The sequence below is a fragment of the Gopherus flavomarginatus genome, chromosome 18 (assembly GCF_025201925.1).
Source record: "Gopherus flavomarginatus isolate rGopFla2 chromosome 18, rGopFla2.mat.asm, whole genome shotgun sequence".
NCBI lineage: Eukaryota > Metazoa > Chordata > Testudines > Testudinidae > Gopherus > Gopherus flavomarginatus.
The window spans coordinates 20735628-20876202 of NC_066634.1; the positions used below are offsets into that span (position 1 = coordinate 20735628).

The 140575-nt window shown below is 52.9% G+C and overlaps 5 protein-coding genes across 32 annotated transcripts in view; 1 reads left to right on the forward strand and 4 right to left on the reverse strand.

The window, feature by feature from the left end:
• Positions 1 to 3339: 3339 nt before the first annotated feature.
• PRKD2 (protein kinase D2) lies at positions 3340 to 35664 on the reverse strand. The gene is made up of 18 exons (XM_050928419.1): positions 35316 to 35664; positions 23927 to 24065; positions 22505 to 22636; positions 21359 to 21513; positions 20604 to 20805; positions 19578 to 19658; positions 19171 to 19324; positions 18306 to 18423; positions 12635 to 12712; positions 11443 to 11713; positions 10750 to 10802; positions 9500 to 9572; positions 8968 to 9074; positions 8468 to 8629; positions 7557 to 7655; positions 6378 to 6645; positions 5585 to 5670; positions 3340 to 4679 (listed from the first exon to the last, which is right to left on the reverse strand). The coding sequence occupies exons 1-18, from the start codon at positions 35547 to 35549 to the stop codon at positions 4266 to 4268; spliced, it is 2826 nt and encodes a 941-aa protein (XP_050784376.1). The 5' UTR covers positions 35550 to 35664; the 3' UTR covers positions 3340 to 4265.
• A 7061-nt stretch (positions 35665 to 42725) lies between these two features.
• STRN4 (striatin 4) lies at positions 42726 to 71755 on the reverse strand. 2 transcript variants are annotated; one of them, XM_050928449.1, is made up of 18 exons: positions 71449 to 71755; positions 62866 to 62969; positions 62025 to 62098; positions 61645 to 61723; positions 58810 to 59010; positions 57770 to 57926; positions 56162 to 56312; positions 53958 to 54071; positions 53550 to 53665; positions 50656 to 50831; positions 50090 to 50137; positions 49273 to 49394; positions 48619 to 48786; positions 47658 to 47798; positions 47131 to 47229; positions 46221 to 46307; positions 45387 to 45575; positions 42726 to 45278 (listed from the first exon to the last, which is right to left on the reverse strand). In XM_050928449.1, exons 1-17 carry the CDS (start codon positions 71665 to 71667, stop codon positions 45406 to 45408), a joined length of 2226 nt encoding a protein of 741 aa, XP_050784406.1. In that variant the 5' UTR covers positions 71668 to 71755; the 3' UTR covers positions 42726 to 45278; positions 45387 to 45405. The 2 variants fall into 2 exon arrangements, with proteins under 2 accessions (XP_050784406.1, XP_050784405.1); XM_050928448.1 differs by having other exon boundaries at positions 53550 to 53668; positions 71449 to 71754.
• Positions 71368 to 100078, forward strand: FKRP (fukutin related protein). 25 transcript variants are annotated; one of them, XR_007770271.1, is made up of 7 exons: positions 71904 to 71964; positions 72075 to 74075; positions 74765 to 74801; positions 79224 to 81561; positions 84621 to 84731; positions 86059 to 86134; positions 99998 to 100078. XR_007770271.1 is itself a non-coding variant. In XM_050928533.1 (6 exons), the coding sequence occupies exon 6, from the start codon at positions 79362 to 79364 to the stop codon at positions 80868 to 80870; it is 1509 nt and encodes a 502-aa protein (XP_050784490.1). In that variant the 5' UTR covers positions 71946 to 72019; positions 72075 to 72129; positions 73390 to 73416; positions 73940 to 74075; positions 74765 to 74801; positions 79224 to 79361; the 3' UTR covers positions 80871 to 84616. The 25 variants fall into 25 exon arrangements, 21 of the variants coding, with proteins under 21 accessions (XP_050784498.1, XP_050784494.1, XP_050784484.1 ...); XR_007770270.1 differs by lacking the exon at positions 99998 to 100078 and having other exon boundaries at positions 86059 to 86153; XR_007770273.1 differs by lacking the exon at positions 99998 to 100078 and having other exon boundaries at positions 86062 to 86134.
• On the reverse strand, positions 89818 to 119187 carry SLC1A5 (solute carrier family 1 member 5). Its single transcript, XM_050928503.1, has 8 exons — positions 118556 to 119187; positions 102538 to 102580; positions 101263 to 101349; positions 100022 to 100188; positions 97213 to 97446; positions 96143 to 96337; positions 94627 to 94761; positions 89818 to 93610 (listed from the first exon to the last, which is right to left on the reverse strand). Exons 1-8 carry the CDS (start codon positions 119110 to 119112, stop codon positions 93373 to 93375), a joined length of 1656 nt encoding a protein of 551 aa, XP_050784460.1. The 5' UTR covers positions 119113 to 119187; the 3' UTR covers positions 89818 to 93372.
• Positions 119188 to 132106: 12919 nt separating this feature from the next.
• LOC127037123 (phospholipase A2 inhibitor and Ly6/PLAUR domain-containing protein-like) overlaps positions 132107 to 140575 on the reverse strand; it is a 10041-nt gene continuing 1572 nt past the window's right edge. For 2 of the 3 annotated variants that reach the window (XM_050928621.1, XM_050928620.1), the window contains exons 2-6: positions 138589 to 138746; positions 137916 to 138032; positions 133857 to 134009; positions 133305 to 133445; positions 132107 to 132515 (exon numbers count right to left, since the gene is read on the reverse strand). In XM_050928621.1, coding sequence (XP_050784578.1) covers positions 132136 to 132515; positions 133305 to 133445; positions 133857 to 134009; positions 137916 to 138032; positions 138589 to 138637 — 840 coding nt within the window. In that variant the 5' untranslated portion in view covers positions 138638 to 138746 and the 3' untranslated portion in view covers positions 132107 to 132135. The other variant, XM_050928622.1, reaches the window with a different exon arrangement.

Below are 140575 nucleotides of genomic sequence, written 5' to 3' on the forward strand. Positions count from 1 at the left end.
TAGTCTGCAGCAGAGAAGAGTGAGGGGGGGGTTGATAGCTGCTTTCAACTATCTGTTCTCAGTGGTGGCAGAAGACAGAACAAGGAGCAATGGTCTCAAGTTGCAGTGGGGGAGGTCTAGGTTGGATATTAGGAAACACTATTTCACTAGGAGGGTGGTGAAGCACTGGAATGGGTTCCCTAGGGAGGTGGTGGAATCTCCATCCTTAGAGGTTTTTAAGGTCAGGCTTGACAAACCCCTGGCTGGGATGATTTAGTTGGGATTGGTCCTGCTTTGAGCAGGGGATTGGACTAGATACCTCCTGAGGTCCCTTCCAACTGTGATATTTTCTGATTCTATGATTCATAAGTCAGCCGGAAGTGAGTCACGCCAGGCGTGCAGACAGGAACCAACCAAATCTGTGTCCCCCCAGTGACCATCTGCCACCCACTGGTCACGACTGCAGGCCTGGGAATGCTGTGCTCCCCTGCCCTGATCTCTGGCGGGGTCCCTGGGGCTAGGCAGGCCTGGTGTCGGGGCGCACTGGCTCCCAGGTGTCCTAAGGTCCCCACCCAGAGAGTTTCTCTCGGTGGTTTCCTGTTTACATCCGGCAGTCGCTGGGGATTCACAGCAGCAGAAAACCGAGAAATGGCTCCAGGTGCAGGGGACGGCCCCCGACTCCCAGCCCTGTCTCCCTGCACCGTGCAGACGGGCCCGGGCATTCCACTGTGGCTCCTGGCATGACGCAGAGTCATTTGGTCCCCTGGAGTTCCTCAGAAACCGACTGACAGCTCAGAGCCGAGAGTGATGGTTATTTTGCTTCAGGTCACACAATGAGTCGGCGGAGGAGCTGGGGGATTGAAGCCTCCCTACCTCCCCTTCGCTTAACCACATGAACCTATTCCCCTCCCTGTGCTCAGAATAAAACCCAGGAGGCCTGGCTTCCCCTTGTTCTAACCCACTCGATTCCCCACTCCCCTCCCAGATGTGGGGGGTGGGGGCAAGTGGGAGTCAAGACGCCTTCTGTCATTGTGGAAGGTCAAATATTTCACCCTGTCTCCCTAAACCCGAAGCCTAGTGGTTGGGGGATGAGATGGCCCTTTAAGGGAGATAGGCTTAGCGCTACCTTCAACTAGTTGCCTCCTGGTCTTTAGAAACAAGGTCAACCAACACCTCAACTGGGAAAGCCAGCAGCTTGGGAGTGGGTCCAGCACATCTCTGTCCTCAGGGCGACCCCCGGCACCTTGCACATCCCGGCTCCAACCCATGGGGGCATTAGAGCTGCGCAAAGAAGGGCGGGGCAGAAGTTTCCAGCCAGGGCAAGTGACACATCAGTCTGCCGCGCCTTGGTCTCATGGATGCTCAGACGTCTTGGGTGCAATTCCCCCCCCCCCCGCGCCAAAAAACCCACTGAGCCTGCAGCAGACACCCAGCAAGAGATGTTCCAGGCCAAACCACCTAATGCCTGGAAAGGCCAAGGGGCTGCAAACGGGGGGCTTGTAATGGGAAGAGGTGGGCACCCTTCACGCCAGGCCATGCTTCCAGCTCCACCTGTAAGGAAGACCCTCCATGGGCACAGCGGGGTCTAACCATGGCTCCTGACTAGCCAGGCCCTGCTACCTAGCCACCCGGCTACTCGGGGAAAACCTGGAACACAGTGAGAGCCTCTAGAGGGCTCCCCAACTATTTAAAGGGTTACCACTATTTCAGGACACTGCATGGTACCTTGAGTGATGGAAGCTTGCATTCGGGTTGGGGAAACCAGAGCTCTGGAGCCAGCAAAGTTAGGCTCTGTTTAGGGACAGCAGAGTTGCCTGGGGATAAAGCCACAGATTGATTGTTTTGGAAACAGGCACAACTCTCGGCTGACAGCCTGGGGATTGAACTGGGGCCCTCCTGAGCTAAAAGCAGGACCCGGTACAGCTTAAGCTAAAGAGCCAACCTGCCTCTGGGAGGGCTGTAACCGACTCAGATCCTCTGCAGATCCTAGCGGGGCTCACGCAGCCTTTGCTTTGCCTTCCTGTCACTGTGCTGCCTTGTTTAGCTTCAGGCCAGGGTCAATGCAGGACCCTTCGGCGAAGCAGCTCTGCGTGGCACTTTCACGCTGCCTTGCCTCTGACCAGTGTGGCCGAGCAGAGCACTGGGCAGCACTGGGGTCTGTTCCCAGCCTGCCACAGGCAAGACCCGTCCCCTCACTTCGCCTCAGTTTCCACAGCCATAAAATGGGAATAAGACCACCCTCCTTTGAAAAGTGCTAGGGATTGCTATTATTTGAGAGCCCAGGGAGCCTGCCCACCATGGTCACAAATTCTACCTCTTCTCTGGCTGGAACAGGGAGAGATCCAAACAGAGAAGAAATCGACACCATGCTTACCGGCCCCAGCTTCACAGGCACAACCGTGGGCTCCAAGCACTTCCAAACAGACCTCCATTCGCCTCAGCTACCAGGGCTGCCAAGCACTGACGACTCCTGCAGGGGCAAGTTTAATGCCCCAGAGCCCTAGTTGCCCTGAAGGCAGGACTGGATACCCACTGAGTCTGGCTCAACACACAGATTTTCTCCTGGCCCAAGTGCCTGGGTCAGGGGTGTGAACAGGAGACCCTTGGCGGACACAAGGCTGCGCCCACTCCTGCACACGGACGCCTTAATAGTGCTTTAAATCTGGTACTGTATCTATCAGCTGAACTGGTGCCGGTCAATTCACAGGTGCAAGCCAACTTAAAAGTGATATAACGAGCATCCACGCTAGAGAGCCGCTCAGGTCTGGTTTTAGGCCACAAGCAAACTCTACCCAAGTCTGCCCGGAGCGGGGCATGGAGCTGTCACCACGCCAGCCCCCTAGGCGGGAGCAGAGCTGACCCAACCCGCGAGGATCCAGTTGTTTTCCCGCCTGACCCGCGCAGTCGGGCTCCAATGCCCACCCCAAACAGGCACTGTTTTTAAAAGAAACCCATGCGAGATAAACCACCACCCCTAACTCGGATCGAGGCCTTTCCCTCTGGAGCGCTCAGAGCACTTTATCAAGCAGGGTCCGTGTCTTTATTCCCATTGTACAGCTGGGGAAACAGGCACAGATCAGGGAAGGGCCTTGCCCGCAGCCAGCGGTAGAGGCAGGATTAGAACCCATGGCTCCTGAGCGTAACTTTGGAGTGTGGCTAAATCTGAAACTTTCGGAGGCGACCACCAGCCCTGCACCTTGTGCCCTACAGGGGGGCAGGGTCACCCCAAGCACTACCTGGGGCTTGTAGCTGGAGTGCAGGGTGATCACACCCACCCCGTCCATTCCAGCTTGGGGGGTGCATGACTCAGCATCCCCCTGCACAGGGGGTCATGTATATTTCATTTCAAAGGCAGGCTGGTCAGGTTCTGTTCACTATTTATTTATACACACACGTCCCTGTATGAGCATCCACCGGAGGGTGGTGTAGATCAGTCAGAGCTCCATGGGCCTCGTCAGTTACTCGCCCATCCCCTGGCTCCGCCGTGAACACGTGTGTGCACGGGCCAGGATGCACATGGCCACGCAGGCCACATGCGGAGCAGGGCATCAAGATCCAGAAGGCTCGGCCTAGGGCGGCTTCAGTCTGGCCGAGATGGCTTGGAGCCAGCAGGGGTTTGGGGTGGGGGAGGATGGATGCTTCTCCCCTCTATCCCGCTGAAGACAAGAGGGGAAAGGCTCAGCTCCTTCTGTGCTCCCCCAAATGGAGACCCCCCTTTTTGCTCCCAGAGTGATGCACCAGGGAAAGTGGGTGCAGGGAGGGTTCCCTATGTCCTCAAAAGTCTTCACCCATAATCCAGGCCCCTAACACCAACCCCATGCCCTTGGGACACCCTCCTGTCCTAACCATGGGAGCCTAGTACATGGTGCATCCTCCCCCCACTCCTCAACTACCTCACTGGGACCCCTGAGCCAACCCCAGGTCCCTGACATGCACCTGGGACTCCACCCCCCTCATGCCCTCAGCCCCCGATCACAGCGCCAGGCCCCCACCCACTTCCCCTCCTTGAGGCCCTGGGGCCTCTCACCCCATCCTCTTCTATTCCATTCTCGCACCGGCCGGGGTGCCACGGGAGCCGAGGGCCGTCCAGATGGGCGCCAAGCAACATCAGCAGCTGTGCCAGGCGTCACGCCCTGCCTAGGCCCCTCGCCATGTCCTGGGGCCCCCAGCCCATCCCCGGGCTCCCACCTGCCTCTCCTCAGCCCTAGGGGCACCTGCTCGGGGGCTCCTGAGGGTGGCCCCCGTGGGCGGGGGGGGCGTGCAGGTAGGCAGGCGGGGGCTGTTCTTCACAATGCACCAGTTGGGAAAAGGGAGCCGTCCTGTCTGCTCTGGTGCCAGCAGGGGGAGCCACGTCCCCGCCACACAAAGCAGGGGCAGGGGTGTCCTTCACCCCATCCCCGGGGGTCCGTCTTGTCCCTCCCCCTCAACTGGAGCAGGGGGGGGGTCTTCTCTCTGCCACGGGGTGCGGGGGCCAGGCTCACAGAATGCTGACCCTCTCTGTCAGCCCCTGCAGCTCCCCCTCCCCCTCCTCCTCCTCCTCCTCGGGGGGCGGCCCCCGGGGGGCCCGCAGGTGGGCAGGGGTAGGGCAGGGTGTGGTCGGCGGCGAACTGCTCCCAGCGGGCGTCGTCGCTCTCGTGGGTGATGTAGCGCTCGGCCATCTTGGTCTCCAGCTCCCGTAGGTCCAGCCACGTCTGGTAATCCTGCAGGGGCAGCAATGGGTTAACAGGGAGCAGGTGAATCACTGCTGCCCCCTGCTGGACAACACCAGAACCGCCCTGCACTGGGCTGGCTGGGGTGTGTCACTGCTGCCCCCTGCTGGACAACACCACAACCGCCCTGCACTGGGCCGGCTGGGGTGTGTCACTGCTGCCCCCTGCTGGACAATATCAGAACCGCCCTGCACTGGGCTGGCTGGGGTGTGTCAGTGCTGCCCCCCAGTGGACAACACCAGAACCGCCCTGCACTGGGCCGGCTGGGGTGTGTCACTGCTGCCCCCTGCTGGACAAGACCAGAACTGCCCTGCACTGGGCCAGCTGGGGTATGTCACTGCTGCCCCCCAGTGGACAAGTCCAGAACTGCCCTGCACTGGGCCAGCTGCGGTATGTCACTGCTGCCCCCTGCTGGACAAGACCAGAACTGCCCTGCACTGGGCCAGCTGGGGTATGTCACTGCTGCCCCCTGCTGGACAAGACCAGAACTGCCCTGCACTGGGCCAGTTGGTGTGTGTCACTGCTGCCCCCTGCTGGAGAGCACCAGAACCACCACCTCTAGCTGGCTCCGTAATTCCTTTTGCTGCTGCAACCAAGGGCAGCGGCTGCAGGACCATACTGGGCACAGAGGCAACAGCAGCAGGCCTGTGTAAGAGGGCAGTGGCATCTAGTGGTTAGAGCAGAGGGCTGGGAGCTGGGATTCCTGGGTTCCATTCCCAGGTTTGGGGCAAGTCCCAGCCCCTCTCCATGCCTCAGTTTCCCCACCTCTCGATAGCAATAGCAACGCTCCTGCTGAGCATTCCCTTAGGTGACGGCTCTGGACCTAGGCAGGGCTGGGGGACGCTGCTGGGTCTGGGGGGAGGCTGTCAGGCCCCGGCTGGGCCACCCCTACATACCTGGAGCCAAGGGTGACTCAGGGACTTGTCCACGCTGTAGCGCTTCCTCATCTTTACCTGGAGCAGGTTGTTGATCAGGTCGATGGCTGGAGGGGAAGAAAGCGCGGGGGAGTCATGGAGCAGCCTGTGGGGGCAGGAAGGGCCCAAGTCTGCTCGGGGGAAAGCCACGGGGTGCGGGGATAGTGGGTATGGTGCCCCAGCAACACAGGCCTTCCTGCTGGGGGTGCTGTGCTGCAGGGATGGGGGTATCAGTTGGGGGTGTTGCCCCCTCGCAGGCAGTCTGAGCGCCTCCCCCTTCCCCCGCCATTTGAGCTTGAGATGCAAACCCCATAGCTGGGAGTCCGCAGGCAGCTGTTGTAGCGGCTGGGTCCTGCCACTAGGAGGCAACAAGACACACACCCCCCCCCAAAACCAGAACACACACTGAGGCAGGTCCCCCCAGCGAGATCCCCCCTCAACTCCCCAGGGCAGGTCCCTCCGGCCAAGATCCCCATCCCCCTCCTCCTCCCCCTCCGAGGTGGCAGGTCCCTCTGGCCGAGATCCCCTCTCCCGCCAGGGGCAGGTCCCTCTGGCCGAGATCCCCTCTCCCGCCAGGGGCAGGTCCCTCTGGCCAAGATCCCCTCCCCCTCTCCCACCAGGACAGGTCCTTCTGGCCGAGATCCACCCCCCCAGGGTGGGTCCCTCCGGCCGAGATCCCCCCTCCCCCCAGGGCAGGTCCCTCTGGTTGAGACTGCCCCCCACTCCCAGGGCAGGTCCCTCTGACTGAGACCCCCCGCAACCCCAAGGCAGGTACCTCCGGCCGAGATCTGGCGCCAGGGGTGGGGCGGGTACATGAAAGCAGCATTCTGGATCTGGTCGTTGATGTCCTCGTCCTCGTTGAAGGGGAAGGTGCCGCTCAAGCTGACGTACATGATGACACCCACGGACCACATGTCCAGCGAGCGGTTGTAGCCCTGGTTCAGCAGCACCTCGGGGGCCAGGTAGGCCGGGGTGCCCACCACCGAGCGCCGAAATGACTTCTCGCCGATGATGCGGGCAAACCCGAAATCACACAGCTTCACCTGGGGGAGCAGGGGAGGGGTCTCAGCAGGGGGCGCTCTCCCCCTGGCCCCGATGCCCCAGTGAGGTGCTAGGGGGCGCTGTGCTGCAGGGAGCGGGGTGGGGGGCTCTCTCCCCAATGCCCCAGGAGTTGTGGGGGATGAGGGATCTCCACGGTGGGAGATGGGGGTGTCACAAACAGCAGAGAGGAAGACGGAGTGGGAAGGGGTCCCTGCAGAGAGCAGTGGGGGGAGTCTCACATGGGGGAAGGGGGTCCCTGTGGGGAGACTGGGGGGTTCAGCTGGGGGAAGGGGTCCCTGCGCAGAGTGGTGGGATAGTCGTACCTGGGGAGAGGGATCCCTGTGGAGGGGGGTAGGGCAGTCCAACCTGGGGGAGGGGAAAGAGGGTCTCACGTGTGGGAAGGGGATCCCTGTGGAGGGGACTGGAGGGGTTCATCTGGGGGAAGGGGTCCCTGTGCAGAGTGGTGGGACAGTCGTACCTGGGAAGAGGGGTCCCTGTGGAGGGGGGTAGGGCAGTCCAACCTGGGGGAGGGGAAGGAGGGTCTCACATGGGGGAAGGGGATCCCTGTGGAGGGGACTGGGGGGGTTCATCTGGGGGAAGGGGTCCCTGTGCACTGTGGTGGGACAGTCGTACCTGGGGAGAGGGGTCCGTAGAGGGGAGTAGGGCAGTCCAACCTGGGGGAGGGGAAGGAGGGTCTCACATGGGGGAAGGGGATCCCTGTGGAGGGGACTGGGGGGGTTCATCTGGGGGAAGGGGTCCCTGTGCACTGTGGTGGGACAGTCGTACCTGGGGAGAGGGGTCCGTAGAGGGGAGTAGGGCAGTCCAACCTGGGGGAGGGGAAGGAGGGTCTCACATGGGGGAAGGGGCCCTGTAGAGGGGGGTTGGGCAGTCCAACCTGCGGGGGGGGTCTCACCTGGGGGAAAGGCTCGGCAGAGGCCAGTAGCACGTTCTCCGGTTTCAGGTCGCAGTGGACGATGTTCTTGAAGTGCAGGTGCCGCAGGGCCACCAGGATCTGCCAGGACGGGGCAGGTCAGATGTTGCGCGCGGGGCCAGGGCTGCCCCAAGAGCTTACAGGGCCCTTCCCCTCATCCGCCCAGCAGGGAGGCCCCCCAGGGGCTGGAGGGGGCACAGGGGGAAGAGAGTAGCCTGGTGGGCAGAGGCCTGACCCCGCCAGCTGGAGGGAGGGGAGTGGGCACTGCCTGTTCCTCCTGTACCCCCCCCTCGTACCCCTCAGGGAGGAGCTGAGGGACCAGGCTGGGCTGGGGCACCCCAGAGGGCAGCAGAGACATGCCCCAAGCAGAGCTCAGCCCCTCCAGACAGACAGACAGACAGCGCAGGGCCGGTCCCCTCCAGACAGACGGACACAGAGGGCAGGGCCAGTCCCCTCCAGACAGACAGACAGACAGACAGCGCAGGGCCGGTCCCCTCCAGACAGACGGACACAGAGCACAGGGCCAGTCCCCTCCAGACAGACAGACAGATGGACACACAGCGCAGAGCCAGTCCCCTCCAGACAGACAGACAGACAGACGGATACAGAAGGCAGGGCAGGTCTCCTCCAGACAGACGGACACACACACCTCAAGGCCAGTCCCCTCCAGATGGACAGACGGACACACAGACCAGGGCCGGTCCCCTCCAGATGGACAGAAACACAGGGCAGGGCTGGTCCCCTCCAGACAGACAGACACACAGCGCAGGGCCGGTCCCCTCCAGAGGGACAGACAGCCGCATGCCCCTGGCCCATCCTGGTGAACTCCCCCACCCAGTGGCCCCAGGGACAAGCTGTGGTGCTGGGGCAGCTCAGGAGGGGGGGGGTCTCACCTGGGTGATGAGGAATTTGGTGAGCCTCTCGGGCAGCCGGCCCTTCTCCGAGGACAGGATCATCTCCAGCATGTCCCCGTGGAGCTTCTCCATCACCACAAACACCTTCTCGGGCGTCTCGAACATGCACTCCAGGTTCACTATGCCTGCGTGGCGGAGGCTCTGGGGGCCGGGGACAGGAGGGATAAAAGTGGGGGCTGGAGGCAGAGAATCCACCCGTCTGCCAGCCCCACCCCTCCCTTGGAGCTGGTGACCCTCATGAGCCACCCAGCTCCAGGCAAACCCCAGCCCCATGTGCTGCCTCCTACAGAGCAGCCGGCTCAACCCGTGTCTCCCTGCCCTGCTGGGACCTGGGCTGAGACCTGTGCAACTCGCTGCAGCGAGCAGCAACCTCAGGGCCAGCTTTCAGAAATGCATCTAAGCCAGTCAAGCCCTAGGACCACCAAGGAGGGCGCCATGGGGGGGGTGCTCTCTCCAGGGCGGGGGAGTCCCCCTCTCACCTGCAGGATGGCCACCTCGTTACGCAGCTGGCTCTCCTGCTTCGTGGGGAAACGCAGCTTGTCGATCACCTTCACTGCCACGTCCCGGCCTGACTTACGGTGCTTCCCTGTTGGGGGCCAGAACAGAGGTATTAGAGTCCTCGTCCCAGGGGATCCGGCACCCCCTGCAGGGGAGAGGCCCCGTGTCCCATTGCCCACCCCCTGACCCTGCCATTCCCCCACCCTAGGGGTAGACTGGACCCAGTGCCCCCTTGAGTTGAAAGGCCCCATGTCCCATTCCCAACACCCCAAACCAGCTAATCTCCCCTATCCAAAATAGGGTTGGACATGACAGTCTTCTTCCATTTCCCTTCCGAATTGGTCTGCAGCATCCCCGTGCAGCTATTAAACAGCCCCCACCCATGCTCCAACCCAGAGCCAGCTGCATCTCAGTGCACTGCTGGGTGAGCGATCCCTGTACAAACACCCACCGTACCCCATCCCAGAGGTTCTCAGTGGCAGGCCCTGCATCCCGCCCTCCCCCTGAACCCACCTCCATAGACAATTCCAAACTGCCCTGAGCCCAGGACCTCGTCCGGGAAGATCTGGTAAACTGTGGCTATGTCCTGCAACGGCACAAGAAAAAGAGTCATGTCGGCCCATCCGGGGTGGGTGGGAGGGTGTCCATCACATGTAGGGGCGGGGCATAGAGACAGGCGGGGTCCCAGACTGAGGTGTCGATAGATTTGGTTTCAGAACAAACTTATACATTAAACAGTAATAAGTCACCAGGACCAAGAGTTTTGAAGGGACTCAAATGTGAAATTGCAGATCAACTAACTATGGTAGGTAACCTATCGCTTAAATCAGCCTCTGAACCAGAAGAGTAGCAGAGAGCTAATGTGACACCGAGTTTTTAAGAAGGCTACAGAGGCAATTACAGACTGGTTAAGACTAACTTCAGGACGAGGTAAATTGCTTGAAACTATAGTAAAGAACAGAATTATCAGACACACAGATGAACACGATATGTTGGGGAAAAGTCAACACGGCTTTTGCAAAGGGAAATCACGCCTCACCAATCTATTAGAATTTTTTGAAGGGGTCAACAAGCATGTGGACAAGACTGATTGGGTGGATATAGTGTACTTGGCCTTTCACAAAGCCTTTGACGTGCTCCAGGAGTTCTGAAAGAACTGTCACCAGTTCTGAGATTTTGCTTCAGCTAGCAACTAAAGTACCCTCAGGTGAATTTCATCTGACGACTGGAATATATCTGTCTTACTTAACCTGTTTTTCCCCCTATTTTGGCTTGCACTTCTTCCCTTTCGTTGTTACCATTAATTGTGTTACGTATCTGGTCACAAATTAACCTTTTCAGAGGCCACTGAAGCAGAAGAGGCATAAACCCCTCCGCCTTCCCGAGGTCGCCTGTTACTAGTTCTCCTTCCCAGCTAAGGAGAGGGCCTCCACTTTCCTTCATCTTTCTCTTGCTCCTGAGGTAATCACACAACCTCCTCTTATTGTCTTTTGTGTTGCTTGCTAAATGTAGCTCATTTTGTGCCTTAGCCTTTCTGGTTTTGTCCCTACATGCTTATGCTATTCCTTTGTGCTCCTCCTTAGCCGATGGTTCATGTTCCCACTCTTTATATATAGACAAAGAGCCATGGGGTGGGGGGAACCCCTACTCACCACATTCTCCTGGGTCTGGACATACACAGAGAAGGGCGTGGCCGAAAGAGAGGGGGCGTGACCAAAGAGAGGGGGCGTGGCCAAAAGAGAGGGGGCGTGGCCTCTACTCACCATATTCTCCTGGATCTGGCTGTTGGACACGGAGATCCTGAGCGATGCCTGCCCTGGGAAAGGAAAACAGGCCTTTGATTAGGAGCCGGCACCAGACAGGCCAGGCCTGAGCCAATCAGGATTCCTCCCCCCGCCCCCCGTATACTGTGTCCAGGGCATGAAATCCTACATGGGGAACGGCGTGTCAAGTCCCCGACCCTTTCCCAGTCCCTAAGCCTGATTCCCGGGGAGCTGCAGCATCTGAGGACTGAGCTCAGGACCGGCTCGGTGATCCCCAAGTGAGAACGGTGTCATCCCCTGCACAGCAATCACCTCCCACACTTGGGACGCTGCCAGGCTAGGCCCAGAAGGGTCTGACAGGATGCTGGTGCTTCGGGCTGGGCTCCCAACAGGGACCAGCCTGCACTCGGATGGGAGACACCCAGAGCGCTGCAGGGAGCAGTGATGGTGATCCGAGAGGTGATGCTCATCCGAGAGATGATGCTCTTTAGGACCCCGATGTCCCAGTGTGGCACTAGACAGCGCTGTGCTGCAGGGACCAGGGTGGGGGCTCGGTAGGGGGGGCTCTCCCCTCGCAGTCAGCACTGGCCCCAACAACCCAACACGGTGCTAGGGGGTGCTGCAGGAAGCAGGGAAGGGGGTGCTCTCCCCACTGCCCCAGAGCCCAACCCAGGCCTCGGGGCTCTCACTCACTGTGGGGAGCCTGTCCCTGAGGATTGGGAGCATCCTGCAGAATGACGGGCATGAGGGCCTGGCGGATGGCGCTCTCCCAGGCCATGGCCACTTCCAGCCCAACCCCGCTGTGCTGCTGGCTGGCAGTGGACGGGGCCGGGGCGCAGTTCTCCCCGACATAGTAGGTGGCGTTGGCCGTGACGATCTCGAAGCAGTGCGGGTTGCCACTCGGCGGCACCAGGGCGAAGGTCTGGGCCGGCTCCACCGCCAGGATCTCAGACAGCGGGATTTCCTGCAACGGGAACCCACCCGCAAGCTCAGGGGCAGAATGCAGAGTAGCTCGGCCCAGCTTGGCTTCTGGGCCCTTTGATTTCCCTCTGAATTTTCAGGGTTCCCCCCGCCCATTTATTTCCCTCATTTTCTCTTCCCCAAACACACATCATTTTTTTTTGTTTTAAAGAAAGGAAGAGAGTTCTTTCTTTTATTTCCCCACAGTGGAAAATAAAGGTAATATTTTTGTAAAATGTTTTTAAAAAATGAGAGAAATTCAGACTTTTGAAAATATTTCCCCCCAGAACTTTTCGCGTGGAAAGTAGGAAAAGAGTGGAATCTTCTCCCCTTCTTCCCCCCACAACACACACTTTCATGTCCCACCCACTTTTTCCAAGGGGAAGGAAACGAAGGGGCAGGGGAACTCAAGAGACAGTGGGAATTTGACATCACTTCAACATACAAAAAAAAAGCAGGTGCCTTTTTGCTGAGAATTTCCATTAAAAAAAATAAATCTTCAACAATATAACTTTTTTCCGTTTTTGTTGCCAAAAATGTCTTTTGATGGAAAAAGGACTTTTTTGTCCAAAGATTTTTGAGCAGCCTGACTCATCAGTGTGGGGTCGCTGACATAAAGGGTGTGGTGACAACACACACACACACACACACACACACGCCGGGATTTACAGTGTGAAAATCAGTAGAGGAGACGCAGAACCTGGTCAGCCAAGCTGGGGAAACATCTCCCCAAGAGAAGGGTTGGGGACACTGAAACCTACAAACCCTGGGATACAGTCACCTGGGATACCTCACCTCCCTAGGAGGAACAGACAGTTGGGGATGACTCTGCCTTGGGTGGGGAAGGGCTCGGTGGGCGCTGAGGGGGCATCTCCATCTCTGCTGGTGGAACAGACTATCAGGGACAATTGCTCAGGGCGCTTACCTTGTAGTAGCGGCTGGAGGTGTTGTTCTGGAAGAGCGTGATACACTTGCAATCCAGCCGCCAGTAATGACGCTTCCTCTGGGGAGGGGAAAGAAACAAACTTAGTTCCCATGGGGGTGTCTACCATTGCATGGGGCTGGCGGCTCGGCCCTAGGCAGATGGTCACAGCCCAGCTCGGGGAGGGGGAAGTGGGGTCCCTCTCAGTCCACATCTACCCCAGGCCGGCATCATGGTCCTGAACCGGCCAAGATTTGCTTAACTAAAGTACGTTACACACAGCTAGTGGCTCAACAATCTAATATGGTTTAACATCCCATTCCATCTCCCTTCCGACCACGTGCACTATTTACACCGTCACGCTGCCTGTGCCGTTCACAACAGCTCAGTTTGTCACATCTCTCTGAAACCTGCTGGTTTTCTAGTTACACAACCAGAACGCGGAAGGACTCGGCCATCTGGCTGGCCAGCAGTTGCAACGACAGACCGTGGTCGATTTGGAAACCTTGCGGAGTCTTGTCCTGCAGCCGCCATCTGCACAGTTTGCTCTTGCTGAGGAACAAACTATCAGTGTTGACGGTTTCTGCTGATGTCTCCACTGTTGGTCTTGATCACGTATGACTTGAGCGCTGAATTCTTTTTCTTTATGGCAGCTGGAGATGTCCATCCTTCTTCTCTACCCAACTGGACATGAACACAGTCAACAGGTTCTCTGAGTGACGTCTGTTATAAAAGTTTCAGAGTGGTAGCCGTGTTAGTCTGTATCAGCAAAAACAACGAGGAGTCCTTGTGGCACCTTAGAGATTAAACAAATTTATTTGGGCATATGCTTTCCTGGGCTAGAACCCACTCCGTCAGATACATGGAGTGGAAAATACAGGAGCAGGTATAAACACATTAAAAGATAGGAGTTGCCTTATGAAGTGTGAGGTCAGTTTAAGGAGACAATTCACTTAACAGCAGGATATCAAGGGAGAAAAATAACTTTTGAAGTGGTAATGTAGTGAAAGTAGAATAGGGGCATGAGGGGACGAGAGCTGAGGAAGCGTTGTTCTAAGTCAACCATAAAAATGTTGGCAATGTAGTTCCTGAGGAAACTACAATCCTTTGGCGATCTTCCAAAACACACCATCCTACTCACTATGGACGCAGAAGCTCTCTACACGAACCTTCCATGCAAAGATGGACTACAAGCCATCAGGAATAGCATCCCCGATACCATCACGGCACACCTAGTGGCTAAACTTTGTGCCTTTGTCCTCACCTACAACTATTTCAGATTTGGGGACAATTTATACCTTCACGTCAGCGGCACTGCTATGTGTACCCGCATGGCCCCACAGTATGCCAACATTTTTATGGCTGACTTAGAACAATGCTTCCTCAGCTCTCGTCCCCTCACGCCCCTACTCTGCTTGCACTACATTGATGACATCTTCATCATCTGGACCCGGGAAGGAGGCCCTTGAAGAATTCCACCAAGATTTCAACAATTTCCACCCCACCACCAACCTCGGCCTGGACCAGTCCACACAAGAGGTCCACTTCCTGGATGCTAGCATGTTAATAAGCGATGGCCACATAACCACCATCCTATACCGGAAACCTACTGACCACTATACTTACCTACATGCCTCCAGCTTCCATCCAGACCACATCACACGATCTATTGTCTACAGCCAAGCCCTAAGATACAACTGCATTTGCTCTGATCCCTCAGATAGAGGCAAACACCTACAGGATCTCTATCAAGTGTTCTTAAAACTACAATATCCACCTGGTGAAGTGAAGAAACAGATTGAGAGAGTCAGAAGGGTACCAAGAAGTCACCTACTACAAGACAGGCCCAAAAAAGAAAGTGACAGGACGCCACTAGCCGTCACCTACAGCCCATAGGTGCCAACTTTCCCTGGCGCTGGTGAGTGCTCTCGCTCCCCACCCCACCCATGGCCCTGCCCCGACTCCATCATTTCCCCACACCTGCCTTGCTCCCATCTCAACCCCTTCCCCAAAGTCCCCGCCCCAACTCCACCCCCTCCCTGCCCCTATTGGACCCCTTCCCCAAATCCCTGCCCCAGCCCCATCTCTTCCCCTGGCACGCTGCGTTCCCCCTCCTCCCCCCTCCCTCCCAGCCACGCGAAACAGCTGTTTCGCAGTGCAAGTGCTGGGAGCTAGGGGGAAAAAGTGGGCACATGGCGTGCTCAGGGAAGGAGGTGGAGGCAGACTGGAGGCGTAAGTGAGCTGGGCGGGGAGCTGCCAGTGGGTGCTGAGCACCCCCTAATTTTTCCCTGTGGGTGCTCCAGCCCCGGCACACCCACAGAGTGAGCGCTTATGCTACAGTCCCCAACTAAAACCTCTCCAGTGCATCATCGAGGATCCACAATCTATCCTGAGGGACGATCCCTCATTCTCACAGACCCTGGGAGACAGGCCAGTCCTCGCTTACAGACAGCCCCCCAACCTGAAGCAAATACTCACCAGCAACTACACACCGCACAACAAAAACACCAACCTAGGAACCAAACCCTGCGACAAACCCCGGTGCCAGCTCTGTCCACATATCTATTCAAGGGACAACATCATGGGACCTAACCAAAACAGCCACACTGTCAGGGGCTCGTCCACCTGCACATCTACCAATGTGATCTATGCCATCACATGCCAGCAATGGCCCTCTGCCATGTACATTGGCCAAACCGGACAGTCTGTACACAAAAAAGAGTAAATGGACATAAATCTGACAACAGGAATCATAACATTCAAACACCAGTAGGAGAACACTTCAGTCTCTCTGTTCACTCAATAACAGACCTCAAAGTGGCCATTCTTCAACAAAAATACTTCAAAAACAGACTCCAACGTGAAGCTGCAGAACTGGAATTAATTTGCAAACTAGATACCATCAGATTAGGCCTGAATAAAGACTGGGAGTGGTCATTACATTTCCCCAATATTAATTTCCCCCTACTGTTACTCACACCTTCTTGTCAACTGTCTGAAATGGGCCACTCTCATTACCACTTCAAAAGTTATTTCTTCTCCCTTGGTATCCTGCTGTTAAGTGAATTGTCTCATTAAACTGACTTCACACTAAATTTGTTAGTCTCTAAGGTGCCACAAGGACTCCTTGTTGTTTTTGTTATAAAAGCGTTCGTTAGCTCTTTTAGCCTTTTTACGCGATTTGGCTATTCTCTTCGCGACGGGGCAATCTGGAGATAGGCTATTTTCCAAAGTCGAAAGAGTAGTTCTGAGTTGTCTTTCCATCAGGACTGGATCCAGTTGCTGCTGTTGGTGTTGATCTGTAACTCAGAAGAGCAAGGAATGGATCGTCCAGCAGTAGGATTTCCTTGGCTGTCTGCCCAGCTCTCTCAGCCTCTCCATTGCTTGAGGGGTTATGTGGGTTGCTGGGAATACGATCAAAATCATATTTCGTGCAGAATAACTTAAATTCTGCTGTGGCACTTTGTGGTTCGTTGTCCATCACTGGTTGTTTTGAATGCCAAAGGGAGCGAACAGGCATGTCAGTTTCTCTATAACACTGCGACATGTTACGTCTTTCAAGGATGTTATCTCTATATATCTGGAAAAACAGCCCACAACAACAAAAAAATGCTATCCTCTGAATTTACATAAATCTGCAGCTAATCTCTTCCATGGTCTGTCTGGTAGAGGTGTTCATATACTGTATGGTTCAGCATTGTCTCTTGCATTGATTTGTCCTGGATCTCCTTTCAAAAGCCTAATATCATCAAATCCTCCGTCAAGTTCTTCCACCCTCCTCGCTAGGCCCATCATAGCTATGGTGACCAGATAGCAAGTGTGAAATATCGGGACCGGGAGCCGGGGGTGGAGGTAATAGGCACTTTTATAAGAAAAATCCCCAAATATCAGGACTGTCCCTATAAAATCCGGACATCATGGCTGCCACGTTGCGGCTGGGTGTTTGATCCTTTGATCTGACTCTGAACCCAAAGTTTTTGTCTCTAAGTTGTTTCTGTGGTGAACTGGTCCCTGCAGTTCAGAGCTACATCAGGTGACTTCAGCTCTGGGAGATGTCAAAGGTGATTGTAAATCCCTTCTGAGATGACTGTGACGTCAGCTCCTGAGTCAATTTAAAGGCAATATTCTTGCCATGAGTATTTAATTTCATTCTCCAGGCAGGCTCTACTTCGTCACGAGTGATAGATCCCAGAAGCCATGTTTCTTGATTGTCTGTAATACAAGTCAACTCCCTGACTGCTTTGGTGAAGCAAACAGCTGCAAAATGTCCATATTTGGTGCAATTATTACACCATGCGCCTCTAGCTGGACGTGCATCATCATAGTGTAGACCGAGCCTAAGCTACTTTAAGCTTTTTCAAGTTGCTCCTGCCTTTTGTTCCGATGTGTGACTAATTCTGACTGTTTTGCTTTCTGGATAGCTGTGGCTAGGGTTAAATCTCTCCTCAATCGTAGCTGCTGTGAAAGATTTTTATCTGTTAACCCAACAACACGCCTGTCTTTGATATTTTCATGTTTTGCATTCCCAGAAACACAGTTTTCAGCCAATGCATGCAGAGCTCTTAAAAAATGTTCAGCATTTTCCCCTGGTTCTTGAATTCTCCGGTGGAAACATGCTCTTTCATACATCGCTTTTCTCTGAGGTATAAAGTATGCATCAAACACAGCCAGAACCTTTTCACCATCATCTCTGTGACTGGTTTCACTACAGTCAAAGGATTTAAAGACACGCTCTGCCTGCTTCCCCATAGCACACATTAAAGACGATACCTGGCTATCTCCAGTTTCTTTTTGGAGCTTAGCAGCAATGCAAGATCTGGTAGAATCATAGAATATTAGGGTTGGAAGAGACCTCAGGAGGTCACCTAATCCAATCCCCTAGTCAAAGCAGGACCAACACCAACTAAATCATCCCAGCCAGGGCTTTGTCAAGCTGGGCCTTAAAAACCTCTAAGGATGGAGATTTCACCACCTCCCTAGGAAACCCATTCCAGTGCTTCACCACCCTCCTAGTGAAATAGTGTTTCCTAATATCCAACCTAGACCTCCCCCACTGCAACTTGAGACCATTGCTCCTTGTTCTGTCATCTGCCACCACTGAGAACAGCCTAGATCCATCCTCTTTGGAACCCGCCTTCAGGTAGTTAAAGGCTGCTATCAAATCCCCTCTCACTCTTCTCTTCTGCAGACTAAATAACCCCAGTTCACTTAGCCTCTCCTCGTAAGTCATGTGCCCCAGCCCCCTAATCATTTTCGTTGCCCTCCGCTGGACTTGCTCTAATTTGTCCACATCCTTCTGTAGTGGAGGGGAGGGGGGACCAGTTGTCTCCAGTCGGTCCAGTATGAAGGTTTGTCAAAGATAAAGTTCTGTGGGGCTTTGAAGAGGGGCATGCTGATGAGATCCTGCAAGTTTTTGTTTTTTCTGTCTGCAACCTTGGCTGCTGTTGTTTCTGTTTCTGTTCTTAGTCCCATTTCTGGCACCTCCTCATTCTCCTGCACCAGACCTGGCCTGGCTGCAGAGTTCACCTACCCACCCGGGGCTGCATCCACCAGGAACAGCTGAGGTTAGCTTACTCACAGCACCAGCTAGGGGCGGTGCAGTATAATACAGTTTAGTAGCCCATTACAGCCGCTCTTGAGCCTGGCTTCCCTGGAGGAACTGGCCCTCACTCACCAGGGTGTCTTTGCTGCTATAGTGAACCACCCAGCCTTCCTTCAGCGCTGTGCTCGACCTCCGGGTTGTGTGCCGCACCGACTGCACCACCCGCATCAGCGGAATGTAGCCCATGGAGCTGGGGGGAGAACAACCGGACACGTTAGCTGCGGGTAGGGGTGAGGGGAGTGGAGGCAGGGAACCTCAGGGCTGGGCTAACGGGGATGGGGTAGGCTGCAGATCAGCACTGAGGAGCATCAGCAGATCTGTGGGTGAGGGAACCCGGAACTGAGATAGCAGGAAGGGGGCTGCAGGTAAAGACTGAAGAGCATCGGTAGAGCTGTGGGAACTGGGGGGAGGCCAGGGCTGGGGTAGCTGGGGGCTGGGGGTCAGGACTGAGGGGTAAGGGCAGAGCTGTGACAGGGGGAGCCCAGGGCTGGGGTAGCTGGGGGGTTGTGGGTCAGGACTGAGGGGTAAGGGTGGAGCTGTGGCGGGGGGAGCCCAGGGATGGGGTAGCTGGGGGGCTGTGGGTCAGGACCGAGGGGTAAGGGCAGAGCTGTGGCGGGGAGAACCCAGGGATGGGGTAGCTGGGGGGTTGTGGGTCAGGACTGAGGGGTAAGGGCAGAGCTGTGGCGGGGAGAGCCCAGGGCTAGGGTAGCTGTGGATCAGAACTGAGGGTCATCAGCGCTGGAGGGGGGTGGGCAGGAAATCCCAGGGAAGGTACCCCAGACCCAGAGGTGAAGTGGTCAGGGGATATTTGCTCTCCATACCAGGAAACGCAGCAGCCAGCTGGTGGTAGCCTGATGCCAGGGGGACTCTGGCCCTGCACTCAGGATGCTGGGGAGGGAGGGGCAGGGCAGGGGCAATTCGGGGGGCAGGGCTGTACCCCTGGGATTTGCTGGTGTCGTCATCGGGGTCGTCCCCTCCGTGGAGCTCGTTCTCCGAGTGGGAGCCGGGGATAATGCCCGAGTCGTCCGATTCATCCATCAGTGAGTTCTTGTCGGCGTCGCTCAGGTCGCTGGCGTCTTCCATGGGCACATCTAGGGGGAAGCACCAGAGTCCGTGGGGCCCTGCCAGTGCCAGGCTGCAACCCCAGAACTGCCCCACAGGACCCTGCCACGCTGGGATCCCAGCCCATGGGCAGGCAGGGGGATGAAGGAGACTCACATGCTGTATGAGCCAGGGCTAGGGCTGGATCCCCACTCCCAGTCCCGTCCCCCTCCCCAGCCCCCGGGCAGTAGCACCAAGACACTGTCCCACCATCCCCTCCGCCCGCGCACGGCTGCCACTCACCCCCGCCATTGAAGAGTGTCTCGCCCAGGCAGTCATTGGGCACCCGGGTGGCACAGCGCTTGTGGCAGTTAAACTTGCAGTCTGAAAGAGGAGAGAGCATCAGGAGGGCGCCAGCATGGGGGTCTCCAGCCCCATCTTTCCACCATCCTGCCCCTCTTCCCAAAATGGCCTGCAGTACCCCACAGTCTCACCAGGGGGCGCTGTGCAGCGGCAGGGACGGTGCCCCCACCCTCCTGGGGAGATGGCAGAACAAGACACGAACCCCCTCCCCAACACCTTGCACCAGCCAGGCTGCAAGCCCCAAGATCTCAGCCAAACCCCACCAGCCGTGTCCATTCCTGCCCCTCCCGAAATCTCCCCGTCCTGTGGGTGAGGGCTTCTCCTCCACTTCCCATCCCCTCATTGCTGTATGATGTTGCTGTTCTCTGTCAGACAGCTGCCACGTCCCACCCCAGAAGTAGCTGCCTGTACAGTGCCTGGCACAAGGGGGTCCTGGTCTATGACAGGAGCCCCTTGGAACTACCGTAACACACCTAATAAATAAGAATAATTTCAGAGCGGGGTGGAGCCATTTCTGTTCTATAGCCAGTATCCTGGCCGCCCTGCCAACAGAGATCAGACCCATGGGCCCATCTAGCCCAGTATCCCGCCCCCTCCCTGTCACCCTAGATCAGACCCATGGGCCCCTCTAGCCTGGTGTCCCACCTCTCAACAGCAGCCAATTAAGAAAGCTTCAAAGGAAAGCACATTCACTCCTCCATTTTAGGGGTGGGTGAGGAGGGGTGGGGAGAATCTCCTTCCTGTCCCCTCTGACACTCATCCCAGGCCCTGAAGCATGAGAATGGAAGCCCTTTCCCATAAAAATGCCCAGCCCTTTCTTACATCCAGCTGCACCGCTGGATCCTCCAGTGGCAGGGAGTTCCACTGGCCATCTGCACCCAGCGCTCCCCTCTCCTTTCCCTACCTTGGCCCTTCTTGGAGAATGGCTGATTCCCACCTGACCCCTGCTCTCCCTTCCCCACTCACCTTTGCACTGCAGGCCCTGGCGGAAGAGCCCCTTGAGCAGCTTCTTACAGAACTGGCAGACGGTGGGGCGGGTGTACGAGTGGATGAGGAAGGTGTGAGGCACTTTGACCTTGGAGAGGAACAGCTTGTCCAGCTCGATGGGGCGCCCGATGTAGGAGGTGCTGGTGAGCCGGCGGGGCAAGGTCTCCATGGAGCTCCGGCTCTGCGGGGGGGAGGGGGCATTATAACCCACGGAGGCAAGAGCTCCGTGCCCCAGAGCACAGGCCCCGTGCCCTGCCCCCTACCAGCCACATGGGTGGGGGAGTCAGGTTCCATGGCCAACCCAGCGCTGTAGCAGCCACAGAGGGGGCCAGTTAGCACTGCCATGGGATGGGGGGGGCAGTTAACACTCTTGGGGATGGGGGGTGGGACTTCCAGCTGGGGACCCAGTACATTGAGAGCTGGGTCGAGACCTGAACTTGTGACAAGGGCTGCTCATCCACCCCCACCCCCAGTCTTCCTGGGGCATGACCCTTGGTCATGGCCAGCCATGACTCTAAACTACGCAGCGATAGTGACAATGAACCCCAGACCACTCTCATCCCCAGCACCAATACCCTGCCCCTCCAGCCTGAGAAGAATCGCCCTGAGCTGGGCAGCATAGGGGGCTTGACACACAGCTCAGGTGGCCACGATGCACGGCCAGCGCCATATCTGGGGTTGGCCCGCGATGCAAGGCCGGGCGGTCCCCATCCCCACCCAGCAGGGGCTCTTACCAGCTCATCGGGGGCGCAGGGCAGTGACTCGGAGGTGGCGAGACGCAGGGACTGCGAGGTAGCCAGCGAGGTGGCCGAGAGGCGGCGCTTGCGGGCTCCGCTGCAGTTGTTAGGGATGTTGAAGGCGCAGCGCTTGTGGTAGTTCAGGCCACAACCTGCAATATGGAGGAGCTGCCTGCATCACATTTCCAACCAGACGGGCGGCGGGAGGGCCCCGGAGGTGGGGGAGGCCCAGAATGGGATCAGGGCCCCATGGCGGGATCAGAGCCCCATAGCGCTGTCCGAAGACGGAGGCAGTCCTCCCCCACAGAGCCTACGATCTAAGTGTAAGAGAGACAGACGGACGGGGAGGCGGAGGGCACGGCTCTGGGCAGCGGTCCCAGCCCAAGGAGTGGGGCAGGCCCCAGCGTGGATCTGGCTGGGACGCTGGTTTAACGGGATGGCTGGGAGCCCAGGTTAAGCGTTAAGTTGGTTAATTACCTACACGCTAAGTGACTCCATCTCTGCCTGCGTCCCGGGGCTGGGACAGGGCACGTGGCGAAGGGACCACAGCCACGCGCTGGAGCCCCCAAGGTCAAAAGCAGAGCTCCCCAGTGCCAGGCACCCAGCCCCCCACCCCTGCAGGCCAAGTAGAGGTGACCTGGGTAGTGAAAAGCGATGCCAGCCCCCACCCTAGACAGATCGCCCCCCAGGGTGATAGGGGTGCCCCCACCCTAGACAGATCGACCTCCCCCACCTCCCGCAGGCAGAGGTCTGCTCAGTCTGTGGGGCTTTGTGGACAGTTTGGGGTGTTTCTCACCTGCTGGCTTGTGCAGTGGGACCCGCTTCAAACTGGGCTGAGACCCCCCCTTCAACTCATTACACACAAGGGTCAACAAACAGCCACTCCTCCCCTGCCCCTTCCAGCCAGTCCCCTGTCCTGGGGCCAGATCAGAGCCAGCATCGCCTACAGGGGAAAAGCCCCGTGTCCCATTCCCCACCCTAGTGGGTCAGCCACTCCCCAGCCCTGAGGCTGGATTGGAGCCAGCGCCTCCTAGAGGGGAAAGACCCCATGTCTCATTCCCTGCCCCCACCCCCCGGGGAGTCAGCCAGTCCCCTGGGCTCAGATGAGGAGACACCCCCACACACTCCCCCTGGGCGCCGTACCGTCACACTTGAGGCCCTGGCGCACCAGGCCGAAGAGCATTTCCCCGCAGTGGTCGCAGAAGGCCGGGGCGCGGTACGAATGCACGTTCAGGGCGTGCGGACGTATCCGGAAATCCTCAAAGGTGGCCGAGGCTGGTGGACGAGAGGGAGGGAGGTCATGCCATGGCACGGCCCGGTCCAGACCGCCGGCTGCCCCCGGGAGCCCGTGGGCCCGGCTGGATCCACTTCCCTGCACCCACCTCCCCGTAACGATCCATAGCCAACACCCCGCTTTGGGCGGTGGCCGGACCCCCCTGTTGGTGCCAGGGGCACCCTCTGCTGGCGACAGCCCCTGACACCGGGGATTCTCGAACACAGGGCGGCCGCTGGCACAGATTGGGCAGGCGTGGGGCAGAATTTCCTGGGGGTGGTGGTGGTGAGGGAAACATCATCACCGCGGGCCTCGGAGCTGCCGCGCCCCTGCCCTTCCCCCCAAACCAGGTCTTGTGCCAGGGAGCCGGCCCCCAAACCACTTCCTGCCGGGGCGCGCGCGGGCGGCCCTGACTCAGAACAGCACCTGGGCACCGACAGGAGCGAAAGCAGCCGTGGGCGGGGAGCAGCGGAGGAGAGCGATGGCGCCAGGGAGCCAGGGGCCCGTGCACGGCCCACAGCCATGCGTGGGGAAGCTCCCCACCCACAGCCTCGGAGTGACTATGCCGTGATGGGTACCGGACGCTATATCCCAGGCTTCTCCCAGGGACCCCGGCACCGAGACACGTCCTGTTCCCCTGCCATCTCCCAGCACCCCGTGGCACTGTGTCCCGTCCTCTCCAGCCATGAAGCATCCCGAACCAGGCCCTGCCTGTCGTATGGCAAAGTGCCAAGGGGCAGCATCGTGCCGGTGTGGCACCCGCTTCACCAGCCCTGGGGGCAGCCCCATTCTGCCCCACCCAGCCCTCAGCGCCCCATCGGTCCGCCTAGCCTTCTGCCAACACAGTGTAAGCAACACAGCCACCGCCACCGAGTCGGGATCGGCTGCCGCGGGCTGGGGAACAAGCTGGCAATGTGCTCACAGCGCCACCCGGACAGGATCAGCAGCTGGACAGCCTATGGTGCTGGCAGGTGTGAGCCAGTGTGGAGCGGGCTGCGTGGGAAGAGCTCGGATGGGCTAGTGAGCATCTAGGAAAGGAGGGCAAGTGTGTTGTGGTGTCACACACACAGAGCAGGGCTCATGCCCTCCAGCAGGGGGCAGCAGGGACACACACACACACACACACACACACACACACACACACACACCAAGGCTCATCCTTTCCAGCAGGGACACACACACACACACACACAGAGCAGGGCCCATCCCCTCCAACAGGGAGCAGAAGGTGTGTAGATACCCACACAGCCCTTTTTCTCTCTTTCCCTCATCCACACACCCGCGCATGTTACCTGAGAGCACCACCTCCACCAAGTCCCCCTCCTGGATGTCTCCAGCCACCCGCACCAGCTGCAGGATGTTGGCAGATGACAGGTCATGTTTGAAGAGCAGGATCTTGTCATAGAGCCCGTAGAAGCCGCACTCTGGGAACTGTGAGGACAGACAGACAGACAGATTGGCATGGGATGGGGAGATCATGACTCAGTGCTGAGGGACGCAGCAGAGCCATGCAGTAAATACCCCGCAGAGGCCATACTTAATTTAGCCCTACGTGGTGCACAGGATCCGGTCCAAGAGGCAAATACAGCTGAACCACTCGGTGATAGAGACCATGTGGCGATTAAATTTAACATCAGTGTAGGGAGGAAAACCCCTAAGAAACCCACCACAGCAGCATTTAACTACAAAAAGGGAGAACTACACCAAAATGATGAGGCTAATTAGATATTAAAAAGGAACAGTCACAAGGGTGAAATGCCTGCAAGCTGCATGGAAACTTTTTGAAAACACCATAACAGAGGCTCAAACTAAATTTATGCACACCAAAAAAAACACACAAAACAACAAAAAACAGTAAAAGGACCCAAAAAATGCCATCATGGCTAAACAGCAGAGTGAAATAGGCAGCTAGAGACAAAAAGACGTCTTTTAAAAACTGGAAGTCAAATCCAAGCGAGGAAAATGGAAAGGAGCATAAACTCTGGCAAGTCAGGTGTAAAAGTATAATTAGGCCGGCCAAGACAAGATTTGAAGAGCAACTAGCAGAAGACACAAAATCTAGCAGCAAAACAGTTTGTACGTACATCAGAAGCAGGAAGTGGGCCGAACAATCAGTGGGGCCACTGGATAATCAAGGTGCTAAAGGAGCGCTCAAGGAAGACAAAGGCATTGCAGAGAAGAAGCCAGGTGAATTCTTTGCATCTGTCTTCACTACAGAAGAGGTGAGGGAGATTCCCACACCTGAGCCATTCTTTCTCAGTGACAAATCTGAGGAGCGGTCCCAGATTGAGATGTCAATAGAGGAGGTTTCAGAGCACATTGATAAATTAAACAGCAACAAGCCACCATGAACAAGAATTTTGAAGGGACTCAAATACGAAATTGCAGAACTACTAACTTTGGTAGGTAGGTAACCTATCGCTTAAATCAGGCTCTGAACCAGAAGACTAGCAGAGAGCTAATGTGACACCAAGGCAATTACAGGCCGGTTAAGCCTAACTTCAGGACCAGGTAAATTGATTGACACTAGAGTAAAGAACAGAATTATCAGACACACAGATGAACACGATATGTTGGGAATAGTCAACACAGCTTCTGTAACAGGAAATCACGCCTCACCAATCTATTAGAATTTTTTGAGGGTGTTGACAAACACATAGACAAGAATGATCCAGTGGATACAGTGGACTTGGACTTTCACAAAGCCTCTAACTAGGTCCCTCACCAAAGGCTCTTAGACAGTCACAGGATAAGAGGGAAGAACCTCTCATGAATCAGTAACTGTGTAAAAGACAGGAAATAAAGGGTAGGAATAAACAGTCAGTTTTCACAGTAGAGAGAGGTAAATAGCAGGATCCTCCTAGGATCTGTCCTGGGCTGGGCTGTTCAATATATTCCTAAATAATCTGATAAAAGGGCTGATCAGTGAGGTGGCAAAGTTTGCAGACAATACAAAATTACTCAAGATAGCTAAGTCCATAGCAGACTGTGAAGCGGTACAGAGGGACTCACCAAACAGGGTGACTGGGCAAGAAAATGGCAGATGAAATTCAATGTTGATAAATGCAAAGCAATGCATATAATGCAAATAATCCCAACTTTACATACAAAATGATGGGGTCTAAATTAGCTTTTATTACTCAAGAAAGAGATCTTGGAGTCATTGCGGAGAGTTCTCTGAAAAGACCAGCTTAACATGCAGGACAGTCCAAAAATGCGAACAGAATATTAAGAACCATTAGGAAAGGGACAGATAATAAGGCAGAGAACATTATAAGACCCCTATAGAAATCCATGGTACACCCATCCCTTGAATACTGCCTGCAGTTCTGGTCATCCCATCTCAAAGAAGAGAGATGATTGGAAACAGTACAGAGATGGGCAACAAAAATGACTAAGTGTATGGAACAACTTCCATATGAGGAGATTGGGACTGGTCACCTTGGGAAAGAGACGACTATGGGGGATATGACAGAGTTCTATAAAATCATGACTGGTGTGAAGAAAATGACTAGGGAAGTGTTATTTACCACTTCAGGTAACAAGACCCAGGGAGTCACCCTATGAAATCAATAGGCAGCAGGTTTAAAACAAATGAAAGGAAGTGCTTCGTCACACAACGCATAGTCAACCTGTGGAACTCATTGCCCGGGGATGTTGTGAAGGCCAAATGTGTAACTGGGTTAAAACAGAATGAGATCAGTTCCTGAAGGACAGGTCCCTCCATGGCTATTAGCCAAGAGGGTCAGGGATGCAACTCCATGCTCTTGGTGTCCCTAAATCTACTAGAAGCTGAAACTGGACCAGGGCCACCCGGGGGGGGGGGTAAGTGGGGCAATTTGCCCCAGGCCCCGGGCCCGGCAGGGGTCCCCATGACAGTTTTTCGGGGGCCCTGGAGCAGGGTCCTTCACTCACCCTGGGGGCCCCGGAAAACTCTCGCGGGGCCCAGGTCCCCGGAACTTTTGCCGCTCTGGGTCTTTGGCGGCAATTCGCTGGCAGGGGGTCCTTCCGCTCCAGGACCCACCGCTGAAGTGCCCTGAAGACCTGTGGTGGGGGGTCCTTCTGCTCCGGGACCCGCCATTGAAGTGCCAGGTCTTCAGTAGCAATTTGGCGGCGGGGCCCCCCATCGCCGAAGACCCCAGGCCCCCTGAATTCTCTGGGCAGCCCTGAACTGGACGACATGGGATGGATCACTTGATGATGACCTGTTCTGTTCATTCCCTCTGAAACACCTGGCATTGATCACGGTCAGAAGACAGGACACTGGGCTACATGGATCACTGGTCTGACCCAGGATGGCCATTCCTATGTTCTTCAGAGCCCTTCCTGCAGCTCACCAGACCCAACATCCAGCAGAAGGCAGCTCCATACCCTGTTGGCTGGCAGGGAACACCCCGAGCCAGTGCGCCTCTGCATGGGGGCATATACAGCCCAACACACCCCCACCCATTACTGAGTCAGAGAGGGGCAGGGCCAGGGACCTGCCAGCTGGCTAAGCAGCCAGGCCTCCATTCAGCAACCAAAGCACAGAGGTGGCAAGTGACTCACCCAAGCTCAATCAGCGAATCAATGACAGAGCTCAGAATACAACCCAGGAGTCCCGACTCTCAGCTCTGCCCTCCATCCAACCATTGGACCCCACCCCTCTCCCAGAGCTGGGGACAGAACCCAGGAGTCCTGGCTCCCAGCCCCCCCTGCTGTAAGCCCTAGCTCACAGGATCTGCAGCAGCTGGCTGGTGGTGAGCAGTGGTTGCATTGTTGTGAACTTCTAGCTGCCCCCCAGTACCTTCCATGACTGCTGAGCCCTGCCTGGACTTTGGGGGTCCCACCCATGGTCAGGAGTTGGAGAGGAAAGACGGGGCCCAGCGACCCATTAGCACATCCCCTCCTCTGCTCCGAGAGCTCCCCACTCAGATCCATCCCCAAGGCAATGCTGGTGCCAGGAGATGGGGCTGGCACATGATATGTTTAAGGGTTTGGAGGAGACAGAAAGGATCCCAGGCCAAAGGCCCCACAGCTGCCCCAATGGCTTCCTCCGGCCAGGAGGGGATGAGGGTCTGATGCACAGGTGCCCTGCTCTGCTGCAGACAGATTCCCTGGGCAACTCATGTCATCTCCCCCGTGCCTCAGTTCCCCCAGCGGTACAGTGGGACTGGGTGCTCTGGCTCCCCCAGTGTCACCTGGCAGAGTGCCCCCCATCTGATGGCAGAGCCCACAAAGGGCAGCCTGGGCACAGGGGCTAACGTGTTTTCCCTCCAGCTGCTTATGCAAATCTGCAGGGTTATTTTTGGCTCTGAGATGGCCCCGGCGAGGAGCGATCTGGTTCCAGTTGATCTCCGGCCTCTTCCTTCCTTCCTCCTGCCCAAGCAGGGCCCAGCCCGTTCCACTCCGCCGGCGCCAGGAGAAGTCATCGTCTCACACACCCACAGATGCACCCTGATCAGCCAACTTGCAAGCTCAGCTCAGGGGAGCAAGACCCCCCGCCCCATGGGGCCAGCTCTCTGAACCCAACTCCCCACTCCAGGGCAGGTTCAGAGGTGCTGGGACCTGGATCAAACCACCCCACTTCAGCTTTTGCAGAGAACCCAAAATGCCACCATGACGATTCTGCAGAGACACTCCCCTTCCCCTCACAACCGCCCAGCTCGTTCTCATGACAAGCCAAGCGACAATAAAACCCCTCACTCGCAGGGAGAGCTGTCCGGAGAGCTCAGCGCACACCCCCAAGGCTGGCACATACAGAACTAAGCCTGCTGCAGGAACAGGCAACTCGGAAAAGCAGGTTCCTCTCTTTGAGACCAGGAGGCTGAGAGACAGACCGATCTGCGCTGAGATAGCCAGCCCCAGTGTGGGTGGACGGGCAGAGAGGGAGGTTGAAAGGTGGAGAGGAGTATAAAATGGAGAGACAGACAGAGGATGGGTGGAAGGATGGATAGAAGAACAGATGGACAGACAGACAAACACAATGGATTGAAGGAGGAATACAGATAGGATATTGCAGATGGATGGATGGGCGGATGGGTAGACAGGAGCTGGAAGGATGGATAGAAGAACAGATGGACAAATAAGACAGTGAATGGATCAAAGGACATATGGACAGACAGGCAGTGGACAGAAGAATGGAGAAGAGGACAGATGGGCAGTGGACAGAAGGAGGGACAGATGGACAGATAGGCAGTGGACGGAAGGAGGGACAGGAGGACAGATGGACAGTGGACAGGAGGGACAGACAGGCAGTGGACGGAAGGAGGGATAGGAGGACAGATGGACAGGAGGACAGATGGACAGACAGGCAGTGGACAGGAGGAGGGACAGGAGTACTGCGGATGGAAGGAGGGGACGGAAGACAGACAACCCCTCCCTCAACATCTTACCCTCCGGGTGAGGGCAAGTGGGGGCAGGGTATTACTGAGCAGGACACGGGGAATCTTGGGATGTGAAGTAGGAGCCACAGGGCTGGGATGGAGGAAAGGAGTATAACCGTGATGTGCCCTGGGCTTAGGGGGTGACATGACTAAAGACATGAAGGGCCAGGTGGGGAAGGGGCTGAGAGACGACTCAAGAGACCCAGGTTCAGTTCCCAGCTCTGCAACAGGCTCCTCTGTGCAACCTTAAACAAGTCACTTAGCTCCTCCGTGCCTCAGTTTCCCCATTTATAACATGGGGTCAGGGGGAACAGCACCACCCTACCTCAGAGGGAGGGCTTATGAGGATAAATACACCACAGAGTGTGTGGTGCCCAGATACCACCAGGCTGGAGGCCACCGAAGACAAGAAGGGAAGGCTGCCCCAGAGAGCTGGAGCCAAGCAGGAGAGGGGCTGGGGTCAGGGCTGAGGAAGGTGCATCTCAAGCTGGGTTGAACAGGGCCACGGCCCAGTTGGTTCTGGGCAGAGGGGAGGCAGCAGGGAGACAAGGAGCCCAAGAGGGACCTCGGGGAAAGGACTCATGCCCCAGCTCTGCGGCTGCAGCCGGCTGCCTGTTGTCAGGACGTGGTTAGAAGCAGGGCTCTTGGCCCGGGGCCCAGAGAGTTCAGCGAAGGGCTGGGCACAGGTGCCGACACTTCACTCCCCCCCACTCCACCCCCTTTCCTCCTCTGAGGAGCCAGGCTCCTCCACGCAGCAACAACAGCTCTGGTCTGGGTGGCAGGAGGCTGCGTGGAGCCATTACACAGGGGGGAAACTGAGGAACAGCAGAGGCCAAGCGCCTTGTCCAAGGATGCTGAGTTAGTTAGAAGCAGGGCTGGGAAAAGAACCCAGGAATCCCAGCCACCCTGCTCTAACCACTGAACCCCGCTACTCAGGGTAACTCCCATCTAACAGGATGCCAAGTTCAAAGTGTGCTCCTGGAGCCTAGCTTTCCTTTCCAGGCCTGTGGTGCAAGGAGACTCCGGCTCCAGCACTGCCATGCATCGTTGGATCCCATCACCACAGCTGCCCATCTCGATTCTCACACAGGACATTAACCCTGTGGATGGGTGTTTCGGAGCAGGCAGGCCACGGGGAGCAGCTGCTTCCCAGGTGCAGGGAGACAGGGCGGCATCAGCTGCAGGGGGGCTAATTACAGCATCCTCCCCCACCCACTCCCACAGGGTCAACCACAGGGTAAACGGTACAAGCTGTAGCATTGCACCCTGCAGCCATGGGCTGCCCATAGATCCCAGGCTGCAGGGAGCGGTGCTGGTGGGTCAATAGGAGGCGCACTTCCTCCCCAGTGAATCAGGGGGAGTTGAACAGCTGAACCCCCTGTAGATCAACTGTCCCACCCACTTGTGACTGTCAATGAGACTGTGAGCTGGGCTGCTAGACCCGTGTCGGCATCAGACCTAAACTGCCGTGGGGCCGGGACAACTGTCCAGCCTGAATCCTCCCTGTAGAGGTAAGGGGAGGAAGAGTTCTTCGCTTCCCCACCCCACACGACTGGGCAGCGTCTCCACGGCACTCAGAGCTGCGTTCCTTCCACCCCAGAAGCAGAGGCATTTACATAAATAAATGCATTAAATATTGAGAGCAGAGCAGTACTGTGGTAACGAGGGCCGGATTAGGACAGATGGATGGATACAAAATAGGGGTGGGGGGTGTTTTCATGTAGGTAGATAGATAGATCGATCGATCATAGGGATAAAGTGTCCCATATACATACTGTATAAAAAAGGGGCCCCAAGAATCAGGAGTCTTAAAAAATCATGAGATTTTTTTAAACTAATAGATTTGGGGTTATTTATTTGCCTTCTGATATCATAGAATCTCAGGGCACATATTTTCAAGCTTCTGTCCACAACCACAAGAACTTACATTTTAAAAACAAAAAATTTAAACTGAGATTAGCAGGTAATAACCTGACTCCTGCAGCTGGGGATTTATGGGGGAGGGGGAAGAAACCCAAAGTCTCACAAGATTTGCAAGGCAATGGTGAGAATTGTAAATTTATTTGGAATCATTTCTGGGTGAAATGTGAGCAAAAGAGAAGATCATGAGCAGCTCTGCTAATTATTTAGCTACATTAATATTATAGTAACCACTTAGAAGCTATATTAATTAGGTCTCACCCTGCTGGTAGCTCTCTGGGGCAGAGACTTGCTGTTTTTGCCATGTTTTGTACAGCACCTGACACAATGGGGCACAAACTAGACATTTCTATGTGCTACTACATTCTGTCCAATAATAATTATTTACTATTCCTGGGGACACTTGGCTTCTTTTGAGCCCTAAAATCTAAGGTTTGATATTTATACAAACAGGATTTAAAAACAAATAAAAAGCGAGAAATGGTTTTGGGTGTTTTAAAAAGACACTTCACCTAGATTTGGATTTTTAGATCATATTTTCCAGTCCAAAAGGGTTAAAATCCAGCAGCCTGAAAAACCCTCTAGTCCTCACCTGTCATGATGCTTCACTCCCATTCCTGTTGTCTCATGTAACATACAAAACCCGTAGCCTCCCAAGACTTTGGCCTCCCGACCTCACGACAGCAGCAAGGACAGAACCCAGGCCCCCTCCCCAGAAAGCCCAGCACCACCGGAGAATCTCCACCAGCATTGAGGCTATGACACACGAGTGAGCGGTTCTGATGCTGCCCAGCAGAGGGCAGCCATGCACAGGCACACTGGGCCAGAGCATATTCCATGGGCAGGGCCCAGTCCCTGATAACATCCCAGGAATTCAAAGTCCACCCCAGTTAGCTACAGATTCAAAGATGGAAGATGAGGCCAGCAGGGCCTTGCTCCTCACAGTGCGTCTGGTCTCTTGGAGGCCCCTCAAGAGCTCTTCTTTCTATCTTGGTTCAGTGCCCCCCACCCCCATGGGACCTAGCCTGTGGTAGATCAGCCAATGCCCAGGTGATCCTAATTATTAGGTGTATTATGTTGGCAACCAGTCACACACCAGGACCCCATTGTGCTAGAGGCTGTATTACTCTGTATTGTATTGTATAACTATTAGATGTATTATGGTAATATCTAGGTGCCGCACTCCTGGACCAGGACCTCATTGTGTTAGGCGCTGTACATTTTTATTGCTATTAGCTGTATTGCAGTAGTGCCTAGGAGCCCAGCCACAGCCCCGGCCCTGTGTCTGTGCAGCGCTTGGCACAGAACAGAAGGACAGTCCCTGCTCCAAAATGCGGACAACTGATCGAGGGAAGGGGGGGACGGACAGTATGTGCGCACAATTCACGCATTGTCCCTGGTAAGCTATGGGGAAACTCCTCCAAGCACCGAAATGCAGCCCCCTCTGGGGTGGAGCATGGCAGCCTCCTAAGAGACAAAAGCAGCTGCAGCCTGGAGAATCCCCTCTCTACCTCCCCTAAGGGCCTTCCCAGGGCTGCAGGGGGTGGATCCCAGCCCCTCTGTGATACCACACCCCAGTGCAGGCCTGGGGGAGCAGCCTGTCTCCCTCCCTCGCTCCTCTGTCTCTGGAGGCAGGGAATGGATTCCCAGCTAGGGAGGCAGGTCTGGGGGGCAGGAGGTGTCTTGCAAGGGGGGGGGTTACTCTGATGCCCCATTCTGCTCCCCTTGTAGACCCACCAGAAGAGAAGACTTGAGGGAGGGCATTGAGGCAGCCTGAGCCCACCACAGGGGAAGTGGGAACAATCACACACATCCCCATTATGAGGCCAGCTGGCTCCCTCAAGGGCATCCCCAAAGAGCCGGGATGGTCAAACCCAGCCTGTTTCTCCTCCTCTGGGGCTGGCCAGCCAAGGGTTAACCCCTGAGTCACGCTTTCCCTTCTCCCAGCTGCTGCCAAAACTGTTACTGATCTGCAGGAAGCAGGCACATAACAGCAGGCAATAAACCCGAAGGGAGGGAGCTCTTCTCCCGGCCAGCTCACGCATCAGGGACTGGCCCTCTATTCAAGGCTAGATCAAGATCAGGGCAAGGCCTAGTAACCAGCACGCTCATATTTCTACGGGCCCTGGAGGAGCAAGTAAAATGTAAACACTGGGCACTGAAATGCAGCCACCTTTGGGGTGGAGCATGGTGGATATCTATACAGGGCTCCATCACCCAGCACTGAAATGCAGCCACCTCTGGGGTGGGGTACAGCAGCTGGCTATACAGGGATCCCTCACCCAGGACTGAAATGTAGCCACCTCTGGGGTGAGGCGCAGCAGCTCCTTAACAGCCACACAAACTCTCTATGGTTCCGAACGGAGGAAGTGAAGCATGAGCCGAACTGAAACTACAGGCAGGAATTTACAGAAGTGTGAAGACAATTACCCAGACTAGAATTTAGCCAGGAGACCTGAGCTAAGAGCCCTTCCCTTGTCAAAAGCAGCCGTGGGAGCTTTAATAACCACAAGCAATCATGGCCTTCCTTTGGCATTTCCTATAGCAGCCAGAGCCTCCAGCAGCACCCCAACCCCTAGCACGGGTTGGGGCTGATCCCTGCCTGGGGACTCCAGGCGATGCCCCTATACTGCATCCAAGGGAGAGTGCCCCCTACAGATAGTAACACAACTCTTCAACAGCACTGCGCATCCGTGGATCCCAAAGCCCAGCAGAGAACAAGGAGAGCAGAGTGAGAGAGGATGTGACCGTTTACTCTTTGGCTGGCTCCCCCCATGCTCCCTATAGTTAGCGCCCTCCCCTCCTTGCATGCTTCACATCCACAGTGCCCTTCCTGTCCCCCTCCCCCCAATGAGTGCACTGCACCCCCAGGGGGACATCTCCTTAAACCCCACAAAAGGGCTCTCTGTCACTGGGGCATCTGTTCCTCCTCCTACCCGTCGCCAGAAACTACTGTGTCCAAGGCCTCGAGGATTAACCAATTCTGGACCAAGCTCAAGGGCTAGTGATCCGGACTGGTTCTGACCAATGGCATCTGAGCCAGCTGCTAAGTAGCTTCTTTCCCAGGCTCTGGGACAGGGTATAACTTCGGTCCGGCTAGGAGATCCAGCAGAGGGAGATGGGGCCCTTTCCCCAGACAGCACGGGGGGAAACTCATCCTTAGCCGCTGGGGTCTCCCCTGCTTCCTAGCCCTGGTGGCTCCCATGCAGGGACTGCAGCTTCAGCTGGAAAGATAGCCCCCACAGCACGGAGTTTGGGCAGACGAGGCCTGAAACAGGTTCGGGATGCATCCCTCTGCTCCCCTTCCCTTTAGGCCTCCACAGCCTGTGCCCCAAGATCCCAGGGAAAGGGGAGAATGACACCAGCGATGGATGGGTCCCCTCAGGTCTGCCTCGTCCCACGGGCCTCAGTGAACCCAGCTGGGCCTCTGGGAGCTGGAAAACCTCATCCTTTTCCTGTCAGGCAAGGAGCCACGGGCAGAGTTTCCACTCGTTGGCTGAAGCCCTGATGTTTTGCGGAGCGGGGGCCGGAGGACTCCCTTACCTGGGGGAGGACGAGGAGCCCCAAACTCAGAGCTTAAACCTCAAAAGTTGCCAAATGAAACCTCCACCCCCCGTCGGACAGAGATGGGACCCAGCCCCAACCCAGAGCCAGGCTTCATTACCCTATCTATCCCCACACAGCTTCCCATCTCCCCTCTGCACCCCACTTCCTTCCCCATCGACCCCTGTCCCAGGCCTGCCTATCCCTCCACCATGCACAGTACAGCATCAAAACACCACAACTGCAGTTAACCCTTCCCAGCCCACACAGCTGATACAGGCAGGCTTCCAGACACACACCCATGTGGACACATGCAAATCCAGGCACACACATTAAGTCTTGATACAGAGACACAGTCATGCAAACACTCTTGCCACATGCACCACAATCATACACACAACACGCAAAAGCACAGACTCATGCACACACACCACAATTATACACACAATGTGCAATCGCAGAGTCATACACACACACACACCACAATCATACACACAACACACAATCAGTCACACACTCACAATACAGATATGCAATCATACAACACACAATCGCAGTCACACACAGACCCAACAATCATACACACAACATGCAATCGCAGTCACACACCACAATCATACACACACACCACACATTCGCATGCACACAACATGCAATCACACACCCACTCCAATTTAGATACACAAACACACACACACAGGACGATCTAGACACAATTACACACAGAGAGAGCGACGGAGCCTCTCCCGCCTCTTGGGCCCCGAGTTATCTGGTCCCTCTGGCAGCGCCTGCCCCCCAGACCGCCCCACACCTGCCCCATCGCGCTCCCTTCCCTCCCCCCCCGCCCCTTTACCTTCTGATCCACTATGGAGCACGCCAGCTGCTTGACATGAGCCAGGTCCGAGGCCGCAGGGAGCAGGACGAACTCCCGGGTCAGCCCGATCTGGAGATGGAACGAGACCCCTTGGCAAGCGGCGCAGGACCCAGGCGCCAGCGGCGCGGGCTCCGGGGCTGCCAGGCAGCCTCCCGAGGTCCCGGGGGAAGAGGGGAGAGCCGGGGGGGCGGCGCAGGCCGGTGGGGAGGCCATGGAGCCCCCCCAGAGAGACGCTCAGACTCCCCCGCCCCAGCACCCCGAGCCCAGGCGGCCGGGTCTGGCTGTCACATCCGAAGGGGGCAGCGCATCCCGGAGGGGCGCGGCGCACGAGAGCTGGCCGGGGGGGCGCACGGCCGGGGCGCACGAGAGCTGGCCGGGGGGGCGCACGGCCGGGGCGCACGGGTGGTGGCACGGCTGGGGGCGCACGGCCGGGGCGCACGGGCGCTGGCACGGCTAGGGGCGCACGGCCGGGGCGCACGGGTGGTGGCACGGCCGGGGGCGCACGGGGACCCGGCCGGCGCCTCTCGCTCTCCTCCGCCGCTTCTTTCTTTTTCTTCCCCTCAAACTTTACGGGCGGCCGGGACTGAGGAGGAAGTGCGGTGAGTGACGGGCCGCGGGGCCAATGGCGAGCTCCGGGGATGAAGTCAGACGACTCTTCCCCCCCCCCCCGCCACCTCTCTCCACACCCCGCCCCGGGAGAGCGCGGCTGAGCGCCCCAGCCACCCCCTCGACTTCTCCTGCTGTCCCCCACTGGAGGCAGCTGGGGGGCAACCCGCCCCATCTGTCTCCATGGGTGGCTGGAGTCCCCCACTAAACAAGGCGGGGGGGGGGGCAGCGGACAATTCCCTTTTTTGTGTTCGCCCTTCTGCGGGGATCCCCCCCATCCCACCCCGTCTGTGCCCCGCTGCCCTAGAGAGATCGTCCCCTGCTGGGACCCCTCTCTCCCCTCCGCTGTCAGTGCCCCCTCCCCACGCTGGGGAGAGCGCCCCCTGCTGGCATCAGGGAGCCTGATCCCTCTGCCTATGGTTTGGGGTCCTGCCTGCACCCTTCTGCCTCTCCCCGGGCATCCCTAGAAGGAGGGGGGAGAAGGGCTGCAGCCAAGCGAGTCCAGGGAGGGGTAGGGGCTGCAGCGGAGAAGGCTCTCAGGCCCTGACCTCAGTGGGGAGAGCACCGGGAACAAGGCTGAGGCCAGTGCTAGGTGTGAGGAGGAGAGAGACAAGAGGCCAGATTCTCTGATCTGCTCCAGCCCATATGTGTGATACCAGCGTGTTTGCAGAGTTGCCGGTTGGGTGCATGGTTGCAGAGGTGTTTACTCATGTCTGTGTGCAGTGTGTGTTTGTACACGAGTTGGCACACACATGCACAGGGGCACGCTTGCACAAACATGTAGAGGCATAGGATTGCACATCTGTAACCTGGCACTTGTCAACACATCCAGGAGCGTGGAAGAAGTTCTGATGTGACCATCCTGGGAGCAAGCTTCCCCATCAGGGATCCCTGTCTCTGGATCCCCATGCCCCCTCCCCCTTTCCCCAGGAAGGTGGCAAGGGGTGGAAGGGAGGTGGACACAGAATCCCTACTCCCCCTCCAGGGCTCAGAAGAGCCACTCACTGCTGCTCTTGTCTCTTACAAACATCCTGCCACCCAGTGCTGGAGGGGCTGGGAGCTCCCCCACCCACAGAGACCTGGGGGCGGGAGCCGTGACTGCCTAGGCCTGGGAGGGGACAGAGTTGAGGAGCCTGGGGCCTGGTCCACACTACACTGTTAAACCGATTTTAACGCTGCACCCGTCCACACTACACTGCTCTTTATATCGATTTAAAGGGCTCTTTAAATCGATTTCTGTACTCCTACAAAACGAGAGGAGTAACGCTAAAATCGATATTACTATATCGATTTAGGGTTAGTGTGGACGCAAATCGACGTTATTGGCCTCATTATTTTACAGTAGCTACCCACAGTGCACCGCTCCAGAAATTGACGCTAGCCTTGGACCACGGACACACACCACCGAATTAATGTGCCTAGTGTGGACGCGCACAATCGACTTTATAATATCTGTTTTATAAAATCGGTTTAAGCTAATTCGAATTTATCCTGTAGTGTAGACGTACGCTGGGGGATGTTCCCACCTGAGCCCTGCTGAGCGAGAAGCCAGGAGCTGTTTGCATAAAGGGAAGGAAGTAGGGATTAGCCCAAAGGCCCATCTTCCCTGCTATCCCATCTCCTTTAGTGCCCTGGTACCAGCTGTTGCAGAGGAAGGTGCCCCCTGGTGGGCAATAGAGGAATAACCTGCCCAGCAGGGAATTTAACTCTTGACCCCATCATGGAGACTTTGGTTCAGGCCCTGCAACAGGAGGATTTTCCTAGATCCCAAGGCCAGGGAACGTCCCCACAATAATTCCTAGAGCAGATCTGTCTGAAAACCACCTGGATTCAAACATTGTCAGAGGTGGAGCATGCCGGCCGCTGGACATGAGCCAGGTTTGAGGCCCCAGGGAGCAGGACGAACTCCCGGGTCAGTCCGATCTGGATGTGGACTGACACCTCTTTCAGTCTTATAGACTCATAGACTTTAAGGTCAGAAGGGACCATTATGATCATCTAGTATGACCTCCTGCACAATGCAGGCCACAGAATCCCACCCACCCACTCCTTTAACAAACCCCTGACCTATGTCTGAGTTATTTAAGTCCTCAAATTGTGGTTTGAAGACCTCAGGCTGCAGCGGTGGCAATGATAACAGTAGCAGAACTGAGCAGCAGCAGAGGTGGCAGTGAACAGCCAGTAGTGACACTCTGCTCTGGCCCCTGCAATGTGTCAGCTCCGGAACCAAACCTGCTGTTCCAGTCTAGGGCAGCCAAATATTTGCAGAATGAACTGCATTGACACAGGCTGGCACAGAGCTGCCCACAACCTGTCACTCCCCAGCTCTTCTGTAGTGCTTGCCAGCCAGCCAGCTCAAAGCCAGTTGTCAGCATCGTTCTCCCTATTTTACAGATGGAGAAACTGAGGCACCGAGCAAGGAAGTGACTCACCCAGCAGGGCAGAGCTGGGGCCAGAACCCAGGTCTCCTGAGTTCCAGCTCACTGGGCTGTGCCCCAGGACCCTGTCATACTAGGCGCAGTCCATTCTTACCGTTTTTAGCATTATTCAAGTATCGGGTAGGCACGCCAGCCACGGCCCAGGACACCATTGTGCCAGGCGCTGTACAGACACAGAATAGAAAGCTGATTCCTGCCCTGAAGAGCTGCCAATCTAAGTACAGAGGAGTCAGACCAGAAAGGACTGATTTGTCCCTATCTGCTCCTGAGTACAGTACTGGAAAGGGGGGAAGGAGTAGAATTCGCTCCTTAATTGGGCCCTGAGGATTATTAGCTAATGGCACTGGAAGCAGGAGGGAGGGATATGGGAAGGGGCCCTAAGGAGAGGGCTCCCAGCCACTGCTAGGAGGAGTAATGGAGACTTGGCCATGCAAAGCCAGAGTGGCAGCTGCCCCTGGGAAAGGGAAGCTGATCACAGAGTCATCTTCCTGCCCTGGCCCCGCACCACCCTGACAGGTTGGGCAGCATTCCGACCCAGCCACCCGGGCATGTCAGCTACACCCAGGCCATCCTGGCACCACGCCGCAGGCCACAGCAGGCAGGGGCGCTGCCCCAGCTCCTGCCCCTGCGTGTGGGTGAGCAGGTGAGGGTGGGTACGCATGTGCAGGTGCCCCGTCCTGCTGGCGTATCTGGCGTGGGGGGTGCATGCAGTCAAGCATGTACAGATGTGCACAGGCTGCCATGCATTGGCAGACACGACGGTTTGTGGGGTACACGCATGCCTGGGTGTGCAGAGATTGTTCTCAAACATGCACGTTTCTGCACAATGGTATGCACAGTGCCTGTGCCTCTGTGTATGGGGCATGTGGGTGTAATGTGTGTTCATGTGTACGCAATGCATGTACAAAGCATTTTCATTTATGTGCAATGCGTGTTTGTGCATGTTCCTGTGTGTGCAATGTGTGGTCTTTGAGCAGATGGCTTGCAGAGCTGCTGGGAGTTCTGCCAGGGGCTCTCGGAGCCTTACAGCCCCAGCCCCGCCCTGTTTACATGGGAAAGAGCAGACCCGGCCGCACCCTCTCAGGAGCCTCAAAGCGGATTGAGGGCAGGCTGGGCTTTCCTGCCCTGTATGCAGCCAGGCCTAGGCCAGTTTGGGTGCGGGATGAGAGGGGTTTTGTTCTGGGCAGGTTCTGCAGGTGCTTCCCCTGGTGGCCCCACCCCCAGCCACCACCAACGCAAACAGCAGCGGGAAGGGGCCCCAGGCTGCAGTCACAAAGCAGATGGCCGCCAACAGCCCTGGGAAGGAACTGGCCCATGCCAGCCAAAGGGCAGCTCTACCCGTGCCCCTCAATCCCAACCCACAACCCCCTGGCCTCCTCCTGTCCAGCTCGATCGCTGCCCCTCTATCCCACAGCCCAGTCGCTGCCCCTCTATCCGACAGCTTCTGGGCTCCCCCCCAGCTCTATCGGTGCCCCTCTAGCCCGACCCACAGCCCTCTGCTAGCCCAGCCCTGATCTCCCCCCCGCTCCCACACAGAGATCTGCTGAGGCCTCTCAAGCCTTGCCCCACAGGCCCCCCTGCTGGTCCCTGATCCTTACCCGCTTTGGGGAGCACTCCCATATTTAGAAAAAGGAACATCCCAATTAAATAAACATTAGGAGGAACATAACGGGAAGCGGGGCATCTTTGCTGGGGACTTAAGGGGTGGGAATGTTTCCATTAGTCCCAGCCTCTGGCCCCAGGTTGGCTGGTTCAAAACCAGTTCCACCTCTTTTCTGAGGAACTTTTGCTTCTTGGAAATAAATGCAAGACGTGGGTGGGTGTACTTGCGTACGGTCCGCGAAGTTTCCTGGCAGCCGCGGCTGAAAACAAAATTCAAAGCTACTAAAAAACAATCAAACAATCCATCCATATAAATAAACCTTACAAAGCTCCTCAGCCCAGCATGAGGGAGGGAAACTTTGGCCCAGAGCGCCTCCAGCTCCCATTAGCTTTGGGGGGCTCAGCCCCTCCGGAAATCAGGGCCTTAAGAGATACCTGCCCCTGAGCTCTAGGCACAGCCAAGCCTTTAGGAAGCTAACATCTTCCCCACCCTCCCAGCCAATCCCAGGGGAAAGTCTTGTGCATGGGATCAAGGCACAAGCACCAAGTCAGCTCTCCATTATTAGATGTATTATAGCACCTCATGCACCAGGACCCCATTGAGCTAAGGGCTAGCAATTTTTTCACTATTAGGTGTATTACAGTAATGACTAGGCACTCCAGACATAAATGCCAGGCACCTTTTGTGCTAGGGGCTGTACATTTTTATTGTTATTAGGTGTATTATGGTAGCGCCTCGGAGCCCCAGTCCTGGACCAGGCCACGTTGTGCTAGGGGCTGTACAAACACAGAACAGAGACAGCCCCTGCTGCAAAGAGCCGACAACACCCCTGAGAACTGCCTCCCAGACACCTGTCTAGGGGCCGTCAGCTCAAGGGGCCTAGCAGATTTCCACCCCTGGACTCTGATTGCCATCTATCTCCGAGACACACAAGCAAGGCCAGATGAAGGCAGTTGAGGGCCCTTGGGACACTCCCATCAAAGCCCTCCACCGTCCCTGTCCTCCACCCACCTTCACAAGAGCTATCTGCTGGAGATTCATTACCACTATTCTTTGGGAAAGCTGCCCCCCCACCCCCCACACTGCTCCCTACCTTTGGGGGGGGGAAGATTGGGGTCTCAGCACCTCAGGGAGTGTGGGGGGACCCTGCTGTCACAATAAGGCAAAGAGATTCCCTCCCCCCACATACACACCTCCTCCTCCTTTCAAGAGACTATGTGCCCATGGCAATGTCTCTCCCAACAGCTGCCCCTGCAGCCCCTTTCGCCCTGAGTCCCTTCCAGAAGAGAGCTCTGCTCCAGACCACAGAAGGAGTCAATCAGGCTCACCTTGCTGTCCTCTGCAATGCTGGAAGCCTGGCAGGGGCCTAACAGCAGCCACCTGTGGGCTATCAGGGTCCAGTCAGGTAAACGCCCATTCATTACCATCCAGCTCAACTTTGGTTTCAAACAAGCCCCGGTGCTGGGGACCAGGCGCCGATCCCAGCTGGGGGTGGGTCACAGTGACAGGCGAACATCGGCCAGGGGAGACAGATGCAGATGGAGTTACTCCCATTGCAATGGGCTCCGGAAAGCTGCTAGTGGTGCGGTCTTGGGGGGCAGGTTTGGAGAGGGGGCTGATATGACCTCTCTCCTGCCCCTAGAGGGAGCTTCTCTGCCAGGCGAGTGGCATCCTGCTGAGCTGATCCTGTGCCTGCGTGGGGGAGTGTCAGCTGGGCTCTCTCTTCGCCAACCATGCAAACCCTGCAAGTCGCTCTTGGGCCTGGAAGCCAAGTCTTGGGGGCCTCTCTGAGGCTGCAGGAAGGCAAATATTGTAACTCCAGAGAAGGGGGCTCTGACAGACCCCACGGGATGGGAAATGGGGCCCACGTGGAGGAGCGAGCAGTGCAGAGCGGGATCTGTCAAATTTGTTTTGGCTTAATATCGCAAATCTTAAATGTCCAGTATCTCCCCCCATCCCCACCAGCTCAGACCATCAGGCCCATCTAGACGGATGTCCCATCTCTCACACCCCAGGCCAGTTCCAATTAACAGCCCATCTGCCTGGGATCCCCTCTGCCCCGCTGCAAAGGGCTCATCTAGCCCAGTCCCTCCCCATCCTCCCTGAGCCTGATCCAGAGTCGCCTCTAGCCCAGTTTCCTGGCTCCAGGCAAAGCAAATCCCCCATACTTTAGCAAATGACCCTTCCAGAGTTTGACCCCTTTGGAAGAAGGCACAGAATGCTGTCCCTGGGAAAGGCTCATGTCTGAGCAGAGGCACACAGGAGACAAACCACATGGTACACAAGTGGCCTGTAGCAGCTGCCCCACACCAGGGTCTGAGCAGGGTCAGAGCTTGGTTGGGAGGGGTCCCGGAAACCTCAGGAAGTGGTGCATTGGGCACTAGGGAGTGCTGTGCTGTGCTGTGCTGCTGGAGGCACAGCCAGACAGACCTAAACCTGAAACCTTGCACTCATTGCGGTTTCCAGGGCATGTCCTGTTCCCCACCACCCTCCACCCACAAGTCAGTGTCAAACCTGAGGTGCAGGGCAGAGCCCAGCTTGGATGATTCCCCAATGGGATAACAGATTCTCCTTCACTTCCTATCCTAAACTGATCCTGACCTACTCTGTGCGACATCACTACACGATGTGCCCCAGAGGTGGCTGCATTTCAGCGGGGGAGTGAATGAGTGCCCCCATCTGTACCAATGAATGCTGCATAGACCTAGCCCAATGCAGTGACAAGGAAGGGGAAGAACCTGCTTCTTATTCCAAAGGGGGTTTATTGAGGCAGATTTTTTTCACATACGATTCAGTCTTGTGATTAAACAGGACAAAAAAAAAAAAAAAAAACAACCCAAACAGGTCAAATAAATATACAATAAAAAGTTAATCCGCATTAAAAAGGCGAGCGCTCTCAGTTTGGATAAATACAGCACACCGATACATACAGTATATTGGGGACGTAGGCCGAGGTTTTCAAGAGCGGCTAGCGATCTGATTTCTTGGGCAGCTCCCCTGCCTCGACACGGCCTAACTGCCAGAGGGCAGCTGGCTCAGCAACACCCCCCTTTAGAGCTGGCACCCCACAATCGCTAGTCGGTTTGAAAATGCCAGCGGTAGAGACTATCACACAGTGATAACATGGTTTGTGGTCACTCGAGCTTCAGCCCTTTAGGTGTCTCTGGGTTCAGTTGCAATCGGATTTCATTTGTACAGAATAGACAAAGAGTTTGTCTTTGTTACAGGCGAGAAGACGAAATGAAGACAAGATGGCAGGGGATACCAACCAGGGGGTAGGGATCTGCACCCCTCTGGCCATGGTGAAATCAGCTCCCACCCCACTGGAGAGGTCTGAGAGCCCTGCGATCAAAGCTAACATTTCCTTTTAAGCCCCCCCCTCGTCGGTCTGGTTCCTGGGGGCATCACTGCTTCATGCAGAATCCCATGACATGGCACAGGCTCCAGGGGGCACCCCACGGTGCAATGGGTTAGTGTCCAAGCCAAAGCAGGGGCATCACCCCTGCGGAGATGGTTCCTGATGTGGCACGGGTAACCCTCGGCCACTCAACAGCACCATGCACTTTGCAAGCAAGGGGCAGGGAGGATAGGGAAAGGGAGATGCCGGGAGGGGAAGTGACTTCCCCAAGGAGTGGGAACGGAACCCCAGAGTCCTGACTCTCAGCAGGCCCTCTGTCCTAACCATTAGACCCCACTGCCTTTCAAGCAGGGTAGCAGTCTAGGTGACGTTAGCGAGCTGGGAGTGGGTCAAGGCATTGGAGCCCCGGGAATGTGGATTTTATTGCTGGGGTGATGGTGAGGGCAACTCTACCGCAAACCGGCTCTGAGCGCCATGGGATCCATCAGGCTCCGTGCATGGCTGTGTCCAACCCTTGCCAGGGGAATGCCCGGCCTGCTGGCACTGGCTTGCTCTGGGGGGAGTGTTTGACCGACACAGCCATCCCAGGTAACACTGCTGGTGTCCAGTCCTGGCAAGGATGGCCTTGCCCGCTGGGAACAGCATGGGGGTTTAGTGTTCTGGGGGGTGCACTGCAGGTGGCAGGCTCTGCCCAGACTGCACTGGGGATGGGCTGAGAACCAGGCTGCAGTCGGAGGGCAGGAGAACCGTTCATGGATGAATGGAGCTCCCATCACAGGGCAGGCATGCACCCCTGTGCTAAGGGAGCAGTAGTGTCACACAGGAGCTGCCTGCCTGGAGACCCCCTCCCCTCACGGGAAGGGATTATTGCTACAATAAGGTAGGAAGCCAAGGAGGCCGAGGGCTGCCCCCACCCAGGACTTGATGGGGTCGGGATCCAGGGCAGCACCAAGCAGGCCAGGGGCAGGAGGAAATCTGACACGGAAGGCTGGCTGGCCTGCAAACTGTGGGGCTAAGGGGGCAGCGTGGGCTGCACAGCTGGGATGAGGGCAGCAGCAGCCCTGGAGACCAAACACTCCGCATCAGGCCCAGCGGTGCTGCCCCCTGCAGGGGTGAGAGGGGAGGGCAGCACCCACTGGCCCCTGTCAACGCTGTAACTACTGGGTCTGAGTCCTGACCCCCTGCCCCAGACACTCGCCTGGGCAGGCAGCAGCCTGGGAACTGCCTTGCTACCCCCACTCTGCTCTCCACAGGAAGTAACCTTCCTGGCCTGACCCAACGCAATGGGGCTTCTTATTCCAGGTCCATCTGAGCAACCTCCCAGCTGGCCCCCTCTTCCACTCCGTGCCCCCTCTCCCTGGCTCTCCGGCCCCCAAACCCCTACTGCTGACGGCCCTGGCATCAGCCGGCAGGGGCAGCTCGGCTGGAACCCAGGGGCTGGCAGAGGACAGCTCAAGGAGGAAAGGAAGAGGCCAGGAGACAGTTCTGGTGGGTTTGTGAACCCTAAAGATCCAGGGGTTGCTTTGTGGCCTGGCAGAGCCTTGCCCGGGGAGTTAGGGGCAGCGAGATCTGTCCTGGTGCTGGGGAGGGGACAAGTGCCCAACGTCATGGAACAGCTGGGCCCAGCCCCTCCCCACCATTAGCCGCGCCTGGCCCTGAACACTTTCCACTCGCTGGCTGGGAAATAAAACCAGGCGACCTTGAAACAAGCAGAAAACATTCCAGAATCTGGCTGCTGGGCCCTGAGGGCACAGGAAGGGGTGGTCACGGGGTTGTCATCCTCCCCTGCCCACCCTCCCCAGCCACACACGTCCACATCACTCCACTGGGTGAGAAGAGCCGCCCATTGGCAGCAGGTCCTGAGCTGTGGGGAGGTGGGGGGGAATACGCTCATCGCCAGACGGGGTTAGCACCTCTGGAGAGTCCCGGGGACCCACCTGTTGGGAGACACAAGAGGAGCAGGCCGGTGGCAGGTGAGAGAGCAGGGTGGGAGAGGCGTCTGGCCTCCCGCTCCGGCACTGCCCTGTCTCACAGCCCCAGCTCACCTGCAGGATCCTCCGCTGCTCATACAAAGACCTTGGCCAGGGCGTCGGCCCCAGCACTGGCGATCAGGGCCTTGCTAGGGTGGAAGGCCACAGCATGGATGGCCTCCTCGTGCTTCTTGCGGTGGGCCGTGATCTCCTGCATGCACGTCTTGTTGTCCAGGTTCCAGAGGCGCAGAGAGCAGTCGTGGCCTGGGACAGCCAGCAGAGGAGGATCACTCAGGGTCAAGGGGAAAAGACACTTGCCCATGGAGTCCGGAATAGAACCCACGAGTCCTGGCACCCAGCCCCCCCGCTCTAACCACTAGACTCCACTCCCTCCCAGAGCTGGGCATAGAACCCAGGAGTCCTGGTTCCCATTTCCCTGCTCTTTTCTCAAAGCCCAGCCGGCAAAGTCCAGACCTCCCTGTCCTGACACTCTGAGTCGCTTGTTTACTGTGCTTAGTGTTGGATTCTGGATCCATTTCCCACTGAACATGCCCAGCATGGGCAGTGCCAGGCCAAGTGCGCCCACATTGCTCCCTGCACTGGAGGGACAGAGGTGGGAGAGGAGAGCCCAGCCCCCATGACCCGTTTGGTCCTCGGCCCCTCTGACACAGCCAAGAGGGCAGGTCTGTTCATGCCAGCGGCGACGGCGGGTGCCCCACTCGGAAGTGGCTGAGATCCAGCAAACTCATTTCACGGCAGGGCCATGCGGGCAGGAAAGATTTTTGGTCCCCACTGGATTTGAACCACCCGGATCACTGCCCATCCCCCCCACCGCAGATGACTCTCAAAAGCGGAAAGCAGGCAAGATGCATGCAGATGGGGAGCAGGGTGGGGCAGAGACACACTTACTTCCAGACATGAGGAAGACCCCATTGGGGTCCACAGCAAGGCAGGTGACAGCATCCAAGTGAGCAACCATGGAGTGGAGGGCTTTCCCTAGGCAAAGAGAGGAGAAGGGTTTAATAGAACAGCTCCCGCTCATGCCTAGGGCCTGCTCCAACCACTAGGTGCTCTCCCCACAGCCCAAGGGGTGGGGTAGCTTACAGTGCTGGATTCCCCCCATGGACATGGGAAAGGCAGCTCCCTCCACTGGGGGGGTCTTGGAGCAGCCCGCTTAGGGGAGGGCACAGAGGGGCCCTCGAGCTGGCAAGAGTGGATTGAACCCTCCTGGGGAAGGGAGAGACAGTGACACCCCCAGGGGCTGAGCGGGAGACAGCTGGGAGCCATCAGATCTGTAGACACAGTCTGTTCAAGGCAGGCCAGGGGATCTCGAGGGCAGACTGGTCCTTGCGAGGGACACGGGCATGTATTAGCTGGGGACGAAAGAGCCCCCAGGCAGAGGGTGCCAGGCCTTGAGAGGGGGGCCGATCCCATCACATCATGGGTGTCTCCCTGCGAAGGGCGCACGGGGAGGCTCGCACGTGTGCCCTGGGTAGACAGCAGGTGGCACAGCAGGGGCTGGGCCCTGCATCACGGATTTCAATGGAAACGGCCCCATAACCGCCACCTGCCTCTCTTCCCACCCCTAGCAGACGGGGGACGCCCAAGGCAGGACCCCAAAGCACAGTGATGTCAGACCCTCCCTCAAGAGCCTCAAGGCTGTGGGGAGATGGCCCCATGAGGTGGAGCTCTGGGAAATGGCAAGGCCCCTTCTCCACCCCAGGAGCTTGGGCTGGCTGCCTTCCTGCCAGGGAGTGGGGCTGAGGAGGGGGCTACAGGGGGCAGCTCCGTCCCAGCTGCCACCAGATGGCTGCCCTACCTGTCCGGTTGTCCAAGAAGCGGATCCCTCGGTCATCATGCGCCGTGATGGTGACGGGCTGCGTCGGGTGGCTCACCACATGATTAATTTGACTGAATCCTGGGTCAGAACATGGGAGAGGGAGCAGGTTACCACCAAACCATCCATGCTCCCCCCGCCCCACCAGCAGCTGCCAGCCTAGGATCAACCGATTATTTCCCTCTTCTCAGAGCAGCTAAATTGGCCTGACCCCTCCTGTGTGCATCCCTCTACCGCCTCCTGCTGGAGAAGCGCCCTCCAAGTCAAGGCTCTCACAGCACAAACTGAAGTGCTGGTCCTCACCTCTACCTGGGAAATGGACACTTCACGGCGGGAAGGGAGGGAATCGGGGAGAGGCAGTGACTTGTCTGCCATCACACAGCAAATCAGTAAGAGCTGTGAACAGAACCCAGGAGTCCTGACTCCCAATCTCCCCGCTTGTGCTCTAACCACTAGACCCCACTCCCCTCCCACCGCTGGGATTAGAACGCAGGAGTCGCGCAGCTCACCAGTGGCGGCTCTGGATTCCAGCGTCAGGATGGGCTGGGAGGTCTCCAGGTCGTACAGCACTGTGTTGCCCGTTCGGAAGGCGGCCACAACATGGGCAGGGTCCGTGCTGGCGAACACGACAGAGGTAGGGATTCCGTACTCTGCGGGAGGGGCGGGGACACAGAACAATGAAGGCCACCTTACGGGATCAACGCTTCAGCGCCAAGACCGCACCTGCTGTAGCGCCTGACAGAGCAAAGCATTCCAACTGCTCTAACACACAGGTCTCAACCCATCCACTCCCAAAATGCAGCCATCTCCGAGTTGGAGCATGTCACGTGCACACAGCAACAGCACATAGTTTGTGACAGGAAGTGAAGAAGTGCCCTGTATCCAACTGAAACTAGAGGTCTGTTAGAGAGGCAGAACAGCATTCCCTGAGTTGGGATTTGAACAGGGCATCAGGCAGCATTGTGACTTTTTGGGAAATTACCAAGGGATCTTCAATGCCCACAAGAGAGAAGGGCCCTCGTTTTAGATGGCACCTATCTAAGGTACATATGTGCCCCCCCATCTCTGTAGTATATGAGGGCCTCACAATCTTTAATGGATTTATCCTCACAATGCCCACGAGGCAGGGCAGGTCTATAATCCCCATTACACAGATGAGGAAACCAAGGCACAGAGAGACTAAGTGATCTGCCCAAGATCACACAGGCAGTCTGTGGCAGAGCAAGGACTTAAACTTAGGTCTTCCAAGTCCTAGGCTTGTGCCCTAATCAATGGGCCATCCTTCCACCTACTGCAGCACAGGATTCCCTAGCACTGTGCTAGGGCACGGGGGTCAAGACTGACTCACGAAGAGGGAGCTCCCAATCCTGTTTCTAACCCTGCAAAGCTTTAATCTGGTGGGGAACATCCTCTCAAGGAGGCCCCCATTTCCCAGCCAGGCTCTGCTATCCCTGGGTAGGGTTCGCTCACCACGCTCCGTGTTGTAGGTGCTGAGGCAGGATGGGTTCTCGCTAGGGTCCCATATCCTGACCGTGCCATCTGCTGAACACGAAGCCAGGCGGTTCTTGGAAGGGCTGAATGCCAGGCCCCAGATCGCATCCGTGTGGCCTTCCAGGACGTTGCTGAGGACTCCTGGATCTGGGCCAGAAACAAAGCCAGGGTCAAGGAGGAGTCACGCTGGATCCTGGCTCCCAGCTGGGGAGCCTCACCCTAGTTTGCCCCAGTGCCCTCCTCTAGCTGAGAGTTCCCAGCATACAGCGCTCCACCTCCAGTGGAGAGGCCAGGCCACACTGCATGCTGGGAGCTGTAGTCTTCACAGGTAAAATTGAGACCCACTGCACCCTGTTGAGTTTCTACACATGAGGTACAGCCCATCAGCACATGAAGAGGTTCCAGCCCAGGCCTCTATTGGGGCCGGCATGCCCACTCCCCAGCACTGCCACCCTGGAAAACTCCCAGCAACTCCAAGGAGACAAAACCACCCAGAAAATCACCAAAAATCTCCCATTTGGACCTCATTCTGCCCTCCTCCCAGTTGTCAGGAGACAGGTTGGATATTCTGGAGTCTGCTCAGTGCATAGGGACTGCCGGGGAGAGGATGGACAGCCAGCTGCCTGCACCCACCATAACTGTCGTAAGGATCCATGCTTAAATCCGGGACCCTCCAGAAGTGGATTTTGGTGTCCGTTCCTCCACTGTAGCAATATTCACTGTTACAGCCCATGGCAACGGAAAGCACTGGACCCCTGCAGAAACGGGATTGCCACAGAGATGAAGGGCAGGGTGAAGGAAATGAGGCAAAGAATGGGGGAGGGGGACTTCCAAAGCTGTAGGATGGGGCTTCCCCTCTCTGCCCCACACTCACAGAGACTCTCCCAAGGAGCTAGCATGGGTGCAAACCACACAGGATGAGCCAACCACAGCCACCCACTAGGGGAAAGGAGCTCCCACCTGCGTGGAGACCATCTGAGCACTGCGCTTCAGGAAGGTGTTTGTGGAGTCAGAGCACCCTCCAGTGGCAATGTCTCTAGTATGACGCTGCTCAGCTGGCACTTCAGACAGCACCTGACTGAACTGAGCAGCTCCTCGCTCGTGGACTGACGGAGTCGTTTAATTAACTTGCAGGACACAGGAGCTGCACTCGTGGGTAGGCTGGGGGTTCAGGATTAGCCCTGACCCTCTCGCCTGTGGGTTTAAGCCTCACCCCTTCATTAAATCAGATTGCTGAGAGCAGGGTTCCACTGTCTGATCCCAAAGGCTGCACTGGGGCCAAGGATCCAGACTCTAGGGTCACAGGCTTGGCTCTCTGGGCCCACGGAGTCCATTAGGGAGATGATCCACCCAGCGTTACTCAGATTCTGGACCAGAGGATCAATACATGGGTGGGGAGACCGCCGTTGGGCAGCAGGACCAGGCATCAGCCTCACACTCCAGGACCCACCTGTGCGCCCGGAAAGCGTAGACCGGCTCCACATCCAGTGCGGCGTTCCTGCGGCAGGAGAGGAAAGGGCCGAGGTTACGGGGGACGGACACCTGGGTCCCATTCACTGCTGGCAGGGCTCGATGCTTTATACTCTACTGCCCAGCAGGCCTGGCTCAGGGACACCGCAGGACCCCGCAGTGGAAAGTTCCAGGGTTCAGTGTGTGACCTTCCCTCAGCATCAGGGGAGGGGATTCTGCTGTGATTTTAACCCTTTTGTGACCACGTCAAACTGAACAAATCAGGGTAACAGCTGGCAGTGCTCCCCTTCCCCGTCTCCTCATTCCAAAATAACCAGCCCCACATGCAGCATGATCTGGGATGCCAGGGGGGAATCTTTAGGGGCTGCTGGCTGGCAGATGCCTTAGACATGTGGATGTATTTATGTTTTCCCTTCCCCAGATTTGGTTTTTACAGGGTGTGGTTAACACATCTGCCTGGCAAACCCTCCCCAGCCCTCCCCCACGCAGCGCCTCCTGCTGGCCCTTCTGAGCCTGGCATACTCCCCAGCTAGAGGCGGGGCTTACTTTTTGGCAGCAACCGTCTTCTGGAGGTTCCACAGCTTCAGCGTGCCGTCCTCAGAGGCAGTGACCAGTGCGGACTCCGTGTGGTGGAAAACAAGGGCCCGGATCCCATCATAGTGACTCCGGAGGGTGAACTTGGGATTCCAGGTCTTCTTAAAGGCGTCCTTGCCATCCGACAGCTGGAAAGACAAAACAAGGCCGCGTGAGCACAGCTATGCTCTCCTCCTCCTCTGAGCTGGGCCAAGCCACCTCTCTCCATTTCCAATAAGAACCCCCAACAGGGACCAGCATCCAGGCTACCTCTGCACATCCTCTGCAGTTCTCTGAAAAACATCCACTCAATGCGCAGCGGCTTCAAAAAAGCAAACAGAATGCTGGGAATCATTAAGAAAGGGATAGATAATAAGACAGAAAATATATCGCCTCTATATAAATCCATGGTACGCCCACATCTTGAATACTGCGTGCAAATGTGGTCGCCTCATCTCAATAAAGATATATTGGAATTGGAAAAGGTTCAGAAAAGGGCAACAAAAATGATTAGATAATGGAATAGCTGCCATATCAGGAGAGATTAATAAGACTGGGACTTTTCAGCTTGGAAAAGAGACAATTAAGGGGGGATATGAAAGACTGGTGCAGAGAAAGTAAATAAGGAAGTGTTATTTACTCCTCCTCCTAACACAAGAACTAGGGGTCATCAAATGAAATGAATAGGCAGCAGGTTTAAAACAAACAAAAGGAAGTATTTTTTCACACAACACAGAGTCAACCTGTGGAACTCCTTGCCAGAGGATGTTGTGAAGGCCAAGACTATAACAGAGTTCAAAAAAAGAACTAGATAAGCTCCTGGAGGATAGATCCATCAATGGCTAGTAGCCAGGATGGGCAGAGATGGTGTCCATTGCCTCTGTTTACCAGAAGCTGGGAATGGGTGACAGGGGATGGTTCACCGGTTCTGTTCATTCTCTCTGGGGTATGTGGCATTGGCCACTATCAGAAGACAGAACATTGGGCTAGATGGACTTTTGGTCTGACCCAGTATGGCCATTCTTATGTTCTGCTTGTGAGTGATTATCCCAAGCATTTGCCTGCTTGCTGGCTAAGTACCACACCTGTCTTAACTACATTGGGTCCTTATATAGCCTCCATCCCTGTGGTTTCAGAGCACCTCACAATATTTATCCTCTCAACACCCTTGTGAGGCAGGGCAGAGCATGGGTATTATTATTATTATTATTGCCTCTGTTCGCACAGCGCCTAGCACATTGTGGCCCTGGCCATGAGTAGGGCTCCTAGGCCCTAACATAATACACCTAATAAATAATAATAATAATTTCACTGATGGGGAAATTGAGGCAGACACTCACTCAAGGTCACAGAGGCATCGTGAGGCAAACTAGGGACTTGAATCAGTCTCCCAAGTCCCAGGCAAGAATCATAACTGCTGAGCCATCGCTCCTCTCAACACCAACAGGTTCAGTTACACACTTTTGCTGATGCCAACAGCAACGTGGCTTTTTATGGAATCATGGAGCTGCAGGGCTGGAAAGGATCCCAGGAGGTTCTCCAGTCCACCCTCCTGCACTGCAGCAAGGTTGAGTTTACCTCCTGTCTGGCCCTGGGAGCCATGCGCTTAGGTCTGGCGCTGGGAATGCTCAGGACAGAGCAGGGGTGGATTAGAACAAAACTCTTGTCAGAAGAGCTAAAAGAGGCAGCAAAGAAACCCAAACTGGCCTTGTACTCCTTCCTGCACTGGAAAACGGCTGCATATTTGGAAGGGAAACTAGCAACCCAGTAGAGACTGGTCATACTGGTATGTTCACAGGCTATGCAGGAGGGTGTTCTGGTGGTCCCACAGGAATCAGAGTCGGCTCCATATGTCCCAGACAGACTCCGAGAAGGCTACAGAGAATTCTTTCCTGGCCGCTGACTGGTGAGTCTTGCCCACATGCTCAGGGTTTAACTGATCGCCATATTTGGGGTCAGGAAGGAATTTTCCTCCAGGGAAGACTGGCAGAGGCCCTGGAGGTTTTTCACCTTCCTCTGAAGCATGGGGCACGGGTCACTTGCTGGAGGATTCTCTGCACCATGAGGTCTTTAAACCACGATTTGAGGACTTCAGTAATTCAGACACAGAACAGGGGTTTGTTACGGGAGTGGGTGGATGAGATTCTGTGGCCTGCATTGTGCAGGAGGTCAGACCAGATGACCAAAATGGTCCCTTCTGACCTTAGGTCTATGAATCTAAGGCCCCGCCCGTAGTCCCCACTAGAGTTCCCATCTGGGGACTGCTAGTAGACACGTCCTGCCTGATCCCAACTGTCTGCCTGGTGCACATGGAACAAGAGGGCATCTGTGTCAGACAGGACCCACTCATGTGGTCTGCCCATCTGTTCCACACCCAGATAAGCTAGTAGCTAGTGTAGCCCCCAGAGCACAGGGGTCCCTGCATGGAACTCCTCCCCCCACCCCGCTAGCACACAGGCAGCTGGCTTCTGCACTAGCTGAGATCCTCAGGTTACTTCCTGCAGCAGGCATTACAACATAGTCCAAGCTGGAGGTGACAGCAGCTAGGTCTGCGGAGAGACACGACTGCTAACTCCAACCAGGGGGTGAATGGGAGGAGATAATCCTGGACACTGCTCTGCCCAGGGACCCCAGGAGGCAGACAGATCCCGATGCTGTGGGGCTCATTAGACTCATCTCAATGGGCAGATGTCAGTGCAAAGGACAGCTGGGTATTAGAGCCTACTGGAATGGGACATACTGGGTGCACGGAGCGGTGCTGTGCCACGGATGCCTGGCACCACAGGCGACACTGAGTAACGCTCACGAAGCCTGGGCTAAGGGCCACCTCAGAAAGCTGGGGCGAGGAAATGACGCTGGCTACTCACGTCACAACTGAGCTCGTTGTCGTTGGTGACGGTCAGGTCTGCCAGGTCCCCCAGACTTACTTCCCCTCCGCCAATGGTGTCCATGATAAACACATCCGAGGAGAAGCCAAGCGACCCTGCTGCAAGGGGAGAAGAGGCAAAGTTCAGGGCTAACTGGAGAGGTGCCAAGTGGAAGTGGGTTTACAACTGGAGGAAAGAAGGTAGTATTCCAAGCTTGAGAAGGGTATGCTGGGGGCACCCCAAGGTGGGAGGTAGTCTGTAGGGCCTCTGTAACTGGGGATTGGCTTGAAGAAGATCTGAGGAACATGACAGCCTGAGCATGATGTACCCCCCCAACTTCTCCCCTCCATAACACAATCCCCGCCCCACAGTCAGAAACAGGAGGGGAACAAAGGGACTAGCTTGTACCTTCATGAGACCTGGGATGATTGGAGATGGCAGATGGAATAGATGGTTTAGGGGGGAGCCCATCAACATCCCGGAGATCGGCAAGCATGCCTTGAAGCTTAACTCTCCGGCTCTCTGCAAAGGAAGGAAAGATGAGGGAGGAAGGTTAAAATCCAGGCCCTGGCAGCGTGGTAAGAAACAGGTAGCTTCTTTGGGACCAGACTCCTAAAATATACTGAGCATGGGTATGCCCTCAGCATTTGTTAGTTCCACTGCTTCCCCTGTTCTTGGTGGAAGTCTTTCATCCAGCCACAGGGGAAAGAGAAAAACGCAAGAAGAGGAATTCATTCAGTGAAGCCCTATGGCCTGTGCTATACAGGGGTCACACTAGATGCTCACAATGGTCCCTTCTGGCCTGGGAATCTACAAAGAGGAAAAGAACCAAAGGAACAGGCCTGAGACCTATTCTGTTCGATAGGGGTTCTTATCTCGCCCTCATCACTGTAACATCAGGGCACCTTTCAGTCACTCAGTAACCGACATCATAACCACCTCTCCCCTGTGGTTCGTTCTATCCCATGAGGGGTGGGGATCATTTGGGTGGGTTGTTTTGGTAAAGTTTTGTTGTTGTTTATTAAAATGTCCATGCTGCTCTGTGTTTCTGTTAGAGAAGCCTGGCTGAAGCAGCGCTCCTGGCACTGAGAGCAAAGGGTGGGCAGATTTCGGATAGTCCTTAGCTCCTGAGGGAGTAGGTTCCGCAGTTTGGTACCAGCCCTCGAGGACAATCTGTCTCCTCTGCAGACAGGCTTTACCCTGATGGTAACAAAGTTCCATGGTGCTGGAGGAACAGCGTCATCAACCAAGCTCCCCACCTTGGAGCCTCTTTTAGATAGGCTGGGCCCAGGTCATGGAGTGCCTTAAAGATAAGGACCAAGACCATGAACTAGATTCAATTTCGACAAGTTGCCAGTGTAGGGGGCAGAGGACAGGTGTAACATGCTCACGGCAGCCAGCATTGGAGCCGAAAACTGCCTTCGACTCATGGTTTGAAACTGATGATGCCCATTTAAAAGGAAAGCTTTCCTTCCAGGATGGGACACTGCATGGCCCATTGCAGCCGGGAGGAAAATAGTGTGTTAAATTCCTGAGAACACAAGGTTATAGCAGCTCGAGGGTCACTGGGGGGGGGGGGGGGGGAGAGAGAGAGAGAGTGTGGGGGGGTGGGGGAAGGAGGAATGTTTCATGCCATCCAAGCCTGCAGAGGAAGTGCAGCTGCTCGGTGCTTTCCTGCTGAAGGCTGGTTGAGGGCAGCCTCGAGGGGAAAGTAGGATCATCCCTACCGGATGATGGGAACAGGGGCTGCTGCTAGTAATGTGCTTGTCAGGAAGTCTGCGTTTCCCCTCTGAAAGTTCAGAGCACAGCTGCAGGAGGAAGGGGGCAGGGAACCCCACATCCCTGCAGCAGAGATGGGGAGTCAGAGGCTCTATCTTGCTAGAAACCTTCCCCAGTTTGGGAAGTTAAACAGGAGTTTGCAGTGTGACCCAGCAGTAAAGTGCACAACACATCCTGGGGAGTGGGAAGTGTGTACAAGGATCCTAGGGAAGGGAAGCGACAGCTCCTCTTTACAGGGCTCTTGGGATTTACATTCAGTACTAGGCACCATGGTCCCGGGAGGATATGAACGATCCAGAGGGAGTTTGACAAACAGAAATGATCCAGGAAGTGGCTGAGAGTAGAGGAATTCTTCTTCCCGACTCCTAGCCTTCCTTCTCTAATCACTAGACCCCCACTTCCCTACCAGAGATGGGGGTAGAACCTGAGTCCCAGCCCCCCTGGGCCAGCCATTATATTGCAGTCCTTTCCCATAGCCAGAGATAGAACCCAGGCATCCTGGCTCCCAGCAGCCACGTGCTCTGTGCACAGCTTGGCTAAGCTACGAGGAAGCTGTAGGGGAGACAAGTCACTAGCTGCATATACATGAAGGATGTCACCATACAGGTGGGTGGGGAATTCCTTTGGATGACACACGCATGTAAGCTGTAGCAATCAAGGGTTAACGTGGGCTGTAAGGAACTGGGAAAAAATCTCCCCCAGGGACATGCAGAGAAGGGGGCAGGAGAAGTGGGTAGCCCCATCGCACGGACACACAGAACCAGACTAGAGGGCTCCGTCCTGCGGGGATGGCTGCTGGGAGCTCTAGGATTCTATCCACACACTCCCATTACCGAGCTCGTTCCCGTCCCCGGTGCGCCGGGCGTCCCCGGAGCCCTCGCCGTTCTCCCCAGAGCCCAAGAAGTCAAACTCGTTCAAGGCATCCTCAGAGTCTTCATCATCCTCCTCATCCTCCACTTCAGGCATCAGGGGCTTTGTGGCAAGCTGGCAACATAGACTGGAGAGAGTTAGCCTAGGGTGGGGAGGGCTCCAAATCTAGTCTGCTCCCCGCAGCCTGGGGACACAACGCGGAGACATCAGCCCACAGGACTGATAGATCCAGACTTGGGATGGGGTCCAGGGAGATTCTGTTTAACACAGAAGGACTGGGGGAGGAAGATCCGAGACAGTGGGCAAGGAAAGCCATCATTACTGGTTAGTTAGGGCTGGGCACATCTTCACACGTGGGAAGGATGCTGCCTTTCTCCAGGCGGAGTGCTTAGGGGGAGCAGTGTGCACATAGGGCTTCAGTCACTAAAGGGTTAACTGTTCTATACAAGGCCAATAGCCGCTCATATGCACGAGCACAGCGCAGGGCTCTGTGCATGTGTATTAGGACACGCGTGTGCACCGACATTAACATGGCGTAGGGCTTCTCTGGCTGTCCCATTACCATGCGCCCAGATTGACTGCTGGGGTGGCAGGTCCCTCACATTGGGGCAGGCTGGGAAGGTGAAGTCATTTCAGGCATCGCCGTGTTATGGCAGCGAGGATCAGACCACCCCTCTGCAATCTCTGCCACACAGCTGTTGCTGTAGCACGGATCTCATTAGAAGCCAGAGATACTTGATCGGTAGACAGGAGACATGGGAACCCTGCAGAAGAAACCACCACTCCCCCATCAGCAAGGGAAGGGGAACCAAGAAAGAGGGTATATGAAACAATGCTTAGAGCACAGGGGCAGCCAGAAGTCCTAGGTTCTAATCCCACCTCTGGGAGGAGAGGGTGTCTAGTGGTTAGAGCAGGGTAGACTGCTGAGAATCAGGACTCCTGGGTTCTACTCCTAGCTCTGTCATTGCTCACCATGTGACTGGGCACGTCACTTCCCTGCTCTGTGTCTCACATCCCCCATCTGAAAAATGGGCAAAATGGTGGTGCACCCCGCAGGACAGAGTGTGAGGATTAATTAAAGAACTTTGAGATCCTTGGATGAAAATGCTAGTGGAAGGCCAAGAATTATCATTGCTGGAAACTTTCATGTACAGCTCCCACCACCCACAGTAGGGGACAACTTCCTATCTGGCTGCCAAGGCAAACACAGGAGCATCTGATCATTATGTTACTTGTCCATTTATAGCACTCTTCTGCCTAGGCTTATCAAGCACTTTACAAAGTCGAGTGCGTATTAACCTTGTTATACAGCTGGGGAAAACAGAGGCACATGGACAGGATTGGCCCATGGCCACGCAGTGAGACAGTAGTAAAGCCAGGAACAGAGCCCAGGAGTCCTGACTCCCAGTGAATCCTTGTTCTAACCAATCCACTACACTCTCCTCTCAGAGAACCCAAGAGCTCTGATGCCCAGCCCCTGCCATCAGAAACCTATTGGGAGTGCTTGTTAGAGTGGCCCAGGACATGTTCATGTCTGAAATGGGACATTCTCCTGTCCTCATAAGACCTGCCTTTACTCGCTGTTTCTTGTGCTGCCGCTGGGTCTCGAGCGGAAGGCCTTCCAGATCTTCCTCTTCATCGCTGTCCTCGTCCTCGCAGTTCTGGAGGAAGGGGATTTTCTCCATCACCGAGCTGCTGATCCGGTCTTGTGTCTCCTTTCCAGCATTCCTGCCAGATGCAGTCGATACCAGGCCAGCGTTAGAGAGCGAGGCTGCACTGCGACCCCCTCGACCCAGCATGGCCCACTGGGCAGAGGGAAAGGAGAGCAGGTGCACTGTGGAAGTCGGGGAGAAGGGACAGAAACCTCCCTGGTTCAGGGCCCTAGTTGAGTTCTAACTGACTCCATGGACAGGTAATGCCATAGGTGTCTCCTGTCACACCTTCCTCTGAAGCCGCTAGGACCAGCCACTGAGGATCCTGCTCCGCTTCCTATGCTAGAAGATCTCCACAGCCCAGATGTTCCTCCCATGGCACCCTGCAGCTGGATATCAACACTTCAGCAGCGAACAGATGCACATCCCATTGGGGACGAGACACACCATGCAAAACCCCTCAGTGGGGGCAGCTCCCCCATACCAGGCCAACTTCAGGCAAAGTGCTATCTAGGCAGCATGCCCCCTTTCTACCAAGCAGAATCAGGGCCAAGACCCCTCCCTGCAGCGGGTGTATCCCCCTCTACGCAGTGCATCACCTGTCTCCCCTAACAGCCAGACTCTGGGTTGAATGCATCCAGCAGAGACACCCCCCCCACCCCCACCCCCCTTTCCCCCCACCAATCAGAACCCCCCCATCCAGCAGAGACCTACCCTGCCCCACAAGACACTCCAGGTTGGAACTCCCCTCCCCTGCCAGCCAGATCCCCATCCATCCATCTAGCAGAGCAACCCCTTCCCTAGCAGCCAAACTCCATCCATGCAGCAGCCTGTGAGACAACCCTCAGTGAAGAGAAGCACGCAGCCCCTGATATAACTCAAGAGGAGGCATAGAACAGCGATGCCCCTTACAGGAGGGAAGCAAGATGCATGGACAGGACAGATGGCTGTCCACTCACCTTTTAATCTGTTCCTCGATCTGTTTGACAAGCAACGACTCGCCCCCGTTCAGCCCAGTAGGGCCCGGAGCGGGGCCCAGCCCCAAGTCGTTGGGCTCCACGGTGCCGTTCAGCTCCACGGAGCAGCGGCCCAGGAGGGAGCGCACTCGCTTGGAGCGCATGTCCAGGATGGTGTCTGTGTAGCCCACTTCTTCCAGGTACCTGCGGGGAGGGAGAAAGGCGAGCTGAGAGCGAGAGCGCAGGGCAGGACATCATAACACTCTCGGTCTGCGGATCTCCAAGCACTTTAGAGACATTGCGGGTCAGAAATCTCTCCAGAGCCGGCATGGGAAAGGGACTGCTCCAGGTCAGCAAAGCAGACCCGACAACTTCACCCTCGCAGCCCTGTGCTCTCCCTCACTTTGTCCGTGATGCCAAGCAGGCGGCACAGACTTAGAGGGCGTGGGGGAGGCCCAGGTAGATCCTCCGAGTCCCTCTCTGGAGGAGGGTGCAGCATGATAGTCCTCCACACTGCCAGCAGCATTTGAGCCTCAGAGGGTGGTGGCTCTCCCAGCCAGAGGGCAGATGCCACATTAAAGGGAATGTAGCTGCAGAGAGGAAGGGTGGGCCTGTGCATAAGGCACAGGGCTGGGAGTCAGGAGAACTGGGTTCTATCCCCTCAGCACCGCCACAGGCTTGCTGGGTGACCTCGGGCAAGTCACTTGAGCTCTCAGCGTCTCAGTTCCCACCCGGTACACATGGGGATAATGCTATTGAACTGATGGCCGGAGGACTGGGACACTAGTGCGTGGGATCCACATGGAACCTGAACTTACCACCCAAGCTACATATGGAGCAATGACAAATTCCTCATCTGCAAAGGGAGCGTGCTGCACTGTCAGGACAGATCCACCCTCCACTAACGCCCCAAAGAAGATTTGACTGCTGAGGCGCTTGGGCTACAGCTATGGTTTAGTCCAGGTGAGGTCATATAAAGAGGGGTCCTCCCCCCATGCTCTACTGCAGGGTATTTTCAACTTGCTGCGTAACTGTACCCCATGCCCTGGCAGCTGCAAAGGCGGCAACCAAAAGCCTTCAGAGTTGATGAGGAGTTGATGAGGACATGTACTATTTAGGTTCTATGCTGTGTCAGGAGCGCCAGGGAGTCCAAAGTCTGGGCAGGGCATTTTTGCATCCTTGTGTATTTCAGAGACCAAAATAAATAAAACTGTAACCCAAATGGCACCAGAAGAGGATGATCAATAGCCAGAAAGAACAGCTTAGAGAGCTGTGAACTGTCCCTTTCATCTCAGTGGAACGTTAACTCTGGAACATACTGATGGCATGTCAAATGTCAATGCCGACTGTTTCATTGCTAATGATGTTATGCATCTCCACTGGAGTTGGATGAGTTTCATGGGGCTAATTTCAGGGGAGGGGTATAAGGGTATTCAACATGCCACTCCCCAATTTAAAGACACTTGTGCAAAAGGGGGAGGGAAAGATGATGCAACCCTTCCGTGGCACCTTAAGCCACCCCTGGAGTCCCCTGTTATATTCTACAAAGCTGCTGCATGTTATCAATGCAAATATCTGCAGCACAACAGAAAGTCCAGCTCTGACAGAGTAAACTCAATTAAGCTGAGTATTACTAGTCCCAGACGATTCTGTACTGACCAAAGTTGAGACAGTGAAGGGGATGAAGACTCGGGGGGGGGCCAGGGGAAGCAACTGAGACTGTGTAGTTTAGTCCTAGGATGTCTGCTGCAGAACTGAGGAGGATTGTGCCCCATAGCACGTGGGATCTTGGTTACAAAGAGTTCTTAGAAGAATGGTCACTAGACTGTTAGTGGATAAAACAGAGGCGATCGGCAGGGTTTACGTTTGGTTCTACAGGAATTGCTCCTCATGGATCAGCACCTGCCAGCGCTGTTCTGACGCCCGATTGTGACAACCCAGCTCCTTTAGCCTACGAGCTATTTTCTCTATGTTTATACAGGATCTAATTCAATGGCACCTTGCCAGGTCTGGCCTCTAAGGGTACGCGGACATGCCCAAGCTAGCTTTGATCTAGCGAGATCAATGCTCTCTCAAGTAACGATAGCAGTGAAGTCACAGCAGCATGGGCGGCTGCATGAGCTAGCCCTGCCCGCTTGGGTACTCACTCGCGTGGCCACTGCCCATCCTGGGGCAGCTTCATGGCTGCTGTTACTCGAGCTAGCTTGGGTATGTCTACACCTGCCGCATTCACACCTCCAAACTGCAGTGTAGACAGACCCTAGGGGCTAGAGCAATAGAAATATCACGTAACACCAGCTAGGGCAGAGATGAGAATATTCCCATTTGCTGCGTCGATAGTGAGGGCGCGGGGAGCAGGGCACAACTCTTTTACCAACCTCACCTGGAATAGCTTGAGATTAAATCCATGGGGCCCTGACGGTCAGGGCTTTGCAAAGGGTGCAGAGCGCAGGCATATTCCAAAAGGCATGGACCTGTACTGACAATATTCAAAGGAAAATCACCCTCCCCCCGACAGAAGTGCAATTGCCTCTGGGATGCAGCAGAGCAGGTGTTTAACAGCACAAACCAATGCTGTCATACCCAACTGAAACAAACGGGGAATTCAGAGAGGCAGAGTGGAATTGTCCAGTATGGAACAGGCCAGGACACTGGGATTCATGCTCCTGTGGTAAGTTCTAAGAGCTACAATCAAAGTAAATCTCGCCTGGAGAATCATCCTAGGGACTCATCCAATTCCTCCTTCCCCTGTGCCATCACAGTTCCCCATTTGCCCACTTTCCCCTAGGGGCTCAGCTCCTGAGCCTCGGCCCCTCCCAGGAGGCTCTTCATACTCACTGTCGGAGCAGCTGGCGCCCTTCTTTCCACACCAGTGGGTTGCTTTCCAGTGAAGTTGTTTCCGCTGGGCCATTGGAAACTGAGAGGACAGTAAAGAAAGGGTGTCAGTGACGCACACCCGGCATGGGGATCCCATTCTGGCTTCAGCACCAGCTTTTCCGTAAGTCACCCACGGCCCTGGAGCAGCCTCAAACCCAAGCCCTCACCTGTCAGTGCCAAGCTAACCCCTTGGAAAGAATCTAACCCTGAGATCACGAGTTCATAGTATCCCACATCCCAGCTATATGCAATCACAGAAATCATGTCTGTATCCATGAGCAGGGGACTGGGCAGAACATTTAAAACACCATCGGTATGAGAGCACTCGCATGGTACAATACCTGGTTCTGACAGATCTGCTCTCTTCTCCCCTTGGTTCAGTTCGGTTCCAAACTTCAGCTTGTGGTATTTTGACCTTGAACAAATGTGGAAAAGCGAAGTTTGAAGTGAACCTAAAGCAACTGAGGCAACGCATGATTTCCATATTATGAGGGGGAAACTGAGACACAGACGTGTGAAGCAACATGCCTATGGTCATACAGTGAGTCTGCTCCAATCACTCCTCAGAATGGAGACGAGGACCCGGGAGTCCTGACTCTCCGTGCACCCCTGCTCTAACCACCTGGCAATCCTTCCCCTTGGAGCTTGGAATTGAACCCAGGAGTCATAGCATGTGCTTCTCTGCTCTCATCTTGTCTAACCTCTAGAAGGCCAATGCATCCTTCCAGACCAGAGTCAGACACGACCATAGTCTGGCTCCTTCATGATTCCCTAGGCTCTACCCAAGAGCCAGTAACACCCCAGTGTGTGGCCGTGTGTGTATATGAGCTGGGGGAGGGTGGCAGGAGGATGGGGGGTGGCCATGCGCCCATCACCGTTCAGAAACCCTTGCAGCTGGACTCATGAGACGGCAGTAGCAGAAGATTTCAAGGGATCACAACTGATGGCTGAGACTTTCATATCCTAACCCTGGTGACCTAACAGACTACAGGGCCCTCTCTGAAAGTGAAGGGCCCTGCACTTGTTCTGCTGCTGGAAAATATGAAGCCGGGGGAGTCTGCCTGGGAGGGGAAGTTTCCAAGGATCCCCCGAAACGTGGGGAGTGACAAGCAGGCCAGCCCACTCCCCAAAGCCACCGCCCTCCCGGGTGTTCCCATTTCCTCTAGCTGCCACATTTCTTACCTCTCTTGCTTTAAGGCATACTCCAACATTTTTATCCTGCGCACAAGGTCTGTCTTGAGGTTTTCTTGGCCCTTCCTCTCTCCCTGCAGAAATGCCACTTGGGCCTGTAGGAACAAGAACCAAACCCAAGATCAGTCAGGTCCCGTAAGGGCTTGGAGCGCAGGTTGTTGGCTCATACCCATGCTGCCCTAACGTGCTTGGAGATCCCCATATAGGAAGTGCTAGAAATGAGTAAAGGATGATTATTTTTTTACTTATTCCAGCAGAACCCAAAAAACAGTGCCAGTTATACCAGCCCAGCTGCCTGTGTACGGCGCCAACATTCCCAATCAGTGCAGGGCGTAGGCTCTAATTTATTCAGCCACTTTCATCCGAGGATCTGAAAGCAAATCACCCCCTGTAACACAGGATGCCTCACAGCTCCCTGGGGAGAGCTGAAGCCATTATTCTTCATTTTACAGATTTACCAAGAGGCGCAGTGACCAGCCCAGAATCCCATAGATAGAAAAGCATGAGCAGAGTCTCAAATTGAAAACAAGAGTCCTCATTCCCAGCTCCCCCACCACCACTCTAACCACTAGCCTCCACTCTGGTCTAGTCCACAGAAGATTTTAACCACACTTATCACCGTAGTATATGAGTGCCTTCCAGCAGCGCATCATGACTACACATCGGTCATGTGCTGGTCTCTGCTCTTCTCTTGAGAGAGAGAAGCGCTGTGCAGTGGACTGTCTGGTTTTGATAGGAGTGTCTCTTTTCTTTTAATATATAGGTACTTGTTGCTGTGTTTTTATAGAAGGCAGGTCCAAGAAATGTTCCTTGCAGTTGGAGTGGAAGGTGGTGAGGGTTACGATAATCCTTAGTTCCTGGGCGAGTTCGGGCTACAGTCTCAGATCACTCCTAGAGACGGCTCTGTCTCCTGCATGGACTATCTCTACTCTTATTGTTGAGAGTCCATTGGGCCAGAGGAGCAGAGATGTTGACCACAGCCTTTCCGGGAGCTTTAGATGATCTTTTAGATATGTTGGGCCCAGGCCACCTGGTGTTTTGAAGATAAGGACCAAGACCTTGAACTTAATTCAGTATGCTCTAAGAAGCAAGTAGAGAGAGTGGGGGACAGGTCTGATGTGCTTCAGAAGCTGTGTTGCTGAGGACACATACTGACACGTTCTATACTAGTTGGAGTTGCCTAAATGCTGAATTGGGAGTAGAACCCTCTTCTCTAACTCACCCGACCCCACCCAGAGGTGGGCATAGAACCTAGACATCCTGACTCCCAGCCCTGATGCTCGACCCCACTCCCTCTAGGTGGGAACAGAACCCAGGAGTCCTGACTTCCAGCTCCCTTGCCCTAACCACAAAACCATCCTTCCCCTCCCATGTCAGTGCCAAAACTCTGATAAAAACAACAGGTCAATTTTCCTGCAGGTGCATCTCTGACTTCAGTGGCATCAGGCAGCAAATGCCGGGGCGGACTCAGCCCAAGGCACTGCAAGGCATCCACAACATCTCCCTCGTCCATCTCTTTCACACAGCAGCAATCCAGCTAATTGCAGACCTGCCCACTGCTGGGCAGCAGCCGCGAGGAGCTCACTCCACTACTCATGCTCCATTGCATTTGAGAGACTGCTCCACTTTGGACTGAGCTCGTGTGTGTACTTTCTCACCCTTCTACAGCAATTTAACCCAATCACAAAACATTTCCATCACTTAATGACCGTCTGTTGGCTTAAGCCACGGGAATCTGCACCATATGCCAAACTGCCTGACAGCTCCTAAGGCCAGATTGCGAGCTGGCTCCACCATCTGCCAGCTGACACCTTCTTAAACCCCCTACCCCAACCACCAGTCTATGAACACAGATATTCTGCTTATTAGCCAGATTTCCGATCCGACATGCTCCCATCAGTCAAACCCTGTCCCAGCAAACAGTGATGCTAAGCACCTGTTACAGATTCATTTCCAATCATTTAACTCATGGCATATGCCCAGCTTTCTGAGCTTCTAACGTCAGCTACTTGCGCCCAACGCTCTAGGGTAGCAGAGTCGAACCCCAAAGGAGCCCTGTTGCCATCTATGTAGGGATCATTCCCATCTCCTCCACAACCTCTCTCTCCTGCTGGCCATGTACCTGCTCAGATGAACTTGGAGCCTTCTCTGGCTACAAGAATTGAACTAGCTCAACTCAGCCTGCCTTCACATACCACCGTGCAAGGATCAAGACTAGAATTCCCTTCGCAAACATAACCGACCTTAGAGTACCACCATCTAGTGCAGTGTTTCCCAAGCACTGGGTCACAACCCCCATGAGGGGGAAGTGCGGAGGATCGTGAGGCATTGAAATTTTTATTACGATCTAAAGCAAGGAAGAGCTCTCTTGCTACCCCACTTTCCACATCCTCGGACCCTTCAAGGTCACGTGTTCTCTGTTGAGCTCTCGAAACACACACAAATCAATTACTCAGCCTCAGTAGCAATATATATTTTTAATCTAACTTTTATAGTAAGCGGAAGAGGGTGGCAAAAAGTTTTAACTTCAGATAAGGGATTGCCAACTTGCAAAGGCTGAAACTCTAGTCGAATGGAACGAACACAGGACTAGGAGTCGAGGAAGCTGAAGGCCTCGTCCTGGCTCTGCCACTGACTCACAGGGACTTCAGCAAGGCCCTTCCCTTTTTGGTGCCTCAGTTTCTCAATCTGTACAGTGTGGATAATGATACCGACCAACCTCACTAGAGGTGGGGGGTGGGGAAAGAGCACTTTGCGGATGGAAAAGGTCTGTGCTAACCACTGCTCAGAGACTGGGTCAAGGGACACCTTCCAGTGTGTGCCCGTACACTCATTCCTAAAGAGCTTCCACTTCCCACAGCAACTCCTAGGGAACCTAACTTAACATCATAACTTCTTGGCCTGCTTAACCCTATGTGAGTTCTGGGGAAGTATAAAAGTCATAGAGTTTGCTGAATTGAGACAAAGATTCTTGGCCCATCACACTCGACCCCACAAACCAACCCGCAGGTTAATGCAATCGCTCTCAAGGAGCCTATGACCCACAGGGACTGCTCAAAATACTTCACAGATCTTACTAGGTTGAAAGATTTCATGAAGGCAAAAATGTTCAGATTCCTACTTCTTGGAGTCCACATGCACACTGGCCAGCTTGAACCTTTTTTTTTTTTAAAAGGCTGAAGCCTTGAAGAAACAGCAGTGCAGTTCTAACAAAGATGACATCAAAGTATGCTAAACAACATGCAGGTAACCAAGGCTACAGCGTACTTCGAGTGCCTGGTGTAGAATAAATAATTCCATTTAGGAAGGAGATTGGTACTTCACTTGTTAGACTAAGGAAGTTCCCTGGTTAAGAAAAAAAAAAAAAGTTAGTAAGATGGAGTTAAGACTGAGAAAGTATTTGAAGAAGGAAAAATGTGAACACCACTATAGTTTTACGTAGTCCTGTAGAAAACCAAGGAATTTCAAGCTGACGTCTAAAATCAATCAACTGATAATTTCCATACAGGCCTTTCAATTAAGATCCCAAACAGCCTTAACCCTGTTCACCTGTATGTCCCATTTTGTGTGTCTGTTATGAAAGGTCTGAAGAGATAAAAGCACAGCAGTAACACAAACTGTTCTCTCTGACAACACATACCTTGGAATTCCCACCAGGAATGTGGGAAACTAGACAGGCCCAAAGCAATGGGACTTTATGGAAGGACTTTCAGTATGCAACCTTTGAACCAGAATGTCTTAAGCCATGCCCACCTCTTACACTGCCGAAGCCACGGGTTTGTGAGCTGTAATATACGTCCTTTCCTAGGAGCAGCAGGGCCAACGTAAACATAGAGCATTAAAATGGGTGCCTTTAGTGGGGCAATAGAAAGTTGCACTGAAGCATGGATAGGCCTGTGCTACAGTTAGCAGACGAGGTCTGCAGGAAGGCCGGAAGTTGCAACCTTCCTTGGGCAACAATCCAGAAGCTCTATTATGCAAAGGTTTCTTTGCAAATGCTGCCACATGACACCACTGCGTGGCCAATTCATGCACCAGCTGCACTGGCATATGAGAACGCAGGTGAAACCCACCGAGCAATAAAGGATCACTAGCTAAATCTGTCTCCTTAAGGATGTGTAAGCGAGGCACAAGCTGAAGTGATGCAGTTAATATTGTTTGAGGGACTTTTCATGTGAATTGCCAAGCTATCTTGAATATTTATCTGGTCCGCATCACCATACTATCTGAGTGCCACACAATCTTTACGCGTGAGGGAGGGCAGTGCTATTAGGCCCATTTTACAGATGTGGAACTGAAACACAGAGAAGCAAAGTGACGTGCCTATGTTCAAACAGGATGTTTGGGGTGCAGCAGGAATTGAACCTAGGTCTCCCACAGCCCTGGGTAGGGCTCTAGCTGTTTGCCCATCCTTGCAGCTGTTTTCACGTTCCCTCTTCCACCGCTCCTCATCATGCTCTTCCTGGCTCCTTCCGTCTCCCCTGGAGTCCCAGTTGCCACAAGGATGTGCCCATGATGCTTACAGACACACAGGCTGAGCTCTGATTGTGCTTTTACATGCTTCTCTGCCACAGCGCTCCCTACCCACAGTTATGAAATGCAGGTGGGCAAGAGGATTTGTGGTGGGGTTGATCTCCTCCACCCCATTCTTTTCAGCCACATCCCCGCTCCCTTCAGTAGCAATGCACATTTCCTGTGGCTAGTTAATTCCAGTATCACTGGCTGGGTTCAGAATGCATTGCTTGTTTCCTAGCCCTCATGATAATTCTCTCTCTCTCTCTCTCTTCCAAACAGGAAAGGCTGAGGTCAGAGCTGGCTGGATGAATCCGAAATCTAAGCAGCTGCTGGGAAGTTAGAGTACAAGCATATTATACCAGGCAGAGCCAGCGAATAGCTCCCAAAGATGGTCCCGAAGCATTCTCCCCAAAACATGCTCTTGCTACTTCTAAGAGAAATATCCCAATCCTCTTTCCATCATTCTTCAGCCATTAACCACTCTCCTGGGTAAATGTCAACATTAGCTCTCTCCAGAGCAAGTCCCTCCTCATCCCTGACACTGATATCCATGGAATTACTGAGACCAAGCAATGCTCTCCTGTCTCTTCTCACTTGAGAATGAGATATGGTCAAATGGTCTCCGCATAGGACTAGGAGCCAGAAAATCCCAATTTCTAATCATGGCTCTGACAGCGCCCACAAATACAGAGGAGTCAAGTCACTTCCCAGCTCTGTGCCTCAGTTTCCAAATCCAAGAATATTGAAAGAGTCTCATGGGGAAGTTACAAGGCTTAATGAGTTAATGTTTACAAAGGGGGACAGACAGCACTATAGAAGTGTTGAGCACATGGCAGCACACTCCCAGGGTACCTCCTTCTTGAGAGTCTCATTGTTTGGGCTACAGAGCCGGCATCAGAGTCACAGCCAAGACTGCATCCTAATTCTCCTCTGAAAGCCCCATCTCATCTTCCTCTTGCTGCTTCCTCTTCTTGATCAGTTTCTCTTTCTCCATAATACTGCTGCTGACTCACATGAGTCTCTTCCCTCAAACAAAGGTCTCGTGCAATCTGCTATCCTCCCACCTGTGCCCCTGGACACACCTTCGATTGTATAAGCAATTCTCTATGGTCTTTTTCCTGTTCCACTCATAACCCCTCCTACACAACTCTCCTCAGCCTCACCCTGCAGACTAAAGCCATCTCACTGCTCCCCTAGCATCCAGATCTCATTAAAACTCTCCAGCCAGATTCGGTCTCTCAATCCCTGCATATTCCGTTGCCTGGATACCTACAACTCTGTCCCATCCACTGCCTTTCACCCCACTGCTCACATCAAACCCCACTGCTTGGTTCACTTCAATTCCCCTTGCTATACAGACCAGCTATAGGCCATCATATATACAAGCATGGACCCCAAAAAGCAGTTTATGCCTCAGGTCCAACCAGCTATGAGGATCTGGAAATCTGAAACATATTCTAGGGATGCCTTACAGCCTGAAGCATCCAGCACACATGCCAGAGGCTGGCATCAAGGTCTTCTGATCTGGCACATGATAAGCTACTGCTCTTCACCTCTTCCACCTGTTCTCCATGTGTGAGCAGAGCAACAAAGTGAAGTCAATGAGATCTGGCCAATTTTGTTTGCCTCTCTCCTGTGATTTACAAACCCACCAACGTTCAAGGGGGTAGTAACTCTCTCACCCAGGTGCTGATGAGTACCACCATTCATTCAGACACCCTTTGCCAAGTATCTGAAAGGTCCTCGGCTCACCACCCTTCTCCACTGGTATTCGGGAAGAAGGATTCTCTGTATCTGAGCTGCGGTTTGGGACAGGGCATTCCCTTAACATCTTCAGCACTTATTTCCATCCCAACCAATTCATCCCTCCAACCCTCTGGAAGTGAATTCACCGAATCGTATGCCAGCAATGCCCCTCTGCTATGTACATCGGCCAAACTGGACAGTCACTACAGAAAAGGATAAACGGACACAAATCAAATATTAGGAATGGCAATATACAAAAACCTGTAGAACACTTCAACTTCCCTGGCCACACTATAGCAGACCTTAAGGTGGCCATCCTGCAGCAAAAAAACTTCAGGACCAGACTTCAAAGAGAAACTGCTGAGCTTCAGTTCATCTGCAAATTTGATACCATCAGCTCAGGATTAAACAAAGACTGTGAATGGCTTGCCAATTACAAAACCAGTTTCTCCTCCCTTGGTTTTCACACCTCAACTGCTAGAACAGGGCCTCATCCTCCCTGATTGAACCTACCTCATTATCTCTAGCTTGCCTGCATATATATACCTGCCCCTGGAAATTTCCACTACATGCATCTGACGACGTGGGTATTCACCCACGAAAGCTCATGCTCCAAAACGTCTGTCTGTTAGTCTATAAGGTGCCACAGGATTCTTTGCTGCTTTCACCTGAATTACTAACCCCAGATCCGCTGGCTGTGCTATTCAGAGAAGTTAATGCACTCAACAGCCCTACTCAAGGAAATGTCCATCCCTGGGCACTGTCAGCATTGTTGTTTGGAGAGGTTCCCATTTCCTCCCATCCCTAGAGCTTCAGGGAGAACAGCCCTGCTGGTCTTCATGCCCTATTGAGGGAGATCACAGTCCCCTGTTCCTTAAACAGTATCTCAGGAAAGCGTCATTCCCTTTGCTCCAAACACCAATAACTGGGGAGCTGCTCCTCTTGACCAGACCCATGGAGGCTATTCAGGGAAGTGACCCCCTCCATGGTCTCTATGAGGTGTCCTGCCTCAATTCTCTCTCCCCCCCACCCCGAATGGACTGGATGTTGCCTGTGCCCCCGCCAACAACTCCTTCCCTAGTTGCTATAGGGTTGACAGATGCATGTCCTCCCCCATGCCCTCACCCCAATTCCTTCCCTAGTCCCTATTGGAGGGCAATGGCTACATTTCCCCCCGTGTCACCTCAACTCCTTCTTCCATCCCTCTCGGACAGCAGCAGACATTTCCTGGCCCCTGGCCCAACATTCACCTCAACTCCATTGCTTGTTGCTATCGGGCTGACAACTGCATTTCCTCCCCCCGCAAAAGCTCACCCCAACTCCTTCACTGGTCACTATGGAGGGAACGACAGCCATGTTCCTCCCCCATGATCACCTCAACTCCCTATTGGAGGGTGACAACTGCATTTGCCCCAACTCATTCACTCCTTCCCCATGTGCTACAGGGAGGCAACAGCCACGTACCCCACCCCTCACACTCACCCCAAGCCTCCTCATTCCTTCTGGGACAGCAACAGCCACCAGCCCTAGCTGCAAATAAGGGGGTCCCAATTTTGGGGGGAGACACCCCAATACCAGGCCCACTCAACATCTTCCTCTAATCTCTCACCCCAACTTCTCCTTTCAACGACCTGGTCTCTCCCCAGGCCTAAGCCCCCGCCCCTATGGGGGTCCCCGATCCTGGGGGGGCCTGACACTCCCTCCCCCAAGAAGGGGTCCCCAGTACTGGCGAGTGCTGCCCCTCCGCCCACGGGAGGTCCCGGTCCTGAGGGGACCCTGACACTCCCCCATCCCCCCAAGGGGGGGGCCTGGTCCTGGGGGACCCGACACTCCCCCATCCCCCCACGGGGGGGGCCTGGTCCTGGGGGACCCTGACACTCCCCCATCCCCCCACGGGGGGGGCCTGGTCCTGGGGGACCCTGACACTCCCCCATCCCCCCACGGGGGGGGCCTGGTCCTGGGGGACCCTGACACTCCCCCATCCCCCCACGGGGGGGGCCTGGTCCTGGGGGACCCTGACACTCCCCCATCCCCCCAAGGGGGGGGCCGGTCCTGGGGGACCCTGACACTCCTCCATCCCCCCAAGGGGGGGGCCTGGTCCTGGGGGACCCTGACACTCCCCCATCCCCCCACGGGGGGGGCCGGTCCTGGGGGACCCTGACACTCCCCCAAGGGGGGGCCTGGTGGGGGGGGGCTCTGACCCCCCCCCGGGGTCCCGTCGGCCATTTCCCTCCAAGATGGCGGCAGCGGCGGAGGCAGCGGCGGCCCCGGTAACCGCCCGCGTCTCCCAGCGCCCCGGCCCGGCCCCGGCACCTGCAGCTCGGCCCGCTCGGCCTCCCAGCGGCTCTTCTCGGCCTCGAAGCGGGCCCACTCGTGCTGGATGTAGTGCAGGATGCCAGGCAGGCTGAGCTCGCCGGGCCCGGCCCCCGCGGCCGCCCGACCCGGGGCCTGCGGCGGGGGGGGTGGCGGCTCTGCCCCCGCCGGGCCCGGGGCCTGCTGGGCCCGCACCAGCACCCGCTCAGCCTCCATCATGGATCCCGGCGGCTGCCACACAGGGAGCCGTGCGGGGCGGCACTTCCTGCCAGATAGTGAGCCGCCAGGAAATGGGGCCCGCGCCGCGGGACGGGGGCAGGGAGGGGTTCCCATGGCAACGGGCCCCTCCAGGTAGGCCTGATTCTCCCTGAGCAGGGGGGGTTCCCATGGCAACGAGCCCCTCCAGGTAGGCCTGATTCTCCCTGAGCAGGGGGGGTTCCCATGGCAACGAGCCCCTCCAGGTAGGCCTGATTCTCCCTGAGCAGGGGGGGTTCCCATGGCAACGGGCCCCTCCAGGTAGGCCTGATTCTCCCTGAGCAGGGGGGGTTCCCATGGAAACGGGCCCCTCCAGGTAGGCCTGATTCTCCCTGAGCAGAGGGGGTTCCCATGGCAACAGGCCCCTCCAGGTAGGCCTGATTCCCCCTGAGCAGGGGGGGTTCCCATGGCAACGGGCCCCTCCAGGTACGCCTGCTGCTTCCCCCTGGGGGGGGCGAGGGTTCCCATGGCAACGGGATCCTCCAGGTAGGCCTGATTCCCCCTGAGCAGGGGGGGTTCCCATGGCAACAGGCTCCCCCAGGGTAGGCCTGATTCCCCCTGAGCAGGGGAGGGTTCCCATGGCAACAGGCCCCTCCAGGGTAGGCCTGCTTCACCCTCCTACTGTTCCCACAGCAAGGAGAAGGATTCCCATGGTAACACCCCTCCCTACAGGCCTGCTTTATCCCACCCAGAGCAGGGAGGGAGCAGTTCCCTGGGCAGGCCCCCCATCTGCTCTCCCCCCACACACACACATCCAGACACCCAAAGCATCCAAGAAGAGGTCCATCCAGGGAGGGGTTCCCATGGCAACACCCCCCCCCCCGACTTGCTTCACCCCCCACTCAGAACAGGCTGAGGGGGATTCTCATTACACTGGGGACCCCAACCAAGTTCCCCCTAGAATGGGTCTCTTCTCACCCCTATCCCGAGCAGACAGCGAGAGTTTCCCGTTTCAATGGGGGTCTCGATCAGGCTCCCGCAGGACAGGCCTCTCATCCACCTGTAGCAAACAGGTAGCGATCCCCATGGCAACAGGCTCCTCACCACTGTAAGCACAGTCTCACCCCTGACCTCCACCCAGGACTGCACAGGCCACCCCATTGACAGGCCACCTCCTTCCCAGATCAGTCCCCTCCCCAAAGTACTGTTCTCTCTGCCCCCAGGGCAGATCCCTTCTTAGCACAGAGCTGAAACTTCAGTCTGGTTTGGATGAGGACAAATCAGACTCTGACTCATCTCCCCAACCATACTGCTGGAACATTTGGTCCATCACCTTAGCTCCATAATGGCCCCTATTCAGAGTAGTCACTGTCCTTTCCTCTCAACTATTCAGGATGCTCACCATCTCCTTTCCCCCTCTACCTTCTTATCTAGGGAAATTGTCTGCCTTACCCCAAATCCACCACTGATTGGTGTTCAGGTTTATCAGTGTGCTTTACCTATCTTACCTAGGAGGACTCACAGGGCTGCCTCCAGAAATCTTGAGATTTTTGGCTGTGGCAAAGGAACCAAGTCCAGAAGCCCTATGAAATTGGGGTGGAATAGACATAGAGGAAGCAGAGACATGGGACTCTGTCCAGACATCCTTGGGCCCCACTCTTACACAAATTCACTTACATTCAGGCATCAGTCGTTTCCCCGATTTAAAAATATATAATGTGATGTCAACTTTTTTCTTCTCAAAAGCGAGAAACTAGGAGGAGGAAGATGTAGGTGAGTGGAAAACCTCAGGCATCTTGTTTACAGCCTAGAAAGATGGCCATTTTGAGTTAAAATAGAGACAGACCTTTCAAGACCATAGAAATCCAAGGCCTCAGGAGCGTTGCTGGAAGGAACAGAACACCGACTCAGAAGCTAGGGCTACGAAGCCTATGATCAATGGTTGTTGATTGAATCCCACAATGTTTTATGGCGTTGTGCATTGTGATATGCGTGGAACTCTTACTTGGGGCTTTTGTCTCCCGGTGGAACGTAGGCAGGCGGAGAGGTTGTGGTCATAACTGTCGGGGAGCTGTTTGTAATGGCAGTCATAGAGTCTAATGGTTTGCTTGACTCATCTTGCGTGACTGAGCAGGGGATTTTGACAAGGAGCTGGGAAAGGAGACCAGAGCCAGAAACACACATTCTGGAGTGCTCACTGATGTCACATTTAGCTACAAGCTTTGCCTTATGGAGTACTTTGCTACAATGAAGGTTATTTTCCTGTCAATCATTTTATGTTCTTTTTCACTTCTAGTTCTGGTGAAAGAGGCCAGATTGACAACCCTGGAGACATCCCCACAAGTACAGCACAGACAACTAGAGAACCAGCTCCCTTAAAAACACACTACACTGGGTGCCTTCTTTCTTCCCTGGAGGGACACAGTTTAGAGGTAAGAGGGGGCTCGCTCATTCCTTGGTCTTTGAAGCGGCTTCCCACCTGGCAGCCAATTAGTGCCAGTAGGGATGGGGGAGTGTTGATTTTTTTTTTAATGTGGACATACGTCCACTAGGAGTTGGACTGAGCCCCCCAACTTATTACACACAGGCCAGCGTTTAATGCTATATACTAATAAAATTCCAGCTGATTTCTTCTGGAAACTTTGAGGATTGGATCCCTCTTTTCCAGTACCTTGTTTCCAAGAGTGGGCAGAACAACCTGCTTTAGAGGGCAGAACAAACCCTTAAGCAGACACTTGAGGAATAGCCTAACCATAGAGGAGAAATTCCCCCCGCCCCTCCGCCGTCCCCATGAAAGGTTTGTATCTGCCCAGAAGCAATGGGGTTTATATCCTTTATATATATATATGAGATTATACATATAGTATATATAAGTAATGTATTACATATATCCCTTTTTAACCTATCTAACATAACTATGAACGTTCTTATTATCCATATAAAGTTTGGCTCCAGAAGGTAGGAAGTGTTGGGTCTGAGGTTCTGTTCTGGCCCAACTTTCTGTTTCTGTTCCATTTCCTTATTCCTGTCTGAAAGGAAACAGCATTTTAAAAGAAAGACAGGGCTGGTGAAACACTTTCTAGGTCTTAATTCATCTGACCTGTTTGATTTCTCCTTTCAGGGTCCCCTTTCTCAGGTGTCCCTGGAAGAGAAGGCAGGTAAATATGCTTCCCTCCACATTTCATCTGGATTTTGTGTAGCCTCTCACTCTCATCCTATCTGTTCCTGGACCATTGTGGGGTAGGATGTTTTTAGGGGTGTCTCTGGTGTTCGGGCATCTGTAGGAGGGAGTCAGGACTCCTGGGTTCTACCGTTCCCAACTCTGCTGCTGACTCCCACTGGGCAAATCAGTTCCCATCTGTGTGCCCCAGTTTCAGTGGAGATAACAATGCCTCTCTCCCAGGCAGATTGTGGAGCTTAGTTCATTAACGTCTTTTAAGAACCATGTATTGAAGGTGCTAGAGCAGGGCAAGGGATTATTAAGTGCCTTTTAATATAGCTTTGTCCTTCCCAATTTTACATAGATTCCCCCCACTTACACACATTAGAAATGGAGCAGAGATTAATGCAATGGCTTTTTAACAACTTCAAGCTTATCTAAACCCATCTTCTTAAATGCTGCTTGACACAGGATCTCTTTCAATCCCGCAAAGCAACAGGGGAGGAGACTAAGGTAGGTGGTGCTTATAAACAAGTGATTAAAAAAACTAAACCCATGCTGACAAGATTGCAAGCAACGGAATAGCTACAGAGCCCTGGCTTAACAATGCAACCAGCCCACTAGTGGAAAAGCTTCCCTGAGACCAGGCTTCCCTTGCCGAGAAAACTCAGCTTCAGCCTCCTTGGGGAATCGTAGGCTTTGTCTACATTGCCAGTTGAATGACAAAAACTTTTGTCATTCACAGGTGCTTAAACATCCCCACCCCCAAAGACAAAAGTTTTTCCAGGGCAAGTGCAGTATAAATGGCTGATTGTCAGCAAGAGCGCTCTCCTGTCAACAGTGCGAACCATACTCGTAGGGGGTGGAAGTATTTTGTCGGCAAACAAACAGCATTACACTACCCGACTTTTCACTAAAAGTTATGTAGCGTAGACAAAGCCAGAGATGTTTTTAATTCTGAGGGCAGTTCATCTTTCAAGTGACACTACTGCCTCCTCTTTTAATTCTAGTCTATAACATACAGTTTTAACAGCTGCCTTAGATCACTGTGGCTAGGCTGCTGCCAGGGGCAACTCTAGGCATTTTGCAGCCCCAAGCATGGCAGCTTGCCTGCGGAGGGTCCGCTGGTCCCGCGGCTTCGGCGGACCTCCCGCAGGCGCCGCCGAAGCCACGGGACCAGCAGACCCTCCGCAGAGACGCCTGCAGGAGGTCTGCCGAAGCCATGGGACCAGCGGACCCTCCGCAGGCATGCCGCCGAAGACAACCTGCCTGCTGCCCTCGCGGTGACCAGCAGAGCACCCCCTGTGCCTTGCCGCCCCAAGCACACGCTTGGTGTGCTGGGGCCTGGAGCCGCCCTTGGCTGCTGCAGTCCAAGGCAGAAAGGAGTCTGGTTTAGTACTAATAAATAATTGTTTGCGCTTTTCCAGCACCTTCTGCTTGAGGAGCTCCGAGTGCTTTATACACTTTAATTAAGACCAAATCTATACTGGAAAAGGTTTGCTGGCATAGCTAGAGGTCAGACACAATCGTTCCTTCTGGCCTTTTAATCCATGATCTTGTGCAGATGCATTTTATGCTGGCAAAAAAGTGCTTTTGCTGGCATAGATTATGCTAGTTCCCTGAGTGAAATAAGCGATAGCAGCATAACTGTGTCTACCCGAGGACTTTTGCCAGCATAGAAATGTCATCCAAAAAATCACTCCCCAACCCACATTACTATCCTGGCAAGTGTTGCTAGTGTAGAGCTCTCCTAGCTGAATCTCCCAAAAGAAGGTGGGGAGATAAAGATTCCTGCATTTTATAGCCAGGGAGATAGGTGCAGACAACTCAGGAGTTGCGTCTAAGGCCACACAGTGAATCAGTGGCAGAGGTGGGAATGGGATGCAAGAGGACACCCTGCTCTGACCACTAAGCCAACACTGACTTCCAGCTCCCCTGATCGAATCGCTGCGTGACATTTGCCTCTTTCTAGGTTTGGTTCCTAAATTCCTGCATCTTGATGCGGGAGCAGCATTTGAAGAAGCACAGTGAGGCATAGCAGCTTTAAACTGTGTGGCTGCTCCAGGAGCTCGCTGACCTACTGGCTGGAGAGTAGCTTTAACTAAAGGAAAGTGAGCGCATTGTGAGCTCCTAAACTCTCCAAGGCAACAAAGGAAATCTGCCTGCTTGGCTTCCTTGTTTGAGCATGGTTATCACTAGGAATGTGCACAACTCGGGGCGGCGGGGGTGGGGGGACGATGTTGGTTACTTGGATGCTGCAGCTCAGCCAGCAGAGGGAGTACAGAACACTGCTTCCTCAAAAGTCCCACAAAAATAGGGATTTCTGCCGTAGAATCTGGAGGATGTTTCCACCCCAGGCTCTGTCTGTTGCAGTGGGTCTCATTCAGAGCTTTAACTGCTTGACAATGGGATTGGAGGTGAGCAGCTGCCATGAGCCATTTGCTGAGAGCATCATGTTAGATTAGACTTGAGCTCAGACCAGAACCCCCAAATGAGACACCCCCAAACTTTGAGAAAGTTCAGATCTGGGCTTAGCTTTGGGGCTTGGGGTTGTCTCATGCAACGTGGGACGGAGATCCTGGTGATTAAAGGTACAGGGTATGGGGCTATAGTTGCATTAACAGAGTTCTCCTGGGATGCAGGGTGTGGTACTGACAGACTGGCTCCTTAAAGAGCAGAGCGGTATTCCCAGGGCTGACGAGAGAGGGAGTGAAAGGGTGGACAATTGTAGCAGGGACTTAAGCACATGGGGACCCCCCCAAATAAAACATCTGTGTAAATAAAGCAAAACGGGAGGAGGTGGGGCCCCAGTGAACATGATGTACCAGAGCCCCAAATTGTTTTCAGCAGGCCTGCCTGTAACAGTGCCCCCAGGTTAGGAGGGCAGTTGGGTTTTCTTTTCCTGATAACTGGGCTTTTGATGGGCTGGGTACTGTGCTCTGTGTTGCCCAACCCTTTCCCACCAGGGGAAGGGGTGGATTTACAGAGAAATTAGTGCTTAAAATGGAGGCCTTGATCCCTCTGGGGAAATGAGCAAGCTTAATCCAAACAAGATTAAATAAAGCAGCCCCCTTGACATGGCACATCTGTTGTTCTGGGAACTTTAGCAGTTAATGCAGGTTGAGAAGCTGTGTGCAACAATTCAGAACTTTTGGGTGGTCTCCTTGCTCCTATTTTCCCAGCAGGACGGAAGCTCCAGGTGCCTGAGGAGCAATCCTGAGTTCAGACATGCCTACAATACTGAGGTCTGTCCTTTCCGCTGGCTGCAGCTCCTTTGGGAGTGGCAGTTCGGTCAGCCAGTTCCAACCTGCACTGACTGGCTGGCTTTGCTCCGTGGTTGAGCTGTGCTGATAACCAGCCAGTAACCACAGACTGAAGGAGGCTCAGACTGGAATCTGAACACCGCTTTTGAGGGAGGGACTGGGAGACAGGACTCCTACAGCCTATTCCTGGTTCTGCTACTGACTGGGGAAACGGGCACAGAGCGGCAGTCACTTGTCTAAGGATGCACAGTGGTTCAAATGCAGAGATGGGAACAGAATACAGGAGTCCTGAGTCCCTGGCCCTTCTCTACCCACTAGACCAGTGGTACCCAACCTTTTTGTGGCCAGTAGCACATTCACGTTTTCAGAAGAGTGTGGCGGGCACCAACAATTTTTCAAGGCTTATTTTGTATTTGTACGTTAAATAATACAAAAGAAAAAGCATATTTAAATAATTTTCACCTCTTAGCTCATCATAATATATGAATCCAGATTAAAACTGAAGAGAAGTCGTGAGGACAGAGAATACCGGTGCCCGCAGCCCCGGAGTACTCTGTCCCCAGCAGGCGTGAGGCCCCAGTTTCTCTCCCCTGCTCAGAGCTAGGCGGGCCCCGCACCCGCCAGGGACCAAGAACACTGGCGCCTGCAGCCCCAGAGTTCTCCGTCCCCGGCAGGCGCGGGGCCGCAGCTTCTCTCCCCTGCTGGGCACTAGGCAGGCCCAGCACCTGCCGGGAACAAAGAACACCATGCCCGCAGCCTCAGTTCTCTGTCCCCGGCAGGTGCAGGGCTGTGGCTTCTCTCCCCTGCTAGGCACTAGGCGGGCACACATAAATGCCCTGGCAGGCGCCATGGCACCCACCACGTTGGGGACCACTGCACTATGCCATGCAGTCTCAGTGAGGGACAGTGGAGAGATTTAGTTTAGAGATGCCCCCAGGTGAACCTGAAGAATCAGGGGACTGTGTTTCTTGGGGCAGTCAGCTGGGAGGAGCATCTGTCTTTAATCGGACCATTTATTTTAAACCCTTTGTTCCATCTAGTCTAGTAGCCCCTACTCCAATTATAGGATTGGGGAGGCAGCCCCTGAGCAGTGGACGCAGGCTTTCCCTAGCCACAAACATCCCTGGCACTCACACTCCGTGTGAATTTCTTTCCAGGGTGACCAGCAAGTAAGCTGTGTTGGGATGGATGAGCCCAGAGCCTCCTGGGGAAGCAATGACTGCTGGCTGCCTCGTGCAGAGACCACAGCCACATAACATCATTCCCCAGGTGAACAGACCCAGCTGCCTCGCAAGATGCGCATCACGTTGTGTCAGGGGGTCCTGGCGCTCGCCATTGTCATCAATCTGCTGATACTGTACTACGTCTCAAGGCTGCAGCAGCGGATGTTGCACAGACACAGAGACGCCGTCCAGCCTAGCTCCCGGCTGCTGCCTGTCCCCCAGAGGCCCGGGGTGACCATCATCATCAGGGAGTTCGAGGACTTTGAGAACTATGTCCCTGATGTGGTGCAGTCCTTCCTGAAACAGAAGCCGGAGCAGCCAGTCATGGTGGCAGCGGATACCTTGCCGTACCCTCCACTTGTATTACCGGATGCTCCCAACGTCCAGGTCGTGATCCTCAAGCCAGCGCCTGACCAGCCTGCCCATGTGTCCAGGCCTGAGATGTACGTGAAGACGGAGTATGTGGCCCTGGTGCCTGATGGAGTCAGGGTTGATTCCACAAGGCAGCTGGATCGTATGTTAGAAGAGTTCAAAGCCAACCAGGGCAGAGTTCAAATGGTGGCGGCGCCCGTGCAATCCCTTGCTCCCCTCCAGTGCTTGAACCTAAAGGTCAGCCTTAGAAAGTGGACTGCCGAATACAGCGTAGCACCATCCACCAGGCTCTGCGCAGCTCTGAAGGGAGACGCCGTGATTCTGCTACGCACAAAGGATCTCTTCAACCTTTCCACTCCCTTGGCCAAGCCCTTGCTGACCTCCCTCTTCATCCAGACATCGCTGCGGGGCTGGATGGTCCGAATCCTTGACGTCTCCTTCTCCTCAGCCCACCAGCCTCTGCTCAGCTCCTCTCACAACCAATGGAAGGCGGAGAACCGTGCCAAAGCCAGCCAGCTGCAGCTCTTCCGAGACTTTGGCATCAAGCGGGTTCTCCTGGAGGATGGGAAGCAGCAGTGGTTTGGGTGCAGCAAAGAGACGCCGCGTTGCTTTGGCACCGTCCATGATGATACGCCGGAATATCTGTACCAGAACCGCTGGACCCCGCCTTGCTGTCTACAGGCCCTGAGGGAGACGGCAAAGTACGTCATCAACATCTTGGAGACCTCCGGGGTGCGGTACTGGCTGGAAGGTGGGACGCTCCTAGGAGCTGCCCGACATCAGGACATCATCCCATGGGATTATGACGTGGATCTAGGGATATACCTGGAGGACATACCCAACTGCGACCTCCTCAGGAACGTAGAGTCTGGCTCCATCGTGGACGAGAAGGGCTTTGTTTGGGAGAAGGCCATCGAGGGCGACTTCTACCGTGTGCAGTACAGCGAGCACAACCACCTGCATGTTGACCTCTGGCCCTTCTACCCCAAGAACGGGCTGATGACCAAGGACACATGGATGGACCACCGGCAGGATGTGGAGTTCCCGGAGCACTTCCTCAAGCCCCTGTTACCCCTGCCGTTTGCTGGCTTCACAGCTCTGGCTCCCAACAACTACCGGAGCTTTTTGGAGCTGAAGTTCGGCGCAGGTGTGATTGAGAATCCAGAATATCCAAACCCAGCCCGGAAGAAGCTGGATAAGGGGAAATAAGCAAGGACTCTGGCTTCTACCTCTGCATTGGGGCCCAAGAGAGCATCAGACTCAGAGGCCCAGGGAGCTGGGATCTCTCTCTCTTGAACATATCACTGATGCCAACAGGTGTGAACCATGCTGCTGCTGGCGGAGCTGTCTGCTCACTGCTGCTGGTATGGCCCACTGAAGCCGGGAGAGTTTACGCTCACCTTTGGGGCTGGGGGGATTGTCCAAAGGGCTTGTGGCCATTTGGAGGTGAGACACTTTGAACACAAAGACAGGACAATTAACAAAGCAACCCAGAGGGGAGACCTCATGGAGATACAGCCTCAGCACGTCTCCCAGACTCACTGAGTCACTGGTGGGACTCTCTGCTTTCTAGCAAAGGTCTGCAGTTCATGGATTGGTTTTGGGGCTGCTCTCTAAGAGGACGTGAGAAGCCACAGCTGTTTTCGATCAGCGGGAAGAGTACCAACTTAATGCCTGTCCCCCTTGCTGCCTCATTTAGGGGCTGGGGATCTGTTACCCATCTGAGGCTTAAAGCTGTGGGGTCACGAACAACTTCAGGCTAACTAGAAGGAAGCACTTGAACAGGGAGATTAATTAGTCAGTGAGGCTCTGCCCTGCTTTGGGAGGCTCCGAAGCTGTTGGCACTAGAGAGAGACAGGAGCTTACAACCGATGACAGGCGGCGGCTGGGGATCTACACTGTAAGAGAGGGAGGAGGGGACTAATTTATCCAATAGGTTCTTTCCAACCCTCTTATCCATCACTGTAACATGTTTAGCCTGGACCGCAGCAGCACATGGGAATTTACTTACCCTGCCTGAGGCCTAGGCCTGGCAGGGAGGTGCAGCTGTTTAGTGTTAGTGATGCACTTTGAGACCCATCCTGCTCTCACTAAAGGTCATGCGAGTTCAGCGATCGACTTCTGCCAGGCTCAGAATAGAGTCTCATCCTAGATCTGCAGAGTGTGGTTCTTATGATGACTGGCTGTAAGTGACCCCACGGAATCAAGAGCCCAGCAGGGGATATTGCAGACATATTTATAACCACAGCTGGTTCTGTTACACGCCTTTACAGCAAGGTCTTTTACTTACCCCTTCAAAATGGTGCAGTCCCACGGAATCGAGGCCCAGCAGGTAGTTTGTGGGAGGATCTGCAGCTCTAGAACATGGGTCTGCTGGTCCCTGAGCGACTGCTGCATTCACACAGCCACACGAGAGCTCTGGCTGAGCAGCAATCCACAGGCTGTGGGCCCAAGCACCACAGGACGTGCTCCCAGAGTCCCTGATTGATCCAGGCACGCTACTTAAGCCTGGAGGGAACACCAGGAAGTTGTGAAAGGCAAATCCCCCTTCCTAGCCTCTCCCCAGCCCCACTGCAGCCCATTCCCTATCCTGGCATTTGACTCCAGCTCTGATCCTCGGCTCTGGTTGCTGGCATCTGACATTGGCTCTACCCCCTAGGCATAGCTGCCCATGCCCTGGCTGAGCCCCGGCTTAGTTTTTCAAGGAAAAAGGAAAGGAGAAGGTGACGATCTGTACAGCCAAGAGTTGAAATGTTCTCATTTAAAGATTCAGTGGGATGTTTCAGTTTAGTTTAAGCCTTCTTGTTATAGCTCTGGGAACCCAAACAGGGCAGCGTGGGATTGGTGTGGGAGAATGAGGAACCAAAACTGCCTCTAAACAAGAAGTGAAAATAACCAGCCACATTTTGTTGCCCCAAGCTGAGCAAAGTGTAGAAATGTAACTAAACTGCCTCCACAATGTAAAGGAAATTGAGTTTATTAACCCTATGTTTTAGTCATGGACGGCATCAGGAGTAACAGAAATGCGAGAATTTAATAACAAGGAAATCCCAGGCATTTGCCCGTTGGTCAGGGGAAGCATCCAAATGTTAGCTAGGAGACCCGGCTTATATTCTCTAACTCCCTGTATGACGCGTAGGACAGCTTACTTCCTCTCACCTGTAGAATGGAGCTAATGATACTTCCCTCCCTCTCCCATGGGGAAGCATGAGGCTTGCTTCATGTGTGTAAAGCTGGGGAGCTTCAGCTGAAAGGCAAAGTTCTTAATATAATTTGAATACACCTACAGAAAATCTGGTCCAGCAGCCAGTATCACCAGCCCCACATGCTTAAAAATTGGCGTAAGACTCGTGAGATTTTAAAGAACAGTAAACGTTGGGTTCCTTTACTCTGCTTTCTGGTTATTAAGCCTTTAGGGGGCCCTTGGATGAGGTTTACAAGCTTTTCTGTGCAAGCATGAGGGATAGACACCTTTTTATTTTTCAGTGAAACATGAGATTTTCACCCAGTCACAGTTCCTGGAGCTGCGGCTTCAGTACAGTAACTCCTCACTTAGCGTTGTAGTTCTGTTCCTGAAAAATGCGACATTATGCGAAACGATGTTACACGAATCCAATTTCCCCATAAGAATTAATGTCAATGGGGGGGTTAGGTTCCAGGGATATTTTTTTCACCAAACAAAAGACATTCTATGCACCTACAGTATAAATTTTAAACAGTTTCAAACAGACAGTTGAATATTGTACACAGCAATGAACGATTGTGAAGCTTGGTTGAGGTGGTGGAGTCAGAGGGAGGGATAGTTCCCAGGGAATGCCTTGCTGCTAAATGATGAACTAGCACTTGGCTGAGCCCTCAAGGGTTAATACGCTGTTGTTAATGTAGCCTCACTCTCTACAGGGCAGCATGGACTGAGGCAGGAGGGAGGAAACACAATAGATGCAGAGCAGTAGCTGCAAACACTTCCCTGCAAAAACTGAGCATGATGATCCCATGCTTTCCAGCTGGAGTGCACCACTCCCTCCTCCTGACAGCACATGCACGGCTGCACAGATGCTGACTTTCCAAAGTGCATTCCCCCTTTAAGGATGCTGACCCCACTTCAAGTATGTTGCCCTTTTAAGCAGATCAGACAGGAGGCAACAGTTTCCAGCAAGCTCCCCATACCCACAGGGCCTTGAAGTCAATAGAAGTTCTGCCTCAGGAAGGACTGCAGACCTAGTCCCTTTGTTTGCGGAGTTCAGGACAAAGTCCGCCAAGGGGGTTATTTTAAATAATCATTAAAACTCAGAGTGATTTCCCCATCTGATTTTCTTGGCATGTCCTGCCATCTGGTTCAGCCTTTGTTTTGATCTCATATGGGGCTGTGAACAATGTCAGAGAATCTCGACCTCCTTGAATTCAGATCCTCAAAATATTTAAGCACCTAACTCATTAATTTCGGTAGAAGTTAGGAATCTAAATACTTTTCAATGATAATATCTTTCACTAAGTCTTGGAGCACTGGGGAAGTTCCAGAAGACTGGAAGAAAGCTAATATTGTACCAATATTTTTAAAAGGTAAATAGGATGACCCAGATAATTATAGGCCTGTCAGTCTCATATCAATCCCGGGCAAAATAGAGTGGCTGACGTGGGAAGGTAATATGATTAATGCCAATCAACATGGGTTTATGGAAAATAGATCTCGTTAACCTAACTTGATACCTTTTTTTGATGCGATCACAAGTTTGGTCGATAAAGATAACAGTGTTGATATAACAGACTTCTTGTGAGGCATTTGACTTCATACCTCATGACATTTTGAATAAAAAACTAGAAAGCTATAATGAATTAAATGAATTTTCAATGAATTAAAAGTTGGCTCACTGATTGGTGTCAACATGTAACTGTAAGCCGGGAATCAGCCTTGCACAGGTGTATTTAACGTTATTAAACATTATTTAATATTTTTATTAGTGACCTGGAAGAAAACATACGTTGCGGATAAAGTTTGCAGATGACACAAAAATTGGAGTGGTAAATAATGAAGAGGACAGGTCACTGATAGAGAGCGAACTGGATCACTTGGTAAGCTGGGCGCAAGCAGACAATAGGCATTTTGATATGGCTCAATGTAAATGTGTACATCTGGGAACAAAGAATGCAGGCCGTACTCCCAGGATGGGGGACTCTAACCTGGGAAGCAGTGACTCTGAAAAAGATTTTGGGCAGGGGGGCAGACAATCACTTGAACGTGAGCTCCCAGAGCAATGCTTTGGCCAACAGGGCTAATGCAATCCTTGGATGCATCAACAGGGGAATCTTGAGTAGGAGCAGAGAGGTTAGTTATTTCTCCTCTGTATTTGGCACTGGTGTGACCACTGATGGATCCTGTGTCTGGTTCTGGTACCCACAATTCAGGAAGGATGTTGATAAACTGGAGAGGGGTCAGAGAAGAACCATGAGAACGATTAAGAGATTAGAAAACCTGCCTTATAGCGACAGACTCCAGGAGCTCAAACTAGTTAGCTTAACTGTTGCCTGACCTGTTGATTGTTTATTAATTATATTAATTACTTAAGAATTCCCCATTAACAATCTGAGGTCTGGTAGGTTCTTATCTCCAGCGCCGGCCCAATATTATTAAAATGAAAATTCAGTTGGGAACCCAGGTGTGCTCGGTTGCAACACTCGCACTCGTTTTATTAACGCAACTGGTAAAATTGCAAACACGCCAAGCCAGCGAGATAGATTGAGATAACACAGAAAGTGCATTTGAGCATCTATATACTCGCACCATCTCTTGCTGAACAACCTGAAGTGTTAGTTATTATCCTCGTCACTATCACAGTGGTCGTAACCCTGGCACCTCCCAGGGGTTACATGTCCCAAGAAACTCAGGCCAGGATACAACTTCTAAACGGTGTTCCACAGACACCACTCTGCCTAATGTTCAGTAGGGGCTTCTGCCCCCTGTGGGGCCCTTGTCCCATAGGCTGCTAGCCTGTTTACCTCACGCTTATTAGCATATATGTCAATTAGTTACCATGGCACCCTTATGCTCAGCCAGCTGCTGGTGTTCCTAACTTAAAATATCCCCCCAAGCTGATAGAAACGGAGCATCTCGTAACTACCTGAGAGCAGTTTAGTCACCACAGTGTTCTGTCCTGTGAGATCTTCTGAGCCAGGGTCACTCCTAAGGTTAGCTGCTCATGTGAAGGTTTTGGGGGCTATATGCCTTGCTTAGTTTACCTAAGCTATTGCCTTGGAGGCCTGTCGGCTCACTGCATTACTGCATTAATTTATACTCCTGCCTTACCTAGCAAACACCTACAGCCTACGGAAAGAGGTTACAGGTGACTTGATCTCAGCCTACATAGGAAACAAATAGCTAATGACTGGCCCTTCAATCTAGCAGGGAAACGCCTACCACAGCACAAGGGCTGGAAGCTGAAGCTAGATGGATTCAGACTGGAAATACATTTTTAACTGTGAGTAATTACGCTTATCCAGGGCCATGGTGGATTCTCCATCACTGACAGTTTTTAAATCCAGATGGGATTTTTTTTTTTTCTAAAAGCTCCACTCTAGGAATTATTTTGGGGCAGTTCTCTGGCCTGTGCTCTCCAGCAGGTCAGGCGAGGTGATCCCAATAGTCCCTTCTGGCCTGGGGAATCTGAACTGTTGAGGATCTGGGCCCAAATGGGAACCAGTTTGATCTTTGCGATCAGATATCGCTTTGGAGCTCCATGGTAACCCCCCGACTCAGCAGTGCTGTGTTTAAAACACTCCCCAACTGATAGCTGCCCCTGGGATCTGTCAGAAAACATCCCCGATACAAACCAGGGCAGTTCTCTGTCTCCATTCCTTGCTGTAAAGAAATCCACAATGTTGTAACGATGGAGCCCTAGTTAGAAATCTAGAATGAGAATAAATAAATGGAGGCTTATGGCATGGACAGGAAGCTTTTGAAGAAATGGCTAGGCCCAGCTCCTCAAAGTTATTTAGGTACCTAACTCGCAGGAAATTGAGGAGAGTTAGGTGCCTGCAAGTGCCCACTCCTGCAGAGATTCCCTGCATTTTAGCATATTTCCTTCACCCTATCATCAGTTCTTGCCTATGAGCCCTTGGTTTTGTTGCACTCTTAGATGCATCCACTTTCCATTGATGAAGTGATGCACTAATTAATAAACTTGCACTGTTTGTCTTGAGCAGTGCAAAACGGTATATTCCTGAGGTCCAGTGCCAGGAGCTGGGGGGATTGGGCTGGTGCCTTTCTCTGTGTGATTCATCAGTGGCTCTGGGAGCTCATGCAGTCTAGCCGGATATGGGGTGCCACATGCGGTTGTGCTGAGTGATCACAATGCCTGGAGGGGTTTGCTGTTTGTCACTAGCAAAACATTGTGAGACACAGCCCAGGCAGGAGAGTTAAGGTGGCACAGCGGTCCCACAGTCCCAGACTGCACCCCAGGGATCCTGTCACAGGGCTGTCATCTCCCAAACAGTATGAGAGTGGTAAAAACAAATCCATCTAGCCATCAGGGAGATGCTGGAGGGAGAATAGGGCAGAAGCAAGCTCCCAGCATCAGTAAAAATATGTCCACTAGCTGTAGTGCAGCTGGGGGGAAGGGAAGCTGGGTCCTGTGCCGGTTGCAGAGGAAATAAGCCAGTCCACCACCGGAAAAGAGAAGCGAAAATGCCTCCTGCACAGACACACAGGGTTGATTAGGAGGGAAATGAGGAGTTGCGCTGTGTGGCCAAAGCAGGAGTCGAGAGACTAACTCGGTTCCAGTGAATACAGCCTCATCCCAGGACTGGCTGTTACCATAGAACAGGGGTCAGCAACCTTTGAGAAGTGGTGTGCCAAGTCTTCGTTAATTTAAGGTTTTGTGTGCCAGACCAGCAGTGCGGGCGGCAGACAGAACCCCAGACCGGCAGCCCCTGCCAGCCAGGGTCCCGGCCACCAGCCCCCATCAGCATGCTGCCGGCCCGGGTTCTGTCTATCCAGGCCAGCAGCGGGCTGAGCGGGGCTGGCAGCCAGGACCCCAGCTGGCAAGGGGCCAGCAGCGAGAACCCCAGACCAGCAGTGGGCTGAGCAGCTCATCTTGCTACTGGTCTGGGGGTCCATAATCCCGGCCAGCAGTGGTCTGAGCGGGGCCGGTGGCCGAGACCCTGGCTTGCAGCAGCATGCCACTACAAATCAGCCCGTGTGCCGTCGGTTGCCAGCCCCTGCCATAGAGAATCAAGCTGTGTACTTTCTGCAGGTGGCTTGGGCCTGGCTTGTTTACCGCAGGGCCTGCCAAACCCGTGCAGTATAGCCCAGTTCTTGCCAGCAGAGAGCAGCTCTGACCATCCACGCTCATCTTCACATGCCATTGCTGGACGCAGATGGGAAATCCGTCTCCATCCGAGCATTGGGGGCTGCACTCCTGGTCTGAGCAGGCAGGGGCAGGTTTACAGGGAAGCTCAGCTCAACCTCTCTACAGCAAAACACCCCAAAGCCCTGCAAGGGGGGAGGAAACAGTGAGCAAGGTAATGGGTGAATTAAGGTGCCTACAACTTTAGCCAATGCAGAGCCGCCATACAACCTTCTGCTGTTCTGCAGGCCTGGAAACTCTGCTTTCGACTGGCCCAGTGTAGCTGAGTCACCACCTCCACAGCACCCCCAGTGGCCTGCTGCCACCCTGCCTCAGTTTCCTTTGGAGGTTCCCATAAATAATCCACCCACAGACTGAGAACCTTTGTGAGAGCTGATGCGGGGCCACCTCCCACAGACCGAGAACCATACAGGGAAAACCCACCCCCTCTCTCTGGGGGAACTGGTGCGTCTCAGAGCCCCTGACATGAGGCCTTGGAGAAAAACTGCAGAAAGGAACTAACTAGAGACTCCAGCCAGGAGCTGCCAGGGACTCTGCAGTGGACTGAACTTTCCTCTCTCCATCTTCCTCTCTGCTCCCCACTCCCTTCCTAAACCCACCCAATAAAATCATAGCCCAAACCTGCCCTTTGATGCCATCACATTGTTCACGCTCCACCCTTGCCCCAGCCTGAGCTGTGTCTGGTCTTGTTCAATTGTCCACCCGGGAGCGCAGACTGCTACCACTGTGCCAGGGGCTGTACAAATGCCATCCCCTATAACAAACATGATTATTAACAATAGAGAGAGTATAGATGAATCATTTAAATCTGGCCCACAGCGGAAGAACAGCTTGGGTTATGCTTCCTGATGCACTTAAGGGAGTAGCTTGAGAGGTTACCAGTAGAAAGTCAGGTCCTGCCATAGATGATGCTGTGGCCAACTGGAGAACCAGGAGGTGTAAGACAGACACTGGGAAGGGACATCATGTTGGAGAGGGCCCAGTTCACAGCAGTCCTCCTATTGGAGCTCCTCTTCCAAACAACAGTGGAGTGGGCCAGTATTTAAAGGACAACAGCTTGGTTGGAAGCAGTGGGTAGGGAAAGAAAAGGAGACATAGCAAATCTTTGTTCTTCTCTAAGCAGTACACATGAGGGCAGCACCTCCTCCCTCCGCTGGCCCTCATGCTATCACCTGCTCACCAACTTTCACCCGCAGTCATCCAGTGTGCAGCCAGCAGTGTAATGATTATCAGGCTCTGCTGTGCCAAAGCCCATACAAGTGAGTGGAGGCAGATTCCAGGCCTCCAGAGGCTGCAAGCCAAGGCTGGTGCCGGCTGGAGACTTGCTCGCACTGAGTGATTGCGGTGCATTAGATTTCCCTAGGTTGGGGGAGAGCAAAGGCTCAGTGGCTGGCCCTAGGGGAGGCAGCTCGGGGGTCCAGGTGAGAGCCGTATGGCTGGGCCAACCTGACTCACTGCAGCCGGGAAGTAAAGCCCGGCCCCAGCACCATCGGCAGCTGGCCCCATATCCAAGAGCCCAGGGCCTGCATGAACCAGTGTTCCCTGCTTCCTCCACATGCTAGACCCTGGTTCTTTACTCTGCTGTCTTTATTGACCTCCCCTCCCCACACATACTGTCTGACACCCATCATCTCAGAGTTAGCTCACTGCTCACCTCCAATGCCAGCCTATGGGGGCCCTGGCCCAGGCCATATCAGAGCCGCCCCCCCCCCCCCCGATCAGCCACAGCAGCAGAGCCCACCTGTTCCCCCAAGGCCACACTAGGAGGGTCACAGCCTATAAAGCACAAACACACCTGTGGACAGTCGGTTTTATTGTCTACAGTCAAGACTAGACACATTTTAGAGTTACAGTCATTGCAGCATTGAGGACAGACACTGCTACCACCCGCGCCAAGCACCCTTGAGAGCAGCACTGCCCCTGCAGGGCTCCTACCCCAGTTCCTTTGGCATTGTGTACTTTGGACAGGACTTGCACCTGCATCCCCATCTGAGGGGCAGTGGGGAGATCTCAGCCCAAGGACCAGTCGAGGGATTTGCTCATGCTTCCAAAAAGCTGAAGCAGATTAAGATAGACCTGTACCCAACCTGCCTGCACCACAGGCTCTGATCTGTGGGCCAGCCTTGCCTGGCCAGTGTAAACCAAGTTCTGCTGCTCCTACGCACAGGTACCTTCTGGAGATGGAAATTCTTGTCTCCAGGGATAGGGCCCAGGGCTCGCTTTCAAACCCAACAGCTGATGAGGAGACCTGCAGTCCCTCCCAGTAAAGTCTGCCTGAAAATCAGAGCTCCCACTACAGTTACTCTTGCTTCAAATTGTGCTTCCATCTCCCCAGGACTAGGATGGCAAAGATTCACTGAAATCCAGGGTTAGTACAGACCCAAGACTGCAGATGGGGCTGTGCTTGAGGAGTGCTATATCACTGTAGCAGCTATGAGGCCTAAGCAGGGGTCATATCCCAGTGGGGGATGCCCCTCAAATCACCACCCCCAGGATTCAGTTATCCCCCATATTGGGTCTTTTCTCACCCCCTGCTGGAACAAAGGGGATGGAGTCTCTGTCCAGGCCACACTGGTGAGAGGCAGCTGGCGCAGGCTAGCCCAGGTGAGAGCATGCCCCTGCAAAGCCCTACCTGTGTTACTGTGGGCTAGATCCGACCTGTCTGTGTGGATCTGGGGGCACAGCCGCTGCTTCTTGGACCGAGGATTATTTCCGAGGCAACTGCAGAATGGGTCGATCCTTGGGGGGGGGGGGGGGGGGAATTGTGGGCAGGCCTGGGAGGACTATCAGCAGATACCCCCGCCTGTGCTAGCTGGCCCAGCCTTAAAGCAAGCTGGGCCAGAGGGTTTTGTATGTGGCTGGGCTAAAACCCAGGTTATCTGCGCAGCCAAGGACATCTGCCTTCTCCAGGGAAGGAGACTGGCTGAAGGTGACCGTGAAGCTATGGCAGAGGTCAAGAAGCCCATGCTACAGCCCAGAGACAGCCGCGCGACTGGCAGTACAGCTTGTACCTCTAGAGCCAGCTCACCCCGGCTCCAGTTTCTTCCCTCACCTGGAGTAATGATCCTGTCTGCCACCGCTTGGTTGCCATGGAGAAAGCTGCCAGAGGCACACTTGGCACAAGGCCACTTAATGTCCTGAAGCACCCGTTTCGTGCCAATGTCCCCAGCAGCAACAGCTGCATTAAAAATCTACCACCCCCCACCCCCGAAAAGGGAGTTGACACGGGGATCAGCCAGGGCTTGTTCTCACCAGCGAGTGGCTCGACATCTGAGGACTGGCTCGAGGGGGGGAGGGGGGAATCGCCAATCTGCAGCAGCTGCCCATATGTTCGCCTGGTGCCAAGAGTCCCCTGGGTAGAAGCAAGGCTGCCTGGGGCTGCTAAGAGGAACCAGACCCTGGTGGATGGTGCGTGACTCCCCCCCAGGCCTGATTAGCAGCTCAAATTTCTTCTTCAGAGAAGAGAGGCAACCCAGAGGACGAGGCTGTCACAGCTCGGCAGCACCAGCCAAGGTTTAGCGGAGAACCGCAGCCTGCAGGCCGACAGGGCACAGCAGGCAGCCCTGGCATCTCCCAGGAATGTCTTGGTTCTCCCAGCACCCCCCAGTGAACCCCAGGCTCAGCCCTGAGTTGAGGGATCCTTAGAGGGCAAACGAAGGGCCTCCAAAAACCTAAGGAAAACCAGCGTTGAAGAGCCAGTCTGAGGAATGGAAATGACCAGCCCCTGGCCTAGGGGGTAATCAGCCAGACACTGGGTCAGTAACAACACATGGACCCAGCAGAGCGGGCAGTCACATCCAAGATTCGGCCTGGCCCTGAGATGGCCAGTGTCGCAAACACTCTCTCTGGTCAGATCTACCGAGGGGCCTGGTATCTTCTCCTAGCCTGCCCCTCCATCTGTTTAAAACGGGATCGGACCTTGATGCCAGGAGCTAACCCATCCCGTCCCCCATGATTCCTCACCCCAAAGCCTCTCTGGGGCAGATACGACAGAGAGTCAAACAGACCAACACACCAGACTGAGGCTGTGGCCAAGGTCAATAGCTTAGCCCCTACCAGGGCCTGACAGCCCCCAGAACGGCTTGCTGGGGGCCAGAACAGAACAAGCCATTCCCTCCCGTCCCCCCGAGAACAGCCCCAGATCAGAGCCCCACCTGGCTGGTCGTGGCACAGGCGAGAGCAGCAAGGTCCAGCTGGCATGGGAACAGCCCTGCAGGATTTGGGTCTATAAGGCTAAGGAGTGAATGGGGCCAGAGGAACCGCAGCCTGTCAGAGGTTATGCTGAAGCGCCAGAGGATTGACACATCAGCACTGAGCTGTAACCCTTGGCTGGAATGTCCAGTCCAAGAACCAGGACTTGGAGTCAAATAATTAAGGCAATGCCTAGCTGGAGTGTTAATGTACAGGATTCCCCATCAGTCCAGGATCTGTCCCATCCCCTTTTCATGGCAGATGCCACATGCAGCTTCCAGTCCATTGGTGCTGCCTAAGGGCTCCCTCCCCTCTAGTCTGGAGCCACCAACTCATTCGTATCGTTTAAATAGCAAAATAAATTACGTCAGCCTGGCTGGAGCAACCAGGACACGAAGAGACCGTGGGACACAGACACACGATTCCACACCAACGTCAGCGCTGGCTCCTCCGGGACCGGCATGACAGACAGGACTGGATCACAGCCACACAGACAAAGGCACAAGCTGTTTCACAACTGAGTTGTAGCCACATGGAAAGAATGCAGGAGGATTTCTTGCAGGGACCCCCAGCCAGAGTTCTGGCTGAGCTAGAGTATCAAGTCTTTCAGGCAAGGAGAGGTCAGGAGGGGCCCGCGAGCCAGCCAGCCTCCACTCGAGCAGCAAAGCGCACAACGGAAAGTGGCGTTACCCGTCATTCAAGAAACGCTGGATGCTTCAGCACATTTAAAGCGCAGGGAGGCCAGTTCTGGTGCTTGCTTGGTCCAGAAAATTAACAGGAAGGGGGCAGGGGTGGAGGGCAGACAGCAGAAGGTCAGAGGCAAGGAGTGATTGAAGAGGCCCGAGAGCCAGTACAGGCTGCAGCCAGCGTCAGGAGAATGGGATCAACATAGAAAAGGAATAAGAGGTGGGGCTGGAAGCCCAGCCTAGATTCCAGCTCCCTGAACACAAGTCAGATCAGTGGGTGTCAGGGGGTCACTCTAAAGAGTTGTCGCATTGTCACGAGCTAATCAGCCCCCTCACCGAGACTGCCTCAGCCCAGGAGGTTAATGGCTTAGGAAAACTGGAAGTGGCCGTTTCTGCCCTGATTGACATCTTTAAAAAGGAACCCTAAAAAAGGAAAAAAGAAGTCTCCAATCAGAACCACGCTCCGGGCGCTGATTACATCACAGACTCCTTCTCGCAGGAGCCAACAGCAGCCAGCAGGATGGGCCCGTCTCTCTTGATCAGTGGGGAGCCTTCCTCCTCGCCTGGAACCTTGTTAGGGCCCAGGGCCTCAGTCTTGATCTCCATCAGCTCCTCGGCTTCAGTCTTCCCCATTGTCCTCTCTGTGTACACCTGCAGAAGGCCGGCTCCAAAGGCGTCTCCTTCCACATTGAGGATGGTGCAGGTGCGGTCCCTGAACAAACACAGGAGGATCGGTGGGTGAGCAGACACACGACAGCAGGGAGTCAGATACTGCTCCCCAGCTCTGAACCAGGGGCAAGTGCTTCAGTGCCACCAGGAAACGGCAGCCCAGCGCCACCACAAAGCCCCTGCCCAGCAACCCAGAGGCCCTCACGCAGCTCTTGACCTCTGGTTGGGCTGGACGCTGGCTTGGCGTGACTGTGGCAGATGCCACCAGAGGATTTCTAGAGCAGGAGGAATGCTGCACCCCGCAGTATACACCCTTGTGCCCCAGGGCACATCCCATTCAGAGCCTGGGATTTTCTTCAAGCTGGTCCCACTCAATCAGGCTTTTTAGCTGCTAGGCCTGGAGTGTTCAGACATGGGGAAGTAGCACCGAGCCCACTAACCAGGCCAGCTAATTCCCTAGCTCACCTTGGACAGGAGCCAGCATCAGCCTCCTCACACTGATCATGCCCACGACTGAAACACACTCCTCCGTCCTGACCTCCCCCACTCCCCTCCCGCATCTGGTTACATGCAAGGGCAGCCTCGCAGGCATCTGCCCCAAAGGCTGCTCTCGGAGACTGACCCACACACCCCCTTGCTTCAGCTGCCCACTGGCAAAGCAACACTGCACTGTGCCGCGGGGCTTGTCTACGTGGCACCATCACTCCCCCTTTGGGAGCAGGTGCGGCTGCGTGGCAGGTGAACGCAGCAACCCCAGCCTTGCAGAAGCTGAGCTGCAGGCCAGCTAAAGGAATGGCCCTGTCCAAGCGGAGACAGCTTATGGGGAGTGCAGCCTTGTGTCACTTTGCCCAGGGCTCTCCCTGTGTGAGATTGCTCTCAGCTGCTTTAACTTGCTCTGCTGAGGCTGCAGAAACATAGGGAGCCTCCGGGAAGCAGATTCTCATGGACCCAGCCAGTCGGCCCATTCCAGGCAGCTGCACCCACTGAGCCCAGATGGATCTCTCTGTTCTACCCCATACAGCCCGCGTCAGTGTCTTTGCCCTCCTGTCCTGCCCTTACACAAGCCAGTCCACAGCCAGAATGAGGGAGATGTCGTTGGTTGGCAGCCCGATGGCTTCCAGGATGATGGCGAGGGTGAGGACGCCACCAGCAGGGATCCCCGCTGCCCCTACACTGGAGGCTGTAGCTGTGACGCTGCAAGGGGGAGGGGGCGAGAGAGAGAGAGAGATCAGACACGTCACAAATGCAACAGGAGTGCTTTTACATAGCACTTTTCATTGGTGAATCTGAAAGCACTTCATAATGTAACTCACTTGTACTCACAACCCCCCTGGGGCACGTATTCTCATTCTGCAGATGGGGAAACTGAGGCACAGAGGGGCCAAGTGACTTGCCCAAGGTCACACAGTCTGTGGTGGAGCTGAGACTTGAACCCAGGTATCCCAAGTCCTTGGTTAGTGCCCTAACCACGCGATCCTTGAGCTGAGTACATGGCCAAGGGATGTGTGTCAGCACTGCTCACAGAAGGGACCTCCCAGCAAATGACAGGCCCCACGGCAGCCAATGACAGGCCCCACGGCAGCCAGCAAAGCCAAGGGCAGAGTGAGCTCTTCCCCTTCCACCCACTGCTGGGGAGGAGCGTGGGCAGCATCCTTTGACCAAGGAGGAAGCATCCGGCTCCAATGAGCCACGGGACCATCTGGATACTGACCCTCTGGGTCCCCTTGTGTGATCTGTACCAGATGGATCGGCACGGCTGAGTGCCCCGCACTCAGAGGCAACGGCATATCCCAGTCTGACTCAGTGCCCACGCTTGGAGGAGGGTTCGGGGCTGGGGCAGAGCAGCTGGGTGAAGTGAAAGCTCCTACGACAACAGCTCATCTGTGCCTTAGCTCAGACAGTGACCGTATCCCAAACGTTGCCCCAGCAGTGTCTGTACTGGGGAAAAGCAGACACAACCCAGGCGTGAAGGTCGCTTTTTAAGAGCACAGCATGGTGGGGGTGGGGGTTGGAGATGGGCTCCCCAAGCCCCTGGATTGCCAAGACCTGGGAGTACTGCAGAGGCAGGACATTCAGCCTCTTGGCTGCTAACCCTTGTAACACACACTGGTTAGCGCCAGGGCTCAGCTAGTCATTCACTGAGCTCAGTTATAAAACAGAATCAACTTCCTGCCATGAGCCAGCGTCACATGAATCTCCTTGGTCTTGGCAGCAAGCTCCTATGTGAGGCAAGCAGGTAGATTCCCAGTTTCCGGCAGAAAGCCGCAAGAGGAACGGGAACAGCGAGGTGGGGCCAGACAACGGTGCCTAGCAGTTAGATCAAGAACCTGGGAGTTAGGACTCTCGCCTCTGGGCAGAAGCATGGTCTCGTGATTTGAGATGGAGACAGGACTCCTGGGTTCTATTCCAAGCCCCGCCACCGCTTGGCAAGTCCCATCACCTCCTTGTGCCTCAGGACCCCCCTCGCCCCGTGCAAGCCAGAGCTAATAACCAGCCCAGCTCTCGGAGTGGGGTGGGGCAGATTCTGTGGCTCGGTGTTTTAGCGCCAGAGCAGGGTGCGGGCTGCCCCACTCACAGGATGGTGATGACCTGGATGAAGTTGAGTGGGACGTTGTTCAGCTGGGCGATGAAGACGGCCGCCACGCATTGGAAGAGGGCAGCCCCGTCCATATTGACCGTGGCCCCAATGGGCAGGATGAAGCGGCTGATGTGTTTGGAGACGCCATTGTTCTCCTCAACGCACTTCATCATCAGCGGCAGCGTGGCAGAGCTGTGGAGAGAGCAGAGCGTGTACGCTGAGTCCTCACGCATCAGCCCAGCTAGGCCTTGAGCCAGTTGTGTACGTAAGGGCAGGCAGCCCCCCAGCTGTGGGGAGGGGCCAATGCAGAACTTCCTAATAGATCCATAGGCCCCCTTCCCTGTGGGAGAAGGGCACCCGTAGACTGCGCTACAAATGGGATACAGCCCCCACCAAGTTTGTTACCTCCTTGGTCTATACGCTGTGCTGTGCAGCAGCCAAAGCCAGGTGCTTCACAGGAGAATGAATGCACCTCACTTAACATAAGCAAGTTTCTTCCTGACCCCAGCGAAGTGTTGATCCCTGAAGCCCAAGGATGGAGAGCCCTACTTACTGCATCCTCCCTAGGATATGATTCTACTGGCCATAAAAACCTGAGTACTTTGCTTGACTCTTAAAGATACTAGACTTGTTAGTGTCATGCAAGAGTGAATTCCACAGGTTAATGCAACACTATGGCTGCAAGTTAAGAGTTGCTGAGCGACCACAAACCCAGCAGGAGTCAATGGGAGTAGCAGCAGCCCAGGACCGCTGAAGAGGAGGTAGCATTTTCCTCGACTTTCAGCATAATCAAGCATTGTCTCTAGTTCTTGTATCACATAAAGAGATTGTTGGGTTCAGTGTGCGAGCAGCAGGGTGGTTTTGGGGTGGTGAGGTCAGACTGGATAAGCTGGTGGGCCCTTCTGGCCTTGGACTCTATGAAGGCACCTTCTAACAACCCCAGTATCTATCACCCTCTTTCCTTTCCAGGCCAAGCAGCCAGGGCCTCCCTGATCTGATGGAAGCCTCCCTACAAGAGGTTCACTCAAGCCCCTAAGCACCTGTGCCCTCAGCTAGCATTGCCATACCTGGAGGAGGTGCCGAAGGCAGTGGCCAGCGCTGTGAAGATGCCCCAGAGGAACCTGTAGGGGTTCTTGCGTGTGAAGATGAAGTAGATAACTGGGAGGAGGAGGAAGCCGTGGATGAAGTGCCCTAAGATACAGCAGCAGATGTACTTGCCCAGGCTGGTGAAGAGAACCACCACGTCCTCCATCTCCACAATCTTGCCAGCCACCAGGAACATGATACCAAGGGGAGCATACCTAAGGGCAGGAGAGACCAGTGAAGACAGGCAGACCCCCCTCAGCCACTATGGCAGGACAATGATGCCAGCCACCATCGGACATTTGCAAACAATGACCAATTAACACCTCCCACAGGTTGGCAATTATACTCATTTTGTAGATAGGAAAAGCCAGGTTAAGGGTCTTTCCCCAGATCTGCGTGCAGTGGCCAAGCCAGGATGAGAACCCAGGAGTCCTGGCTTCCAGGCTCAGATCCTCAAAGATATTCAAGCTCCCTAACGTCCACCGAAATCTGGGCCAAATCCCTTTCTTAGTTCATGCTACTTCTCATAGGTCAGGAGGAATCCACATCTCCTGAAGCAAGTCTGCCCAGCACATGCTGCTCGGGAGTGGAGAGAAAGTTACATCAGAATGGCCATACTGGGTCAGACCAAGAGTCCACATAGCCTAGTATCCTGACTTCTGACAGTGGCCAATGCCAAATGCTTCAGACGGAACGAACAGAACAGTGCAATTATCAAGTGATCCATCCCAGTATCCAGTCCCAGCTTCTGGCAGTCAGAGGTTTAGGGACACCCGGAGTACAGGGTTGTGCCCGTGACCATACTGGCTAGTAGCCAATCGATGGACCTATACACCAGGAACTTCTCTTATTCTTTTTTGAACCCAGTTATACTTTTGGCCTTCACAGCATCCCCTGGCAATGAGTTGCACAGGTTGACTATGCACTGGTTGAAGAAGTACTTCCTTTTGTTTTAAACCTGCTGCCTATTAATATCATTGGGTGACCGCCTGGTTCTTGTGTCATGGGAAGAGGTAAATAATACCTCCTTATCCACTTTCTCCACACCATTCACGATTTTTCAGACCTCTATCATTTCTTCCCTTAGTCATCTCTCAGCCTCAGTCAGGCTTTTTAATCTCTCCTCGTATGGCAGCTGTTCCACTCCCCCGATCATTTTTGTTGCCCATTTCTGTACCGTTTCTAATTCTAATATATCTTTTTTGAGATGGGGCGATCTGAACTACATGCAATTGTCAAGGTGTGGGCATACCATGGATTTATATAGTGGCATTATGATATTTTCTGTCTGATTATCTATCCCTTTCCCAACATTTTGACTGCAGATGCACATTGAGCAGATGTTTTCAGAGAACTATCCACAAGGACCCCAAGATCTCTGTCTTGAGTGGTAACAGCTAATTTAGAACCCATCATTTTGTATGTATAGTTGGGATTGTGTTTTCCAATGCACTTTACTTTGCATTTATCAACACTAAATTTCATCTGCCATTTTGATTCCCCGTCACCCAGTTTTGTGAGATCCTTCTGTATCTCTTCGCAGTCTGCTATGGACTTAACTGTCTTGAGTAATTTTGTATCATCTGCAAATTTTGCAACCTCACTGACCATCCCTTTTTCCAGATCATTTATGAAGGTGTTCAACAGCTCTGATCCCCATACTGACCCTTGGGGGACTCTGGTATTTACCCTTTTTCCACTGTGACAAATGACCAATTTATTCCTACCCTTTGTTTTCTGTCTTTTAACCACTTACTGATCCACGAGAGGCCCTTCCCTCTTATCCCATGACAGCTTACATTGCTTAAGAACTTTTGGTGAGGGACCTTGTCAAAGGCTTTCTGAAAGTCCAAATACAACAAGAGTACGCAGTGGGGCAGGATCCCAAGAGAAGTGGATAAAGAGTCCAGCCATAGCCAGGAGGACTTTTGCTGATCCTTGCTGTCTACTCCTCAAGCCCAGAGAGAAGATTCTATTTATTGCCCTTTCCGGTCCAGAGATGCGAGCATCAGACCCTTCCAGAAGCAAAGAACCCCACAATCCACTAATGGATCCCCCATTCAGCTAGGGAAAAAACTCCCATGATCTTTCCACTCCCATCTCACACTACACCATAGCGTTTCCAATACAGCAAGTCATTTACCCATCTCCCAACAGTGCAGGAAGAACAGGAACGTCCAGCTGCTAAGAGGAGACAGATTTGGGTGTAAGCACTAACACATAATCACTGCTACACCCGGCATATTGGCATACTAGGAAAGAAAGTGCCAACAACATCTGCTGTATAATATTACGCCCCCGGCATGTGTCTGACCCGAGGTCAGCAGAGCAGGGATAGGTTCTATTTGTGGCTCTGCAGATGACTCTGCCACCTTGGATGAATCACTTGACAACTCCCTTTCCGTAATCAGGCTCACATCCAGTTCTTGGAGGGCCTGAGAGCAAGGCACTAACTCTAGGTACTAGTGAGTGAGCCCAGCTCTTCCAGAGTGAGAATGTTAACGAATTAGCACTGAGCCAAGTGGAATGGTCTATGATACACCAGTCTCCATTACAGCACAGAATCGCCACACAGCTGTCTGAGCAGCTTGGTAGAGTCCCATCACTGGCTCATCTAGCTCCATAATTATCCCCACGGGCCTTTGCATCAACCCCCCACAGCTCTGGCTATCTACCCAGGGCGACGCACTACAGGAGAGAGTCTTATCACCAAGTTACCAGTCACTGCCCACCCCTCACTGAATCAACCCTCTTCTCCCCCAATAGGTGCAACTAGCTGCCCTTTCATACCACATGATCCAGGCGACCAGCACCATGGTGGCTTCATTGAAGGAGTTGAAGAACTTTATCAGGTTCTCCCCCTCGGGCCCAAGCTTCCGCAGAGCAATCCCAAAGACGATGGCAAAAACCACCAAACCCAGGATGTTCATCCCTTCCACTTCATCTCCCAGGGGAACCTGAGCAGAGAAGAGATCAACATTTGTCATCAGAGGAACAAGGTAGCTCAGAGAAGACAACAGACCAGGGAACAGAGAAAGGCTCTAGCTATTTGCGGATGCTTGACAGGCATGAGTTTGGCAAGGAAGGAGAGCCTTGTAGAACTTTAGCCATCAGTACTTTAAGGTCTCAGAAGGCTGGAGAACCTGGAGAGGTGACCTCCCTCCATTTGCAGGACAGAGACACACGCACTGCCTGGGTCTTGTCTTTGCAACCCTCTGCCCAGCATTCACACTACTGTACTGTCTGTACAGTCATGAGCCTCCATAGCAGACTATGCTGGGTGGCATCTGCAGGAATAAGGGAGATGGTCTGGATAGCATTTGTGAAGGTTGGCATCATACATAAGAGTCCTTCCATAACCACTTGACCGAGGACAAAGGGGAGCAGTGGGAATGGCCTGTTCTCAGATCATACCTATCCAGTCACCATCTAATTTTTAAAAATACGGGGCTTCATCTTTGGGAGATAACACGACGTGTGTACTAAGGAGACCTGTCTGGCTCTCCCAGGGGTTCCTTAGACACAGTGGGGAAGGGAATATAGCAGGACGCAAAGCCTCTAGTTCTGAGAGACTACTACATCCAGGCCATGAAGAAGCTCCCTGCAACTATGTCCTATTCCAGAGCAAGGGAGAAGAGGCCAATGGGGCACCAGCAGTGTCCTAGTCACAGACAAGGAGGAATTAGGGTGGGACTGGAGAGTTCCCGTCTGGACAGCCCCTCTCAGCACCAAGTTCCCTCCAATCCAAACTGAGACAACAGCTTAGCGGATTTAGATGGTCCCACCCCAACTGGGCCTCACCACTAACCAATCCCATATGAGCAAATGGGACCAACTCAGGGCAGCCTAGTCTCTGGCTCTGCTGTAAAGCAGAGGCCTGGGTGTGCAGCTTCTGACAAGGGGTTGGGAGGACAGCAGTTTCACCTGCTCCCTGTGTTCTTAGCAGCAGAGGCAAGGCTGAAGGTTCATCTCAGCAGGGATCAGACCAGAGCAACTTGTAGCAGCACCGTTCCCCCAGATGAGGTTCTTACCTTCTCCTCTGTGACAGTTTCATTGAAAATTCCCAGCTCATTGGTAATGTTCTTCCTGATCACCACCAGCTGGTAGTGGGTAGCATACTGGAGAGACAAAAGGGGAGATAAACTGCTTCACCCATGTCTTGTAGGCCCCCAACCCGTGTGGGGTTAATCACAAGATAGGCTGAGATGGAAAAACCCGCCCAATGTTGTTTAATGGCCAACAGGGTGGAGGAGTCTGCGCGCTTGGAAGGAAGTTATAGGTCACACTGTACAGCATAGTGACCAGTTACACTGCAATTACATCTATAACCGCAGCATAATTGCCACAAATGAATATAACCCAAAGGTTGGCGCTGTGACAGATTTGCTTATGACCCCCTTGTTCCATTAGCAGTAACTGCACCTGCCAAACTATATTGTATGGAAACCCTGCAATTACCACAGTGCTTACACGGAGGCTTTCACCTGCTATCCAAATTCTATAACCACGTGCTCAGCCACACAGCTTGCCAGTTCCCAGGTGTATTTTTAGAATCCAGGTGCATTAAATGCACTGCAGTGCGAGCAGGCACCATGGTGCTGGTCTCCCACACAATGGAGAAGGGGCCAATTTACATCCCCATGTGGGATTTGCCTTGGTTTCTCAACCTGAGTTCCCGAACCACCCCACCCACCTGAGCTTAGCTCTCCTTTAAGGGCTCTCTCTCTCTCGCTAAAGGGCACACACTGATTGCCCTTTTTCAGTCTCAGGAGGCCGTCAGATACCATGGCACACCCATTACAAGAACCTGGAGACTGAGTACCACTTGGATCTACCTGATCCTAATTCAGAGTGACACAGCAAAACCACCACTGTATCTCTAGAGCAGGCGTTATGCACCCAACAGGTTCATCGTTTATTCTCTGCCAAGATGCCCCACTGTGCTAAGTGCTGCATAAACATATTGAGGACGCTTCTCGCCCACGCTAAGCCTATAGAAGGCAGCTCTTGAGAGTCGTGCAATACACCATGAGATTCACTGCTGGAGAGCTGGCTGCCAGCAACATGCACAAAACAGGGTACCATCTGCAGTATGAAAATTGGGGAACACACTGGGTTCCAGCTACACTACTGAACTGCGACGGGACTGTTCTGCCCCCAACACGGAGGAGATCTGCAGTGCAGGTGGCATTAGGACGGTGTCCTATACTTGGACAACCAGCCCAACGACAGTTTCTAGATCGGTTATTAAGGGGAGGCCTGTGGGACAAAGCACAGCATGTGGGATGATGCAGCGAGTCGCTTACCGAGCGGAATGTCGCCGACACCAGGTTGGAAGGGAAGATGTTCCTGTGGAGAAGGAAAAGATTTAGACAGCGAAGCTTCTGAGAAATATAAGGTCACTGAATCGGCCCACTTTGCATTAGAGATCTCAGAGCAGAGGTTTGTCTATACAGGAAAGTTACATCCAGTTTGTTCACTCTCAGTACCCTGAATTAACTGTATAGAATTAAGTACGCAGCACGAAGCCGTTATATCACCTTAAGGTACCTTATATGTACCTTAAGGTACAACCCTTGTTAATTACTGCAGCCACACAGCTCTGCAGTTGTTCAAATGAAGCAGGTAGCATTCTGGGCAGCTATCTCCATAGTGCCAAGTTCTGCTGCTCAACTCAATGCTCTAGGATTTTTCTCACATTGCACAGTGGGAAGCCTCCCAGAACCTAGAGGACTTTTGGGATTTGGGGAAAGAGATCTGACAAACACACCCTCTCCAAACATCCTATCATTCATATGTATTTTGCCAGCGCCATTTTCAAACTGCTAATCAGGCCACCCTGGGGACACACGGAGCACCGTGCTCATGTCAGGATAAGGCACGTGTACTGGCAGTCACAGGTCTGGGACAGTGGATTTGGATGCCACAGCGACATGGCCACTGACGGGGAGAAGAAGAAATCCAGCAGATACTTCAGCAGGGCATTTAACCGGAGCAGCCTTCCTGAGTGCAGTGCTGTTTTGGGGCTTGGTCAACTAGCGCAGATGGAGAAGGACAGGACAGTGCTGCAGAACTGGGCTGACCAGCAGTAGCTGCAGCAGCCTACATTCCTAGAGATCTCTGCAGAGCTCACCCTGGAGCAGCAGAAGCCCAACATGAGAATTCCCCTCTGCACAGAGAAGCGTAGGGCCATTTGGAAGCTCATCTTCTCCCCACTCCACCCCCCATTGCTAGTGATCAACACTTAGTGATCTGGAGTTTTGTTTTGGGGGTGGGGAAAGAGAAATCAGCTGCTTGGGCTGGTCCTGTGGAGGTGTGCAAGGCTATTAACAGGATGCAACTGCCTCAGGTCAAAGTTTGGCAATGCCTTTGCATGGATGGGGGGCCTGCATGGTACAGGGGCAACTGCTACCCGATCAGTGCCTTTTCTTTGCACCACCCACACCCCTCAGCCCAGAGATTTTGATGAAAATGGTGCTGCAAAGCCTGGCTGATCCCTGGGCAAAGTTCACCAATATTAACAAGGGCTGCAGAGCAGCTGCAAAATGACAGTGGCACATGCGTTTGGAAGAGCGAAGGGAAAGCAGCCATGGCACCAAGCCAGACTGGCTATTTCTCCTCATTGTATACCTTGTGCAGAACACAGCAAACGCTCATCACAAAACACCCATGAGCCAGGGAAGAGAACCTGGACAGGAAGTGTCTAGACAACCTCTGAGAAAACATGTCCCAAGAGTTCAGGGAAACAGGAGCAGTGATGCAATCGTGCTCCTACACTGAGGCCAAGGGATAGTTTGGGGTAATGAATGTGCTACAACTAAAACAGTGACGTGTGTTTGTGCACTGGTTTTATTAGGAACTCATATGATGGAGGAAAGTTATATAAGTGATGTAATACAATGTTCCAGCCAAGCTGGAACAAAAGATCCATTGAGTTAACAAGTAACACCCACCACAAACACACTACTCCTTTAGTAAAAGAAACCCAGACCGTTAACTAAGAATGCAGGCCACAGAAATGTGGCACACCCAGCCTAGGGGGTGCTCACAATCTCCTGGAGGAGGGGCACTCAGGCCTATCCTGCTGCAGAGGGTTGAGTGAAGTCTTTCCCACACCACAGCAGTCCCAGTGTGGTGTGTTCCACATAGTTGGCAGGGCAGGGCAAGATTTCGGGGCAGTGCTTGACCTTTGCTACCAAAAAAGAAAAATCTCCATCATGTCCCTTTCCAGGGCCACATGCTCTCCTATAAGCCTCCACCCTTCTGCCTTCATAGGCTGCAGGCACTGGTTCCCTGAAGGTTTCCTCTTATCTCCAACGATGAGGAAAAGACTTGAGCTAATTTTATTGGTGCCAGGACCCTGGATGCATAGGCCATGGGAACTAGCTGCTGAGGGCAATCAGAATGATCACATGTATTCTCCCAGTACTAGTCCCCATACCAATAGTGAGAAAACATTTCTTCTCCCTCGGATTTCAGAATGCCCTTTCCCCCTGCTCTTCCCAGTTGTATAGCCCTCTAGCAGTGCTGGGTAGGAGGCAGGTAAGTATTAGCCTGCAGGGGTGCTTATCCCATCCTCATGTTGGAGAACTGGCCTCAGGCAGTTCTGTTCTAGAAGGCAATGGCAAACCTAGGAGAGATGCAGCACTGCTATTCCTGAGGATGGGGTCTGCCCAGCTGCTGCAGGAATGGAAGGGGACCACTAGCGCTACAGGGCGTATATGGCCATGAAACGTGTGCACTAGAGCACAGTGTTCCCTCTGCCTTAATTTTTTTATGAACACCTGTAAAAAAATAAACCTTTACAGCAACTAAACACAAAGGTTAACGGCCTGTAGGAGGTGATACAAATGCCTTGCAATTCTGGAGTGGCTCCATAAGCTGATTTTGGCCATTTACCTGATACAGTTTAATTGTATCTTCACTTGAAGTGCACTGGAACAACCTGGGACCCAGAGTATAGTTCCTGCTGGAGCTGCTGCTACAACAAGCATAAACTGTGTACGAGTAACCCCCACCATGGCATTGGCTGTGGTATTTGTTATTTTATAGCTTTAAGTCTCTGGCACAGGTGCCCTTTTGAGCATGGAGGATGGATGATAACTTCTGACGGTTCGTCTTTTAGCTCTGCTCAGCTTGGCAGAGGACAGCTGGTACCCAGAAGACAGCTGTTTAACGCCCCCTAGATTGTATTGCAACATGGCACATAATACAGGTACACCTCCGCCCCACAGCATGGTAAAGCTGACTGCAGGTAGGTCTCTCCTCTATGGCAGCTTGAGTCAGGCTTCACACAGAGGGTTCTTGTGTGAACTCCGCAATGCTGGGTCACACAGTTCTTGTCAACCCAAGAAGACCTCCTCCAGATTAAAGGACCCTAGACAGCTTGGGAATTGTCATACTGTCTTGGATGCTTTGTAGAAAACAGCCCCTAAGAATGTCATCAGTGGAGTCCAGTCCCATTACCTACCCCTCTGATGAGCATTACTGGAAACCCTGTTCTCATCCCTTGTTTTCAGGTACCTCTGACAGAGCCCCTTTGCTCTGGCTGAGCATTGGAACCAGGCCTGGCACTGCCTCCACATCTCAGTGTCTTGTAGATGTCTGCAGTCCAATGCTGGACACTGCTCTTGCTGGAGAGCTGCAGGCAAACTCAGGTGGTCTGCAGGTCTCCTGGAAATATGGGTCATGAACTCATCCCTACTTGGTAATGTAGAAGGGCAAAGCTGGCTGCATGCCACCACAGAGTATGCATCCAATCAAGATGAGCCCAAAGCAGAAGGCAGCATAGATAGGCCAATCCAGATGTGAAGCAGTGCAGTGTGGGATAGCAACAGGAGAAATGCCAGAAGCAGAGTAGTTAGGAATGCATCTATGTGACTCTTAAGCAGATAAACTGCAAAGTCGAGTCACTCTTGTTCTAAATAGGATTCATTAAAACAGCCTGATCTGGCAACGTCCCTCTTTAGACAAGCCCCGACTCTCACAACCACAGTGAGCTTCTAGCCATTTTACAAAATCAAAGTGCTTCTTCCAAGGTTGCAGCATTAGCTCTGGGGACAGAACCCAGAAGTCCTGACATGGAGGCTTCGGACCTGACCTGTTTGCATGGCTTTTCGGGTTGCTTGCTAGAAGCACAATACCCAGTTAGAAAGAGAGCAGGAGCCTGCAGTGCCCTTTGTGCTCAGAACTCAATGACATCCTTACGGTAGGGGCATGGTAGGTGTGCTCCAAGATGGACTTGCACTGGAGTGATATTCTTACCTGAAAGCCACTAAAAGATGGCACTATGGAACCCCACATTTGTAAGGTCTCCCCTATCCCACTTGGCTCACTTTACATGTATTACAGTAGCACAGAGGTCTCAACTGACTTAGGGAGTCCCACTGTGTTGTGACCAGTACCTGCATCTAGCAAGAGGGGAAACCAAGGAACAGCATATGGGGGGAAGGAGGAGGAGCAGAAGAGGAGTGACTCGCCCAAGGTCACCCAGCAAGTCAGTGGCAGATCTGGAACTAGAACCCAGGTCCCAAGTCCCAGTCCAGTGGGCCACACTTCCTCGTTCCTTCTTGGGATCATCAGGTTGACTAATTTTCCAAGGGAAGCACATCGTCATCTGCAGCAATGTTTTTATTGGATTGGAACTTCGTAGACAATTCTGTTCTGAGGAGAGTTAGAATCCAGGCTGCTCTCTGAGTTAACAAGAATCCTGGGTGCTAAGAACTCCATCCATATTATAAAGGAATTTTTAGTAACAGCTCCCCTGCTCTTCCACCCCCCTCCATCAGAGGTTTGGCACAAAGGCAATATTTGTATTTGCCTCAAGTTGTCCATGGGGCCTTTTCATGCACCTTTGTCACTTTCATTTAGTAGTGATCTGTCTGATCAGATCATCCACTCCAGCGAGCCACTAGACAACAGAATGACTGTTCCCAGCAGAGTAAATACCAGCTTAGCTGCATATCCTGGAGCATGCTATGCTGCACCTAACTAGTTGTCTCTGGTATCCGGATCCATCACCTCTTTCCCTGATGGCTGCAGTTTCTATTGTTGCCTTTGATCAGCCCTGCTACATGCCACCCAGCCACCGGATAAAGGAATTTGTGCCTGGCACCCACAAGTCAGTTGTGATACCCACTCTATGGATATACCCAACATACATGCCTCTGTCTTCTACACATCTCTATCTGCAAGAGACAACCTCTTTGTTTCCGACCTAGAGGACAGAGACAATACTGGTCTCATTGGGGAGCTGCCAGGGTTGAGAACACTGCACAGGCCTTTGACACTAGGTAGACTGGCAAGTTTCTATAGGAATAATTCCTTTGGTCAGTTTCACACAGTTGTATGTTACATTATGCTTGACCCATCAGCCCGACTGATCCTTTGGATCTCACCACCTTCCTCTGAACATACTGACCAGCCCTCTTAGTTAAGGATCACCCATAGATCTGTCTGACTTCCTCCAGGGAGCTGAGTAGCATAGCCTGGATAAGATTAGACCCAACTCTACATCTCCTGACTACCAGAACCACCTCTTCTCTCTGCACCTCCCATCCCTGCAAAGATCTCCAAGCTCTTTGAACCCATTTATTTAACTGCAAAATGTAGGCTAGTAACTTAGCAGGATTTATAAGAGAATTAGATGTTCAGAAGGTTAAGTAGGATATCCAGAGCTGATCATTAATATTAAAAGCCAGGAGCTTTGGAACGGATAACATCCTTCCTTGCTCCAGGCATAAGTCAGCTTCTAACTTTTGGGGTCAGAGGATAGTTTCTTTGGGGGCAGGTTATCCCAACATTGCTGGGATTCTTGGACCTGCCTCTAAAGCAGCTAGCACTGGGTCCAGTGGAAGGAATGGGTTAGATGGGCCCCTGATCTGATGCAGTCTGGCAATTCCTGATTTCAGAGATGGGGAAACTGAGGCCCAGACAAGGGACAGTGGCTCACTCAAGGTCACAATGCAAGCAAGTGGCAGAGATGAGAATTGAATCCTGGAGCCTTAACTCCCAAAGCTGCACCTCAGCCACACAGAACAGGGCTTTCTTCTCCCTAGGCAACATGACACTAATAGCTACTTCCATCAGATATTTTAGATGAGATCAGGGAGAGGGGATTTTCCCTGGTAGAGCCAGCAGGCCCTTCAGCAATTCCCAAGGCTGAAAGCAGGAGAAGCTTGGCTGAGAGACTCCATCACAGGCCTGCACAATCCCTTGGGGCAGTGGGGAGATGCCGGCATCCTCTCTGCCAACAGCCAGCCCTGAAACACGAATCCAAACAGCAGTCATATGGGGCCGCCACAAACAAACCCCAGCAATTGCCACATTCCAACAGGACTGGTTCTAAAGGGACCGACCGTGTTTTGCCCACAAGAGAACTATCCTGATCCAAAGGAAACATGGCATAAGCCCAGCTCAACCCTAGCTGGGAGGCAGGTGGGTAGAAGGGACTGTATGCCCCCTCCCCCCCCATTGGAGGGGCATACCCACTGCAGAGGTAAAGGCAGGCTCTGGAAAGGGAAGTATATGGCTGCACTTCTTGTGATCCTCTTAAGGACACAACACCCTGTCCCCAAGTTACCCAAAGATAGGAGCCAGCTTTCCTCTCAAAGTGCAGCCACTATTACCAAAAGCAACAAAGCTCTGGAGACTCTGCTGTCATGTGCCTCCAACTAATCCTGCACAATAGGGCTAGTGTGAGCCCTCCTGCCAAATTCCCAGAGCACTGCCATGGACTGCATTAGGGATCTAGTTCCCAGTCACCCTCCTTTACAGGACTCCCCAAACAGTCACAGAGCCCAGCATAAGAGGCAGGGTGATATTCTGCACATGCACAGAGCTCTACTCCAGCACAGTGGTCTCCTGCAGCAGCTTCTGTCCCTGCTGGTCTCAATCCCATGGGGAGAAGGGCACATTCATTAGAGCTCCATTCTTCACTGATTGACAGTCAATTCATACCCTGCATTCTTGGCACTCATTCCCACCTGCAAGGAGTCAGATCCCTCTACGTAGATACCAGTTGAACTGGAGTTTGAGCAACCTTAACTGGTCCCATCCACTACAACATACGACTGGTTTATGCTGGCTGGAAAGGACTACCGGAGGAAAACTCATAGGCCCCAACTGTTGCCCTTGTGACTCGTTCTCACTAGCACAAAGCATCAGTGAACCACCACCAGATCAGCATGGTGGCATGTCACTATGTGCGCTGATGTGAATGACTGTACAAGATCCCACAAGCAACAGAATCAGGCCCCAGATATCTGAAGTGGTTCTGTTTTTTTCCATTCAAACCAAGGAGTGGCTTTCTAGCCTAGTCTCTTCCCCTTATAGCCTCTGCAGGCCCAGCCCCAATCCCACCACTTGCAGCTAAAGTCCATATTTTACCAGACTTCCTGTTTCTTAGCTTCCCCATCTGTTCAATGGAGTTAATAGCCCTGCCCGGCCTCCCCAGAGAAGGAGCCAATACTGATAGTAGAGCATATAAGATCAGGATTTTCACATCCAATCTTATCAGCCCCTGCTGCAACTCTAGGTAGGTCTCCTTGCTCTGATGTTTGCGTGATAATTCTCACACTGAGTCCAGTTGGCTTTTACAATTAAGGGCTAGTCTACACTATTGCTGAAATCTATGTAACTTATGGGGCTGAAAAAGACACACTCTCCCCAAGCACCATAAGTAACATCGATCTAAGTGCTTTCCACACCAGCGCTAAATCTCCCACCAACATAGCTTCCGCCTTCTCACAGAGGTAGAGTAATTTTGCTGACTGGAGAGTGCTGATGCGCTTCAGCAGATGTGCTACAGTTACATTGGTGCAGCTGTGCTGTTGTAGTGCTCCAGTGTAGACTTGCCCTTAGGCTCAGGAAGGCAGTAGATTGTCCACAAACATGTCGGAGCATCCCAGGCCAGCATCTCTCCTCCTCACATTCCCCAGGATCAATAGGCCAAGGTTTCCCTCTGCTTCCACCCAAGCTGTTTGGCTTGTGCTCAGAGAAGCCTTCCTGTCTGTGCAGCAGATTCAGATGAGTGCTGGTTAGAACTAGTGAAAATAGAGGAGATTGTTGGTGTCTGATGCAGGAAATTTAACTGGTTGTTAAGATGGATTCTACACATTTCTGAAACTTCTAGTCCCTTGGCAGAAATAACGGGAGCAAACCCCTCGCTCCGGACAAGCAGGAACATTTCTCTGGCTCTCTCAGAGCAGTGTCTGTGTTAGAGCTTCCAGTAGCAGGGATAAGGTCTTTGATCTTTTATAACCAAGCGCACACAAATGCTTTGATACAATCACACATCTCAGTGCAGGAAGCCTGGCAAGTAGGGACAGAATCTAACATCCTCAAGCTTTTCTGATTTAATCTCAAAATAAAGTGCTATCCTACACCCCCAGAGACTGAAGCGCTTCCTTTATCCCCAGGGCAGGTATAGCACAGGCAAAGGCAGGATGACCACACACCCAGGCATGCCTCAGCCAGCAGCATTAATTGTGTAGCAATACCTACAATGTACAGCAGTGCTTTTCATCTGTAGAGCTCAATGCACTTTACAAAGGAGGTCCATACCATTCACACACCCCCCATTTTATAGAGGGGGAAACTGAGGCATGGAGAGAGGAAGGGGCTTGGGCAAAGTAATCCAGTGAGATTCTGAACAGAACACGGGTCTATGGCACCCCAGTGCAATGCTCTAACCACCAGACCACATTGCCTCCCAGAAGGGTCCTCATCTCTGTTAGTTGCTCACTCTCACTCCCCCTCTTCGGATCAGGATAGCAGAGCCTTTAGAGCAGTGGTCTCCAAACTTCTTTGATCACGCACCCCTATCAGTAAAAAGTTTGAGCATGCACCCCCTGCCACGCACCAAATAAAAAGAGCATGCTCCTCCTGCTGCACACCCCCAAGGATCCTCTTGCACACCCCACTTTGGAGACCACTGACCTAGAGGATCCAAACACGCTATAGGGATCATCCATTTTCCTGGGAGCAAGGGGGAGAGGAAGCAGTTTATTCAGATGTGCCCAGGTGCCCCTGGACAGGCATTTTGACCTGTTCAGTTCTGACTGTGTACACAGTTCTCCTTTGAAAGAGGCTTCAGCACAGCTTCCAGTGGGGGAGGGAAAGCACGGGATTAGGGGTCATGAACAGGACTAATAATGCTTGCAGTAATCGTTGGATATAGATACTTGCCTGCTAGAACTGAGTGAGACCACACTTATTTCACACAGGCTGCTGAGCAGCCATACGAGGGCAAACAGATGTTCAACCCATGTCAGATTCAAACCAGAAGATTCCAGATCCCAGCTGCTGCTGCCTCTAACCCCTCCGGATAAACATGTTTATGATGTCACTTGGCACTAGGGAGGATTTAGCATACTCAAAACACATGGAGCAAACTCCTGGTTAAAAACCAAAACCAAAACACAGGATCACTGAAGATTAGTGAAATGCCAGGAAATTCCAATGTAAAGCCAATGACTCTGTCCTCAATTCCCCCTTGCTGCAAAGGGATGAGATGGAGCGTATTAACAACAAAAGATCTGCCTCAAGGAAGTCCAGTGCTGGTGGTGGCTTTACAGCGCTGTAACTCACTCCCTGTCCACACTGGCAAGGCACGTACAGCGCTGTTTCTCCCCGGCTACAGCGCTGCATGTACTCCACAAGAGGAATAAAGAGAACAGTGCTGGTGCTGCAGCGCTGGGGTGCCAGTGTAAACAGTGATTAATCTTACTACGCTGTAACTGACCTCTGGAATCTTCCCATAATGCTTTTAAGTAAAGATTACACTCTGTTTTGTTGTGAACTCAGGGCTCCCAGAGCTGCTTATCTAACAAACAAAAACACAGCTACTGTTTGCTGTGAATGAGGCAGGCAGGGGGATCCCTTTGGAATGTCCACAGCTAGTGTTTGCTTGAGGAGAGAAGCAGCACGGGGTGGGCTGGGGGGTCCGTTTTGGAGCAGCTGCTTATCTGGTCTGTGAGGAAAAAAACAAAGAAGACTATTTGCATTTAGTGAATGAGAGAGGGGTGGGAACTTGCAAGGCAAGGAGCTGACAGTGTCAGCTCCAAAAATCCACTCTCTTCCCCACCCCACGCTCCCTGTCACACTCCACCCCACCCCGCTCTTTTGAAAAAGTGCATTGCAGCACATGAATGCTGGGATAGCTGCCCATAATGCACCACTCCCAACACCACTGCAAATGCGGCCACAACAGTGCACTGGTAGCTGTCAGTGTGGCCACACTGCAGCGCTTTCCCTACACAGCTGTATGAAGACAACTGTAACTCCCAGCGCTGTACAGCTGCAAGTGTAGCCATACCCTCAGGTACCCCTTCCATTTTAACGGATGTCTCAAGTGGGCAGCAGTTTTGCATGAGCAGAACCATTGACATCTGTCTAAATTTGTGCTGCCACTCAGCTGACACTCCTATAGTTGATGGGAACCTATCCCTTTACCATCACACTGGCCCAAATCCCGTCCTGCCACCATCCCACTCCTGCTACAGACACCCAAGATCACTATTGTTAGAACAAGTTCTTTGCCTCTTTTGGGCGTCTCATTGCTCTCTGAAGTTTCAGTGTCGCACCTGAGATATTTTCAGCTCTATGTGAAAGTCAGACATAAAGCTCTTAAGACTGTAATGCCCAACAATTGGCTGGGAGGGAAGAGCAGTGAGAAGAGTTTCAGGACAGTTACAGGACCCAATATAACTTTTCTAAACTTATTTAGCTTAGTCTAATCAATTTAAACGCTCCTTTTGACCTGGGTCCTGTGGACAACAAGGCACGAGCCAGCCACTACAGGAAAAATGGTCCATTGGTTACAACATGAAAGCTGGCACCCTAAGTCCCAGCCTCCCCACCACAGAGTTCCTGTGTGATCTTGGACAAGTCAGTTAGCCTCTCTGTGCCTCATTCCCCCATCTATATAATGTGGGTAACAGTCTTGCCCTACAGGGGGATTCTGGGAGTAAATACATTAGACCGTGAAGCACTTTGAGAGCTGACGAGAAGCACTCCATAAGGAATTGTCAGTTCATGCAGAGTGCACAGGCCCTTCATCGGGCAGAGCACCATGGCTGAATGGGACTGTTGGGTTCTGCCACATGGGTCTGTATTTGTTTTGGGAACAGATTTAACGATAGCTTTTTTAAAAACAGACACAAATTCCCCTTATGTTGGATTACTGATGCTTATGAAAGCTACAGAGAGTCGATTCCAGCTGCAGCAGAATGCACACTGTAATCACAGCCAGCCACTCCAAGCCCATTTATGACTGTGCTTGAAGAGTTTGGACAGTTAAAGCAGTTTATATTAGTTTAAGCTACCAATCCCATGGCAGCCTCTGGGGCCTGCCTAGTGTCAGCCAGCTGCAGTATTCATTTACACAGCCTCAAAAAAAAAAAAATCAATGCAGACTTGACCTGAGCGACAGAGCAAGACAGCAGCAGAGCTGGGAATAAAATCCAGGAGTCCAGTATCTACTCACCTCCAAATCTGGCAGTAAATTGAACAGAGAAAGCATGCAAACCCCATTAACTATCAGATGCAGTGACGATCTCTTTCTCTAGGCCGTGCGTGGTTTTCTCTCAACATTTGTTTTGCCCAGAAGTTTTGGTTTAAGGTAGTCCATTTTTGGCCCATGTAGAACAGGCGTTATCCTGGGCAAGAAGATAGTGTCGCCAACAAGTGGCAACTGGGTAAAGCAGAGAGTGTCTACACAGCCTAGCTATCACCAAATACGCTATTCTAGAACAGCTGTGTGTGGACACACTATTCCAGAATAATTACTCTGCTTTCTTGGCCCTGCAGATGGAGGAGCGAGCATGGAGATCTAGTTTGTACTCTACTTTGGCACTAGGGAAGGCCTGATGCAGAAAGCCCAGCCGGGCTCTCTAGATTCTCCTTAGCTTGTTCATCTTTTTTTTTTAAAAGCCAAAAATTGTTGTTTCATCTGGAATCAGCACGTTTCAGACAGACCACACCAACAGTTAGTCATTTTTCTGCTGAACACTTCACTGGAAAGGCTCCAAATCGGGGTGTTCTGAAGGAGACTGGATAATTAGAGTTAATGATCAGAGTTGCCCCTCTGGTCTGACCAGCCCGCCAATATCCAGGGCCCGGCAAGGTCATTTCTATTAGGAGAAATAGATGAGTCAGTTCTTGGTACCTTGTTTATTCACAACATCTAAAGTCCTGTTTCTGAGCAGGCAGTTTCTTTGCTCTGAAATTCCTCAGCCTGCCACTCCAGCATGCTCTGTACCAAAGAAGCTTCCCCTGAGGGTCATGCTCACAATTCCTTGTCCTAGCTCTCTGCATCCAACACCAGCTCTTAGCTCCTTCATTGGCAACTCAATCCACACAACTTCATTCTGACCTGCCATGCATCCTGGTGCCTTTGGTGGTAGTCCCCCCAATGACAGGGCCTTATCTCCACAGTTTTCCTGCGGTAAACAAAATAAAGACCTACCCACCCACTTTTTTTTGGACAGTGAAGATGTAGTTCAAGGATTTGTCTATACACAGAGTTCTAGAAGGACAGCTATTGAGCTTTGAATCTACAACATACTTGAATCTGAATTAACTTTCAAACGCAGCCATGCTCCAGGAGTACTTGGCAAACCCACAGGCTTTAACAAGGGTTAGAATTGTCTTTGGATCCCAGCCACACGTGCTGGAACCCAGGAGCACCTTGCAGCATAATAGCAATAGAGAGTTATAATTCCGCCTATTTGAACTCTGACGAAGGCACTGATCATTCATTGGCAATAGGCAGTTAGAGATTTCTCCCCTTTTGTAAGACATTTGCATCCCTGACCCAGACTCAGCCAAGCAACTATAGCATTGGCACCCTTAACTCACCCTTGCAAGACGCAAGGAAACAACCTACACTTCGGCTGCTATTTCTGATTTACAAACACAGGTAAGAAGACTATTTTGTTTGGGTTAATTAACCTCTCACCTTTCCCCTCCCACTAGTCTAGTGGTGCTCACCAAAGATCACCAACTTCTTGTGCTGCCCTCAGGGCATACATAAAGCTACATCGATGTCTTTACCCCACAGGAGCTCCTAAGAGCTATTTTTAGTGTTTTTTCTAGACTTGAGGCAGACAGCTTTGTTTTAGACATTAACCCATGCTTGATAGTTCAAAGCTCTGCTTTACCATTCCCCTACCCAGCCTCCACATGGCTAGTGCTGGAATGTCTGCCCAGAGCAGCGCTCCAGTCTCAGCCCCACCCTATGCAGCACTTCCTTTGCCTGGCAGCAGACTCAACACATAGTCAACATTGCATCAGACAGACAGCACTCCACTTACTTCACACCCCTGCATCTCCTAAAGACAGGACCAGTGGTGACTTCCCCTCTGTTTGGTTTGTTCCCTGAAAAAGCCAGAGCATCTAATGCAAGCTACATTTTCATTCCACTGAAGCGAGGGAGTTTCAGCATAAGACACAGGCTTACAAGGAAGCTAGCCACTGGCAGAGCACTATGTTGGAGCCCTCTGGCAAGAGATGGCTTCAGTAGCTAGCTTGCTAGCCCTCAGCCACATAAAAGCCCATAAAGAACCCAAAGAGACTGTTCAAATGTCAGTTTGTGTGACTCACTTCACATGAATCCTGCATGAATCAAGACGTTAAGCTTTTGCCAGGAAGAGAGGAAATTCTGACAGGCTGTTCCAGTGAAGGGAGAAGATTCAGGCTGTTAGGGACACAGCAGCACCTCGGCCATGAAGCCAACAAGACCAGAGAGTAGTTTGGAGCAAGTGTTCAAAACACAGCTAGCTAGTTCTCTGGCCAATAGGCATTACACTCCAAGTGTGGGGCTAGGACATAAGTCATCTATGCAGGGATGTTTGGTGTTAGTTGATGGAGAACTCCTGCAACAAGAAATTTCTGTTCGTCCATCAAAACAGGAACAGGGCATCTGATTTAAGCATATCAATAGACACAAATGAAGCACAGGAGCTTGCAGCTATTTCAAAGCTTGGTCATCTCTCACACTGGGGCTCCATGACCGGCAGTGTAGTGATCAAAGATACTGCACTGGCCAAGACAGACAATAGCCAGTGCTAGTGTCCATCCTCCCCTGCCATGCATCAGCTCTCTCAGACACAAGAAGCAGCCTGTTACCTCAACAGGCTCTCTCCATCAGCAACAAGCCTGACTCCTTCAGTGTGTCTCCAAATGCCAGTCCAGGCTAGCTGCTCAACCAATCCCAACTCCCACCTGACAGACTCAGGATGTCAGGTTTATACCAGCACAACGTGGTCGTCACCCCAGATTTCAAACCAATCTGTTCACAAAGAGCCTTTGCATTCATCAATTGTGATCTAGGGTTATTTGTCCTCCTCCAACTCCCTTGGGCATGAAGTTAGTATGAAAGATGCTATAGAAGGCTGGTCTCTGTGGTTCTAATCCCCTCTCTGCCACAGCCTGCATGACTGTAGGCAAGTCACAACATAGGAATAATCCCTACCTCCCGGTCTGGGTGGAGCAGGGATGTGATCTAGTTATTTGTATAATTCAGAAACAAAGAATGTTTAATGGTTCAGGAGCTCAGTCAGCTTTGCCTGCATTGCCTCTGCCCTTGGAGAGGGTTAGGGCTATACTCATTCAGCAGCAAGTTACAGGTTTTGTGACAATTCTCTTCCTTATGGGCTGCATGCCACTTCTCTCATCCCCAGCTACCAAGGACAGACTTGAATTCAACCACCGCTCACTGTGACTCAGCAGATTCAGTGGGAGGATGGTCCCTGTTCCAGGGAACTGCTATCACAAATAGACTCACCCTACTACGCTTTTTGTTAAAAGCTATGAGGGAAAAAACCCTGCCCTTAACCCTTGGAGAGAGACAGAGATGCCATCATGTTTCTCAGTGGCAGGCTGCTACGTAGCAGTCTGCAACCAGATCGGGAATATCTACTGCAAATGGACCATATTGACTGCAGTTGAGACCCTGAAAGGAGTAAAGCCCTGGTAGAGTGTCAGCATCTGACACAGCCCAGAGGGATCTCTCCCTTTTATACTTTGGCAACACTTGTATAGCTTGACATAACAACTGAGTATTAATGAATTAACAGCCTAGAGGCCAGTCTGCCTCTGCATACATACACCATGAGGAAGAGGATGTTGGTAACGGACATGTGACGTCACACACAATAAATGCAATATGCAGGCCATGTTGAATCAGAAATTTTAGAAGGCTCCCATCACTCCAGACATACTACAGGGCTTGAAGTGCAAATCAGGTCTTTACAAGCTTCCCATAGGATCCAGGTTGCTGGACCCAAGTAGCAAAGAGACTTTCCACAGCAAGCATTTAACATGCCTTCAGCAAGGGGAAGGATGGAGTTGGGAGCAGGACACAGGACTGGAAGTCAGCAGCTCCAAGTTCCATGCCCAGCTCTGCCATAAACTTACTTGGTGACTTGCCCAAGATACCTACACTGTATTCCAGTTTCCCCAACCGTACTGGGAAAGGAGGCAGGGAGACTAAAGTCATTCTTGGGATCTCCAGATGGAGGGAATGCTGTGCAGGTGGCAAGTCACATTCCCTTCCAACATTTCTTGCTCATCTTTCACCCTAGCATGTTACAAACTCTCAACCAACCAGACACTGAAGGGACCCACAGAGCTTTAGTTACCACTGGACAGGAGTCTGTAGATAGAACAAGGTTAGTAGAAAGCCTTTGATGTTAGTTCTAAGGCAACTGTCTTGAACTGCCACTCTGAGCAGGTTTACTCTGTATATATAGGACAGTACCAACATGAGGCTTTAATGTCTAAGGGGGGGAACTGCATGCAACTCAGTGACCCTGTTCAGAAGCGTGAGAAGCTAAGTGGGTGGCTGTGATGCCAGGGAGGCCACCAACCAGAATAGCGTAAAAGGGAATGAGCATAACTCCCCTCTCCACCACCTGCAACCGGAGCCCCCAGCTGTCCTATCCAGGCCTTGGAGCAGCCACCATCACGGGGCTAGGAGGGGAGGAAGACCCCTCACCCCATCCAGCTGAAAGGCGACTCAGGTAGCAAAGGCACCTTCAGGTGAAGGACGGGATCTGCAGCCCCCCAGGTACGGAGCTGGGGCCGGGATGGAATCAGCAGGGCCAGCCGGGACTTGGGTCCCTCCTAGATCCGGGGTGGAGGACAGAACGACACGTGTCCGTTTCCCCTTCGCTACCGGATCAAGTCTTGCCTAAGACACAGGCCTCCACGCTCCCCGGACACCAGCGCCGAGTTATGTACAGCGCCGTGCCCCCGCCCGCATCATCTAGCCCGGGGAACAGGCAGCCTCCACTGGCTTCTGCCCCCTCCCCAGCGCCTCACCTGATGAGATCCAGGAAGGAGTCCGCCACCTCCTTGGCCTCGGGCACGCCTCCGCCCCCCTCGCCCCCCAGGCTGGGCGGCGCGGCCCCCTCCCCGGGCCGGATGATGAAGGCCAGGCTGACCCCGACGGCCGAGGCCAGCAGCGTGGTGAGCAGGAAGAAGAGCATGGCCCAGCCCCCCAGGCGGCCCAGGGCGGCGGGGTCCAGGCTGGCGGCGCCGGAGACCAGGCTGCAGACCACCAGCGGCAGGATGATCATCTTCAGCAGGCGCAGCAGCAGCTCGCCGGGGAAGGAGAAGGCGAGGATCCCGGCGCGGCTCAGCCCGCCCGGCACCTGCCGCACGCCGAGCCCCACCGCCACCCCGGCCAGCACCCCGGCCACGGTCAGCAGCACCAGCAGGTTGGCGCGCAGGCAGCCCCGCACGCGGGCGGCCTTGGAGGGGGAGCCCGGCGGGGGGAAGAGGGCCCCGTTGCCGGCCTCCTGCGGGCCGATCTCCCCGTTGGAGGCGCCCTTCTCCCCGGCTTCTCGCAGGCGCACGCGGTCCCGGCACGCGGCCATGGCCCCCAGGGAGCGTCGGGTCCCGATGCGCGCGCGGGCGGGCGGGCGGGCGCGTGGAGGAGCCGAGAGACAGCGCGCGAGCGCCTGGAGCTGGGGCGCGAGCTGCCGGCGGGGGCGAATAAGGAAGCGTGGAGGTAGCGGCGCTGCTTTTGTAGAGAAGAGCGTCTCGGGGCACGGTGATTGGCGGAGCGGGCTAAGGGGCGGGGCGATGAGGGCGGGAGCACGAGGGGCGGGGCGGGGCTAAGGAGAAGAGGGAGCGTTCCCGCCCAAAAGGCTCTGCCCAACCGCCGGTTGTGGGTTGTCTCCCCACGTTACCTCAGTAGGAAAGTTGTAGCCCCACCTACACGCAGCCACCCACAAGCCTATGTCACCATGACTCAGGGCCGGCGCTTCCATTTAGGTGGCCTAGGCAATGGCCTAGGGCGCCAGGATTAGTGGTGGGGGGCGTCAGGCAGGCACGGGACCAGGGCGCGGGGCGGCGAAATTTCCGTGCGCCTAGGGCGCTAAAACCGCTAGTGCCGGTCCTGCCATATGTCCCCATGCGCAGGCGTCCCTCCCCGAATTCTCACGTCAGACCACACTCGCCACCCAAAGCCCCTCATCCGCCGTGTGCCATGTGACAGGGACACATTGCTGGTGACCATGACGCCGCCTCCATGCGCTTAGCCCCTGCGCCTCCAGTCCCGTCACCGCACCCGACCACCAGATCCCTCCTCCTCCACTCCCCTCAGAAATACCTCAGAGCACATAGCCAACCCCAAACTGAATCTGCTGCCCTGCCTGTTAGCAGCGGCTGGACAGTGCCTCCCAACTGTCAGCACCTGTGTCTCAGCCACACACCTGCCACCACCCAGCCACCCAACCGTGCCTCACAACTGCCGCCATCCAGCCACCCAACAGTTACTCCCAACTGCCATCTCCCATCCAATAGTGCCTCCCAACTATCACCGCTTGTCTTTCAGCCACACAACTGCCCCCACCCAGCCACCCAACTGTGCATCCTAACTGCCACCATCCAGCCACCCAACAGTTACTCCCGTCCCAACTGTCACCTCCCCCGATGGTGCCTCCCAACTGTCAGCGCCTGTCTCTCAGCCACCCAAGTTATCTCACTAGCCACCCAACAGTTTACTCCCACGAGTCACAACAGTTACTCCCACCTGCCATCTCCCATCTTCCAGCCACCCAAATTACTCCCACCTTCTACCTCCCAGCCACCTAAGTTACTCCCACTAGCCACCCAACAGTTACTCCCACCAACCGCACAACAGTTACTCCCAGCTGCCATCTTACTTCTCCCACCCACCAAACTGCCACCTCCCTTCCACCCAGCAGTTCCTCCCAGATGCATTCCCTCCGCCTCCAGCTCCTACTCAGTTGTTACCCCCAAATGCTACTTTCCAACTCCCATACCCAGCTTCCCACTCCCCAGGGGGCATTCTGATTAGCTCTCAGTCTCTTCTGCTGCTCCGGAGCATCACCCTAGGCACCAGGCTTGGTGCATGACTAGCAGTACCTCTGAGAAGGACATATGGTTGCCACCTCTGAGGGCATCCAGGATGATCCTGAGCCCTTAAAACTGGACAGGTGGCATTGTGCGCTGCACAACATTACAGATTCCCCAGTACAGCTACCTCAACAAAAGGACAATCCTGGGAAAACCTGGGCAGGTGGCAACCCTAGGCTAACTCCCTGGTTACTCAGTGAGGGAGGAAGAGGACAGTGGGCTGGGAGAGAAGGAACAGCTATAAGCACAGAGATGAGAAGGAATGGGGAAAAAAAAGAAGAGAGAAGAGAAGAGGATGGAGAGGATGCCTCATGGCTATGAACAATGAGGGCCTTGATGGACCCAACTCAGACCTGCCACCTGGCCTCAGGTAGGAGAATTGACAGTAACAGGCAGAAGTGAAGGAGAATGGGAAATGTGTGAGCAATATTTCGAGACATTCTTTTTCTGGGTAAGACTCATCACTCCTCTTCCTATTCCCTGCATCAACTAGACTTGTAGGGCCAGACCCTCAGCTGATGTAAATTGGCATAGTTCCACTGAAGTCAATAGAGCAACACCAACATTCAACAGCTGAGGATCTGGCTGATTATTCACAACTTCAGCAAATTCTGCATCTTTCCCTCTGTCAGAGTTCCTGGGCTAACTGTCTCTCTGACTCCTTCCTGGTCTTTATGGGTGCACTTCCTCCAGGTCTCATGGATAGAGTCATCACATCTTTCAGGGTGGAATCACACAGTTCTCCCACTCTCAGACTGGCCTTGAGCTGCAGTCCACTGGTATTAATCTTGATTATCTCATCAGATTCAATTTAGGCTTAGTACCTACAGTCCACTCCTGTTGGGAGCAGTGACCACAAACAGCCTTTTAAAGCAAAGTATTGTTTATTTAGAATAAAAGCATTTCAGGGAAAAAGATCTTAAAATTACAAACAGACTCTATCCATGTCTAGCTTACCAGATGCCAATCTATGTTCCACCTGGAGATTCTGGTAAGTTTAAGCTGTTTACAGACATCCCAAGACCTCTGGGAACTGGGTGACAGTCTGTTCCCTCAACTCACAAACCAGTTCACTCTGTCTGATCCAGTCCATCAGGGCTTTCAGACCGGACCACGGGATTGCCAGCGCTGTGGCGCAGCAAGGCTAAGGCAAGCTCCCTGCCTGCACTAGCCCTGCGCCACTCCCAGAAGCAGCTGGCACCACATCCCTGTGGCACCTGGGGGCAGGGTGGGGGCAGAAGGTTCCATGTGCAGCCCTCTCCTGCAGGCACCGCCCCCCACAGCTCCCATTGGCCAGGAACAGGGAACTGCGGCCAATGGGAGCTTCGGGGGTGGTACTCACAGGCGAGGGCAGCATGCGGTGGAGCCACCTGCCACACCCCACCCTCAGGAGCCACTGGTGGACATGCTGGCCACTTCCAGGAGTGGTGCAGGGCCAGGGCAGGCAGGAAACCTGCCTTAGCCCCGCTGTGCAGCGCTGCCACCCTGGAGCCACTCAAGGTAAGCAGCACCGGGCTGGAGTTTGCACCCCAACCCCCTCGCACACTGCACCTCAACCCTCTGCCCTGAACCCCCTCCTACCACCCAACCCTCTGCCCCAGCCCCAGCCCTACATTCATGGCCCTGCATACAATTTTCCCACCCAGATGTGGCCCTTGGGCCAAGAAATTTGCCTACCCCTGGTCTAGTCAGAGAGGGAGAAATGGGTTTGCTGCAGAGACTAGTGCAAATTCAGACCTGATGTCCAGGAAAGTTGCACCAACTAACATCAGAGTTGAATCTGGTTCAGTGTCTCTTTGCTCAAGCAAAAGAGTACATCCAATATTTTGTTTACAGCCAGATTCCATCCCCTCCCTTGTCCTTTTGCAAGACTGTGGGTACGCCTATATACCAAAAGCTCTTTAGCCTATCCATGTTAGCTGGATTCAATCTAGCTCAGGTAAACTAGCCCATTCACAGATTTGCTGTGTGGGGACCCATCGTTAGTCACTCTTCAGTTCAAATCATGAACATGGAACCCTTCTGGCAGGTGCTGTTGGCAGCAAAAAGGGCCAGGCTCAATTTTCTAGTTGTTCTTTATAAAGATTTAAATAACAGAGTTGAAGCACCCGCACTCAGAAACCTGGGAAATATATATACCACCCAGGGTGTCTGAGTAGGCAACGACTTCTCCATTTGCAAGTATTGTGTCCAGGGGTTTAAAACAAAGAACTTTATGTGAGGGGGCACAACAGAATAAACTTGGGAAAGGCAGCAATTAATAAATTAACAAAGTTTCTGAGGTAAAACTCCCAACTGCCCAGCATGTTTTAACAATAATCTCAACCTCTGTCCTCCTCTTGCAGTTGTGAGCTGCTAATGGGTTCTAGCATCACACAGTTTGCTATCCTGGGTCGGTATATTGCAAGGATTCTGGCAGGTCAGTGCTGCTCTGTCTCCTGACCCATCTGAAATTATTTCAGCTTTGATTGCTGGGTAGAGAGACCTGCATCTGAGTCTCTTTCCCTTAGGTAAACTGTGGCACTCTGCAAGCCATTTCAGTTCTGCACTGTCCCTTACCTCAAAGCCATCTCTGCTCTAGGTTGTGTGTTGCCTCCGAACTCTCTTAATTTAGGTCTTTAAAGAAGAATCATTTGTGTCAGGGAGCCTTGACTGAGTCTTTATCACCAAAGAGACAATTGTAGCAGAAGATAAAAACCACTTCTCAGTCTTGCCCAAGCCCCCATATGCCCCTATGCATGACTACAGCTTACTCTCTAGGTGTCAGGGCTTACAAAACTATATTGGCATGATGTGTTATAACTGTTTCCAAAGTGTAAAAAGACCAAAACATCAGGTCCGTCAGAGGTGGATACAGTGCTTTAAGCACTCATTAAGACTGTTTTTCCTTCTGCCTGCAGACTCCAGCAGCCCTCCTCAAACCAATGCAAGGAACCCCCTGTCCTCTCCCCACTGCATTAGTACAGATTGCTATTGGCATTTTTTATAGTTAAAGAGTTCTTCAAGGGAGTGAGAGGAGGAAAACATCCCACACAATATCACAATATTGGCCTGTGAGAAGAAATTATTTTTCCATTTTAGGCGCCAGGCAATTTAACTCAATTTCCCTCAGGAAAGGCAATGCAAGACATGAAGTGCTACAGAAGCCCTAAATTGGTTCTGGGGATGATTAACAAGCTGTAAAGCCTTTCACCGCTAGCTTAAGGGTTCAGCTCCAACCCCAAGCCCTTTTGAAATGGATAATTTGAAAAAACAAACCTTTCATCACTGGTTGTTAGTATATTTTGAATGCATCCCCCTAATCCACAGCCTCCAGCCATCAACATAAGACCAGCCATACTGGATCAGAACCATGGCCCCTCTAGCCCAGTGTCCTGTCTTCTGACAGTGGCCAATGCCAGGTGCTTCAGAGGGAATGAATAGAACAGGTCATCATGAATTATCCCCTATTGCCCACTCCCAGATTCTGGCAAACAGAGGCTAGGAATGCAAACCTTGTTTAAATAAACCTGCTGGTTTTGTGACATAGAGGAGCAAGGCAGGTGGGTTATTAGCCACAATGAAGAGCAACTGATAGTGAGTTTTGTCTGGTTTTAACTAGGAGTCAAGACATCTGGGGCCAGATTCTTGGTTATTCCGTCCCTGCATTTGGGAGTGGGGGAAAGCCATCTTTATGCTTCTCATATTCTGAAGCTATGGAGAGCCAGGCCGCCCTCAGGGCAGCTCTAACTTACACTCTGTTTCCTATGGCCTCCTATGAGCATCAGAGAATAGTCACAGCACACTGTACTCCACCAAAGCCCCTGTTCCACCCTATATGGGCCCTGGAAAGCAAAGAATAGCCACAGCAGTGTGCTCTGACCCTGCTCCCAATCTACCTCCTGGGGGCCTTGGGAGCACAGAATAGTAACAGCACAGTGTGCTCCACCCCGACCTATGAGATCTGGGGAGCAGAGAATAGCCATAGTACAGTGTGTTCTGGCCACACACCCCAAACCATATACACCTGGGGCTGGGAACGGGGTCAAGGCAGATCCCTTATGCCAGCTGTATACGAGCCAGTGGGCTGTTTGTGCCCAATTTAAGATCAGAGCAGGGTAAAAGGGCCTTAGTGTAAACAAGAATCCGTTCCTGGCTCTGCCACTGATTCACTGTGTGACTCAGACAGCTCAGTTCCTCCATGTCTCTCATGGTAAAATGGGGGAACTATTACATAGGCGCCAACTTTTCCCGGCACTGTTGGGTGCTCAACCCCCCCTCAGCTGTTTCCTGGCAGGAAGCGCTGGCAGCTAGGGGGAGAAGCGGGGAAGGCACCCTCAGGGGAGGAGATGGAGGTGAACTGGGGCAGGGCGGGGAATTGCTGGTGGGTGCAGAGACCCACCAATTTTCCCCCTGGGTGCTCCAGCCCCGGAGCACCCATGGAGTTGGCGCCTATGCACTATCACACTGGGGAGGTTGTAAGGCTTAACTCATTCGTGTCTGTAAAGCTCTCTGAAATCCTCGAACAGAAGACACCAGAGAAAGGGGAAGTGCTTTATTTTATTAAATGATTCATGACATCACTGGGGTCACAGGTTCTACTCATTGTAAAGATAGAATCACAACTCAGTCAGGATTAGATTGTGGAACTCACTGTCACAGGAAGCAATTAAGGCCAAGAATTCAGCAAGATTCAAATACAATTGGACGTTTATGTGGATATCAACAACATCCAGAGTTATCATAATTAATTATAACAAAAACATTGGAAGGGGTATAAACCTCATGTTTCAGGGCTTAAGACAATCTCTAAGTATTAGATACTGAATGAGACCTAATGAGGGGGACCAGAATACCACAAATCTGTTACTGTGGGGATCTTCTACCTTCCTTTGTAGCATGATTGGGTTTGACACAGGAGTAGCTGAATGAAATTTGAGGGGCTGTGCTATACAGGAGGCCAGACTACATGGTCTGTTAGTCCCTTCTAGCTTTAAACTCTATGAATCTGACATTGGCTATGGTCAGAGACAGGATACTAGGCTAAATGGACCTTGGGTCTGATCCAGTCTAGCAATTTCTCATTCCTAGAATATCTAGGATCACAAGATGGGACATGGTAGGTCACCAGTGCCAGCTCCGTGAACCTACCTACTGCAGAATAGCTTATAGAGTCCTAAAATGTTACCATTTCCCTGTAAGTGCAAGGGAGGACAAATCTGACCAACTGCAGTTTTTTATTGCTGGTGAACTAACGCAGCAAGCAACTTCTGCTCATCTACAAAGAAAGGTAATGATACATGCAAATATTAGGCTTATGAGCATTTATTTTTGCTAAGATTAAATATACAAATAACACAAATTGGGTGTGGCTGCTCTGGCTCTTGACAAGTAGCCAAAATGGCCATACTATTCCTCTGAGATATCTCATATCTTCTTTGACTCTTTCCATTGCTAGAGCCTCAACACTCACTCAGTTGTTGTTCCATTAAGACAGTCTCATCTCAAGATGGGTGTGAGCTGCGCAGTTCTTTCAGACCCTAAGGGCAAGTCTACACTACAAAATTAAGTTGACCTATACAAAAACCTGTAGGAGAACACTTCAATCTCCGTGGACATATAATAGCAGATTTAAACGTAGCCATCCTGCAGGAGAAAAACTTCAGGACCAGACTTCAAAGAGAAACTGCTGAACTTCAGTTCATCTGCAAATTTGACACCATCAGCTCGGGATTAAACAAAGACTGTGAATGGCTAGCCACCTACAAAAGCAGTTTCTCCTCCCTTGGTTTTCATACCTCAGCTGCTAGAAGAGGGCCTCATCCTCCCTGATTGAACTAACCTCGTTATCTCTAGCCTGCTTCTTGCTTGCATATATATATATATACCTGCCCCTGGAAATTTCCACTACATGCATCCAACGAAGTGGATATTCACCCACGAAAGCTCATGCTCCAATACGTCTGTTAGTCTATAAGGTGCCACAGGACTCTTTGCTGCTTTTACAGATCCAGACTAACACGGCTACCCCTCTGATAGTTGACATAAAGACACCAGAGTAAGTACTACGGTGGCTCATGTTCACACTATGCCCCTTCTGTCGGCGGTGTGCATCCTCACCAGGAGCACTTCCACTGACTTAAATTTGTGAGGCATTGTGAAGCACTGACATCTGGAGCCATCCCACCTCGCCCTGGGGCTGACAGCCTGATTTATTAACTACAGAAATATAGATGTTAAGTAATTATAAGCAGCAGGCATAGAGATCAAAGTTGGTTACTTAAGAAATAAAAATAAATTTGCAGTCCTAGTTCTACAAACTACACAGGATTTATCTCAGGCAGTGTCTCCCTCTGACAGGTGGTACAAGCAGGTTACAGGTCTTCAGAACACAAACTTGGGACTCGTTTACAGCCTGGGGCCACCTTCCTCCAGTTCAAAGTCTTTGTCCTCCAGCCGTGTTTCCTGGTGTTGAGTTGTGGGGGGAGTGAGGCCAACTGATGATGTCACTTCCCCTCTTTTGTAGTTTCTTCCAGATTGTTGGAAAGTTCTACGCTGTGATGTGGGGGTCAATCAGTCCCCATTGGTCAAGCAGTCTCCATTGCATACATGCTTTCTCTGAGAATTCTCCATTGCATACAGCCCCTGGGATAATGGATTCTTTCCCAGATGGGTGTTGATGAGCCATTAACACTGTATAGCTACTCCACTGTTGTACCTGAAAGTCTGGTTGTGGGTGTTCCCAACCTCAAAACATATGTCAGTAACATATATTGCAATTACAATCCAACAGAATGCTAAACAGATCATACCTCGCAAGGTATACTTTGTACAAAACCTGTCATAATCATATCACCATGGTGAATATGGGGGTGCTGTGGTGCTACTATGAGGTACAGAATGTCACACTCTCCCTCAATCTGCCTTTCCTGTAGGAAGCCCCCAAACTATGTTCATCTCCACTTACTGTCTGTTACTGGCAGCAATTATACTGTGGCTGGGGTTTGTAGCTTGGGCTAGTAAAGTAGTAAACATTAGAGCTAGTCAAAATATTTCCAATACAAGAGCTCCCTCCCTGTCTCCACTCCCCAGAAAATACTGAATCATCAAAATCAAAACCTCTGAGGTATCAGATTCACTAAAATATTTGACAGCAAAATTATCACAATATTTCAACAAGGTCAAAACATTTCATTTTGACTTTTTCATTTGGACTTTTATATTATAACATCATTTAGAATGAAATATAAAAGCCAGAGGAAAAAATTGGAAATAGGAAATTTTTGGTTCTATCAACCTTTTATTTCCTTCCCTCACGCCCATTTTGCTGCTGAAAAAAGGAGTGGAGAAATGGGTCAGAAATGGGTGGATGGGAGGGAATGTTTCCCCACAGACAATTTTTTTGTTTAGAAAACATTCCATTTCAAAGGTTTTCTGGACCAAAAACTTTCATTCCCCCTCCCGCCCCAAATACACAAAAACACACACACTCCCTAATTTTATCTGTCGATGTCAATGGGACAACTCATGGCAGCAAAATTAAGCACATCAGTGAAATATGTGCAGGATTAGGGTCATGATTAAGGCTATTAGTCATGGAATCCATGACTTCCAACAACCTCCGTGACTTCAGCCTGTGGTGGTCAGGAGCAGCAGGGTCCACCACACCACCCACGGGGGCAAGGAGTTGTGGGGTACCCCCACTGCATCTGGTGTCCCCCAGAGCTCCCAGCCTCTGGAGGAACCCCCAGAGGTCTCCCAGATGCCAGGAGAAACCCCACAGCTCCTGGCCATCAGGGGCGGCGACAGCAGAACCCCCGAGCTCCCGGTGGTCGGGAGCGGCGGTGGAAGAACCCCATAGCTTCTGGCCCCCAGAGCTACGGGTAGTGGGGTACCCCACAGCTCCAGCTGCCATGGGCAGTGTGGGAATCCCTGAGCTCCCAGCTGCCATGGCCCCTGGAGCTGTGGGCAGCAGAGGTACCCCACAGACCCCAGCTGCTGCAGGCAGCTCCTAGCCCCTGCACAGCTGCCCCGCTTCAGGCAGTGTAGGGACACGCAGATCCCCATTTTGTCATGGATATTTTTAGTAAAAGTCACAGACAGGTCACGGCTTCTGTGAATTATTCTTTTTTGCCCGTGACTTCCCCATGACTTTTACTAAAAATATTCATGACAAAATCTTAGCTTAGTCATGATCTCCAGAGATGGTTGAAAAACAGAATAATTTTGGGGGAACATTTTCAAAATAATTTTTAAAAGGGAGATTTGTTTGTTTCTTTGATTTTTTTTTTTTGGAAGAAAATTTTAATCAGAGCTTTTCTGCTTTCAAAAAATGTTCAAAATGGACATGTTTTAGTGTTCTCCTCGCACGCTTCCTTTTTTTCCATTTTACTGCTGAAAAAAGAAGAAAGGAGGAAACATCCCTGGAATTTGGAGGCTTCATCCCCAAAACATGGAGAGTTTTAAAAAAAATACAAAAAATTCAGTTTTTTTTTTTAAAGGCCAACTTTCAACATAAAGAGTGTCGAAAAAAATTCAACCAGCTCTAATCATGGTGTTTGTTACACAGGAGCTGATTGTTCCTGGCATAGGCACTGACTTTTATTTTTCCTGGGGGGCCTCCACCCCTGCTCCGCCCCAAAGCCCCATCACCACTCCGCCCCTTCCCTTGAGGCCCTACCCTCCACCTCTTCCCGCCCCGCTCTGCCTCCTTCCCCGAGGCCTTCGCCTGCCCACCCACCTGCCACCACTCTCCTCCCTGCCCACCAACCTCTCTCTGTCCTCCCCCAAGCACCTCCCTCAGCCACCAAACAGCTGAAGACAGCAGCACAGAACAGTTGTAGCTGGTGGGTGCTGAGCACCCACTTTTTTTCCCCATGGCTGCTTGAGGCCCGGAGCACTCATGGTGTTGGCGCCTATGGTTCCTGGCATGGAAACATTTCCCAGAACAGAAATCCTCCTTCCCCCTTATTCTATTTGCTTCCCCTCCTTGTCCATCTAATTATGCTCCCTCCACCTGCTTCTGTTGCTTAGAGGAGACTAAGTGGGAAAATCAAGGGCTTTTTCTTACCACAGAGAAAAGCTCCATGTGCCGAACACACGAGCTAATATACTGCCACTTTAGGTCCCCCTTCAGGAAGCTATTTAAGCGTGATGCCTAAGTATAAACATGAGTAACTCCAATGCAAGTGCTCAGGTGGGGCCTGGGAGGCCAGGGTTCTGTTCCCAGCTCTGCCACAAACATCCTTTCCAGATTTTGAAAAATAATTTCCAGATTAGACTGTAAATTTACAGCTCCCTACTGTAGGGTGCACCACCAGTAGAAGTGGCAGGACTTGGCTTTGATGAATAGAGGATCTTTCATTAAGGCTGCTGGACACAGGCACTCCCTGAGGGTATGTCTACACTATGAAATTAAGTTGATTTTTAGAAATCGATTTTATACAGTCGATTGTGTATGTCCCCACTAAGTGCATTAAGTCAGCAGAGTGCGTCCTCACTACCATGGCTAGCATTAACTTATGGAGCGGTGCACTGTGGGTAGCTATCCCACAGTTCCTGCAGTCTCCGACACCCATTGGGATTCTGGGTTAAGCTCCCAATGCCTGGTGGGGCAAAAACATTGTTGCGGGTGGTTTTGAGTACATGTCGTCAGTCGCCCCTCCTTCTGTGAAAGCAACGACATACAATCGTTTCATGCCTTTTTTCCTGGGTTACCCATGCAGACTTCATACTATGGAAAGCATGGAGCCCACTCAGCTCTCCGTCATGCATTTTAAAAGCTTGCTGGCGCTGTTTGCTGACTAGGTCAAACCTCAGTGCAACCAACATTCCCATTGTTATTGCTGCTTGCTATGTGCTCTATAATATCTGTGAGAGTAAGAGAGAGACATTTATGGCGGGGTGGGAGGTTGAGGCAAATTGGCTGGCATCCAATTTTGAGCAGCCAGACACTAGGGCGATTAGAAGAGCACAGTAAGGTGCACTGCACATCAGAGAGGCTTTAAAAACTAGTTTCATGACTGGCCAGGCTTCGGTGTGACAGTTGTGTGTTGATGCAAACCCGCCCCTTTTGTTGATTTTAATCCCCTGTAAGCCAGCCACCTCCCCCCTTCGAAATAAGGGAACTATTGTTTTGAAACCATGCATTTTTTCTTTATTAATTAAAAAAAAATGAGATAATGGACAAGGTAGCCCCAGTGGGATGGGGGAGGAGGGAAGGACAAGGCCACATTTGTTATTGTAGCCACACTAAAAATCAAACTGTTTGAATGACAGCCTTCTGTTGCTTTGGCCATCCTCTGGAGTGGAGTGGCTGGGTGCCTAGAGCCTCCCCCCCGCGAGTTCTTTGGCGTCTGGGTGAGGAGGCTGTGGAACATGGGGAGATGGGTAGGCGGCTATACAGTGGATGCAGCGGGGGTCTGTGCTCTTGTTGGCTTTCCTGCAGCTCCAACAGATGCTTCAACATGTCCGTTTGTTCCTACATTAGCCTCAGCATCATATCCTGCCTCCGCTCTTCACGCTCACTTAATTCTTTCCTGGCCTCTGCCACTGAATGCCTCCAAGCATTAAGCTGTGCCCTATCAGTGCAGGAGGACTGCATGAGCTCGGAAAACATGTCATCGCGAGTGCATTTTTTTCGCCTTCTACTCTGCGATAACCTCAGGGACTGAGATGATAAGGGGAGCAGAGAAACATTCCATGCTCTACAATTCTGGGAGGACTGCATGGTCACCTCTGCTGCTGAGTGCAGCCGAGTTCACCATGCTGACCAAACAGGAAATGAAATTCAAAAGTTCCCGGGGCTTTTTCTGTGTACCTGGCTAGTGCATCAGAGTTCAAAGTGCTGTCCAGAGTGGTCACAATGGAGCACTCTGGGATAGCTCCCAGAGGCCAGTACCGTCAATTTGCATCCGCACTACCCCAATTTCAACCCTGCAAGGTTGATTTTAGTGCTACTCCCCTTGCCGAGGTGGAGTGCAGAAGTCGATTTTCAGAGCCCTTTAAGTTGACAGAATGGGGTTGGTTGTGTGGATGCATCAGGACCGCCCAGAGGATTCAGGGGGCCTGGGGCAAAGCAATTTCGGGGACCCCTTCCATAGAAAAAAGTTGCAATATTATAGAATACTATATTCTCGGGGGGCCCCTGCGGGGCTCGGGGTCTGGGGCAAATTGCCCCACTCGCCCCCCCATCTGGGCAGCCCTGGGATGCATTCATTTTAAAATCGACCTAACGTGGCTAAATTAGACGTAACTCTGTAGTGTAGAGCAAGCCTGAGTGTACTGTCTAATTTCATCACTAGGGGTCTCCGTAAATCTAATCACCTTTTTGACAATTTTTTCCTGTCAAAATAATTCAGCCAGTTCCAGAGTTTTCTGATTTCCAGTTTGTTTTATTCACTGCAATAAACTAAAGGGGAAACAAATCCGTCCAGAAAGGAAAAGTCTCTGGAATGGAAAGGCAGCAGCTGAGAAGGGCAAATGGAAGCTGAACAGGTGTTATTCAGTGCAGTGTTGCTGGTGCAAGTGTGTGGGGATCAGGAGAGGAGCTTCAACAGGAATAACCCTGTGAGGACTGGGAGGAGGAGAAGCCCAGATGGTCCTGGAGTCGTGCCAGCCGCAAAAAGGGCTGGACCCCTAGTTTGGCTGGCTGCACCGGAGGCTGGTCCCTTAGCTGTGCCACTTGTACTGGGGGCTGGTCCCTTAATCGGGCTGGTTACACTAGGGGCTGGCCCCTTAGCTGTGCCACTTTCCCCCGGGGCTGGTCCCTTAGTCGGTTCAGACTTGCCAGGGGCTGGCCTGCATGTGGCCGTGCTTAGGTCTATGTTGTCTCCGAAGATCCCTGAATCTCCTTTTAAATGGGTGCAGACAGATTCAGTGGCGCAACCCTTCATGGTGATCTGTACAGGAAATAAAACTGCCCCAGGAAAAAGAAGCAGCTGGTCAGTGTCAGTCCCCCTCCTCTGCTCTGATGCAGGCTCACTGTGTGCCCTTCGACAAATCACTGGGATCCCAAATCTAAAACCCACTGATGACACCCATTCACTTCAGTAGGCTTTGTATTAGTCCCATTCTTCATTGAGCAATGAAACAATTCACAGTTGGTGGCAGGGAGTGGGATCTCTAAGAAGAGAGGCCTTGTGTTAATGAAGGGACTGGGCTAGGACTCAGAATATCTGAATTCAATTCTTGGCTCTGCCACAGACTCCGTGATTGGCCTTGGGCACATCACTTAGATGCAGATTTTAGGAGTGTAACATAGGCAGAAGTTTAATTTTAATGGGATCTGGGTCCCTAGTGCCCCAAACTCCTTTGAAGATCCCAGCCGTAATCTCGCCATGCCTCAGTTTCCTCATCTGCACAATGGAGGTAATAATTGTTCCTTTACTATTTAGATGGTAAAATCTGTGCAACGGTGAATGGCTGGGTCTGTGCAGTGTCTGGCACAATGGGGGACCCTTCCAATCTCAGTGAGGGTCTGTGCAGCGCCTAGCATAACAGGGCCCCAATAGCAAGAGATCTAGTCCAAGGGAAAACAGACACAGAGGCTTGCCTGAGGTGAGACAATAGGCTGGTTGCTGTCTGATATTAGAACTCAGGTGTCTGGAGTCCAATCCCAATCCCTTATCTACCAGACCATAGGTGTCATCTGAGAGAAAATAATAAGAAAGCAAATAGCATACCAGAATAAATAAATTCCAATTACCCATTGTTATGCTTCCGGTTACAGCGATGCAATGGGTCTCAGATCCAGTGCAAGCTAAGGTCTCTTTGCTGCATGGAAAGTTAAACACAGAAGAGCAGGCGGGGCAATGCCGACCATTTGGGATTGTACTTGCTGGGGGCACTGTGAAGAAGACAAGCAAATGCAGTCAACTTAGGGGATATTCCAAAATAGGCTTCAGGACAGAGAGAGCAGGTTAGGGTTGAACGGCTCAGCCCCACATACCCCATACAGGAGCTCAGGAGACACTGGAGGTAGCAAGGTTTGTGGCATCAGTTTGCAGCACAGACCAGTTGAACCATGCCCCATGTGGAATCAGCTGCAGTTTTTGGCAGTCTAGAGCCACATTCACTTAATTCCACCTCTTCCCCCAGGGACCCAGTGCTATTCACTGCCGGCAGTGGGACTGTTCTCAAGGGCTCATTGCTGAGACTGTTCTAGAAAAGAGGGGTGTAGGTGGGCAGAGGGGGAATGAAGAGGAAGAATTGGTGTGGGAGTGGTAGTAGGAGGGAGGATAGAGAGAGGGATACGTACTTGTAACGGAGGCTGTACTGCAGGCATCCCCCACACAACAGGTGGTGCTCTTCCTTATTGCCATTCCCTCCCCAAACCTCGTAACAACAGGGCTGGCTCTGCACTCACTGGATGCCATGCAGGACTTGATTACTTTCTGTATATCCAATCCCACTGTACAGAAGGAGAAGACCAACGTTTACTCACCAACTCTGTCACCCTATCCCCATGCTCCTCAAAAAGACGTCTGTGTCTTTATCTTTAGTCTACCCAGGTGGAAACTGAAGCATGGAGACTTGCCTGAGGTCACAGAGTCAGTAACAGAACCCTGGAGGCCTGAGTCCTAGCCCACACCCTGCTCCACCCCAGGACTGGCCTTTGGGAAAATGGTGCCCTGGGTGAACTTGTATTTTGGCGCCTCTGGCCCCCGTTGGCACGGTGCCCCCCCATTTCCCCTGGCCACCATGGGCTCCCCACCCCCCATCACCTCTGGCCCCCAAGGCTTCCCCCTCCACCAGGGCCCTGCTGCCTTTACCTCCCTCCCCCCACCAGTGCTTAATTGATATTGAAAGAGGAGCTCAGCCCCAGCAAACCTCAGCACAAATTAAGCACTAGCTGGGTGCCTGGAGAGTGGCAGCTGCTAGCTGGGTGCCTAGCTATGAAGACCGGCACCAGCAGCAGCAAAGTAAGGGTGCCATTGTATATGGTGTATTGCCACCCTTACTTTGTGCTGCACTGTACCCCCTTCACCCCAATCCCTGCACCCCCGCCTGTGCCTCTAAATCCTGCATCCCCCTCCTGTGCTCCTAAACCCTGCACTGTGCCCTTAAACCCTGCACTATGCCCCCTTTTTCCCGAACCCATGCACCCTCCTCCTGCGCGCCTAGCCCTTGCACTCTCCTTCTGTGCCCACATGGGGAAACTGCCTTGGATGCAGGGAGCAGCTGACATTGCTGCTCGCTCCCCTGCTCCAACACTGCTCATCCATGCACCCCTAGCGAGTCATGGGTGGAAGCGACAAGCAATGTCATGGCTATCTACACCCAGGTCACTTTCCCCCGCACCCGGCCTGCATAAGGGGAGGGTAGGAGAGCCACAGCTCCTGATGCTTGCCTCACAGCGCAGCCCAAGTGGGGAAAGTGACCTGGATGCACGGAATGCCTAGCATTGCTCCACGTTCCCCCACATAGATGTCGACTGTGTGGGTGCTCTGGGGCTTGAGCACCCACCAGGAAAAAATGTTGAGTGCTGACCACCCACCAGCAGCCCTCCTATTAGCTCACACCTCCTCCCCAGCTACCCCATGGATCAGTATCTCTCTCTCCTTCCCCGTGCCTCCTTCCCGCCACAATCAGCTGTTTTGTGGCATGCAGGAAGCTGGGAGGGAACAGGAAGAGTATATGTGCGTCACTCTTTGCACCCCCATTCCTCCGCTGGGAGAAAGTAGGGAGAAATCTCGCACGTCCCTCCATGTGTCATAAGAACATAAGCATGGCCATACTGGGTCAGACTAAAGGGCCATCTAGCCCAGTAGCATGTCTTTCGGCATGGCCAATGCCAGGTGCCCCAGAGGGAATGAACAGAACAGGTGATGATCAAGTGATCCATCCCTGGCTGCCCATTCCCAGCTTCTGGCAAACAGAGGCTAGAGACACCATCCCTGCCCATCCTGGCTAGTAGCCATTGATGGACTAGCCTCCATTATTTTATCTAGTTCTTCTTTGAACCCTGTTATAGTCTTGGCCGTCACAACATCCTCTGGCAAGGAGTTCCAAAGATTGACTGTGCATTGTGTGAAAAAATACTTCCTTTTGTTTGTTTTAAAGCTGCTGCCTATTAATTTCATTAGGTGGCCCCTAGTACTTGTGTTAAGAGGAGTAAATAACACTTCCTTATTTACTTTCTCTGTACCACTCATGATTTTATAGACCTCTATCATCTTCCCCCCTTAGTCGTCTCTTTCCTAATCTGAAAAGTCCCAGTCTTACTAATCTCTCCTCATACGGCAGCCATTCCATACCCCTAACCATTTTTGTTCCCCTTTTCTGAATCCAATATATCTTTTTCGAGATGGGCGACCACATCTGCATGCCGTATTCAAAAAGTGAGCATACCATGGATTTATATACAGGCAATATGACACTTTCTGTCTTATTCTCTATCTCTTTCTTAATGGTTCCCAACATTCTGTTCACTTTTTTGACTGCCCTGCACATTGAGTGGATGTTTTCAGAGAACTATCCACAATGACTCCAAGATCTCTTTCTTGAGTTGTAATAGCTAATTTAGACCCCATCATTTTATCTGTATAGTTAGGATTATGTTTTCCAATGTGCATTACTTCGCGTTTATCAATATTACATTTCATCTGCCATTTTGTTGCCCAGTCACTGTCTTGAGAGATCTTTTTGTAGCTCTTTGCAGTTTGCCTGGGACTTAACTATCTTGAGTAGTTTTGTATCATCTGCAAATGTTGCCACCTCACTGTTTACCCCTTTTTCCAGATCATTTATGAGTATCTTAAATAGGACTGTGCCCAATACAGACCCCTGGGGGACAACACTATTTATCTCTCTCCATTCTGAAAAATGACTATTTATATCTACCCTTTGTTTCCTATCTTTTAACCAGTTACCAATCCAGGAGAGAACCTTCCCTCTTATCCCATGACAGCTTACTTTGCTTAAGAGCCTTTGGTGAGGGACCTTGTGAAATGCTTTCTGAATATCTAAATACACTATATTCACTGGACCCCCCCGCCTTGTCCACATACTTGTTTTATCTGTATTCAGTTTTCTTACTGTATTAGGCTTAGACTTGCGTGTTTTATTCTATTTTGCTTGGTAATTCACTTTTTTCTGTCTATTATTACTTGGAACCACCTAAATCCTACTTTCTGTGTTTAATAAAATCACTTTTTACTTATTAATTAACCCAGAGTATGTATTAATTCCTGGGGTGGAGGAAAACAGCTGTGCATTCCTCTCTATCAGTGTTATAGAGGGCGAACAATTTATGAGTTTGCTCTGTATAAGCTTTATGCAGGGTAAAATGAATTTATTTGGGGTTTGGACCCCATTGGGAGCTGTGTATCTGAATGCTGGAGACAGGAGCACTTCTTAAGCTGTTTTCAGTTAAGCCTGCAGCTTGTGGGGGATGTGGTCCAGGCTTCGGTCTGTGTTTGTAGCAGGCTAGTGTGTCTGGCTCAAACCAGGCACTGAAGTCCCAAGCTGGCAGGGAAAACAGGCTTAGAGGTAGTCTCAGCATATCAGTTGGCAGTCCCAAGGGGGTCTCTGTGATCCAACCCATCACAGGCATCACATTAGCTATCCTCCAGTCATTTTGGTACAGAAGGTTACAGACAACAGTTAGTAGTCCTGCAGTTTCACATCTGAGTTCTTTCAGAACTCTTGGGTAAACCCCATCTGGTCCTGGTGACTTATTACTGTTTAGTTCAGGGGTTCTCAAACTGGGGGTCTGGACCCCTCAAGGGGCCATGAGGTTATTACATGGGGGGTCGCGAGCTGTCAGCCTCTACCCCAAACCTCGCTTTGCCTCCAGCATTTATAATGGTGTTAAATATATGAAAAGGTGTTTTTAACGTATAAAGGGGGGGTCGCACTTGGGCTTGCTGTGTGAAAGGGGTCACCAGTACAAAACTCTGAGAACCCCTGGTTTAGTTTATCAATTTGTTCCAAAACCTCCTCTTATAACACCTCAATCTGGGACGGTTCCTCAGATTTGCCACCTAAAAAAAAAGGCTCAGATTTGGGAATCTCCCTCACATCCTTGAGGGTCACCTCTGTGAGTTTGTGGCCCTCTTCTACCAGTCAGCAACGCACACCTCTGCGCTGCTGCACAGCACCCCCCTGACCAGATCACCCTTGATGGTTCCTCAAGTGATCCACCCCTAAAACTATTGCTGCTCCAACTCACTGGCCCCATTCCCCAAGTTCAGAATAAAACCCAGTCTATCTCCTGCTCCAACCCACTAGACCTCATTCTTCACCCAGAACTCGGAATAGATCAGAGTGTGCTCTGAGCACTTGACCATGCTGATGTGAGATCTGGCTGATCTACCTATGAGGGTTTCAAACACAGTGATGGCACAGGAATCTTCTCCAGAACTGCAGGTCTCCATGCTGCCCCTGCAGTCCCTGCCGAACTCAGAGCAAACCTCACACTGCAGACAGGCACCTAGAAAAGGAGAGAGACATTTATGTAGATTTGTCCCTTGCCCCCTCACCTTCCCCTGGGTTCTTAGGGAAACCATCTGGTGCAACCTGCCAGTGCTTTCTCTCTGACACACACACACACACAAACACACACACACACACGCACGCTCTGACCCTGGCTACATAGTCCCCGTTTTTTAAATTTCATACAGGAAAATCAGCATTTCCCAACGGGGGATTTTCAAAAGTGGATTTTTCCCACAACATTTCTTGGTGAGGGATAAAATACCAATTTTCCAGCCATTTCTAAAAAGGAACTATTCAGAACATGTCTTGGAGGACTTCAAGTATCAATATTTCCTCTTATTTCTAGAATATTTCAATGTGTTGTCATGCCAACTAGGGACTTCACAAGGAATCTGTTCTTTTCCCTTCGACATGTCCAGTTGGCCCATTTTTCCCGATACTGGCTTTTTGGTGACATTTATAAACAAATTTATACAAAGGACCAAGTTGGACTTTTGCTATTTTATACAAACTAGATTGCAAGTTCCTGCAGAGAAACAGCCCTGACTCACCCAGACCTAGGAGAGCAAAGAGAATGCAGAGAAAGAAGGGAGCCTTCATGGTGATAGGAAGAGACTGAATTGGAGCTGGGGTCTCTGATGCAACAAATTCTCCGTCCAGAGGATTTATACAAGCAGGGGCTGAAGAGAAGTCACAAGAGGAATTTCACCTGCAAAAAGGAAATAAATTGAATGGTGTGATGTAAGTGTCATTAATAGGGCTCTATGAAATTCACGGTCCATTTTGGTCAATTTCATTGTCATAGGATTTTAAAAATGGTAAATTTCATTATTTCATCTATTTAAATCTGAAATTTCATGGTATTGTAATTGTAGGGATCCTGACCAGAAAAGGAGTTGTGGAGTGGTCACAAGGTTATTTTTTGGGGGGTTCTGGTACTGCTACCCTTATTTCTGCACTGCTGCTGGCATTGGGAGTGTCTTCAGAGCTGGGCAGCTGGAGAGCAGTGACTGCTGGCTGGGAGCCTAGTTCTGAAGGCAGAGCCATCACTAGCATCAGTGCAGAAGTAAGGGAGGCATGGTATGGTATTGCCACCCTTAATTTTGCAGTGCTGCTGGTGGGGTGCTGCCTTCAGAGCTGGGTGACCCCCCTGCATCTCCGTTTTGGATCAGGACCCCCAATCTGGGCAACGCTGGTCTCCCCCTGTGAAATCTGTATAATATAGGGTAAAAGCACACAAAAGACCAGATTTCACAGGAGGAGACCAGATGTCGTGGTCCATGACGCGTTTTTCATGACCGTGAATTTGGTAGAGCCCTAGTCATTAAACATCAGGTTAAAGGTGCCCAGGAACTATTAGCATTTCCTGTGGCAGGGAACTGCACAGGTTAATGACAGGTTGTGTAAAGCACCCAAAGGTTTTTTTCATCTGCCACCTTTATGCTTGTTGCCTTTTATTTTCATAGGGTGCCTGTTTGAGAAGAGAGAGTGAATGCTCATTCTCAGCTCTTGCCCCCTTGCCCTGATCTCCGGGCCATGTACTCGGCCATGCACCAAGCATGTGTGCTGGGGCAATATTATCTATAATTATTACACTCACCATCTTCCTGCACCTCTGCATAGCCCTTTGCTGAAGCACAGGCCAGAGTTCTGTCTTTTGTGAAACCATTTACACAGAGTTCAACTTTAGGGCTATATGTAAACCCCTGATAAATAGGTGTTAACAGTTCCCAGTCAACCACAAAGAGTACCACACAGTTTCTTAGGTCAGGTCTACGCTACAGACCTATATCAGTATAACTGTGTCACTCAGGGGTGTGGGGTGATGTAGTTTAGTTATACTGACCTAACCCTCTGTGTGGACAGCGCTTTGTCAGTGGCAGAGCTTCTGCTGTCGACATGGCTATTGCCTACAGGCACCGACTCCGTGGGTGCTCTGGGGCTGGAACACCCAGGGAAAAAAATAGTGGGTGCTCAGCAGCCACCCACTGATCAGCTGTTCAGCAGTCCCCACCGATCAGCTCCTCCTTCCCCTCAGCACCTCCTGCCCATCGCTGATCAATTGTACGGTAGTGGGTGGGAGGTGCTGGGGCAGGGGCAAGAGGCAGAGCGAGGGCAGGGTGCTCTCGGGGAGGGGGCAGACTGGAGGCAGGAAAAGGTGGGGATGGGGCCTTGGGGAAGGATTGAAGTGGGAGTGGGATTGGGATTGGGGGTGGGACCTCGGGATGGAGTGGTCGTAGAGCACACCGGGGGAAAGCTGAAAGTTGGCACCTGTGTGTACTGCCTCTCAGACAGGTGGATTAATGGTGCAGTAGCATCTTCACTAAAGTGCTACCCTACCGCAGCGTTGTATATGAAGACAAGCACTCAGTAAAACAAAGATTTAATGCTCAAGAAAATATTGTAAATAGCATTTGGAACACTATCAATAACTTCAACAAAAACTGTTAGGCAGTAAATGCACTGGTGCTCCTTACGGAGACAAGATGGTTCTTTTACTGAACAGACCTGACATGCTTTTGAGCCACACAGAGCTCT

Excerpts from the sequence above, each read along its gene's own strand:
- PRKD2 (XM_050928419.1), bottom strand. The coding sequence starts at position 35,549 with ATGGCCTCCCCACCGGCCTGCGCCGCCCCCCCGGCTCTCCCCTCTTCC. Across the intron at positions 12,713-18,305 it reads ATAGCAGCAAAGACACCCTG|AGGAAGCGTCATTACTGGCG; the intron begins GTGAGTGAGGGC and ends TCCCCTCCCCAG. Across the intron at positions 9,573-10,749 it reads GCCAGATCCAGGAGAATATG|GACATAGCCACAGTTTACCA; the intron begins GTGAGTAGAGGC and ends GTGCCGTTGCAG.
- STRN4 (XM_050928448.1), bottom strand. The coding sequence starts at position 71,667 with ATGATGGAGGCTGAGCGGGTGCTGGTGCGGGCCCAGCAGGCCCCGGGC. Across the intron at positions 61,724-62,024 it reads AGCAGATCTGTCAGAACCAG|TTTCCAATGGCCCAGCGGAA; the intron begins GTATTGTACCAT and ends CTGTCCTCTCAG. Across the intron at positions 50,138-50,655 it reads AAGACGGTTGCTGCCAAAAA|GAACGCCGCACTGGATGTGG; the intron begins GTAAGCCCCGCC and ends CTCCTGCCGCAG.
- FKRP (XM_050928541.1), top strand. The coding sequence starts at position 79,362 with ATGCGCATCACGTTGTGTCAGGGGGTCCTGGCGCTCGCCATTGTCATC.
- SLC1A5 (XM_050928503.1), bottom strand. The coding sequence starts at position 119,112 with ATGGCCGCGTGCCGGGACCGCGTGCGCCTGCGAGAAGCCGGGGAGAAG. Across the intron at positions 97,447-100,021 it reads CTGGTCGCCTGGATCATGTG|GTATGCTCCCCTTGGTATCA; the intron begins GTATGAAAGGGC and ends TCCTGCCCTTAG. Across the intron at positions 93,611-94,626 it reads CTGGCTGTGGACTGGCTTGT|GGACCGCACCTGCACCATCC; the intron begins GTAAGGGCAGGA and ends GTGTTTGTTCAG.